The sequence below is a fragment of the Crinia signifera genome, chromosome 5 (assembly GCF_055691185.1).
Source record: "Crinia signifera chromosome 5, ASM5569118v1, whole genome shotgun sequence".
In the NCBI taxonomy this organism is placed as follows: domain Eukaryota; kingdom Metazoa; phylum Chordata; class Amphibia; order Anura; family Myobatrachidae; genus Crinia; species Crinia signifera.
Window position 1 is genome coordinate 304,349,863 of NC_139221.1, and position 122,345 is coordinate 304,472,207.

The window sequence follows — 122,345 nt, forward strand, 5'->3', positions numbered from 1 at the left end:
GGTTCAGACACACACAGCATCTCCAGACATTTCAAAGAGACACATGATTGTAACCCCAAAAACCTCACAGTAATTGGGATAAAACTAGTAACCAAGAACTGGAGAGGAGGAGATTACCTTAAAATGATAAATAAAGAAGAGCTAAAATGGATTTTTAATCTTAAAACCCTTACACCAAGAGGCCTTAATGTAGACAACGAGGTCAGGTCAATTAGTACCACGTAGTAAAACCACAGCTCCACTTACATAGAAGGGCATAGTGACCACGACCAATATGGAGACTCCTACAGTGTAGAATCTTGCTTTCAGATTCCCATTCAGAAAGACAAGCTAGAACACTGTCCTGAGCCCAAACATAGCAGAGCTATTACAAAATAATAGTAGACGAACCCAGGTACGACAGATACCAATTACACCCATTGGAACTATACAGAAACTGACAGGTTTCCATTACAGACTTGAGGGCATGTTTGCCCATAACCAATATGGCCGCCTCTACATCAGAGACCCGCCCCCAGGATTACAATAAAAATACCCCCGGCCACCACATCTACTACACAGCATCTCCCTGAAGAAGGCCGCAAGGTCGACACGCGTTGGAGGACATTATCCACCAGACACCCACCCCAGTCTCCTCCCGTCGGGAGTAGAGCGCACGGAAGACGCCAGGACTTTAGACTTGGGTGCAGGGATACCGCGTCATCCGCGTCATCCACATCCCGGAAGTCTAGTCCTGTGCGAATTCCGTGGAGCCCGGCAGGACGTGCGGACACGGCGCCGACCTGATCTGCGGCGGGACTGCGGGTACGCACGGAGGGAACGAGGACCGGAACCAGCACCAACCACAGGTTAGAGGTGCACTGCGGAGGGGACGGGACGCCAGTCCCCCGCACCACCGGCCTGTGACCGACTCATCCCACCTGCATATCAGACTTGTTTTTTCCCTCAGACTTATTTTTCCCTCTCTCCCACCACCAGTGTTATCGAGACTTCCTAGAGCGCATCCTGCACACGGTGCCCAGCCTCTGCTGCCACCCAGGTGTAGTGTATCCCGCGCCCCTTACTCTGTGTCCCATACTCCCCGGCATCTGCTACCATCTACAAGCCAGTAACATTGGGTGAGCTGCTCCTGCTGTCACCCAAGTGCAGTTTGTGACGCCCCTGGGAATTGTGGAATTTTCTCAGCACCACCACAGAGTGCTCTAACAGTGAACCCCTTCTCCTACCCCTTCTGAGCCCCTGTGCTTTCACTGCCCCTTATATTTTATTCTCAATAAATTTCTTTGTATTACAAGTACCCTCTCATCTCATTTGCCTGACGTTACAGATTTGTACAGCCAAGCACTTACACTTACTGTTACCAGCATATTTAGGGGAACACGTAATCCGTATCTCATTAGCGCAGGTCTCCACACCCCCTGCTTCCATAAATAACATTTAAGAGGCATTCCCACTGCCTCTTAAACGTTATTTTAACGTGTAGGACTCTGCTTTAAAAACGGGTTGAAATACCATTTAGCTTTAAACGGTATTTCAGCTCTGGCACTTTCCCACTGCAGCCTTAAACGGTAAATTGCGCTGAAAATCGGCAATTTACCGTTTTTAGCTGCAGTGGGAAAGGGGCATAAGAATAATGCTAGAATATTATTATTATTATTATTGAATGTCATTTAAATGTTGTTTCTTATAGTATACATTTAAAGTTATACAACCTTTGCTATTTTCTTTAAACTGGACTTGTTTGCAGAAAAACCTAGTTTGTGAGGGTGTATAGAAAACACCATTTGTGCATGCGTGTGACCTTTGTCGCGGGCGTGCACATGCTGGGTACTCGTATGTGTGCACACACATGCACCACGCATGAGTGTGCTCCCTCTCCTGGTTTGCAGGAGAGAGGGGAATAGCAGCGTGTGATGCCCCCCTCTCTCCTGGGTCTCAGAGCGGCACAGAGAGAGCCGCCGGACCCGCCGCAAGTCCAGCGGCTCTCTCTGTGTGCCAATTGGGAGGCAGAGCCTCCACCTTGCAGGAAGAAATCGGCCCACCTGGTCATCGGCCCCTCTGGCATTTGCCAGAAGTGCCAGATGGCCAGTCCGGCCCTGGGTATGTACATCATCTATATATATATATATATATGTCTAGTGTCTGTGTGTCTTCGAAACACTGCCATCTGTTGGCAGCTAGTGGAACTACATCTCTTTCTCTCTCACACTTGCACAAACACAGAGGCATTCACAAGGTACCAGATGAGCTTTCGAAGCATTTGCTTCAAGCGGGGTTACTAGAACTGTATATATTATTTTATTACTTTGGTCTAGATATTTAACATTTGCAGAACCGCAAAATAATAATTAGAAAAGGAGTCTGAGAATGTTTAAGGAGTTATGTCATCGGTGTTGGGGAGGCAGGGGTGGGAGGTGACTGCCTGGAAAACATCTCCAAAATACCTTGAAATACTTCAACGTAAACAATGATCGTGACTTGGCCCTTCTCCATCTGTCATCGTCAACACTGAATACTGTAGTTACTATTGTGATGAATATATTTGGAGGAGGCAGATTGGTTTTCCCCACAAGTTTGGTTTATGTCACGGCACAAATAGCGGTTGCTTTACAAACCAGATGCAGCGTTCTGTTGCCAGTTTGTGTCTGCTAGAAGGAGAGGATGGAGAATGGTTCCATACATATATCTCACTGCTGGAACGCTGTTTGTGTGAGTTATGCAAATATTGAAGCCAGACACCAGTCAAATATAAATGAACAGGATTCCACATATGCTGCGTATTTACTCAGTTGTCATAAGTGCATACCTGTCCTGTCAGGGAGGCTTGCCCTGGAAACCATGGGCCTGATTCTGGTTCACTGGCAAAAGCAAATTGTCTCGCTAATGGACAAAACCATGTGCACTGCAGGGTTGCCTACTTTTGCACATAGCTGCCTACCCTCCTGCATTCTGCAGGAGACTCCCTGAAATAGCAGCAATCTCCCTCTCTCCCTCATTAGGCTAGCAATCTCCCTCATTTCACCTAGCCCACATTACACACTGTTACATTGTTTGGGGAAAAAGGAATGAGAGATAGATACATTTACATTGAATCATCAGCACCATTTCCCAGCACTTTACCAAGTATAGTAGCTCTTACTAACTGCTTTGGGGCTCATCTACATTTGTATATAAGTCATTTTAAAAGGGTCCCTTTAGATGTAGCAGTACACACCACACTTCTAGGTGCCACGTTCCCAATCTCTTTTCCCAATCTCTCCATATATGGAACTAGACACGCCTTTTAGGAGGAGCATGACACGCCCCCTCAACAGGGCACTTTGCAAAACTCTATTACCAACTATAATCTTCCTGAAACTAGTTTTCAAAAGTAGGCAAGTATGCTTTTACAGTCTCCTCTCCGGGAGAAGCCAGGAGAGGAGACTGTCATCATCAAGCCCCACTCCAGTCTGGCAAATACCGGGAATTGCGGATCTCCGAGGTGAGGGCGGGGCTATAATGATGTCAATTTAGCCCCCCTCCGAAAAGCCGCAAATCGCGATATTTAATATGGGGAACAAGGGTGAATGGGTGGGCCCGACGGAATCCAGGGACCCTCCTGGCCAATCCAGGAGGGTAGGCAACCCTATGTAACATGTGTTGACCTTCCAACCCTGTCAACCAGTGGCGTAACTACTGTAAGGCAGCCCCAGCAGCCGTTTGGGGGAGCAAGCAGCAGTGGGGTCTGTGTGGGCTCCGACACCCGCTCGACACACCGACATGCTGCTGCCTGCCACTGTCCACTGGCTGATCACCGGAGGCTAGTCAGCCACAGCGCGGGTGCGGCCATGGCAGAGATGACACATCCCCCCACTGATTCAATTGACTGTACACAGAGCTGGCTATTGGCTACTGTGTACAGGATGGGCAGGTGGATGGGCGTGCTGGGGCGGCCTGGGATGCGTCGGAGCCAAGGGAAGCAGCAGTGTCTGCTGGTCTCTCTTCCTCTATCCTGCTTCAGCTTCTCCGTAATGCGTGTGACGTCATCGTGTGGCGCTACAATTTTTTGGCAGGGGGGAGCAAAATTTATAGTTACGCCACTGCTGTCAACCTTAGCCATGTCGACCTATTTCAGGTGTCGACTTAAGACCTGTTGACCATCCGTTGTCGACCCAATGTATGTCGACCTTCATTGATTATCAGAGTACTGTCCAACGCTAGGGTGAATGCAGTGGTAATGTTACAAACAGCCATTAATAAGTACTTTGTTAGAGCAGGAGGGATCCCATTAATGTTGGGAGGGCAGCAGTCGGAATACCGACACCAGAATTCAGACAGTCGACATCTGTCGTAAGTAAGCTGGACATGGTTAAAGCTAGACTGCAGAGGGAGGGTTTAGTTGTAGGCGCTAGAAAGAGTATCAGCCCATTAGGTGCCAGGGTTTGCCACCTGTCAGCGTCATTATGCAGGTGCCAGGACCCAGCGTATGGTGGCGACAGAAGGGACTCTCCTGTGTCATTAGAAATGTTGTGCCTCCATGCCCCAAAAAATTCTGCCCCCCCCCCCCCATTTTTTTTTTACCTTAATGCTCGTTGCCAGGGGCTTCATGCTCATTGACAAGAGTTACACGCATGTTGTATGTTGTCTGGGGATACATGCTCATTTTCAGGGGTTTCTTATTTATTGCCAGTGGTTTTTCCTTTGTTACCAGTGGGTTACATGCAGAGGAGCTTTAAGAGAGAAGGAGGCCCATGAGCAGCCTCCTCCGTTCTGGCCCTCCTCTCTCCTGGCCGCAGCACCACACTGCATAGTTTAGTAGAACCTGATCAATAGAGGACAGGACTTTACTGCGCATGCATAGAACTCTAAAAAAATGGCACCACGGCCATTTTTTATGTGATTCCAGCAGTGCTGATGCCTTCATCGCTGGACTCCAGAGGGTTAAGTATTAAAAAATGGGTGCAGTGTGTACGGTGTCGGCTCCCCTGGGACTCAGGGGCCTCACATTGCACCCATTATAAATATGCCACTGGTTACATGCTCATTGCCAGGGGGTTACATGCTCATTGCCAGGGGGTTACATGCCCATTGCCAGGGGTTTACATGCTCATTGACAGGGGCAATATCTATATATTCCAGGGGCAATAAATATATAACTTCCGGGTAGAGATATACGCTACCCTGAAGCATCTTTTATCCATCTGTCCAGTCAGAACTCTGGCATATGTCAGACGGCGGCCCTTTTTGGAGGGACATTTTCAGCAGGGGTCATACAGACGACCAGACCCATTGAAATCTGCAGAGACCGTGTGCCCTCACAGCGCAGGCTCCCCCAAGCAACTGCTTGGGCTGCAGTGCCCAAGGTTGCCATATACTAGTTCGACCACTGAAGGTTGACACGGACAAAAGGTTGAGTAGGTGCTCAGACGCTGCAAGGCATTAGACTACGCATGTGCAGTCTAATCCCAAAATCCTAAAATTGGAACCTTCAATCCCAGGATTGAAATCCCGGCGATTTTGGGGCCAAATCCCAGGATCCCGACAATCCCGATCCCGGGATTGGCCGCCCTAATTTCAGCATTTAACAAAATGCTATCACAACTCCCTGCATATTAGAGCTATACTTCCTAGATACAGCGACTATCTTCGTGACACAGAAGTAATAAAGATTGTGTCACCAATCCCAACATTGCGTCACTATAGCTAACTTCTTTCATCTTCATTACTTGAATGTTAATTCATTAAAACTATTAAGTTGGCGCGACAGCACCTCCTAGGGACTGCAAAAGGTTCTGCGGCCTAAACACATACACACAGGGGAGATGGCTCGGAGCTGCAGTGTGAGACCCAAGTTCTGGGCAATCTCCATGACAACTATGCGTATTCTGGGTAAATACATACTTCGCTTCTTGGACGCAATTCTGCGGCAATTACTGTCAACTACCATTGTGCCTGATTCAGCAAGGCTCGATAAGCAATGGTCATGTGCTGCTTAGGGAGCCCTGAAACGCTACCCAACCCAACCACCATCGAATCCCCTCAGTACCAAGCGAGGGGACGTACGCAAACTCATCACCGCACATGTGGCTGAAGGGAGAGAAATCATTGGATGGTCCCCAACCACCAAAGATTTCTCTCCCCTTCAGAAATAAGTCAGTGAAAACTGACTTTTATTTCCGTCGGTGCCCACCGAAGAGGGGGCGGGCACTGATGTCCTGTGACGTAAATCGCCTGGCAGGCATCTGCCCATCCGCATTCCCAGGGGATCACCTAGCATTACCAATGCTCACCCCCCCCCTCCAGGGGCGTAACTAGATATTCGTAGACCCCATAGCAAAAGTTAATAAGGGCCCCCTATTTAGCAACTGATGATGAAAAATGTATGTGTATCATATTACTTAGACAGTAAAGATGGGCCCCCTTCAGCTCTGGGCCCCATAGCAGCTGCACCCCTTGCCCCCCTCCCTCCCCTACCCTTACAAATGTCTCGGTGACTCGTTCATTGTTCTAATTTACCCCATGGGAACACTGCACCCACACGTGCACCATGTGCGCATTAGAACTTTAATCATGCTCCTAAAGTTACAATGTCTCCACAGTTATAATGCTGCACTTTACCCCCATCGCGATCCCAGTGCCCAGAGCCGGCGCTAACCAGTTCGGTGCCCTAGGCAAGATTTTGACTTGTTCCACAACGCAGATAATTTTACCAACAATTCTACCACCAAGCTTAGTGTAGGGATGGCCATTGATCATCGATGATTCCCAATCATCGATGGTTTAGGGCTGGCTTAGAATAGTTTTGCCATTGATGGGGGGAGAACCAGATGGTTTCCCTCCATCGATGGCAAGCATAACTGCATAATAGTTTTTGTTTTTCTTTCCAAGGGACCAGGACACAGAGTATAGCTCCACCCACTACTCCCGTGAAGCCCCACCTCCAGATTCTGATTGGCCCGTAGGCCAATCAGTCAAAGAAAATGGATGCTCCTCGATAGGTAAAACTATTGGTGGCCATACATTCAGTGGCGTAGCTAAGTTTTGGGCGCCCCCCGCCGCCACCCCATTGGGCGCCCCCCACCGCCCATGCAACCCCCCCCCCCCCCAATCCCCCGCAGCCTTACCTATCGCGCTGGTCCCGGCGGCTCCGTTCTTCTGCTGAGGACCACCACAAAGTGGCCGCCCCCATACAGCAGACAGTTTCAGAGAACTGTGTGCTATATGGGGACGGCCATTTTGTGGTGGTCCTCAGCAGAAGAACGGAGCCGCAGGGACCATCGAGATAGGTAAGTCGGCGGGGGATTGGGGGGGGGTGTAACTATAGCACCGCAACCCCGGCACCCCCACATGCACAGCGCCCCCCCCGCGCGGTGGCGGGGGCTGCGGTGGTATAGTTACGCTGCTGAATACATTGCCACCATTGATGACTATTGCCATTGCTGGCAACCATTGATGTCAATGGCAACGATGGCCATCCCTAGCTTAGTGTTTATACATGGACACCTAAAACGCACACACAATGATAAAGTTACTGCCCATCTCATAGCACTCACTGACTCTCCTCTATGCACCACTTACTTCAGAGAGCATTGCAGTTCACGACACCCGACTATCATAATAATAATAGTAAAAATGATTCTTACAGTACCAAGCACATTGTACTATTAACGGAGCAGGTGACCAATAAACAATAATGTCATCTTGTTTACCATCATCTTGTTTACTTGAAGACACAGGATGAATAATTTATTGTAATAAATTGTGTTAATATATTACAATAAATTATTCATCCTGTGTCTTCATTTAAATAACTTGCTGGTAAATAAAATGACATTATTGTTTATCGGCCCCCTGCTATGTTAATAGTACTTTTCCCTTGGCATAGTGAGAGCAGGGACACATCTCTCTATATATATGTATATATCTATAGATAGTGTAATATGTGTGTGTGTGTGGGGGGGGGGGGGGGCACTACACTGTGGGCTTCAAGTGTAAGTGGAACTACTGTTTTGGGCATGACCTGTATGGGGCACTACCACTGTGTGGGCATAATGTGTAAGGGGCTCTACTACTGTGTAGGCATAATGTGTAAGGGCCATGCTACTGTGTATGCATAATGTGTAAGGGGCAATGCTACTCTATGGGCATAATGTGTAAAAGGCACTACAAATGTGTAAGACAGTGGTTCCCAAACTGTATGCCTAGGAATCCTGGGGTGCTGCAAGGCTCTTGCAGGAGGACCTCGGGTTGGTAGTGCAGGAACAAATCAAATTATTTCTGGTCAAAGTGCTAGGCCAATCTAGGGCAAGTGGCTGCCAATCATAAACCATGTGGACAATCAGAAGCACTACTGTACAACACTACATAACTCAGTCGAAGGACGACAGGGGGGCACAATTTACATAAAAAAATATACATACACAGCCGCTGCCAGAGCTGCCTGCCAAGGTGCTGCTGAAGTCACTGTCAACCTCTCGTGGGAATTCACAGTCACCACCGCTAGGATTTCTGTGACATCCAGAGGCTGAGGGAGAGGTGGCGCCATTTCACTCAGTCTCAGCTCCTTCCTCAGCGGTGCCAGCAATGCGTGACTGGCTGACAGTGGGCTCTGAGCTATGTGGCGCCAGATATATCAGTTGTTAAGAATTATTTATAAACAATTTCTGGGTTAGCAACACCGCCTCACAGCAATGTAGTCATGGGTTAAATTCCAACCATGGCCCTAACTATGTGGAGTTTGTATATTCTCCCCGTACATGTGTGAGTTTCCTCCACGTACTCCAGTTTCCTTCCACAGTCTCAAAAATATGCAGGTGGGTTAATTGGCTCCCAACAAAATTAACCCTAGAATGTCGGTGTTTGCGTGTACATGTGGTAGGGAATATAGATTGTAAGCTCCACTGGGGCAGGGACTGATGTTAATGTTCAAATATTCTCTCTAAAGGGTACTTGTGTAGTTTCACGGCGCTACATTACGCTACGTTGTCAGTGTAGGCCAACAGCTGCCTGCGTAGTCAGCGTAGAGTCCCCGCCAGGCAGTGTAGTCACCATACTGTCCCCGGGAGCTGCAGCTCTGTCCCCGGTGTCCCTGGCAAGCCTAGTGAGCACCTCTCACACAGCGCCGGTAACTACCAGATCCCGTGCGCTGGCGGACACCGGCGGAGAGGCGATCATGTGGGCGCCGGCGGAGAGGCGCTCCATCTGTCTGAGATGCACGAGAGTCTCAGACGCTTGTGCGTCTCAGTAATTCTTGTGGCAGGGAGACGGACAGGGTTAGGGGTTCCGTAGCACGTGCGTCTCGTGCACAAAGGGGGGTGCAGTGCACAAGTGCGTCTCATGCACAATAAAGGACGCATTTGCCAGTGCTCCATGTTACATACTGGCAAATGCCTCCATTTCAAACCCCCACTATCCACACCAGCCCAAAGCATGGCGAGAGTAGCTAGCCACACGAGGGGACGTGGTACACATCCTCCTGACCTGTTCATACCCCCACTATCCACGTTTGCGTGGAGTTGATTTTATAAAGTGTGGCGAGCGCAGCGTGCCCTGCGAGAGGGACGCGGATTACTTGACGTGTATTCCGCGTCCGCTTGCCACACTTCAGGCTCGCTGCGCTCGCCACATTTTATAAAATCAACTTCACGCCGATGTGGATAGTGGGGGTATGAACAGGTCGGGAGGACACGTACTGTGTCCCCTCGCGGGGATTGCTAAGCTTCAACCACACGTGGATAGTGGGGGTGTTTCAGGGGATTCAGTATTGAATCCCGGCAGTCGGGATCCCGGCGTTCAGAATCCCGACGCCGGAATCCCGACAGCCGAAATGCCGACAAGGGGGGGACGTGGATCGCCCCCCCTTGCGGGCTCGCTGCGCTCGCCACGCAGCGGGCCCGGTGCCTCGCTACGCTCGGCACACTAATTTATTCTCCCTCCAGGGGTGTCATGGACACCCCAGGAGGGAGAATGTGTGGGCATTTCGGCGGTCGGGATTCCGGCGTCGGGATTCTGAACGCCAGGATCCCGACCGCCGGGATTTTAACTGCATCCCGTTTCAGGAGCACATTCACACCTATCATGCCAGGCAGGTTAAAATGGTCAACATTAAGGGCAGCACATGTTTGGGGGCGGCACTTGGATGCCTGTGATGGTACTGTCAGCCCAAAATGTACCAATAACTGCAAAATATCCACTGTACTGTACTATATTCCATCTTAAATAGAGTGTAAATGGATAGGACAAGCAGATACTGCCCCTATAAACTGTCCTACTTAGTAAATATGTATTCACAATAAAAGAACATGTCACAGTTAGTGGCTTTTTTTTTTTTAAATAAATCCATTATATTGGCTGTTTTCAAATGAGAGCTTATAAGTAATCAATAAAAATAATACAATTAGGCAGGGGGGGGGGGAGGGGGGAATTATTATTGTGCCTAGGGGCGCCCTCATCCCTAAATCCGCCCCTGACAGGGACGCTGACTACGCTGTCCGTGGGAACACTATGCTGATTCTGACAGGGACGCTGACTACGCTGGCCGCGGGAACACTATGCTGATTCTGACAGGGATGCTACGCTAACTACGTAACTCCCACCGTGAAACTACACAAGTACCCTTTAAAGTGCTGCGGAATATGTGTGCGCTATATAAATAACTGGTAATAATAATATTATTTGGAACATTAGGGTACATTTTATCAACTGTGATTTGCATTTTGGAATTTAAAAAAAATACTATATCTTCTTTCTTAAGAAATTGAACACAATCACAATGATGATTGATAAATTATACTTTATAATTTGTATAGTTTTATTGATACAGTTGAACAAACATATCAACAAAAGCATAGATTCATGTATCATAAACATTGAGTAGTGGTAGAAGTAATATTAAAGGGTATAGAGTAATATAAGAGACTAAAGCTGGCCATACAACTACAGAATGATTGTCAGATTAGGCTGGTTGGAACAAAATCCTGGTAATGGATGACAGCAAATGACAGTTGACCATTTGCTTTGAAATGCTGGAAAACTGCCAAAACCTGTCATTCAGGTTTTTGTTCCAACCAGCCCAATCCGACAATCGTTCTGTAGATGTATGACCAGCTTATGGCCCTTATTCAGATCTGATCGCAGCACAAATGTGTTCTCAAAATGGGCAAAACCATGTGCACTGCATGTGGGGCAGATGTAAAATGCGCAGAGAGAATTAGATTTGGGTGGGGTGTGTTGAAACTGAAATCTAAATTGCAGTGTAAAAATAATGCAGCCAGTATTTACCCTGCACAGAAACGGAATAACTCACCCAAATCTAACTCTCTATAGATGTTACATCTGCCCCACCTGCAGTGCACATGGTTTTGCCCATTTTCCAAACAAATTTGTACTGCGATCAGATCTGAATAAGGGCCTATGAGAGAGAATATCCTCTAAGGTACTTGAGTATAGCACATATAGAAATTGAGAATGTTACAACCACAATACAGATATATGAAGCGAGAGTATACAGTAAGAAGACAAATAGAGAGGGGAAAAAAGAAGGGGTGGAGAATAAAAGTAAAAAAAAAAAGGAGAGAAGAGTAAGGGTGGAGTGGCTGACAGTTAGCTTGGGTTGTCCGAAAGAGTCAAATGATACTTTATTTTTCTAACCCACCATTGTTTCATTTGTATTGATAGGGGCCCCCACAAGTTTGTTATCCAGGGCACCACAGACTTTAATCCGGCCTCTGTAACAATACAATGTATAGCATAAGATCGATCCTCGCGTCACTACTCACTACTGCGCTGTTAGTAGGCCATGCCATCATCTGTATTGATTTCACTTTTTAAATATGTTGGGAGTTATGTAATGAATGAAGAAAACAGCAGTGCACTCAGACACTAGTCATACTCATAACATACAGGAAGCACTTTTATACAGAATTGCCTGTTTCTCAGCCAATAGCGCTAGGCCGATTCTGCTGGGACAGGACCAGTCTTGCGTAGAACAATGCATGGCCAACTGAATCTGGCCCTTTTGTTTTTATTCAAGAAAATTTCAACTTTTTTTCACAGTTAAAAGGTCGATTTAGTGCATTGAAAGCTGCATTTACAATATTTCTGACCAAATCACATATTCATTCCTAATTGCTGAGCTCCGAATAAATCAGCCCCCTCCAACGTCTTACTATAAGCTGTCCGTTAGCATTACAAACAGGGTGGTGGCCATCAGCTGGACAGGGCTGTGCAGGGACAGTAACATGCCTCTTCGGATTAAGGGGTACGACACATTTACAGTTATCTTGACAGATAGAAGATGTAAATTAGCATGTACAGTAGCCGGATTATGCATCCAAGAATTCTACACCATCTGCTTAATGTCTATATGTAATTATTGTATCACCAGTTTTCAACACTAATTGGTTTCTTTACAATTGGAGCGTGAGTTCCAGGAGCTAAGAGGACACGTGTGTGTGTGTGTGTGTTTGTGTGTGTGTGTGTGCATGTGCGTTTGTGTATATAAAAAATAATACTTATATCTCCTTATTATGAATTTGGCGGCCATTGAACACGCCACTACTTTTCATATCATGCCTTTTAACCTTTATCTAAACTCTCCTTTATTTATTTACAGTTTCTTATATAGCGCAGCAGATTCCGTTGCGCTTTACAATAGTAGATAGTGATAAAACAAACTGGGTAACAGACAGACTTGGAGGTAGGAGGGCCCTGCTGCAAGCTTACAATCTATAGGGATATAGGAGGGAAACACAAGGACAGGCACCAGTAATAGCATAGCAGTTACAAGTCCAGAAGGGAAGCTATATAATACATAAATGCCTCAGAGGGTCATGTGGGTGGTACCTAAATATGATAGGCTTGCCTGAAGAGGTGTTTTGTTGTAATGAATAAACCAATAAAAAATAATTTAAAAAAAATCAGTGACTGTAAAATGTGCAAATGGAAGATGGCCATAATCTGCATTTGGTGATTTAAGGTACATTTGGAGTAATATTGATTTATTTTTATATTTAAGAGAATGCACACAGATTCTTTTATATTTGGTTAAAAGTAATCCAAATTTCTATTATTTCTATTATTTCTCCTTTATTTCTCCTCTTTGGAATCTATGTTTATATGTAGAGATGTCTATTTTATTGACTTAACTGATGTATTGAATTCCTTGTTTAGATATAATCCTGTTTTCTGGTTTTTTTTTTTCTATTACGCACTTGATGATGTTATAATTTTTATGTCTTTATCTGATATTGTAGCAAACTTTTTTTAAACTATTTATACCGATATGTATTAAAAACCAAATAAATAAACTTTCTAAAACTTTCAATAGCCCTAGCGCTAGCAGCAGATACAATGGTGAGTAACTGTTTTTCTCTGCCACAACTCACAACTGCCCTGTAAAGGGTTAAGGAGCCGTCCAGCACCCATGCACGTTACAATTATTGTATACAATATCGCATCTCATTGCATCTCGGTTTTGCGATGAGATGGGATGAGATCTAGTACATCTCATAAGATCTCATCTCATCGCAAAACCGAGATGCGATGAGATGCGATATTGTATACAATATTGTATACAATAATTGTAACGTGTATGGGCACCTTCAGAGAGAGTGGTTTGCAGCCAGGTAACAGAACCTGGTTCACTGCAATGCCAGGAATGGGTCTCTGATGTGTGTTTGGGGGATAGATAGGTGGGCTCCCAAACATACGGCTCCAGTCCAGGTTTTCAGACCTGCACAGCTACAGGTGGGAACTGGGCTAATTGCAGGAGAAGGGAAAGAAATTTAAACTTTGTTTAGTGTGCTGCTCATTGCGCTGATACCAAATAAGGGCCAGTAAGTAGCAATAAGAATTGCAGCGCCAGGGACTTGGACTGCCAGTGCCCGGATGCACTGAGGCATCATGTGTAAGGAGTGCTGCATGGACAAATACCTTTCTTTGTTTGTTTATATGAAGCCTTGTTTTCTGTCAGTGGATTTGTGGCTTATATGTCATTTAAAACATGCACAAATACCGAAAAACTGCCTGCTGTTTGTCCTATCAGAACAGCGAACCTGTTACAATATATACTGTATATATCTGGGATTTTGCCAAGATAGCATGCATTTTTAAAGGGACAATGATTTACAAGGCAAAACCGGCCAATGCTGCCTGCCATTGAGCACAATCAAGAAAATCCTGACTGAAAACTGAGCATCATAATTGTTGCTGATACCTTTAAGTAAGGCTGAAGCATAAACAATATGTTTCTGATGAAAGCACAGCAGCGATGAAACGCGTCAGCCTTCCTTAAAATCTCTACGCATACAGTATGGAGTTGAGAATCCTATCTAGTCCTCTAGGTTTTAGAGAACTAGATCACCTAAATACTGTGCAAAGCCTGGAATATTCATGTGTTAAAATGCAGAATACAGCTTGTGTTTGTGGCATGTCATTCACGTTCTAATAATATAGAGATTGTGAAATTTGACCGCTTTTTGGTACAAGAAGCGCCAATGTGGTAGACGCTCCTGTTTCCCTTTTCTCTGAATTAACAATCTGCAATGTAACAACATCGGGAGCCAAGCAAAAGATGACAGTATGGAAGTATTTGTCGGAATTGACAGTTCTGCGGTAGAAAAGTCACACCCTTATTATTTCAGCATGATAAGACGGGCATGGCTGGGAGTTATTAGTGGAACGCTGCCATATCCAGCCCTTGTTCAAAGAGGTGCCTAACATTACTAATGAATAACCTTATCCTCCGCCGCGGCTTTCAGCGGAATCTTGCTGGATCCATGTGTCTTACTGATTCATTTTAATGGCGCACTAATGACTCCCCAATGATTTGTGGAATGGAGAATACACTAGCTCATTAGGCGCCAATACAAATATATTTCATTGATGATGCAGACAGTTTAGAAATATGTAAATATGTAAAAGGCATTTCAGCTATCCGAAATAGTAAATCGGTGACTGTAGCCCCTGTTAGTTTTCCATTATATATCCTTCATTACTTGGGTGGGAAGGGGAGGGTTAGGTTTGTTTAGTACTAGTGTCGTATTCAATGCCGGGGGCGAGCGGTGACAGCGAGCAGTGCTGACTGCTCGCTGTCACCGCTCGCCCTGTTAATATTCAATGGACCCCCCTGCATACGCCGATTCCCCCTCACTCCATTTTTGGAGTGAGGGGGAATCGGCGTATTTTGCCGGTGAATGCAGCGAGGCTCCCTGCATTAGCCACGAGCCTCGCCGTTTGGAGGAATCCTTGTTGTCCTGTGACAGTGAGAATTCCCCCGGATCACTGACTATGGTGAGCGGCCGGCGAGGGGGTTAAACAGCGAGGATTGTTTCTGCCGTTTAACCCCCTTGCCGTCCGCATTGAATACGGGCCTATGTGTAGTGTAGTATTAGATACGTAACATAGGTAGTGGGTCAGTTGGATGGGTAGGAGGATGGGAGGGGTAAGTTAGATTTTTGGTACGGATTAGCTACCATAGAAATGTACGTATCCTATTACTGGTGGAGTTTTGACTTGGCTGTAGCTAAAGGCCACTAATTTACTTTCTCCTATAGTCCATAGAAGTTAGAGGGGAAGGGGTAGGGTTTGTTTTTTAAGATAGAACGAGGGCTGCATAGGCTCGAGTGTATTTAAGAGCCTGGGAATTTGGGGGTTGTAAATAAAGTTATTTGAAGAAGCAAGGTGCTGTGGGAAAAAACCTCATGCAGTCAGGGGCAGATGGATGGGCCAATCAGGTAGCTTGGGGGAGTCAGCTTAGAGAGGGGTATTTAAAGGCAAGTTGGTAGGAAGTACTTCCTCTTTGAGTCTGGATCCCCTCCCTCGCTCCCCTTTTTTCTCAATCTTGTGCTACCTGGCCTGCGGGCTGTCTAACCAATTTGATTCAATAACTTTAATTATAAATCGTCGAGAAGGCGCTCTCGACCAGCAGTCGGGTGAGGTGTCAGGCGGTCGCCGTGCGGTGTTGCCCCCCTTTGCCAGGATGGTGGACGAGTCCCGACTCGGCGGGGGGACGTTGGACACTTCCTGGAGGTGTCCGCGCCATACCATAGAAGGGACGGTAAGTCCGTCACGGCGCAGGCTGTACCTTACGTAAGGAGTGTTTTTGTTGGATTGGAGCGTTGCAGTCGCTACCATTGACATACACCTTAGACTGGTGCTGATCTCAAGTCCTTTTCTTGGCCATCCCTTTAGACAAATAAGGGTCATACCACTTCAACAAATATTATGACCAGTTTAAACTTATGCCATGGTTGTCCGAGTTGTTATTTAAGTTAAGGTGTCCTGTGTGAGTTATTTCTAGGCACTTAAGGTTAAGTTAAGGTATAGGCCAACCAACATAATTCATTAGGAGCCTTAAGGGATCTAAGTACACCTAAAGTCGGGGGTGGGTTGTTATGGGTTGTTATGGGGAGGTATGTTTTGAAGGGGGATTTTTTATTTTGTTTTGTGTTTGACACATCAATGTTTGATACTCGGTGTATGACTATTCTGTCAGAAATCCGTGATAAGTAATTCTGCATCAATTACTACGATAAGAATGTCATCATATGCATTCCCGTTTCTATCTGTTGGATACCTACCCGAATGGCACCTTCGGGTATTTTCGTTTCTATAACGATTTTTAATATGCATTTAATACTTGCTTTTTCATACTTACAGTATGCTGTAGTATATCACCTACTTGATGCATAACAATTATGTATTGACGTGTCTGCCTAAACAAACAGGTGCTTTGTTCTAATGAAAAATCTATAAAAATGTATTTAAAAAAAATCAGTAAATGGAAGATGGGAAAGTGTTATGGCCATAATTTGCATTTGGTGATTTAAGGTACATTTGGAGTAATATTGATTTATTTGTATATTTAAGCGAATGCGCACAGATTCCTTTATATTTGGGTCAAATAAATCCAAAGAGGTGTTTTGCGAGGAACAGATGAGCCAGGAGTAGACGGGTAAGGGTCAGTGGGTCAACCAACTTTAGGTCGACAGGCCTTAGGTTGACACATGAAAAAGGTCGACAGGGTCTGAAGGTCGACACAAGCATTACGTCGACAATGAGAAGGTTGACTGTCAAAAAAATTTTTGTCCCAAATGTCAGCATGGACACTGTCTAAGTGTACCGTGTCCCCTCGCATGGCTCGCTGCTCTTCACATGCTTTGGGCAAGGTGCCCAGCTGTGCTCGGCACACTAATTTATTTTCCCACCTGTCGGCACATGTCGGCTCAAATTTTTTTTTAAACTCATGTCAACCTTTTGACTGTCGTCCTTTCGATTGTTGACCTAATTCTTGTTTCGACCTCCAGACCCTGTCGACCTTATCCATGTGACCTATTTCAGGTGTCGACCTAAGGCCTGTCGACCTTCAGTGGTCAACCCAATGCATGTCGTCCTTAGTAGGGTCGAACTAATGACCGTAGATTGCGTAGACTGATGGTAAGAGACCCCTGTATGACAATAGAAGAAAAGGACCTCACTTAAAAAAAAAAAAAAAAAGATTCTCACACTCTTAAGTCCGCCCCCCTCCGGTGTAACTAGCCAATGGGAGGTCAGGAGCATACTTAGAAAGATAGTGTGAATGCTCATGCTGATTTCCAGATGCCGCGTGGCGCCTGATACTAAAGGCCCCTATACACTATGCGATTTGGGCACGGTTTTTGCCCGATTCGGACGAATCGGGCCGTAAAATCGGCCCAAATCGCATATGTAGACATCCCCTCCGACCCGATGTGCGGCCCCATGCGCATTAGATCGGAGTCGAGAGTCGGGAGGTTGGACGTGCTGCACATAAGATTTTCTAAATCTTATGTGCTGCCCGGAGCCATGCAAGGACTGCAGCTGGCGGGGGGGACCTACCAGAGCCGGGCGGAGGGATCATGGGGACGGCGCAGGGAGCTGGGCAGAGGAGGAAGAAGCTGCCGTCAGCAGGAGCAGGGGCGGCGGTGCAGAGTACCAGGGAGCCGGGCAGGAGAAGACGCTGCAGCGGCAGCGCGTGTGCCGGGAGCAGAACACTTAAAAAAAAAAAAAAGCCCATACAAACGCATAGGAAGCCATTGATTGGCTGAGACCTCTCTCAGCCAATCGCTAATTGGCTGAGAGAGGTCTCAGTCAATCAATGGCTTCCTATGCATTTGTAATGGGCTTTTTTTTTTTTAAGTGTTCTGCTCCCGAGTTCCGCCGCTGCCCGGCAGCGTCTTCTCCTGCCCGGCTCCCTGGTACTCTGCGCTGCTCCCGCTGACGGCAGTGGCTTCCGGCCAACAAAGTGGTCAGGGACCCAGCCAGCTAAGTGCTCAGGGATCACCGGCGCCCCCCTGCCCCTCACCGCCTGCCCCTGCTCCTCACCGCCCGCTGCAGCTCCCCGTTACATTTAGTAAATCGCAAGCGGTTTACCATATGTAAAATTTGGCTTATCAAGTGACAAATTGTATGTGAGCCTCCCGGGGAGCTGTCGGGCGGCTCACAGGAGAATTGGGTCCGACTTGTCCTAAGGACAAGTCGGCCTAATGTATGGGGGCCTTTACAGCGCTAATGATCCCCAGGGGGTCCATCCATCACGTATATATACATACATGATAACAGGTATGTTTTTAATTTATGTGCTTACATGGTTGGACTACTGTACATTGGTGGTGCATCCTCTGGTTAGGATGAGAGCATAGGTAGAATTAAACATGTACCAGTGGCTTAGGATGAAGTGGGTGAGAGATGATTAGCTTTGGTGAAGAAGTGGGCGAGAGATGGCTGGGTTTGGTGAAGAAGTAGATGAGAGATGGCTGGGTTTGATGAAGAAGTCGGTGAGAGATGGCTGGGTTCAATGAAGAAGTCGGTGAGAGATGGCTGGGTTCAATGAAGAAGTCGGTGAGAGATGGCTGGGTTTGGTGAAGAAGTAGATGAGAGATGGCTGGGTTTGATGAAGAAGTAGATGAGAGATGGCTGGGTTTGATGAAGAAGTAGATGAGAGATGGCTGGGTTTGTGTTATGAGCCGCCTCTGGCGGGTCTTTGTAAATGCAGCCTGACTCCTGTGTCCTCAAGGTGAGCACAGCTGCTGCTTGATTAAGCCATTAGCTCTGGATATGGTGTGTAAGGCTGCTTACCTGTAGTAAGAAGAGCTTGTCTGCCTTGGCTCTTCTGATCGGAAGTCTGCTACTTATCTCCCATGCTGCCTTTCACCCAGATGCCAGTGTTTTTCCTTGTGCAGCCAGTCCTAGTCTGTTTTGTCTGTCAGCATCTTGTGCAAGCCTGAAGTCTGTGTCCTTGCTGTGCATCTGGGATTGTGTTGCAGATGAGTCCAAGTTTCTTCCTGTCCCCTGGTACCGATGTCCTGACCCAGACCTGTACAGAGATAAGTGTCCTTGTACCATCTAGGCATTTGTATTATCTGCTAATTGCAGTGCAGTATTATCTATGTGTGAAGTTATATGGTGTCTCTTTGGTATTCCCACAAGCTATCAACAGTGTTATGGTGGGAACCAGCTCCGTGTTATAAACATCTTTCTGCAGAACTGCATGTATAGGTCTAGCTGTTGGAGTACTGTGTGTTAACACCTTCATGTATTGTTGCATTTAGGGTAGTTTGGTGGGAAGCTCTATCGTTGCTCCCTACTTAACTATCTTCCTAATTAATCCAGCTAGGGATCATTTGTTTAAATAAGTGTACGTTGGGCTGCTGGAGGATTCCACCCCGTGGAGGACAGTTGTGCCACATTATTGTTTTGTGTCCCTTTTTAGTCAGTTATCCTTTTGACCTTCTCTCAGTTTCAGTTGATGCGATGTCCTACATAAGACCTGGGGGCATCTGGGTTGGAGTGGGCCTAACTCGCTCCTTCGGATGCGGCTGCTATAGGGGAAGTCTAGCGGTGCATGTGTCAATCAACCACTGGGAGAGACAACAGAGTTAGCAAGTATAGGTGTCGTTGTAATCCTCACCCCTCACGGACACGGCCTCACAGTCTAGTCTGGAATCCCTTCAGAGTCCTTACAGTTTGATGAAGAAGTGGGTGAGAGATGGCTGGGTTTGAAGAAGAAGTAAATGAGAGATGGCTGGGTTTGATAAAGAAGTGGGTCTTGAGAGCCTGTTTAAAGTTTTGAAGAGAGGTGGGGAGTCCAAAATCTTGAAGGCAGGAATGGGAGGAAGCAATCAGTGGGCAGGAGAGGCGGAATTGTATTAGTTCCATTTTATTTTCCCCTCTGTATGATGTACACTCAATATATACCAGTATATAGTACAGTACATAGTATAATCACTATAATACCAGTGTTGGACTGTGTATTAAAGGTATTTTTATATTCATAAGATTTCCTTTAAATTGTTGTGATTATACTAGACTAATGGTTAGGTACTGACTGGTCACCTGTAAGGGATATATAGGGTGAGCAAAGTAAGGATAAAAAACAATTAAAAAAAAGCAGTCCGCACAGAAGCATATAATAGAAATTGGAAAAAGATACCCAAGCATCAGAATGCAAAGCATTGTGGAAATTGACCCTAGTACAATACTGTAGAATAATAATAATAATAATAATAATAATGTTATTTATATAGCACTTTTCTCCTAATAAGACTCAAAGTGCTTGCCTTACCCAAGCTCCTGATGAAGAAGTAAGTTAGCATCGAAACTCGTTGAGCACCATCCAGCATCTCTCCACCGTACCTCAATTTCCTCTTTGCACATTACCAAGACTGCACTATATTCTGCACCTTATTCCGGACCAGTTTTACCATCGTTCCCAGGACCATTTAGTTTCCAGCAGTGTCATGCAAGGTATGCATATACCAAAAGGACTGCCCATAACAAATCTGCTTTGATTACATGGACCCACTGGGCATGTATCTGGATCAGGACATAACCCATGCAGCTATATAATTAAGGAGACATTCCAACATCTTCCAGTCTCCCTCTGGTAAATATAACGTGCTGGTGCATTGTATCTTGTGGAGCCTATTCACATCAGAGAGCCTCTGTCCAATCTCTTATATATTTAGCCAGATCTGTCACTCAACCCCTGTGGAGAACGTTCCTGTGTAGAACAGTTTCATGTGTCTAACGTTCCACCCCCTTGACATCACCTCCCCCCGCCCAGCCAGGGCTACAGTACACGCCCACCATCCACCATTACTCCCCAGCCACCATCCACCATTACTCCTGCACATCCCTACCCTCTGCCAGGACCCCTGCGACCCCCCTCCCGCGATTTGCAGGACCCCCCCGCGACCCCCCCTCCCGCGATTTGCGGGACCCCCCGCGACCCCCCCCTCCCGCGATTCGCGGGCCCCCCCGCGACCCCCCCTCCCGCGAATCGTGGGACCCCCGCGACCCCCCTCCCGCAAATCGCGGGACCCCGCGCCCCCCCTCCTGCGATTCGCGGGACCCCCGCGACCCCCCCTCCCGCGATTCGCGTGACCCCCGCGACCCCCCCCTCCCGCGAAACGCGGGACCCCCGCGACCCTCCCGCGAATCGCGCGACCCCTCCCTCCCGCGAGCCCCCTCCCGCGATTCGCAGGACATCTGCATCCCCGGCATTAAAAGGGCCCCCCCCCGCGACCCCCCCTCCCGCGATTCACGGCACCCTCCCCTACTGCGATTTGCGACCCCCCCTCCCGCAATTCGCGCCGCCCCCTCCCGCGATTCACGGAACCCCCCGTAGCGCCCCCCTCCCGCGATTTGCGGGCCCCCTCGGCACTTCTCGCGATTTGCGACCACCCCCTAATTCACACATTCGGGGACCCCACCTCCCGCGATTCATGCCCCCTCACGCAATTCACGGCACCCCCACAGCCCCCTTCCTGCGATTCGCAACCCCCCCACGACCCCCCCTCCCGCGATTCACGAAACCCCCCGTAGCGCCCCCCTCCCGCGATTTGCGGGCCCCCTCGGCACCTCTCGCGATTTGCGACCGCCCCGTAATTCACACAATCGGGGACCCCCCCTCCCGCGATTCATGCCCCCCTCACGCAATTCACGGCACCCCCCTACCCCCCTTCCTGCGATTCGGAACCCCCCACGACCCCCCTCCCGCGATTTGTGCCCCCTCCCGCGATTCACGGACCACCGCACCACCCCCCTGCGCCCACCCTCAATTGATTCACGCCCCCCTCATGCAATTCACGGCAACCCCCCACACCCCCCCTCCTGCGATTCGCAGCCCCCCCACGACCCCCGCCTCCTGCGAATCATGACCCCTCCCGTGATTCACGGACCCCCGCACCACCCCCCCTTGACTCACGGCACCCCACGCGCCCCTCCCGCAATTCACGGACCTCCGCAACCCCCCCTCCCGCAATTCACTAACCCCGACAACCCCCCTCCCGCAATTTGCGGACCCCCCTTCCCACGATTCAAGCCCCCCCGCGCCCCCGCCCACGATTTGCGGACCACCGCCTCCTCCCGCTAACCGCGGATCCCCACACACCACCCCCCTCCCGCAATTTGCAGACCCCCCTGACCCCCTTCCGGTAATTCCACCCCCCAGCGGACCACCGCGGCCCCCGCTCCCGCATTTCACGTACGCCCGTGACAATGGGGGATCCTGTACCACCACAAGCAGGTACCGCCCCTAGGTGGGAAATCCGGCCCTGGCTGCCGCACTGCAGGTTTCCCCACTGCCCTCTGCACCAGCTCCACAACTTTTATCAATGTCTTGCCCACATACCACTATTATACAGCCTCCTGCTCTCATGCACGCTCACTCCCTCCCAGTGGGAGGAGACGCTCACCCACTGCCGGGAGCTGCATACTGTCCCCCACCCTCCTCCAGTTCTAGGGATGCCCATCGACCATCAATGATTTTCAAATAATCGATGGTTTATGGGCGATGTTGAATACTTTTGCCATCAATGTGGGAGGACACTGCCCTGCCTCCTGTTCTCCTGCCCCGTAACTTCTGCCAGTGGAGACCCGCTCACCCTGTGTTGCCCACATTCCCCTATCATGCTTTACCGCCCAGCCTCCTGCTCTCATGCACCCTAACTCCCACCCAGTCGGAGGAGACACTGACTCCTGTATTTCTGTGCTGCCACGCTGGACCCTCACCCACTGGCAGAAGCTGCACAGTGTCCACCACCCTCTTTAGTCCCCCGTATGCCCACACACCCCTATCACTACCCAGCTTCCTGCTCTCCTGAACCGTAACTTCCACCACTGGGTAATCGCTGACGCTGTGTTGCCCACATACCCCTATTATGCCTCATATCCCAGCCTCCTGCTCTCATGCACCCTAACTCCCACCCAGTAGGAGGAGACACTGACTCAGGGCCACCGTCCGGTACTCCTGTGCTGCCACGCTGGACCCTCACCCACTGCCAGAAGCTGCAATACAGGCATCTTTCATACAATTCTAACCATATTTCTCACAATACAAATGTTCACAAATTAAGGGGCGTAGCCCCTTACGCCGGTGTGAAGAGCGCCCGTAGGGCGCGATGAATCACCTAGTTATATTATATTAATTATATTATATTAATTGTTTTTAATATATACCTTTACTGTTTACGGTTTATTATGAGAGCTCTCATTAAATTATACTTTTTGTGATAATAAATGTTATAAATTTATTCACATGTGGTAGTGTATAGTTTTTCAGTTATAAACCTAGCGCTGTACATCCACCCATTTCTTCTGTTTTTTTTTGTGCTTGCATTAGCCTTTTACAGCACAAATACAACACAAACTTAACAAGGGACATTAGTGAAATGCTTGGGTGAACAGGAAAGTCTTGAGTCTATTTTTGAATGTTTCCAGAGTGGAAGCTTCTCGAACTGTGTGGGGAAGTGAGTTCCATAGAGTGGGAGCCACAGAGCTGAAAGCTCGATCCCCAGATGAATTCAGGGAAATTCTGGGTACTGTTAGTAGTCCTTCATCAACCGATCACAGTAATTGAGTGGGACAATAAGGGATCAGAAGCTGCTGCAGGTACCTTGGGCCCTGGTCATGTAGAGTTTTGAAAGTCAGTAAGTCAATCTTGAAAATGATTTGCCATCTTATAGGCAACCAGTGAAGGGAGTAAAGAATGGGTGTTATGTGGCTGGAATGGGCAGTGGCATAGCTAGAAATTTTGTGCCCCCCCCCCCCCTGCCAAAACAGTTTCTGCCCCCCCCCCCCCTCTACATGAATTCATATTTTTTTACCTACATGCTCGTTGCTGGGGGTTTCTATGCTCGTTGTCAGGGGTTTCAAGCACTGTAGAAACTGGGGAAGATGCTGAGCAGAGAGATGGGTAGATATGCTGGGCAGAGAGAGGGGGAGAGATGATGGGCAGAGAAAGGGGGAAAAGATGATGGGCAGAGAAAGGGGGAGAGATGCTGGGCAGGGAGAGGAGAGATGTGCTTGGCAGAGAAAGGGGGGAGATATACTGGGCAGGGAAGCGGAGAACAGATGGTGGGTAGGGAGTGTGCGGACAGTTGGTGGGCATGGAGAGGGGGGACAGATACTGGGCAAGGAGAGGGGGGACATATACTGGGCAGTGAGAGGAGGTTACAGATACTGGGCAGGGAGAAGGGGTACAGATACTGGTGTCAAAGTCGAGCTGTATACTGGCAAAGGGTGGACTATCAAAGTCGAGTTGCATACACACCACAATAGAATGGTATGGCCGCCACCTTGGTTCGCAGAGTTACGCAAATGAAGTATAGGAATCAGGGTTTATAATAAGGCGAACCCCGTGCGCAGCCATACTGATACGCATAAATTCATATCTCTCACTTACAAATAATAAAATATAGATAAATGGTTTTAATTCACAACACATAGCTTAAATGGTAAAACACAACTTTTATTGAACGTATTTCGCATCTGTGTATTCCTTCTCATGCGCAGCGCTCCGGTTCTGGTATAAAGTTTGCAACTTGTAACAGCCAAAAGTTATGGAACAATTACATTTTTAATGGTCACTTTACTACGAGGACAGTGTAACTGGAAGATCCGGATGTAACAGGTTTCACAGCTTGAGTTATGACCCCTATGATGATGCCTTGAGAACAAAGACACAGAGGTGCATTCCTCTGCACCAATCCAAGAGAAGCGACACCTTATCTTCTGACCAATGGAGACCCTTACTGCCCCTTCTACCTGGACACTATAAGAGGTTAAACACAACCTGAGAGCTTTCTCATTGTGCTTCTTCTTCTTCCTGGACTATATTCTGGATAGAATATAGGGAGCTCGGACCGGGTTTGCGCCAGTGCTATTGATGAGACGGTAACTGTTGCCTTCCTGTATGTGAATACTGTATTGTGGCTGATTGTATTTATATCTGTTGTTTTTCCCCTGTAAGTTTAGAACCTATTTTGTATTGTATAGCAGTCTGGATATCTTGTTATCTGCTTCTAGATGTCTGTAACCCCCTGTTGTCCGCTAGGGACAGAAATATATGGTACAGGGAATTTATCCCCTTGTTCCGGAATTTATACCGAGTCTTGGCTTTTATTCGCAATAAGCGGAAAGGTTTATAAGGAAACAGTACCTGATTTCGTACTTCATTTGAGTACTGCGAAAAGATACCGATTTAATGGTATTGGTATAGCGTGTTTTATACACGGACAATGTTCGCTGCGCTACGCTTTGTTCGAATAAAAGGTTATAGGTTTATGGACACAGTAGGTAAACTGCGTACTTCATTTATTATCCACTGTTTTAATCTTATATAGACATTCACACTGGGCAGTGAGAGAGGGGGCAGATGCTGAGAGAGAGATAAGCTGCAGGGAGAATCAGGAGCTACAGTGGAGGCAGGAGGCATACTCACAAGCAAGTCCATGCTGTGTGATCCTCCATGTTCCAGGGATCAGTTGAGCTCCTCTAATCATGGGCACTTCTAATCAGCATGTGCCTGCCGAGTACCTCCAATCACTGCTAGGCACTTGCTCATGCTGTACTGGCCCTGAGCTGAGTTGATGAGGGGGGAGGGGCTGGGTAGAGAGGAAGGTGCAGGCAAGGACTTCCCATGCTGCTGCTGCCCAGCAGTACTGACAGAAGCTCTCTCTCTCCTCTGCTGCCGGTGCTTCTGCTCTACACTGATAGGCGCAGCAACGGCCGGAGAGCAACCACAGCCCCCCACTCCTGCCTTCGGCTCCCACAGGTCACTGCACCACGACCCTGTGCCCCCGTGGTGCCAGCTCCCCCCGCCACTGCTAGGGCTGCAGAGCCCTAGTACGCCACTGGGAATGGGGCTGATTGGGTAATAGCCTGGCAGTTGTATTTTGTACCATCTGCAAGCAGTGTAGTTATTTTGCTGGGAGACCAAGGTAGAGGGCATTACAGTAGTCGAGGCGCGATGATACAAATGCATGTATGACTGTAGGTAGATCTTCTGAGGGAATTAAGTGTTTGATTCTGGCTATATTCTTTAGATGATAGAATGAGGATTTAATTTTGGCTGATAACTGATGCTTAAGTGTCAAGACACTATCCAGGACAACACCAAGATTCTGCACATGTTCTGTGTATTGAAGTTCTGCACCCCCAAGCGTGAGTCCTGTTGGTTGGCTCTTCTGAAGTCTTGTTCTTTGACCTATCATAAGCACCTCTGTTTTATCAGAGTTCAATTGCAGACAACTGGCACTCATCAACTCCTGTAGCTCAGCTAGACAGCCATTCAGGGTTCTTATTTGGCTGTAGTTTACATACTACATATCACACTATTCACAAAGAGAGGGTTGCTTTGGCAGCATGGGCGGTGTAATGGTCAGCATTACTACCTCACAGCACTGAGGTCATGGGTTCGATTCCAACTACAGCCTTAACTGGGTGTAGTTTGTATATTCTCCTCATGCTTCAGTGGGTTTCCTCGGGGCACTTTGGTTTTCGACTGCACTTCAAAAATATACTGGTAGGTAAACTGTTTCCGACAAAAAAGTAACCCTAGTGTATGTTTGCGTGCATGTAACTTAAATGTGGTAGGGAGTATAGATTGCAAGCTCCATTGGGACAGGGACTAATATGATTGACCAAGTATTCTTTGTAAATATGTGTGTGCTTATGTACTAATTAAATAACTGGTAATGAAAAACTGTAGAAAGCGGCATTACTTGCAAGTAAGCAGGTGCCAGTGCAAGCAACTACCGCTAACCAACTGGCGGGGTAATTGTTATGTACATGTAATGGGGAGTTGCTTCTGTTCTGTTGCATTTTAGGGAGGGTTTAGCAGGTTTATTTACACCTATTATCAAATGCATTTGTTGTATAAAATATAAATGGTTTAAATCATGAGCGTAAGTGGGATGTCAGTGTACATGGCTTAAACCAGTAGAATTTTCTACTGTTACTTCTGGCATGCATTTTGCAATAGTGTTCACTTTGCATAGGTGTAGCTGTGGCCAAGTCTGCCTCAAAGCTTCCAAAAGTTTGTCTAACTAAGCATGTCTGTACGGAAAAGTGAATTATTTTTTTACCACTAGAGGTCACTGTTGTAAATGTTGGCCGTACAGTACTACTCTCAGAACTCTATAATCAATTGCTGCTTTTAGAGTCAGAAAATGGCTCCACTGTGGTGGAAAGGGGCAGAGCTTCAACCCATTCAGTTGCTTGACTCTTTACTTTTCTAGAACTAGAAAAATAGTGAACAGCCTCTTCCCACTGGAGGCAATCGGCTACACGGGAGAAATCTCATTCAGCTAGTTACCAGCTGACAATGACTGAACTACATAACAGTAATGTAGGCTGGCGGCTGTGAGCACACAAATAGAGAAACACCTGAGTTGCACCACCGGATGCCATCTAGTGTCCTGTGGTGCACACAACACTTGAATTCCTCCCACAGAGTTAAGGAGCTGTGGTAACCTTTATTATATAGGGTTGTAAAACCTATACCAACTTCCCATGCTGCCAATGATGGTGAAGCAGTGGGATGTAGGCACAAAACTGTGGTAATGCCACGTTACACCCTACAAATCAGAACGCATTTGAAATATTTTACGATTAGGAAGCACCCCCCACCCCCAAATCTCAGCCAGTCCCAGAAAAAAACAGCCTAAGTTGGTACATGCATTAGTGTATAGTTGCCGACACTCCTGTATTCTGCAGGAGACTCCCTGAAATAGCAGCAATCTCCCTCACTCCCTCATTAGTCTAGCAATCTCCCTCATGTCACCTGGCCCACATTACACTGTTACATCATAGTTGCCTCCCCTCCTGCAGGAGACTCCCTGACATAGCAGCAATCTCCCTCTCTTCCTCATTAGTCTAGCAATCTCCCTCATGTCACCTAGCCCACATTACACTGTTACATCCCCTCCTGCATTCTGCACGAGACTCCCTGGCATAGCAGCAATCTCCCTCTCTCCCTCATTAGTCTAGCAATCTCCCTCGTCACCTAGCCCACATTACACTTTTAAATTTTGGGGGGAAAAAAGGAATGAGATAGATAAATTTACATCGAATCCTCAGCACCATTTCCTAGCACTTTACCAAGTATAGTAGCTCTGGTACTTGTGTACTTTCACGGCTCCCACGATGTGCATCGTACAGGGAAAAATCGCATCGCATCGCATGCGATCGCATGCGATCTGATGCGATGCGATGTCATTTTTCACAGAAATTATGGACATGAGTTGACATCATGTAAAATGCATCCCAAATGTCATTTTTCACACTATCAACGCCAACCCGAAGCATGGTGAGCGCAGCGAGCCCGCGAGGGGCGGCGGTACGCGTCCTACGACCTTTTCATACCCCCACTATCCACGTCGGCGTGGAGTTGAGAATAGAAAGAGAGTATGGGTTCCCTCTATAACCAACGCATTTCGACCAGATGGTCTTTGCCTTGATAAAGACTATGTGGTTGGAACATGTTGGTTGTAAAGGAGGCCCATAGGACCTGCCCAGAATAGTGGAGCTGGGGTGAACTAGGACTCTAAAGGCCCATACACACTGGGTGATTTTGAGATGAAAGCAGATAAGTTTTGCTGGTTGTTTTGCTTTCATCTCAAAAGCAGCGCAGTGTGTACGGCCTTGTGATAAGCAATGAGGGATGACGCACGCTCCCGTAACATTGCCGGCCACCGATGCTCATCTGCTGTTATTACCAGGGACCACTGGGGTGTTTAGCCACAAGGGTGTGTCAATTAGGAGTGACAATTAGGAGCTGGTTCAATTCGGGAAGTCCGTCCAATTAGCCGCTAATGTCCAATAGCTAAAAGATTGTTGTGCTACCTGACGTCACTTTGACAGGGTCCATGCCAACTACGGCCACATTTGGGACAAAAACACGTGAAAAACCCTTTTGACTGTCAACCTTCCAATGCATGTTGTCCAAATATGGGTCGATCCAATGACCCATACCCGAGCAAATAAGCGGTACATTGACCCCTAGTAGTAGTACGTTTATTTATAAGGCGCCACAAAGTGTCCGCAGCGCCATACATAGCAAACAAAAAACAAATTACAAGGTAACGTACAGGGTGTGTTGAAAAATACAGTATAAATAGGGGTATAGCTGGTAGAAAAAAAATCAGCATCAGTTCAGAAGTAGGTGTCAAAATTGTCGAGGAGACTGAAGATGAAGTGGAGGAAGGGAAGAACAGGGCAGGAGCACTGGTGAGGTAAAGAGGTAGGGTGGGTACGTGAGGAAGGAGGACCCTGCTCATAAGAGTTAACGGGTTGGGATCATTTGGTCTATTGCATTATGGTAGAAAGTCATTAGGTCGAATCCATTAGGTCGACATGCTAAAAGGTCGACATGACTCTAGGTCGACATGGGAAGAGGTCGACATGATTCTAGGTCGAAAGGTCATTAGTTCGACAGGTCATTAGTTCGACAAGGTCATTAGTTCGACATTGTCTATGTCGACATTCACAAGGTCGACATGGGGTTTTTCTTTGTTTTTTTACCTGAATGTCAACACAGTCGACATGGACACAGTTTAAAGTGCACTGCATCCCCTCGCATCGCTCGCTATGCGTCGGGCACACTATTTTATTCTCCCACCACGCCCTAGTGGATGGTAGGGCATGAAATACCGCCTGTCGGCACATGTTGGCTCAAAAAACAGTGAAAAACTCCATGTCGACCTTGTGAATGTCGACATAGACAATGTCGAACTAATGACCTTGTCGAACTAATGACCTGTCGAACTAATGACCTTTCGAACTAGAATCATGTCGACCTTTTCCCATGTCGACCTAGAGTCATGTCGACCTTTTAGCATGTCGACCTAATGGATTCAACCTAATGACTGTCGACCATAATGCAGTAGACCAAATGACAGCATCCCGAGTTAACATACTAAAAATAGGTGGATGGACGAACAAAAAACAATAGGATAAGTAGGAACGGAGGCAGGATAGGAGTATCAAAAGGGGTTAGGAAGAGGGATAGGCTAGTCGAAAAAGTGGGTTTTGAGGGAGCGCTTGAAGGAGGTAAGGGAATCAGAAAGCCTGATGGGTGGCGGGAGGTTGTTCCAGTGCAGGAGGGCAGCGCGAGAGAAGTCTTGGACACGGGAGTGGGAGGAGGTGATTAGGTGAGAGGTCAGTCGGCGGTCAGCGATGGAGCGAAGAGGACGGGATGGAGTGTGGATAGAGATCAGTGAAGAGAGGTCAGGGGCGAAATGTAATAGGGTGCGATTTTTTAGACATGTGCGATTTTTGGTCAAAAACGGCCGAAATCGCACATTTTCCGAAAATCGCACATTTAATAGGTTAAAAATCGCGGTAAAAAGCGCACTTTTTACCGCGAAATCGCACATTTTAAAGATGCGATTTTCAGTCACACTGAAAATCGCATCCAGATGTTTTCCCATAGGAAACTATAGAACTCGCATATGTAATAGGATGCGAGTTCTAAAGTCGCATATGGGACCTTACCAAAAAACGCAAAAAAAATAGACCAGCTTCTTGCTGGCGATTTTTACAGAACCATGCACAAATCTGTGTGATCTGTGCATGGTTCTGTCCAAAAAAAGGCTAAAAGTTAAAGTAAAAAAAAAAAACGGCGTGGGGTCCCCCCTCCAGAGCATAACCAGCCCCGGGCTGAAAGAGCCGGTCCTGGTTTCATAAAATCACAGGAACAAACAAGTTGGGGTTCCGTGCATTTTATAAAACCAGCACCAGGCTCAAGGGCCGGTCCTGGTTCCCAAAATACGGGGGACAAAATGACTAGGGGTCCCCCGTATTTCAAGAACCAGCACCGGGCCCAACCAGCCAGCAGGGTAATGCCACAGCCGGGGGGAGACTTTTTATACAAGTCCCCCCGGCCAAAGCATTTAGCCCTCTGACCGGTCAGCATGGGCAGGGGTCCTGGGGGAGTGGGGACCCCCCCAAAGAAGGGGTCCCCCCCCTCCAGAACTTACCAGCCCATGCTAAAGCCCGGGGCTGTCCTCGATGCCCCTGGGCGGTGGGCATCGAGCTGATATTTGGTGTAAAAAAATAGATAAACTATTGTTTTTTACTGTGGCACTACAAGTGCCAGCAAGCCTCCCCAGCAAGCTGGGACTTGGAGAACCACAAGTCCCAGCCTGCTGGGCATTAAAGGGCCCGCTGGCACTTGTAGTTCCACAGTTAAAAAAATAGTGCACAAAACACACTGACACACATTTTAAATAAAACTTTAATACACACATACTAATACTTACCTATCTTCTTCCCGTAGGTAGCCCTGGTCCTGATGTCCTCCGGTCCTGTGTCGGCGTTCCTCTTCATGTCGACGTCCTTGAAGTCGACGTCCCTGTCGGCGATGGCGTCCGGTGTCCGGGTCCGACGAAATCCATGGAGGAAGCTGTGGAAGGAAACCATACTCACCTGTCCCAGCGCGACGTAGTCCAGGTAAGGGTCTTTGCAAAAAAACAAACCGACACCCGAATCCAGCCGGACAGAGAGCCGCACGGTGTTTACATCGTGCGGCTCCGCCTCCCGAATGCCGCTATTGGCCGCCTTGCGGCCTAGCGGCCAATCAGGAGCCGCTAGGCCGCAAGGCGGCCAATAGCGGCATTCGGGAGGCGGAGCCGCACGATGTAAACAAACACACGTGCGTCTCCGTCAGTCCGGTCTGGTTTCGGGGTGTTCGGTTTGTTTTTTTGCAAAGACCCTTACCTGGACTACGTCGCGCTGGGACAGGTGAGTATGGTTTCCTTCCACAGCTTCCTCCATGGATTTCGTCGGACCCGGACACCGGACGCCATCGCCGACAGGGACGTCGACTTCAAGAAGGACGTCGACATGAAGAGGAACGCCGACACAGGACCGGAGGACATCAGGACCAGGGCTACCTACGGGAAGAAGATAGGTAAGTATTAGTATGTGTGTAATGTGTGTATTAAAGTTTTATTTAAAATGTGTGTCAGTGTGTTTTGTGCACTATTTTTTTAACTGTGGAACTACAAGTGCCAGCGGGCCCTTTAATGCCCAGCAGGCTGGGACTTGTGGTTCTCCAAGTCCCAGCTTGCTGGGGAGGCTTGCTGGCACTTGTAGTGCCACAGTAAAAAACAATAGTTTATCTATTTTTTTACACCAAATATCAGCTCGATGCCCACCGCCCAGGGGCATCGAGGACAGCCCCGGGCTTCAGCATGGGCTGGTAAGTTCTGGAGGGGGGGGACCCCTTCTTTGGGGGGGTCCCCACTCCCCCAGGACCCCTGCCCATGCTGACCGGTCAGAGGGCTAAATGCTTTGGCCGGGGGGACTTGTATAAAAAGTCTCCCCCCGGCTGTGGCATTACCCTGCTGGCTGGTTGGGCCCGGTGCTGGTTCTTGAAATACGGGGGACCCCTAGTCATTTTGTCCCCCGTATTTTGGGAACCAGGACCGGCCCTTGAGCCTGGTGCTGGTTTTATAAAATGCACGGAACCCCAACTTGTTTGTTCCTGTGATTTTATGAAACCAGGACCGGCTCTTTCAGCCCGGGGCTGGTTATGCTCTGGAGGGGGGACCCCACGCCGTTTTTTTTTTTATTTTATTTTTTTACCCAAAATCGCATATATGAAAATGCGCACATTTTCATGACTGAAAATGCGCACATTTTCATGACTGGAAATCGCGGCAAATCGCATTTTTTGCCGCTAATTCGCATCTCATTACATATGCGAATTCGCGGCAAAAAACGCGATTTTTAAAGGTGCGATTTCTGGCGAGTTTGGAACTCGTCCAAAAATCGCACCCTATTACATTTCGCCCAAGGTGTGGTGGAGGAGGAGAGAGCCTTGTAGGTGGTGGTGAGGAGTTTAAAGAGAACTCTGAAAGGAATGGGGAGCCAGTGAAGAGATAGACAGAGGGGGGAGGCGGAGGTAGAGCGGCGGGAGAGGAAGATGAGCCCTAGATCCACAGTATATAATATATGAGCATATTGAGAACATACATTTTATCCTGTGCACTGAGGATATCACACACTGCACGGACGGTCTGCACTAGTTTCTTCTTATGTTTTATTTACATTGTGGACTCGGGAAATATTATTTCATTTAATAGTAGAAGATGATATTGAATAATGGAATAGTGTTATATTACCATGTATTATTCATACCCTCCAACTGTACCCATTCTGTCGGTATAGTACCACTTTTTAACGGTCTGTACCGGCAAAAATCAAAGTGTACCGATGTACCAATTTTTTGGGGTTCCAGGCGGTCTTCCTTATTTCCCTTGTCAGCGATCGGCCCCGGTGGGCAGTAAACGCTGGAAAACAGCTGTAGTCCTGTCTTCCGCACCATTCCTAGTGGTGCATTGCGGGTCCCGGCCAGCGTGCATCACTCTGATGTCACAAACAGGGGCGTAAATATAGCACCGCAGCTGTGCATGTGGGGGCGCCGGGGGCTGCGGTGCTATAGTTACCCCCCCCCAATCCCCCGCAGACTTACGTATCTCGCTGGTCCCGGCGGCTCCGTTCTTCTGATGAGGACCACCACAAAATGGCCGCCCCCATATAGCACACTGTTCTCTGAAACTGTCTGCTGTATGGGGGCGGCCATTTTGTGGTGGTCCTCAGCAGAAGAACGGAGCCGCCGGGACCAGCGCAGCGCGATAGGTAAGACTGCGGGGGAGGGGGTTAGCATAGGCGGCGGGGCGACGGGGCGGCCGAGGGGGGGGTGCTTGACGGGGCGGCGGCGGGGGGTGGGTATGGGCGCCCCCCCCCTAACGGCGGGGGGGGCGCCCAAAACGTAGCTACGCCACTGGTCACAAAGCTCCGGCGTAGACCCTCCCTGCACTCCTCCTTGTGCGCCCGCTGGCGCATGCGCTGTTGAGAATACAAGACTCATGGAGCAGGAGGACTTAGGAGCACCTGTGGCGGCTGGCGGGACGCGGTGAGAGGGGAGCGTGGTTCACTGAGTGGGTATACACACATATATATATATATATATATATGTATACATACACAGGTATATAATATTTATATGAATGTAATTTAACATTATGCAATAAAAAAATGCCCAGTACACATTCGGCAAGGGGGCGTGGTCCATGATCATGCAGGCTTTACCCGTGGCCACGCCCCCTTTTCGGATATGTACCGATTTCTGCCCTTCAGATGTTGGAGGGTATGCGTATTTACCATGCAGGACATATTACCCAGCAGGACATTTTACCACGCAGGACACATTGACATGTGCTGGCACAGCAGAGGCCCCACACCACTATTAGACTGTACAGCATGTGGGCATCATGCCGCCGGTAGGCCTTGTGGCACTATTCCGCTACAAATATCACAGTTTGTGTCCTCGCTCTCCAACTCCTCTACACCATCAGGTGATGTGAAATACAATGGTTCACAGTGGCTATTAATGGCTGGGTGACTACAATAGAGACATTTTTTACTACTTCAGCTATGGCATATATAGCAACAATAAACAACTGCAACGGCAGATGACTGCCAACTTCATCCTGTGCCAGCCCCTTAGGGTCAGAAGAACTGGCAACATTCCAGGGTGTTTTTTTTTTTCTTTTCTTAAATGTCTTATCCTCCAAAAGAGTACAACAACTGGCATCAGGAGATCTGAATAATAGTGGGATGGTATTAGGGCTAATTCAGACCTGATTGCAAAGCTGCTTTTTCCCCTCAAATGGACAAAACCATGTGCACTGCAGGTGGGGCAGATGTAACGTGTGCAGAGAGAATTAGATTTGGGTGAGTTACTTTGTTTCTGTGCAGGGTAAATACTGGCTGCTCTATTCTGCACTGCAATTTAGATTTCAGTTTGAAGTACACCCCACCCAAATCTAACTCTCTCTCTCTGCACATGTTACATCTGCCCCACCTGCAGTGCAACTTGGTTATGTCCATTTGAGAAACGCAGGACATATTACTCGGGAAGACGTTTTACCACGCAGGACATATTAACCGGCAGAACGTATCTACCACGCAGGACATATTACCCGGCAGGACGTATCTACCACGCAGGACATATTACCTGGCAGGACGTATTTACCACGCAGGACATATTGCCCGGCAGGACATATTACCTGGCAGGACATATCTACCACGCAGGACATATTACCCGGCAGGACATATTGCCCGGCAGGACATATTGCCCGGCAGGACATATCTACCACGCAGGACATATTACCCGGCAGGACGTATCTACCACGCAGGACATATTACCCGGCAGAACGTATCTACCATGCAGGACATATTACCCGGCAGGACATATCTACCCGGCAGGACATATCTACCCGGCAGGACATATTACCCGGCAGGATGTATCTACCATGCAGGACATATTACCCGGCAGGACGTATCTACCACACAGAACATATTACCCGGCAGGACGTATCTACCACGCAGGACATATTACTCGGCAGGACGTATCTACCACGCAGGACATATTACCCGGCAGGACGTATCTACCACACAGGACATATTACCCGGCAGGACGTATCTACCACGCAGGACATATTACCTGGCAGGACGTATTTACCACGCAGGACATATTACCCGGCAGGACGTATCTACCACGCAGGACATATTACCCGGCAGGATGTATCTACCACGCAGGACATATTACCCGGCAGGACGTATCTACCACGCAGGACATATTACCCGGCAGGACGTATCTACCACGCAGGACATATTACCCGGCAGGAAGTATCTACCACGCAGGACATATTACCCGGCAGGATGTATCTACCACACAGGACATATTACCCGGCAGGACGTATCTACCACACAGGACATATTACCTGGCAGGACGTATCTACCACGCAGGACATATTACCTGGCAGGACGTATCTACCACGCAGGACATATTACCCGGCAGGGCGTATCTACCACGCAGGACATATTACCCAGCAGGACGTATCTACCACTCAGGACATATTACCCGGCAGGATGTATCTACCACGCAGGACATATTACCCGGCAGGACGTATCTACCACGCAGGACATATTACCCGGCAGGACGTATCTACCACGCATACATATTACCCGGCAGGACGTATCTACCACGCAGGACATATTACCCAGCAGGGCGTATCTACCACGCAGGACATATTACCCGGCAGGACGTATCTACCACGCAGGACATATTACCCAGCAGGACGTATCTACCACGCAGGACATATTACCCGGCAGGACGTATCTATCACGCAGGACATATTACCCGGCAGGACGTATTTACCATGCAGGACATATTACCCGGCAGGACGTATCTACCATGTAGGACATATTACCCGGCAGGACGTATCTACCACACAGGACATATTACCCGGCAGGACGTATCTACCACGCAGGACATATTACCCGGCAGGACGTATCTACCACGCAGGACATATTACCCGGCAGGACGTATCTACCACGCAGGACATATTACCCGGCAGGACGTATCTACCACGCAGGACATATTACCCGGCAGGACGTATCTACCACGCAGGACATATTACCCGGCAGGACATATTACCTGGCACTACATATGTACCACGCAGGACATATTACCCGGCAGGGTGTATCTACCCCACAGGACATATTACCCGGCAGGACATATTACCTGGCACTACATATGTACCACGCAGGACATATTACCCGGCAGGGCGTATCTACCACACAGGACATACAGTATTTCCCGGGAGGATGTTTTACCACGCAGGACATATTACCTGGCAGGACGTATTTACCACGCAGGACATATTAACCGGTCCGGCAGGACGTATTTACCACACAGGACATATTACCAGGCAGGACGGGTGTGGTATAGGGTACCGACAGTCGGGATCGCGACAGTCATTAGCCCGACGTTGTGATCCCGACTGGCCAGACTCAGACAGCATGGCGAGCGCAACAAAGCCCCTTGCAGACTCGCTACGCAAGCCACCTATTCTATTCTCCCTCCCACGAGGGAGAATAGCCGGTGGCCGTCGGGAACCCATCTGTCCGTGTTTTAACAGTCGGGATCCCAGCGTTGGGTAAGGACGTATTACTATGCAGGACATATTACCCGGCAGCACACATTAACATGTGCTGGCACAGCAGCGGCCCCACAACACTATTACACTATACAGCATGTGGGCATCATACCGCTGGTAGCACACAATACATCACTAGTCAGTCTGTGACATACAAACAGCCTCTGTTCCCTAGTCCTCCCCCAAACATGAGGAATTCCAGACTGTGACAGAGGTACCCTCCTCGCTCCATGTCCTCTAGCTGCTGTATGACAGAGGAGAGAGTGGGGGACATGTAGGGAGGTGGAGGAAGGAGGGATGAAGATGGAAGGAGGGGAGAGGAAGAGGAGGGGATGCTGCTGCTGCTGCTGCTCAGGAGCTGCTGTTGCCCTACACAAACTGAATCTGGGAGAATAAATGGAGAAATGTTGCAGGCACTGATGGAAGCTGCGCTGCGCATGAAGCCCACAGCTCTGAGATCCAGCACCCTACTGCTGACAGGTCTGTGTGCATACTATAACCCTCCGCTAGCCTACGGCCAGTCTCTGCCTCTCCCTGCCACATAGAGCCTGTGCCACTGGCAGGATGGAAAATATGAGCCTGCTCCCTGCCTACATCTGGCCAGCTGCTGCCTGATCCTGCAAGGATTGCCTGTGGCTGTGCAGGGGCACATTATGTACAGATGGGTCTGGGGATCTATACTATGCATTGTGTGCATAACGCTTGCATAGAGATAAATGTATGGAGAAGGTGATATCATTGACTGTACGTCGCTGGTTACAGCACACACGGTGTATGTGGTTAATATCTGGATTTATATACGTCAGCACCGTCATTTATTCCCCCCCTTTTTATGAACATATGTAACACATGATACCTACATACACCCGGCTTGTGCTGACTGTGTTTTGCTCGGTACCACTATATCACTGTCGTTAATTATATATATTTTTAATATTTTTATTTGTATGCAAAGTGCTTGTGTCATACGTCTGTACGGTACAAGCACTTTGCAGCACTGTGCGGCGTTCCTGCCCTAAAGGCTTCATTGGCTGCGGGGGGTAGGAAGTTGTGACTATAGTGTACATTTCCTGTAGTAAAGCCGCCATTTGTGCGATTCCTTCATGCATAACGTGACACGCCAAAGCACCGATGTATCGCAGCAGTGTATGGGCCATCCCACCCCTTTGAGCCACCTGGGACCTTGGTACATCACGTGCGGTCCTTTCACATGCGATGTATCGCATGCGAACCCGCTCCCTACCGCCGGGAGCGGGGCTGAGTCAAAGGTCGGACAGACAGCAGGTCCGACCTCTGGCCAAGGGGGACGTCATTCATATCCGAATTAGACCGATTTCCCAGGGATCGGGTGAAATCGTCCCGAATCGGACAAGAGTATGGGCACCTTTACGTTTCAATCACGGCGTGGCCCGCTGTGGAATAATTGTAAGTGAACATAGGTCACAGTGAGAAACACAATTTAGAATGACAATAGATTAGTAAAATATTATTGTTATTTATTTGTGTGTTCATTTATAAGGCATCACAAATTTCCGCAGTACCTTAAAGTGCACACACACAGTGCGATTTAACCTTCCGATTTTGGCGGTATATTTAGCACAAATCACACAGTGCCTACAGATAGACCCAGGTTTAGCTATCAGTCCAGCACGCCGGAGCTTTCCATCTTGGCACGCCGTTCGCCAAGACACACTCACGCTTTCCGCCTTGGCGCGCGTTATCTCACACACACACGCGCGTCCCATTCTCTGCGAATGGCCCAATGAGGCGGAAAGCTCCGGTGCGCTGGCCAGATAGATAATCCTTGCTCCATCTGTATACAGCTTAGGGTGTCGATGCCCGTCCCGTGGAATCGCAACAAAAAATAGACTCTGCAGGCAAGTCGTTTATGACTATATTGTATACAGTAAATTGTTCTAGTTCTGGTATAGTCAAAAACATCCATAGCCAAAACCTCAAGTTATTATAGTCAAGATTTTACGGTTCTGGTCTCCAGGGAGTTAAAGGGAAATCACATAGTCCAAATCGTACATAGCCAAATTCTCATCGTGTTTCTGCACCTTTACAGAATACACACACACTTTTATGTGTAGAAATAACTATATTCTATAGCTATTGGCTGAGATTGGGGACCTGGGACGAGGGATGGAACAAGAGGAAGGAGGGTCCTGCTTTTGAGAGCTTACACATTCCCAATTGTAGAAAGGCTTCCATCTTTTTCAAACCCTTTGTATGGTCAATCTGTTATAGCTAAGCCCGTACTAGCCCACCCTCGTAGCTGCAAGAGACCACGATATATTGGGTAGTCCCGAATCCCTGGAAGATGAGGTGGCTCTCGTGGTGCAAAAATCACCGGCAATCTCTACTAGCCTCACAAGAAAGTCCGTAGGCACCAGCAAACCCCTTCTTGAAAGCCTCTAGAGTTGTGGGGACCTAGGGCAGCTGCTCAGTAAGCCCTTGCATTAAGATGGACCTGGGTGACCCCCTAATGTCAAGGCAGTACAGGGAGGTCACATACACAGCGACTGATGACGGAACATCTGATAATAGATATAAGATACCTGAAGCAAGACTATGGGCCATGGTGCTGGGGACCCCTGTGTACACAGAGACCCCTGGGAACATCCAGCATACCTTACCTGGAGGCTTTCTCAAGGAAGACTATTCTGGAGATACCATAAGCACCATAGTCATAGCCATACTGCTCAAAATGTTAAATGTTCTGATATTTGTTTTATTATTAGTAGACCATGAATTGGTAGCATTCAACGTTTCACAATAGACCTCAAAGAATATACTTGATAGTAGATCTCAAGTCTAGTAGAACCTTTGTAACACATCTCAAGTCATAGCGGCAATGCTGCCCAGTGGCAGTGATGCCCTTAACAATCAGATTCTAGTTATAATTTATGAAGTATATTCTATAAAACGATAACTAGAATCTGATGGTACCTGGGCAGCATGGGGTCCGGGCAGCGTGAAGCGCCTGGGGGGCTGTGGGTTCAGCGGCGGTCGGAGTGGGTAGTCCGCAGTGTCCGGGAAGTGTTGATTGAGCGGATACTGCGGACAGCGGCGGCATAATTTGAAAATTAAACAGATAGGCCGGCTGCTGAAAATGCTCTCTCTCCCAGCCAATCAGCAGCCGAGAGAGAGAGCACTCTCCGCCAGTTTTAATACATTAAAACACTAGAATAATTTAATAGAAGGGCAACTTAAGTAGTGTGCCAGAGCAACAAGTCAAAACTTAATAGAGTGTGTTTATAGATGACGTGGATGAAGATAGATTCTAAAATATTCAATATATTCACTTATGTAAACGACTCAGGAAAAGCACCAGTCAGTTACATGTTGCACCCCTGCTGTATATTATATGTATCATGTGCTTTATTCGCCTACATCTTAAGCAAAGTGAACACCAAGATCCTGCTAATCAGCCCAGCCAGGGCTTCACTTTACAGTACAGAAAACTTTCAGCAGGAGTTGTGTTAATCATCTTAGTATGATAGGTTATTACACAGGAGTTTGTTCATAGTTTGATGTTTGGAACGTTTGCGTGGACAGAGGCAGAGTTTTGTTGCATGTAATACTGTACTTTTAGCATTTTTATAAGTGCCTATGAATGCTTCTGCTGCACAAGGCTTTGCTGGGAGTTGTGCTGGCAGAGAATATGTATTTATGTCTAATATTTGGCCAAATATGGTAACATAGAACAAAAACTTTTTTTATTGTCTGGATGCATAGTAATAGTAACAAGACTAAGGTTACGTTACTTCCTATTATAATGCATGAGCTGCTTATCAGTTTCTATATTTACTGTATGGGGATGTTGATACTAGTAGATCTGCAAGTGCTGGCATTACCTCAGGAACTCTCTCCCTCCCCCAAAGAGTATTCAGCTTTCTTCATAGCTGCAAATAGGCTCTCTAGAACCATTCAATTGTGAAATTAAGCCCACACCTATGCCTCTCCAGCCTCATGCCCCCTCCTATGTCTCTCCAGCCTCATGTCCCCGTACCCCCCCCCCCCCCCCCCCCATGTATTTCCAGCCTCATGTCCCCCTGTGTCTCCTCAGGCCCATGGGCAGAGCCGGCCCTAGCCTAAATGATGCCCTAGGCAAGATTTTGGCTGGTGCCCCCTAGCACCGCCACTTGTTCCGCCTCTGACCCTGCTCCCCTTTCCCAGCACCATCAACCCTCATCATAGCAGTCATCACTTACCCGCAATATTTTAAATAGAAACAGCACACACATTCGGTGTGCAGCCCAAACAGGGGTGTGTTCTTGCTGGGAAGGGGCATGGCCACACAATAGTACCCCCAATTCAAATTATGCCACACAGTAGTGCCACTTTATTCACATTATATCATGCGATGGTGTCCCTTATTCACATTACATCACACAGTGGTACCACTTTACCTTATGTACATTACTCCTCACATTATTCACATTATACCCTTAGAAAATATTGTATTTTAAGCACCTCCATGGTCACACTGCAACCTAGCACAAAGCTGTGTGTGCTGGGCAGAGGAGAAGAGCTGCAGCTGCTGCTGTCACTTAAGGGAAGGGGGCCCGGGGCCCCCACTGGGCCCTTCCATCAGACTTTGGCCTGGGTAATTTGTACCCCCTACACCTTTCTCTCGGCACTCCTGATAATACCACACAGTAATGCCCCTTATTCATGACACACATTATTAATGTCCTTATAACCATAATGCCCCTTACACATTATGCCAACCTTTATAAATGCCCTTCATACACATAATGACACACATAATGCCCCTTACACATATGTTGCACATTATTAATGCCCTTATACACATGACACACATAATGCCCCTTACACATATGTCGCACATTATTAATGCCCTTATACACATGACACACATAATGCCTGTTACACATATGTCGCACATTATTAATGCATTTATACATGACACACATAATGCCCCTTACACATATGCCGAGCACTATTGCACAACCAACCCACCCGCAGATAGCACTTGCACAGCCGCTAACACTGTGACCTCTGCCTCTGCTTGGATACAGATGTTTCCTCATACATCTTGCCTCAATAGGTCATGCAGCTCCTGGCCAGTTCTGCTAACGTTAGGTGCCTTTTTTGCTGAAAATTCATCGTATTTGCATTGTTATGTGACCAGGACTCATAAAGAGCTTCCAATGATTAAAATGACATGCAACCTGCCTATATTCTGTGTGCGACTGTGGCTGTACCTGCATACAGAATGCTATGTTACAGAGATTTCCATGAATACACTATTTCATATGCAGATGCAGCCTCACTCACTCACAGAATACAGGCATGCTGCATATCATTTTAATCAGCAGAAGCTGCTGGTGTCCCTATGCATTCCAAATGCCCTAGGCATTTGCCTAGTTTGCCTATGCCTAGGGCCGGCTCTGCCTATGCCTCTCCAGCCTCATGCCCCCTCCCCCCTCCTATGTTTCTCCAGCCTCATGACGTTTCCCCCCCCCCATGTCTTTCCAGCCTCATGTCCCCCTGTGTCTCCTCAGGCTCATGGGTGTTACATGTGGATTGCTTTGTGTCTCCCAGTATAACTTTTAATCAGGAAGTGCATTTGTAGTTGGATGTAATAAACCATTCAAAGACGCAAAGTGCCATTACTGGGAATGTCCCTATTTTTTTCATAGCGCTGTAACTAGAATTTTTAGTGCCCTGTGTCAGAAAGAGAATTGCCCCTTGCATTTATGCATTAAACTTCAGCGATCTTTGTTATTCAGTTACAATACCCTTTATACACATTTCAATATACAGCCATACCCAGGATTCAAACCCATAACCTATTGCATTCCAGTTAAACACCCTACCCATTGCGCTATTCGATCCTGCATAAAAGCGGTGATATTTGTAACTGAATCTACTTGTCCCGGATACATCAGCATCAGGAGTGGGAGGAGGAGACAGGGGTGGTCAAGAGATGCCAGATTTCAAAGAGGAGGGAAGCTACAAGTGAAAGTAATTAAAACTGAAAATTATGTGCTGCAAACAGTACCCCTAACCTGCAGCACTGTGTGCGGTGTTACACTCCCCACCACCCATGTTATGGTCCTGCGTTCTCTCAACCTGTTCTTATACTCTGGGCCTTGTAAGTTAAGGATTATTGTAGTTGTTATCAAATTGGAATCAAGTGCTGTAAACATGGAGTGCTGGGAATTGTAGTGCACCAGGTCTGTTAGTCGGTAGCACATCAGACCTGCTTAGATGGATGAGCACAGAAGCAGCACTGCACTGGAAATAGTTTTAGAACGTTGGCAAGCATGAAGCCGGCCGTCGCCTGTCACTTTGATTTCCTGACCACTAGAACATTTTCCCAAATTGCAGAGGAAAGACTCAGCTAAAAGATTAAGACGGGCAAAAAAAGAAAGAAATAAAGCATGAGGGAAAATAACGGATGGCAGACATGTATTACATATATAACCGGAAGATACAGCTTACAGAGACAGCCAGACACAGTAGAGCTGACTGAGTACCAACAAATAAAAAGCCTCCATTATTGCTGGCTGCACCCATGGCAGGAATTCTGGCAGCATTGTCTATTTCCTATTAACATTTTGGCATGAAAACTTCAGTAGCCATTTTTAGGTGTGACGGCCTCCTCTGGGAATAGGGCAGACTTCAACATTCAGCAATTTATATGAATGATTACAAAATGTATGTGTACATGTATAATGGTATCTGCAATATACAACTAGACAGTAGGTTGGCGAATATTATTTATCTAGTAACAGTTATTTACATAGCGCACACAATGGGGATTATTCTGGTTTACATGCTCATGTTTTTTAAATGCGCAGGGTGCGGGCGGCCATGGTGAACAGAGTGTACGCTGGGTGCTTGCACCCACCATTGCGGCCGGGGGGGTGGAGGGAGGGATGGTGGCGGGTAGTCACACCCAGCGTTTTATGTTCCCATGAAAACACTGCCCGTTGCCATGAAAATCACCCCGCGATGTGGGTGAATAGAGAATATTGCGGTCACCAGTTTCTTCCCCCAGTAGAGTTTGCAATATATATTCCCAGTCCCATATACACACATATACAGTACATAAAGGTTTTTTTTTTTTTTATCGCATGACACAGGAGTTTTATTGTGAATGTACAGCAATAATCCAGCTCATGAGTCAGTCATGGAGGATACTGGGAGGGATCACATCAGATCCCTCTCCAGGATTCATGCGGAATCAAGGTCATAGGCTTCTATAGGTTGGTGTTGCCTATTGAGTACAAGCTCTTAAAAAAGTTTGGCTTTCTGGAGCTTGATGATTATGGAGAATGAGGTCAAATCTCAGAAAACTGCAGTTTTCAGAGTTTTTATTACATTTTGCTACATCCAACACTTAAGGAGGTCATACATGAGAACAATATCAGGTCCGAAAGCACAATTTTGACAGGCCGTTCGATCGATTGTGTGCACATTGGGAGGAATATCAATAAAGTAAAATGTGATCCTAACGGCGGGATGTATCATCCCCGCTCCGATAGGAGCCCATCCCTGCGATGCGCTCAGCTGGAAGCCGGGGGGTCTGCGTATGTGCGGTTAGCACTGACCCCTAATGCGCGGTTAGCCAACCCCACTGACTGCACTGCCCCAGCGCCAGTGCGATCAAGAGTCCATAGGCTCAGTGCCGTCTTTCCCATTGGGCACGATGGGCAGTTGCCCGGGGGCCCTAGGACCTAGGGGCCCCCGGCCCAGCCCAATGGGAAAGATGGTGGCCGGGGTCCAGGAATCCGCTCACCCTCGCTGGGGGATCCGGGCAGGGGGATCAGGGCGGTGGCGGTAGCTAGAAGCCTGATTCGGCGAAGCGCTATTTGCCGGCAGGGGGGGCGAGAAGCGCTGCTGCATTTAAAATGACTGGCTGAATGCTGATTGGCTGAATTCAGCCAATCAGCATCCGGCCAGTCTTTTCAAATTCAACAGCGCTTCCCGCCCCCGCCGGCAAATAGTGCTTCGCCGCTTCGGGCTCCTAGCTACCGCCACCGCCGCCCTGATCCCCTTCCCCAGCGAGGATGGTCGGATCCCCGCCACCCGGCCACCATCTTTCCCATTAGCGCTATTTGCCGGTGGGGCGGGAAGCGCTGCTGCATTTGAAAAGACTGGCCAGATAGAGCACTCTCACCCAATCAGTGGCCTCCCTCCGCGGCCGCTGATTGGCTGAGATGGAGCACTGTCAGCCAATCAGCCGGAAAATCATTTGACACATTATTTTAAAAGATGTAATAGCCGCCGCTGAACGCCCGCTACAGCGCTGGACAGAGGAGACTGATGGTCACCGCCGCCCGCCCCGACTCATCTCGTAACGCTGCTGCCCCACTGCTTCCTCCCCAGCCGCCCGCCCCCACTGCTCCTCACCACCCTGCAGCTCCCTGTTATTTTTTTTTACATGTGATAAATCGCATGCGATTTATCACATGTAAAAAATGGCACATCAAAGTCCTAATCGTATGCCGGGCGGCGCGGAGGAGAATTGGGTCCGACTTGTCCTTAGGACAAGTCGGCTCTATGTATGGGGGCCTTAAGAGATCGTATAAAGGGCGGGGTTCTGAGTAAACAGTTCATTTTGCTGGGACATGAAGAGAGAAGAGATGTAACCCTGCCCTCATTACCAATGGCAACGGTAGAGAAGGCTGAATGGGTATAGATTGGTGTATGGCTTGTGGGCTTTGGCGACTCCTGCGCCCCAGAGCTCTGGTGTGCGCGAGTCCGCTGGTGTGCATGCGCGTTCACGTGCATGTGTTCGCACAAGAGGGGGGTGCACATTCTACCCTCGGGGAGGGGGGTGGCGGGGTCGACCTCTGGAGCTCTCTTCTAGCTGTCTGTGTCACTCCCAGTCCTCATGTGTCACATGATCACATATCTTAGCTGTCAGGAGTCACAACACCAGGCTCCATGTGTGACCTTTCATGTGGGGAGGAGTTCAGCATGTAGTAGCTTCCTATTGGAAGCTGCTACTGTCCATCATACAGAGGACTGAAACTCCTCCCCCACTTGGGCTGCCAGTACATGGAGAGATGACAGCAATAGCTTTCCAGCAGGAAGCCATTCTGTGTTCTGTGCACATTACCAGAGCTACAGTGCTTCCATGGGCTGCTGCCTGTGCAGCTCAGCAGAAGCAAATCCTCTGCAGTGAGCATGCCCAGACTTCAGTGAGTCACTCAGTGTGATGCAGCTGAAGGAAGGTATGCATTGCACCAGACAGGCGCATGGTTTTTTTTTATTTTAATAATATTTGAGCCACTGTGCAGGGCCGAAACTAGGGTTTCTGGTGCCCGGGGCAAGACATTCATTTAGTGCCCCCCCCCCCCCCCCCCCCCCCAAAAAAAAAATTGTATATATATATATGTGCTTACAGACAGCAGAAGGGAGATATTAAACCAACAAATAAGACAATATATCATATATTATGATATATATATATAGGGACAGTGCGCGCCGAAGGGGGGGGTGGGGGGGGTGGGAGAAGTGGTGTGGTCACATAGTAGTATCAGTTCACATTATAGCACACACCGTAATGCCCAGTACACATTACAGCACACACGGTTATGCCCAGTACACATTCCAGCACACACCGTAATGCCCAGAGCACATTACACCACAAACCGTAATGCCCAGTACACATTATAGCACACACCGTTATGCCCCCCAGTACACATTATAAGCAATGGTTAATTGCTGCTGCCACTGGATAGAACACTGTCCCTGAATGATAAACAATATGCCACACACTGCAATGTCCAATACGTCACAAACATACATCCCAACACTGGAGGCAGAGGAGAGGAGACATCTGCACGCGCCCAAAATTAGAGGGTTCACCTACTACCGTGGAACTCCTGCGAGGCTACATCCCCCATTTTTCCCGCTATGAGGGCATGGTCAGCTCTCTTAAGAGCTGTAGCCACATGGGGTGCGGCCATGGAAAATGGAGGTGTGATACACATATGCCCCCAATAGTGCAGTGCCAGATACACATGACCCCAAAAGTGCAGTCCATGATGTCCATTATACCTATCCGCACCGTGATGCTCCATTATACATATGCCCCACACCTGGATGCTCATTATACATATGCCACACACATGATGTCCATTATACATATGCCACACAACGTGATACCCATTATACCTATGACGCACACTGTGATGCCCATTATACATATGACACACACCGTGATGCTCCATTAAACATATGTCACACACATAAAGCCCATTATACATATGCCACACACATGATGTCCATTACATATGCCCCACAATGTGATGCCCATTATACATATGACGCACACTGTGATGCCCATTATACATATGACACACACCGTGATGCTCCATTAAACTTATGCCACACACATAAAGCCCATTATACATATGCCACACACATGATGTCCATTACATATGCCCCACAATGTGATGCCCATTATACATATGACGCACACTGTGATGCCCATTATACATATGACACACACCGTGATGCTCCATTAAACTTATGCCACACACATGATGCCCATTATACATATGCCCCACCACCGTCTAGTGTACTCAGCCTTGTCAAACAAATATACACATATTCCCCCATCCCCAGGTAGCCACTGCGAGTAGCATCTTACCATTGGCGTGGGGGTTCACTGCTCCTCCCTGCTTCTACCACCGCCACTGCTCCCTCTTGTATATGAATGCTCCTCAGCGGCGCTGGCATGCTGGTGCTAGTAAGGACAGGAGCTGGGGGACCAGGTAGGCGGGCGGCCCACCCGATAACCACAGAAATGGGTTTCAGTTTAGAAGCTGCCGGGGCGGGAGAAGGAGGCTGGTGGGCGGGCTGCAGTGAAGAACACAATACGCGGCTGCAGCGTGCAGCGGAAGCACACGTCAGCAGCCAGCCCGACCAAGCCGCATCATCACTGCTACTGCTGCTGTCAAAAGGAGGTGCTGCCGGGGGTGCACCTCCTAATGACCAGCATCCCAATGCGCACACCTATGGCAGGGGGAGTAGGCATGGATGCGGCCACTTCCAACGGCTCTCTGGCTCATTATAGTTACGCCATTGCTCCCGGACGTGACAGCGCCCCCCCCCCTCCAGCGCCCGGTGCGCGTGACCCCCCAGCCCCCCCCCTAGTTACGGCCCTGCACTGTGCATAATATTTATTTAAACTATTATTTGTGTGTAGATCTTGAATAGGATATTTTCTGTACTTAGTTAATATTATTCAGTTATTCAAAGTGTGTATTTTGCTCTGTTCCTGTGTTTGTGTGCATATGGGTACATCATTTGTTTACAGTATATGCACAAAAACACTGGTACAGAGCAATCACAATCAAGGTTACTTTATTTATGTTGTGTTCCCTTTGCAACGAGCAGTACCCAGGCAATTGCAGCCCCCCTTAAGTCTAAAGGCAGGAGCCGCCACTGCTTCTGGGGCAGACATGTCATCTGAATATATGATTTTTATTGTAACGGACATTAACTACAATCTGCCATCCTAGTGGCACATGAGCTCTGTATGAGAACGACCACGTCCCCTTCGTCCCAATGCCGCTCTCCAACAATGCTCTCATTGCTGACCCTAATTGCATATTATACACGTGATTGCTTTTAAACCTAGAAATCAATTCACTATGTAACATCTGTCTGTGATTGTGAGGTAAGCTGGAGACAGCAGATCTGCAATATCTCTATTAATCTGACATTGTTTTGTTTTGTTCTGAAAAAAAGCGATTTTGCTAAGCTGGGCTGATGGCAAAAATGAATCAAATTACTGGATGGCTAAGAGGCCCAGCCTCCGTGTAACCAGCAGACAATACCCTGCTGGGAGGAGAGATGGTGAGTCCAGGCTGCGCTGCGGGACATGCTCATCAGTAACAAATCCCCCGTCTATAAAATACTTTAATACATCTGTCGTGTTTAAATGTGCACGTATATATTTGATTTACGAGGTAAGTTATCTGTGAATTAAATCCTGGGTTGTGCGTTTAGTGTGCGACTTACATAATTTGTGACTTCCAGTTGGCCGGATGCTGAGATGAATGTAAATCAGCCGTAGATACTCCATGTACAGAAATAAATGTGTATTCTTATGGAGCACCAATTCCATTCCCCACTTGCGAATAGCTTGCAGATCCATCAACACGAACCCACTAGTGGCGCATCCAGGGGTGGGGGTCCAATCAGGTTGATCCCCTTTCCATAACACTTCTCCCCCACCCACTATCGCTGGCAGCTGTATAACAGCAAAGTGGTAATCTGGCAGGTAGACAGCAGACGCTGCCTTCCTGTACTCTCCCCAGCCGAGCACCAAAGCAGGTGTGCTGTACCGGAAATGGAGGCTGCTGCAGCAGCTCTCTCCCTGGGCGGGATGTATTAAAATACATTGGCGCGCTGCCGCAGCGATGCTAGCGCATATGTATAACATATGCGCCTAGCATCGCAAAGCGGTGAGGGAGGCCCCCCCCCCATAGGTGCCGATTCTGTGGGTGCTCAAGGGCCAGAGCACCCACAGAAAACTATGAGCACCCACTGGCCCGCAACCTCCTAAGTCCCACTGCCAGGCCACATCCACCTGCTGATTCGTGTCCGCTGCGCCCCACCACCGAACCTGCCGCCCGGCGAGCAACAGGCAGCGTGCAGCACGCGTGCTGCCCAATGTGTGCTCTCCCCGTACTTGCAGCATGTGTGCCCACAGTGGGAGGCAAGCACACCACCATGTGCCGTGTATACAGTGTGCAGCACTAGCCACTGCACACCATGACACAGGACCGCCCAGGTCAAAACACTGCCGGGCCACACCCCCTCCCCAAATGACATGCCCCTCCTCATGAGGCTACACCTCCCTGAGCACCCTCCAGCAAAAACACAAATTGGCACCCCTGCCCCCTGCGATACCTGTGATGTGGTGTACGGGGGGGTCTCAGTCACATCCCCGGCTCAGCGGCTGTCCCGGGCGCCTCCTCCTCCCCCTGCAGCCGGAAGGACATCCGGCTGTGACATACTGCTAGGGGGAGGAGGAGTTCGATGGAGGGCGGGGAAAGGGGTAAGCGTCTGTGTTCTGTTGCAGGCGGCGATAGAAGCCCATAGGTAAGGGTATCGCCACAGCTAATGTGCTAGTGTGCCGCAGCCCAAATATAAAGCAGCAAACAGGAAGTGGGCAGGGAAGAAGTGTTAAAGTGGGGCAATCGCCCTTTTCACCCCTTGCTGGATACGCCTCTGGAGCTCGCTGAATTTTGTCTACGTAAAAAGGCCCAGTAACCTACTAGCTACTCTTTCTCAGTGGCAACAAGGTAAATATGAGTAGTATAAACAGTGCAAAAAGTGCACAGTTCATCTCATCATCGGGTTATATATGTTTTATCTTTACCCTTTTGTATTTTACCGTCGAATTAACTTGATCGTCAATTTTCTGTTTGAAAAGTATTAAAGAGTTTTCACTTTATTTTATTTATTCGAAATATTTTTCACTGCTACTTAAAACTCTTTTTATTTGTATCAAAAGCATTAAAAAGCAGCATTTCAACACAATCGCAATCAATTTTTTTGTGTGCATTCAGTTTGTGATGGCTCCAATCAGGGATTCTAAAGATCTGTACATAACATTTCCTTTCTAACTGCAAATGCTTCCCAAGTGCACTTAAGTCTCTGTCAAATTATCCCAAGTACCCCATAAAATGCGTCAATTTATGTCAAGTGCCCATTTACTTGTATAAATGTATACTAAGCTCCTGCTGACATCTTTAAATATTTATAAAATATTTTATTTGCTTTTATTTAAAATTTTTACTAATATATGAAATGGTTATTTGAGATTTTTAAAGTAAAAGGCTGGAGAACACCTTGGGGGAAATTTACTTAGATGTGTATTCTACTTCACATGTGATGTTGCTATGGGTAACCAATCAGAATCGACGTATTTATTTAGCACCCGATAATTTAGCATTAGATAGACGGGATCTGATTGGTTGCCCATGTAACATCACATGTGAAGTAGAATACACATCTTAGTTAATTTTCCCCCTTGGATCTTATTTTAGCGAAAATGGCAAATGATTGGATAGGAGAAATGTGACCATACGTTGCCAAAACTGAACTTTGACCAATAAAACTGTGAACATAAATTTAGAACCATGAACTGGGATTTGGAACAAATCCCCAATGTTAGCTATCAGAACTACAGTATTCCTGTCAACATTCTTGTTTTTTATACAAGAGTAGTCTTACTTAATTACGTTGAGATTGGGATCTGATTTTGCCACTAGACTTAAAGCAGCATTTTATGATAGGCAAATGCAGCTTGGTTTCGACCTTAAAAAGTTGTCAATTTATATCCAGCTTTCAATATGGTTTAAAGATCTCTGTTGTTATAAACTTGGCCCCTCTTCTTCCCCCTTTTGTCATAGAATATTTGATTCTCGTTGAGAATAGATGGAAAAGGATTGTACCCTAATATGGTCCAGAGGTGGGGCTGCAGCACAGTTAAAATTCAAATACTGTAGGGGAGTCACACCAACTGCCATTTTAAGTGTTAACAATCATCGGGCCAGATGCACTAAGCTTCAAAGTTAATACAATGGAGTGTGATAAACCACCAGCCAATCAGCTCCTACCTGCCATGTGTTACAGGCTGTGTTTGAAAAATGTCAGGCAGGAGCTGATTGGCTGGTGGTTTATCGCTCTCCATTGTATCACTTTTGCCGGGACTCACTGGCAGTTGGTGGGCCTCCCCTATTTGAATTTTTAACTGGAGCTTCCCCTGATTAGAAATATTGAAAGCTATGTATTATAATACTCCTTCATGACTGCTAATGCCTGATATCAGGTTGCTTTAGGAAACTGTGTCACTGTTATTTGCACCACATGGCCGTGGTGCAGCATAATGCCTGTGATTAGAGTATATTGTGTAGTAGGGAGTCAGGGCAAAGTTACATTATATTGCTCAGTGGCATAACAGTAAACAAGGCACTCCCCTGCCAGAAATGTTTCATGGATTCCAGGCTGCCATTGGGTCTGTCACCCCTGCTACCATTCCTCCCAAAATATATAACTGTCTCCTTTGAGATGGCAGCCATTTGAAAGAGACGTTAACAATGGGTCAGACACACCGTTACCACAGACAAGTATCTGCAGGTACCTGCAGTGATGTAGCATTTGCCTACACAGACCCCCAGAGCCTCCAAACCACTGTGGGGTCTTTGGGGGTTATATTGTAACACTAATTCAACTTGCCCATCAAGCAAATGGACCCCCAGCTTCACTATGGAAGTGGTGGGATCTGGGAGGCTGATCTTTCCTATACATGATGTTGGAGTTACAAATATGTGATTTTATAATAACATACAGGGGCTGGCTGACATCTTGCTGTCTGTGGGGCAAACACAAGAAAGTGTCCCAGGCATTCTAAAAGTAAACTGCAACAGAATGATATGCAATACTCTAAGCCTTCTTATGACCAATATACAACACATGGAGAATCAGGATCCGGTTAGAATACCCGACACTGGTCAGGAGACCGGCGCTAGACTCCCGACATCGATGACAATGCCACTAGCATGCCAGACATCCTCTGCCTGCCACCCAGCTGCAATGCATGTGCAAGTATAGCATCCCGTAGCCCCAAATTGATTGATTTCTGCGAAGAGGGCGTTGGGGGTCAGATGCAACCCTGCATTACAGCCCAGCCTGCCATAGTAACATGCAGCACTTAAATGACGATATAGTCCTGAGACCTTAAGTCCAGCCCTAAATGGACTTTACATAAATCAAGAACTTTATGTTTTCATACCAAGGGGCTTATTCATCTTTTCATGGCATTGATTACCGGATGGATATTGATTATGTGATGGATAACCATCAATAGTTTTAGCTATTGATGATCATTCATTATCTTTAAATGAATGGCCCGTGGGTCAATCTGAATGTAGGAGCGGGGCTTCAGTGTTGTCAGGGGCGGAGCTATGCTGCGTGTCCCAGCACTTTGAAAAAACAAAAAAAAACATTGGTTCTCCTGTGCCATCGATGTAGGAAAACCATCTGGTTCAACGGCAAAAGTATTCAACCTCGGCCATAAACCATCAATGGTTTCAAATCATTGATTGGTCTATGGCCATCCCTATGCTGGACCAGCAGTGCACATGTGTGAACTCATATAACACATGACCAATAATCACATTGCCAGGTCAGAACTGGGCGGGCAAAGTTCTGGCGCTGCTACTTAGAGGAATCCTCTGTGTTAGTGTATGCGGATAGCATTACTTTTCAGACCCCAACTCACTGATAGAAGCTCCGATGTAATTGGGCGGTAGAGAACACCCATCGCATGTCTGAGTAACCACAGTCAGAAATGAGACTATTGTCACTGTAACAGAAGTCAGAAGACGCTCGCGGGGATGAGTGAGCACAAAGGGGGCCTTGTACTTGCGCCTACGAGATAAATTACTTTCACATTCTATTTTAGTTTTGTTATTATTACCCATGTTCACATGAGCCATATAAAGATATATTATGTATTAGGGAAACTGCATTAAATGGCAGTGATTACACTGCCATTTACACTTATATTTTTGGTAAATATTCCCTAGTTATATAATATTCCCTAGTTATATAATATTCCCTAGTTAATATATTAGTTCTAGATATTAAATATGACTTTGACAAACATCAGATTTGTACATGAACCATCATGCCTGCATATAAACTGAATCAGGCCCAGTCTGCGGCAATTATAATTAGAATGATACGTGTTGGTCTTGCAGGATATACTGTAGGCCACAAACCATCGGGAAAATCAAGAAGTTGTGAATTAGGGCCAGATGTATCAAGCTTCAAAAAGTTATAAAGTGGAGAGTGATAACCAACCAATCAGCACCTAACTTCCATGTCACAGACTGTGTTTGAAAAATGTCAGACAGGATCTGATTAGTTGGTTGTTTATCACTGTCCATTTTATCACTTTTCAAGCTTAGTGTATCTGGCACCCAGTCTCTGACAGGTAGGAGCTGATTGGCTGGCTGTTTATCACTCTCCATTTCACCACTTTTTGAAGCTTGATACTTCTGGCCCTTAGTGTTTTATCTCCCACGTTTAATAAAGTTCTGTGAAAGATGCCAAGTTTGCCAAAGATAGTCATATTGCACTAGTGTGCTCCTGATTGGCTGCAGGTTTTATGATTGGCAGCCACTGGCACCGGTTTATCCTATAACTTTGACCATAAATAATTTGACTTCTGGGCCACCAACTGGAGGCACCCCTGCAAGGACTTTGCAGCACCCTAGGAACACTGTTTGGGAACCACTGGGCTATTACTGTACATGCAACACTTTTTTGTGTTTGTTTTACATTGAACAAATGAAGCCTAAAATAAACTCCAGCACTTAGTCAGATTATACAGTCAAATTCTGTGTGATAACCTGTTACCGCCTTAACATATTAATAACATATTACCTCCACCCAGCAACATGCGATCTGTGATCCCTCTAGTGGCGCTGTGTAGTACTACATGTGTATTATCTCAAACTATGGTGTTGTGTCGTTTATACTTTGCAGTGTTCACCATCCTGTCTAAGGTGCATTCTGACCACAATGTGTATCCATCCTCTGGGGTCCTGTTTGTTCATGTTCTGGAGAGGGAGAGCTACAAGGGGGAATTCCCTCCTTATCCAAAGCCAGGTAGGAAAGTGTTCACTCCATCCCACCATACATAAGGCAAGCAGCACATTGGATACTGTAGTATTAGATGTAGCATTATCTGTTCTTCATGGATGGTCCAACTACTCATACAGTCAATATTTTTGTGTTTTTTTGTTTATTACATTTGTTATTCACATACAATGATATGCGGCTTGTGTCTAATTGCGACTGGAGTATATTCAATTGCTGTCAGAACTGCCGTCTTGTCGGAAAGAATGGGTTCCGACCTATTCATTAAGCTCTATTTTTTTCCCGACAGGTCGGAATGCTCCGACCTGTCGAAAGGCAGCTGGATTGGCGGGATAGCCACCAATCCGCCTGCTTTTGTCTGAAACTGGGCCAAATCTGACAGGTTTTGTCCCCGTTTCTGACAATCTCAATCCAATTTTAAAAAGTCAGATTGAGGTAGGGAGGATGGGACTGGGTGAACAGCAGCAGCTCACCCGGCGCCATCCTCCCGTCCGCCGTCCACCACCCGCCTCCCTACGGGTCCTGCATTCCTCACCTGTCCTGCCACCGAGGCCCTTATTCTGATTGACGCGTACTTTCCCGCATACTTTCGGATCGCGTCTTTACGGCGTCTGCGCATGCGTGGAGAACGCTACGCGCATGTGCCACGCCTTGACTCCGTACCTGTTCGGGCAAATCCCGTACAAAACTGGTCACCGCAATCATTCGGGAAATATGGGCGTATTATGGGCGTCATGCGGAATGACACATGGGCGTAGTTTCAAAGTGGGCAAAACGGGGCGGAAACATGGGCGGACACGGGGGAGTACACTTATGTTGGGGGGCGTGCATTCGGATAGCACTCCGAATGCACGCGAACAAAAAGGGAAGAAATGTGCGGTGTCCAAAAGGCCACTATTGCTTTGCGGACACCACTCGTTCCTGCGGGAGGCGAACGGACCGCCTAATGACTACAAGCATTAACACCTGAACCCAATAAAATCGACTCCTTTACTCATTAATCACTAATAGGACGCTTGTCAGTGCTTTAATTGAAACCATTGCTGCTTCAAGGAAACCTTACTAATCACCCACATATGCTGTACTTCTGACACACTTTAAACCTGCTAACAATGGACATGACTGAATATTAATACTAGCAATACACATGTGTATGCGACATGTACTAATTAAACCACACAATTGTTGTAAAGTAAAGCAATTTATTTATATAAATTTCACTGTCAATGCCACTGTGATGCAATGACAAAAAAATAAAAATACCAAAAAAAACAAACCATGGCACTTAAATTGCTGTAAGGGTTAATGTGTGCAATGCATGTGTTAGGCATGCTTGTAAGGATATATTGGCATCTAATTGATTCCAATTCAAAATAAGCAGTTTTTTATGAGGATAGGTAATTGAATAAGTGGGTCATGTGATGTATTGCAGAAGATACATAATAGTGGGTTGTTTGGCGTAAATACTCCGCTTACGGGCGGTAGCACCGCTTGGCTCCCGTTCGGATGCGGTATTCCCGAGCATACTCTGTAATACTCTGTAATACCGTGCAGAATCTGAGTGTTTCTCCCGCACACGCATGGTTTGTATGTCGTCCGTAAACACGCCCTGTTCTTAAAGAGTGAGTCCGTCCGAATGCGGAGGACACGTGGGCGTTTCTACGGGCGATGGCCGCACGCGGCAGAACACCGTGGCGTGCGGACCGCTCCGTAAGAATGCGGGAATATCCGCACCGATCAGAATAAGGGCCCGAGTCGGGTGAGAGTGGCTCACCCGGCAATGTCCCGCCTTCCGCCGCCTCCATTGCTCACCCAGTCCCGGTGCAGCAGCCAAATCCGAAAAGTTGGATTTGCCTGCTAATTGAATAACCTAAGTCGGATCCATTCCGATTAAAGAATGTTAGAATGGATCCGACGTTAATTGAAAATACCCTATAATCCACATAAAAATAATTTTACACTATTTGGCTAGGTAACACTCTATAAGAACATTTTTCATGCAGATAAAAAAACATAGGCATGCTATATATCATTTTAATCAGAAAGTTAGCATCCCGATATGCTTAACTTGCATTTATTAAAAAAAAAAAAAGAAAAATTATATTTTTCATTTCTAAGGTTGGAAATCATATTTTTTTATGTTTATTTTATTACAAATGTGCTGTAATATTGTACTTGTAAGTTAATTTAGACATTGCCAATTATAATTCACCAGCTCAATGTATACCTTTATAGTGCAGTTTTGTGTGAGATTTTCTAACTCTGTTCCCATTACTTCTTGGCCTGCAACTGTTATATTACATCACATTGCATTAGGTACGAATAAATCAGACACTTCCTGGTGTACAAATCACCGGAAGTCGCATCTGATTTGCCTATTGAGCGTAAAAGTCGCACAACATCACAATGGGCGTGTTCCGGCGGAGGCGGCTGTCAGCGATAAGAAGCCCATAGGCTTCTATAGGGTATCGCCATCCAAAGGTGGCGATACCCTGCTATAAGGTGACGCAGCAGCCGGATATTAATACATTAGGAAATGCGTTCTAACCCCATTTTTAGCTTAGTACATCCCACAGTAAGGGTCTCTACCATTTATGTTAGGCAAACAGAATACATTGTAAGCTGAGAGTAGTGGTCTTGAGAGAAGGAATATCAGAAAAGTGTCATATACCCTTGGGCACTCCATATTGTATTTTACTGTGTTCATAGGAAGCCAATGTGTTTTATTTTTGTATTCTATGGGGGGCAGTGTGAATGATTGTTTTTTTTTATGTTGGGGTTTATGTGATATTTTTGTTCATGTGGCGGCCAATGGGCTTGGTTTTTTTTTCTTGTGGGGGTCATTGTCTGTGTTTTTTTCCCTGTGGGGACTGAGGATGTGCCTTGGCAATTTTAAAATCACTGGTTAGAACGCAGTAAAATCATGGATCAAACAGCAGTCCTAATAAACAAGGGAGGGAATATTTTGTCCGTTTTGGAAGAAATTACAAAACAGCTACCAGGAAATATAAAATAGAACATTTCTACATGTTCAAGAGTTTTTTATTTAGGAATCATTTTTGCTCCAATAATTGCTCTAGATCTTTGCATTAACCTCTTGTCTCCTGTGCAGGTGAGCTAAGCAATGATCCAATAACATTTAATACAAATCTGATGGGTTATCCTGACCGGCCGGGATGGCTGCGTTATATCCAGCGAACGCCATACAGTGATGGGGTACTCTATGGATCTCCCACTTTCGAGAGTGTGGGAAAGCCTACCATTATTGAGGTATGGTATAAAATGATGTATATTTTTAATATCAATAGCTGCATATCACTATATCTGTAGAAGTACACATATACTTTATTTCAAGCTGTGTACAAACACCTACTGTACATAAACACAACGTGTCAATAAAATACAAAGGAGCCTAACAGACAGGGTTGCGTACGGGTGTGTTATTAAAAATATACATTAATGCCCCTTTCAGACCGCACAAAAAAAACAGTATTTTACCGATTTTTAACCGTTTTGAAACGGTAATCTGTGCAGTCTGAAAGGTGCAAAGTGATTTTACCGTTTAAAAAAAAAACGGTTTTTGGAAACGGTAAAAAAGCAGGTTCCTACCCGTTTCAGACCCGTTTTTTTTGGTGTCAAAACGGATCTGAAACGGGATTCCTACCGCCCCCCCCCCCTCCCCCCTGAGCAGCGCAGCGAGGGGAATAGTCGCGCTGGACCCCGCCACTGATATAACATACACTGTAGAGTCCCCCTGCGCTGGGACCCCCGGGCAGCCTCTCTCCCCTCCCCCCCCCCCCCCTCCCCCCGTCGTGTGCATACCGCGCTGTTTTGCAGCCTCTCTCCCCCCCCCGGTCCAGGCTGTTAAAACGATTGCGAAAACGGCTCACACTGCTCCCCTGTGCACTGTGGCCGGGGGAGAGAGGGGGGGGGAGAGAGGCTGCCCGCGGGTCCTCCGGCAAAACTGATTAATGTATGGGGGGGCGCGCGCGCGGCTGCCCTGGTGTCCTCTGTAAAAATTGATTCATTGTGGGGAGGCTGCCCAGCCTCCCTCCCCCCCTCCCAATAAATGAATCAGTTCTCCAGCCTCCCCCCCCCCCCCAGCCTGGACCGGCCACAGTGCACAGGGGAGCAATGTGAGCTGTTTTCACAATTGCTTTCACACCGCAAACCTGCTTTAGACAAGGTATTTAGATGCGGTGTGAAAGGGGGTAAACTTCCTCTGACACGTTTTAAAAAACGTTTTAAATACCTGGTCTAAATCAGGTTGTGCGGTGTGAAAGCAGCATAAGTGTCACATCAGATTTGTAGACAGAACACACAATGGGGTTTATGTATGAGGTTGAAAAACTGCCGAAAGCATTTATCTTACCATGAAAGAAGCGCACAGCTGCGTCCTTGTCTGGTACCCGGTATAACCTTTTCATTGCAATAAAACACAAATTTACAAATGCCAGAGTATTAAAAATGTGATTCTGCTGTCATTGGGGGTTATTCAGCTCTGACAGATGCTGTGTGAATTTGCGATGCCCTGTGAACAGATAGCGACTGCCCAGACCAAGTTAAAACCTGCCCTGTGCAAGTCTGCAAATTACTTGCGAAAATCTGAGGCCGGCGCCCCACGCCCGCACTGCTACCTGCAAACATGCCGGCAAATAATCAATTCGCCATGCTCGCTCGCACAAAGCAGCATGCGCTTGAGCAGTAGCTAAACATCGCTCCCCTGTGTATTTTGCGCAAATCAACCAGAATCAGGGCCTAGGTCTTCTATCCACCTATTCACGCCAACGCTCTACATGCTTCCATACAGTGAATGGCTATCAGCACTCTGATTGGTAAATAGCTCCAGCCAACTACCAAACAGCATTCTCACAGCCATTCACTGTTTGACTGCAGGCTATACGCGCAACGACCATGTAGAATGCTACTGTAAATGTCTTTTTTGAACACACATCAAATATAAAGCTGATTATTTGATGCCAATAAAACAGTTTTCCACCCAGTGGCTGTAAAATTAGACTAAGCCGTGTTTTCATTTAACATGTTGAATGATATTTTCCCTTATTAATCAGCTTGGCAACCATTAGTTTATTTTGGGTGCATGAATTCTATTTTTCTTTCTTTTGCGTGGTTCTATTTTGCTCTTTATAGTTTATGTGTTGTTGCGCTGAATAGTAAATATGCTAATTAAGCCGAGACGGCATTGGCTGCTGGAAGATGTTCGTTATGCTGCTTGGCTGGCACTTTCTGTGACCCTCACTGTATCGTTGGGGATTATACAGTAATTAGCGATGATTAAGCACATTGGCAGAGATTTACACTCAGTCACATACAAACAAACACCGGTCTTTCGATTCAGAAAATATTACTGATTAGAGGGGGGAATAAAAGCAACAAAAAGGAAAAGATAAATCATATTTGACAAATGTCGATGACACAGTAACAGGTGTGCGACCTACCTTCATTGTACAGATGATACATTGCACCATTACTGCACATGCACGTTACTGTGTTCTAGAGCTGCCTAATCTTTGGGGGTTATTCTGGTTGATTCGCAGCCTTGCGAGTCTCCAAACCCCGCCTTGCGAATGGTTGGCTGCCGCCACCCTTTCGCAAGCGCGATTCGCATGCAGGCCATGCAAATGGAATTTACACAGTAACGTCCATTAGCAGGCCAGGGGGAACCTCCCACATCTTTCGATGGTCGCCGACCATCGAAAGATATATTACTGGATTGTCCGTTTCTTTTCATATTTCAAATGGGCGGGCAGCTGACATCCGGTTATATCAGCTGCCCGCACCCGCGTCATGGCCTCAGTATGAGAACGGCCATTAAATGCAATCTGTCACCTTGGGTGCAGGCACCCTGTGTATGCACATGTGCAGTAAGACATCGGTCCCTTTGTGAACGCAGCCCAGTTGGACAGGGTTGGAAGGTCAACACAAGCATTAGGTCGACAATGGGAAGGTCAAAAGTCAAAAAGGTCAACATGAGTTTTTATTTAAAAATTGTCCCGAATTTCAGCGTAAGTCGACACGGAGAGTACCTCGTTCCCTGACATGGCTCGTAAGCTAGTCCTGAAGTTCACAAGTGCTGCTCTTGGAAATAGCGTATGCTGCGAGTTCTTTTGACTCAATATTGTGAATAGAGATGACCATCCACCATCACTGATTAACAACCATTGATGGGTAACCACCAATGCCCAATGGTTTTGAGTGGGTGGAGTGGATGGGTAGGTGGGTGGAGCAGAGAGGAGGTGGGCGGACAGAGCAGAGAGCAGGAGTGGGTAGGTGGAGCAGAGAGGAGGTGTGTGGACAGAGCAGAGAGGCGGAGTGGGTAGGTGGGTGGAGCAGAGAGGAGGTGGGCGGACAGAGCAGAGAAGAGGAGTGGGTAGGTGGAGCAGAGAGGAGGTGGGTGGACAGAGCAGAGAGGTGGAGAGGGTAGGTGGGTGGAGCAGAGGTGAGGTGGGCAGACAGAGCAGAGAGGAGGAGTGGGCGGAGTAGAGAGGAGGTAGGTGGGCAATGCTTCAACCCCTGATCTCTCTCTATTGGCAGCAGAGTAATAAGCTGTTATTAGTAGGAGCTACAGACATATAAATCACACGTAAACCCACTTAACACCGGAATGCATTACATCCATTCTTGTGCTCTATATGGGGGATTTTTAACTTATATTATTTAATTTGCCATTTTTGAACATTAATTATTGATTCCCATTCATCTTGTTTCATCTGATAGATAACGGCGTATAACAGACGTACATTTGAGACAGCGAGACATAATTTGGTCATCAACATCATGTCAGCAGAAGGTAAGTTGTCATTGGGGGGTGGTGTGAGCTATTGGGCCTTATTCAGACCTGATTGCTGCTATGTATATGCATGTGGCCCGTAGTTCGCATGCACGACGCCTGTTAGCGCAATAATCCTGCTGCTTTTTTCCTTCACTAGCCATTTGCAAGGTGATTGACAGGAAACTGCCATCTGGGGGTGGTTTAGTGCTAAAAAAAAACGCCTAAGAAAATGCAGGTGTTCCCAGGTGTTTTAGGGGAGGGTGTGCGAAGTCCGCTCCAGGCCGGATACACCTGTTTTCATCGCAGCCAAGTACTGTAAGTCCCGGGCTACTCTGGGCCTGCGATGACTGGTGCCCAGTAGAGAACTCATTCGATGGTGAGCGTCTGATGAAGTCTTTTGGTAATTTTTGCTCGGCTGTGAATTCTTCGCTAGCCGCACATTTCTATTGGCACAGCGAGCACATTCAATCGTAAGGCGGGATTCACTGTCCGCTGCACATTCGCTCAGCAGCGATCAGGTCTGAATTACCCCATTGTGTCACCGTGAAAGAGCTCATTATGTATATTTTCTGTTTCTCCCTATCACCAGTAATATATATCTGCCCCTGTGGTGCAAGGCTCCATTTTATAAAATGAAAGGGCCGATTCAGATCTGTTTGTTCATGTACGAATTCGGCCCCATGTTCAATGGTGGATGCATGCTTGGGGCGGACAGGTGACATCACATGACATCAGGCCTGGCCCCTTTTCAGCGATCGGCAGCCAGAATAAAAGTCAGTTTAGACTAACTTTTATTACAGAAGGGGAGAGAACTGTTATGCCGCGTGCGAAGGGATGTGGCAATAGCATATGCGAAACCCCCATTTTAGTAAATCTCCCACAATATGGAACTTAGTTGTCAGTTTTGCAATTTATATAAGAAAATCGGTACCAGTATGCATTGTTCTATTTAGTAAATAGATTGTAATGGGGATATTATGTGTCATAATGTGAAATGACGCAGGTAAAAAGTATTGCCCATATGAAGAAAGCGAGGGGCAATAAGCATGGAAAGACAAGACATCCACTGAAATGTGTCAGTAGTTAGAAAGCAATCCTGCACCTTGTCATTGTAAATTCATATAAGCTGTTTTAGTCCCAAACGATGGCCTATAAAAAGGTGTCTTATTACCAAGGTGTCACACAAGAAGCATCTCATGATGGGTAAAAGCAAAACCTTTGCTCCATTATTGTTGCAAAACATAATGTGGCAGGGACAGCGTACAATGCCATACGTCAAGGTGTAGGTGCTGTAGAGGATCCAGTCCATGATTTAGAACAGCAGCAGCAGAGCTAGAGAGATCCAGTTTTTTTTTTTTAAAGATGATTTGTGAATCACTCTCTGCTGATTAACAGCACCTGTTACTTCCTCTTATATGTTTGTCCAGAGCAGAGGGGGTCATTGCTCCCCAATGCCTAAAAGCGTCTGGGTGATAGGCCGGAGATATTGGGATTACGTTAGGTGTTCTCTGGACTGTATCCTTACTGTGGAAAACCTTCTATGCTGTGACTGAAGAATTGCCATGCTGCCACCTTATATGCTGTCTACCTGCTACAAATAAAGAACAAGACTTCTATCCAATCATTGTGATTCATTGTCACAATACTGATGCCATTGGTTACAGAAGGGTTTCAAAACTTCTGAATGTTCCAATGAGCACTGGGGGCCATAATTTGTTAGTTAATTCATTTCATCATAAACAGGCCACGACCAGGGGCTCCTCACAAGATTTCTGCCAAAGGAGTGAAAAGAATTATCAGAAGAGTTGTCCAAAAGACGAGGACCACTTGTGTAGAGCTTCGGAAAGACAGGATATGGTCATTGGGTCACCAGCATGTTGGTCGACAGTCATTAGGTCGACACCACTAGGTCGACATGCATTTAGGTCGACATGAGTCTAGGTTGACATGCATGAAGGTCGACTTGATTTTAGGTCGACAGGGTCATTAGGTCGACATGGATTAGATCAATAGTCAAAGGTCGATATGGGTTTTTTCACACTTTTTATTTTTAGCCGACATGTGCCGACAGGTGGTATTTCATGCCCTACCATCCTCTTGGGCGTGGAGGGAGAATAAAATAGTGTGCCGAGCGTAGCAAAGCACCTTGCCCGAAGCATGGTGAGCGCAGCAAGCCATGCGAGGGGACGCGGTACACTTTGACGTGTCCATGTTGACATTTGGGACAAAAATGTGAAAAACTCTTGTCGACCTTTTGACTGTTGTCCTAACCATACTCAATCTTATTCTTGTGTCGACCTTCCAACCCTCGCGATCTTAGCCCAGTCGACCTATTGTATGTGTCAACCCAAGCCATGTCAACCTGCTGTGGCCTCACCAATGCTCTCTTCTTGACAGTCCCTGAATTCCCAGCTCATAACGGCCTCATCTCTGCTCTCCATGACAGTCCCTGTATTCCCAGCTCATAGCCGCCTCATCTCTGCTCTCCATGACAGTCCCTGTATTCCCAGCTCATAGCCGCCTCACCTCTGCTCTCTCCCTGACAGTCCCTGTCTCTCCAGCTCACAGCAGCCTCACCTCTGCTGTCTCCCTGACAGTCACTGTATTTCCAGCTCATAGCTGCCTCACCTCTGCTCTCTCCCTGACAGTCCCTGTATTTCCAGCTCATAGCTGCCTCACCTCTGCTCTCTCCCTGACAGTCCCTGTATTCCCAGCTCATAGCTGCCTCACCTGTGCTCTCTCCCTGACAGTCCCTGTATTCCCAGCTCATAGCTGCCTCACCTCTGCTCTCTCCCTGACAGTCCCTGTATTCCCAGCTCAAAGCGGCCTCACCTGTGCTCTCCCTGACAGTGCCTGCATTCCCAGATCATAGCTGCCTCACCTGTGCTCTCCCTGACAGTCCCTGTATTCCCAAATCATAGCTGCCTCACCTGTGCTCTCCCTGACAGTCCCTGTATTCCCAGCTCATAGCTGCCTCACCTCTGCTCTCTCCCTGACAGTCCCTGTATTTCCAGATCATAGCTGCCTTACCTGTGCTCTCCCTGACAGTCCCTGTATTCTCAGGTCATAGATGCCTCACCTGTGCTCTCTCCCTGACAGTCCCTGTATTCCCAGCTCATAGATGCCTCACCTCTGCTCTCTCCCTGACAGTCCCTATATTCTCAGCTCATAGCCACATCACCTCTGCTCTCTCCCTGACAGTCCCTGTCTCTCCAGCTCACAGCAGCCTCACCTCTGCTGTCTCCCTGACAGTCACTGTATTCCCAGCTCATAGCCACCTCACCTCTGCTCTCTCCCTGACAGTCCCTGTATTCCCAGATCATAGCGGCCTCACCTACTCTGTCTCCTTGACAGTCCCTGTATTCCCAGCTCATAGATGCCTCACCTCTGCTCTCTCCCTGACAGTCCCTGTATTCCCAGGTCATAGTGGCCTCACCTCCTCTGTCTCCCTGACAGTCCCTGTATTCCCAGCTCATAGCGGCCTCACCTGTGCTCTCTCCCTGACAGTCCCTGTATTCCCAGATCATAGCTGCCTCACCTGTGCTCTCCTTTGACAGTCCCTGTATTCTCAGGTCATAGCCGCCTCACCTGTGCTCTCTCCCTGACAGTCCCTGTATTCTCAGTTCATAGCTGCCTCACCTCTGCTCTCTCCCTGACAGTCCCTGTATTCTCAGTTCATAGCCGCCTCACCTCTGCTCTCTCCCTGACAGTCCCTGTATTCCCAGATCATAGCGGCCTTACCTACTCTGTCTCCCAGACAGTCCCTGTATTCCCAGCTCATAGCTGCCTCACCTCTGCTCTCTCCCTGACAGTCCCTATATTCCCAGCTCATAGCTGCCTCACCTGTGCTCTCCCTGACAGTCCCTGTATTCCCAGATCATAGCTGCCTCACCTGTGCTCTCCATGACAGTCCCTGTATCCCCAGCTCATAGCTGCCTCACCTCTGCTCTCTCCCTGACAGTCCCTGTATTCCCAGTTCAGAGCTGCCTCACCTCCTCTGTCTCCCTGACAGTCCCTGTATTCCCAGATCATAGCTGCCTCACCTCTGCTCTCTCTCTGACAGTCCCTGTCTCTCCAGCTCACAGCACTGTATTCCCAGCTCATAGGTGCCTTATCTGTGCTCTCTCTCTGACAGTCCATGTATTCTCAGCTCACAGCTGCCTTACCTCTGCTCTCTCCGTGACAGTCCCTATATTCTCAGCGGTGCACTGCAAATATGGTGAATATGGTGAATTTTGACTATAAAATTGATTAGAAAAATACAAAGATGATATTTATAAGTTATAAAGTCTTCTTTGTATTATTCTAATTTATTTTACCATAAAAACTCTGAAGTATACTGACATATGACAGGTAAGGCTTTGTCTCCCCTGCCTCACCTCACATCGCTGCCCCATGCAACTACTATATCTGAACCATGGATGGGGGTAAATACAAATGATGGAAGTTAAAACAGATGGGGAATAATGATCAAGAGTCCTGCTGGGCACAACATGTCAGGGGTTCAAGATGCACTGTGCTGTTGCTGTCCCTGCCAGGTGTCTCTGTCCACGATGTCGGCACCCACCCCGCCGACGCTGCTGCAGCTCCCTGACGCGGTCTCTGAACCTGTACAATGTAGTTTACAGGCACTAGAAGGCCTCACACAGTATTGGGTAACTGGCAAGTCAAGCTTCCAATAGGAAGTCACTGCCTGTCACAGTGAATTTACTACAGTAAATAGTATACATGTATAAATTCAAAATGATATATAGATAAAGCTGGGCCCCCTATTCCAAAACACATACTGCTGAAAAACCAAAAGGCCTATGGGTAAATATATCTACGATGCATGTAAATATATCAGGGTTGCCGACTTTTACAGTCTCCTCTTCGGGAGAACCCCGGAGAGGAGACTGTCAGCATCACTTCTGGGGGCGGGGCCTGATGGAGACATCATTAGTCCCTGCCCCCAGTGAGGCGAATCCCGCAATATGCGGGTCTCCGCTGAGGGGGCGGAGCTAAATATGACCGATTTGCATATTTAGCCCCACCCCTTCAGACAAAATGCCACGAATCGCGGCAATTTCACGCTTCTGCCCGCAGGTTGTCGAGGGGGGGAAGGGGACCGCCGGAATCCGGGAGGGTTGCCCACCTTTCTGGGGGGCCGGGAGGGGGATCCGATTTTTGGGATCCTCCCGGCCATTCCGGGAGGGTTGGCAACCCTGAAATATATATGATGGTCATCTCCTAACTGCATACTACTCTAGCAGAGGCTCGGCCTAGTTTTTTTTTCTACGGATATTTGTGTTTTTTTACTAGAAAAAGATGACTTTTTATGTTTTAACAGTTAGTTATTTTTTTTAATTTGTTCTTTTTGTTTGCCTTGTGGTTTCTTTATCCTAAAAGCCACGTTATTTATATATTTCGATACCAGATTTCCCACTCCCATACCAAGCTGAGTTCTTCATAAGAAACATGAACGTAGAGGAGATGTTGGCCAGCGAGGTTCTTGGAGATTTTCTCGGAGCTGTAAAAAATATCTGGCAACCGGATCGTCTAAATGCTATAAATATCACCTCCGCACTGGATAGGGGAGGTCGAGTTCCGCTCCCCATCAATGATATGAAAGAAGGGTAAGCAGAAACAAAGATTACAGTATTCACTTTGCTATTTTTTTCCTTTTTCTTTTGTTGCCTGAATGCATTGTCTGTTTCTATTAGGGACATGATCTCACAGCCGCACATATAAGCCTTATCAACTGTGCTTTACGCTAAACATCCCAGCTATAAGGCAAAGGTCATAATGCTATTTGCGGTGCTTGAGGCAGAGAGGCAAATAATGTCCCCCTTCTTCCAATTACAGCGATGTAATGTATGCTTCAAGGAACAAATCTCCCTCTAATGAGACTAGTAAGGATGGCTCACTTTACTGCAAGTCGTATGCCTGTATATGTCATTCAAACGCAACTGAGGTAATTTGTTAAGCACAAAATGGCTGCTCTGCAGTGTAAGTGCAGCTCTGCAGTGACTCTATATTCGTGCAGATGTGTCTAGGTGTTTCACCGTTCATGGATAGGTTTGTGGAGCGTTGAGGGGGAGTGAGGATTCTCCTAGTGATGTTTAGTGTGGGTCAGTGGTGTCAAACCATACCACTCCAGCTGTTGTGGAACTACCAGGGCCGGCGCCACCACTAGGCAGCTTTAGACATTTGCATAGGGCATCGGCCACTGGAGGGCGGAAGTTGGAGCAGGCACCCCGCTGGAGGGGATGGAGGTGAGCGGTGTAACTCTCCCCCTCATGGAGCGACTTCGCGGCTGCCGCCACATCGCCCGTGCCCCCCGTGGAGCACCTACACACCTCACACTGCGTGTAGGAGCAACCCGGCAGCAGCCTGGCACCCCCGTCTCCCGTTGCAGCTGCATCAAACCCCCCCTCCCCCAGTCCCGTGGAACCGGTGCACGCCGGGGCACCCCCACCCCCCCCCCCCCCGCCTGGGAACTAAACGTCCCAGCAAGCCCCGCTACAGATGTTATATAATGGATTACTAAAACTGTGGGACACAACAGGCCCTCACAACAGAGGGCCATGAGTTTGACACCACTGGTCTAGGTGCACGGGTCGGTTCAGTTAAAGTATTATAGATAGACCAAATGTATATAAATAATAATAATTTTATATATATATATATATATATATATATATATACACAAATACAGGGGCAGCAACAGCAGTGTAGACCCCTGGGCATAGCAATGTATTGGGGCCCCTACTGATCCTCCAGCGGTAGGGGTGGGGGAAGCTTTGATGTCCCACGGGTGGTAGGGGGTATTATATCAATCACTCAGCATGTAGGGCCTGGAGCCTGGATCAGTAATTTCCACTAATTACCCCTTTACTGCACAGATGGTGGGAGATGGGGTGGGAGAAGGGGGCATTGGGCTGAATGAAGGGGCCCTGATACATAACTTCCAGGGGGGTAGAGGATGTTTAATACGCAGAGGAGGGGTGTATAGTGGAGTGGGCTTATTATTCATAATGTTCTGGTGGGTGGATAGCTTGCTTGACTGCAGATATCTCCAGTTCCCGGAAAAAGATTTCTTATATTTTAATTGGAATTAAAAACTAGTTAATCCCACCTACCAAATGGTATTGGGGACTAGGGGATGAGAATTCAGGAGGCAGAGCAATCTGCCAACGAGAATATAAAACTACATACCAGGTGTGTGGAGCTGGAGCAGTAACCAGCTGCTGGAAGGCTGATATCTCTGGTTCTGGGCACAGTAGAGACAAGCTACTACTGTCCATCAAAAAGGGAGAGTCCCAGCTTTTGGAATATACCCTCTAAAAATCTCTAAATCAGACAGAACCTGAAATATCTGACTGAGAAGAGCAATTAACAGGCTTGGATGGGGACCACTGCTTTGAAGTCAGATATCTCCTGTTCCCAAGGGCCGATTTTGAAAATTCTTATACCCATGGAAAGAGGGGACCCTCAGCTTTCAGCCTAGCGTCCTTAGATTCCTGGGGGGGGGGGTTCTGGGTAGTCATAAACCCCCCCTGCATGCGCTACTGCCCCCCCCCCCCCCTCCACCGCTATCACTACAATGCTCCTTAGGAGACGGAGAAGAATAAAAGGGAATTAGAGAGAAAAGAGGGTAGAGGGTAAAGAGAGAAAAGTGGAGTGAGAGGGAGAGTGTGGTGGTCAGTGAGAAAGAGAGATTTTTATGAAAAAGAGGGAATGGGAAAAAGAAAGGTGAGAGAAAGGGAGTGTCAGAAGGAGTGAGGACCAAGAGAGAGGAGTTCTAACCGTTGTGAGACAGGGAGAGAGGTGACTGTCAGAGAGGAAGGGAAAGAGTGTCAGGTATAGAGAGTGTCAGTGGGAAAAAGACAGTGTGGATGTGGAAACAGCCAAATGAAAAGACAAACAACACCATATGGGGCCATAGACTGCCAGACAGATGGACGGATGAGGGGGGGAGACAGACATATGGACCAACAGAGCACCATAAAGGGGCATAGGTGGAAATACTGATGGGTGATGGGCATAGAAGGACTGGGGCAGAGCACCATATGTGGGCACATACTGAAAGATGGGATGTACTAAAAGGAATGACAGTGGAATGATGGATGGGAAGGGGGCAGCATAGATGGACAGAAGGGTAGAGGACATAGTAGATTGACAAAAGGGTGGGGGACATACCACCATTTTGGGGGAGGCAAACTGACAAATAGGGGGGTTCTCACCATCACCAGGGCTCCAGTCCATAGCAGTCTAATATTCTTCTCTAGTGTGGCTCTGGGCTGAAGCAGTGGCTCCTCCTCCATTCACACGACTTCAGGCAGCAGCAGCCAGTCATCCCCGTCTCACCACCACCACCACGGAACTTCTCTCTGCAGTAGAAGGAGGTCACTCCCTTCTCTCCCCACAGAACGTCTCCATGCAACATGTGCGGAAACCCCTCCCCCTAGAGACCTGCAGGGCTCCGTGCATAGGCTGCACACAGGACCACCTTTCCTCCCCTGCTATAGAGCACTTCCGTGCTTCGGCTGCAGGAGGACCCCATTCCCGCCCTCTCCTGCTATATAGCGGCTCTGTGTGGTACGGCTGCGGACCCCCTTCTCTCCCTCCCCTGCTATAGAGTACAGTAGCTCTGTGCTGCGGCTGCCGACCTACTTCAGTTCCCTCCCCCACTATATAGCGGCTCCGTACAGCGGCTGTGGGCTCCCTTCCTCCTCACAGAGTGGCTCCGTCCAGCATCCACTGGTCCCCCCTCTTCACTCACACAGAATAACTGCTGTGGGTCCCACATTCACCCTCGGCAGCACCCATAGTGCGGCGGTACTATATTAAATAAAAGTAACATATTCTGAAGGGTGCAGGGGATTGCCTGCTGGGCCCTCGGGCCCCCCCAGGCGGCCGGGCCCCATAGCAGCTGCACCCCCTGCACCCTCCATAGTTACGCCACTGGATCCTCCATTATACCAGCATGCGCATGCTCAGTGTTATCCTGGGAGACATCACGGGATCTCATCAGATTGCCCATATATTGGCCCTTGGTACTGATCGCAGTACAAATTTGTTCTTAAAATGGGCAAAACCATGTGCACTGCAGGTGGGGTAGATGTAACATGTATAGAGAGAGTTAGATTTGGGTGAGTTATTTTGTTTCTGTGCAGGGTAAATACTGGCTCCATTATTTTTACACTGCAATTTAGATTTCAGTTTTAACGCACCCCACCCAAATTTAACTCTCTCTGCACTTGTTACATCTGCCCCACCTGCAGTGCACATGGTTTTGCCCATTTTGAGAACAAATTTGTACTGCGACCAGATCTGAATAAGGGCCATTGTTTCTAAGGGGGCTATTTAATGAATGCTTAAATATCAACATCATCAATATTTAACACTTTGAGGAAGAATTTAACACCTTGAGGCCTAAGGCAGTTGCCATGGTTTCTCTGCCCTAGGGCTAGTCTCACTGCTGACATCTAATATTGTGAAGGTAGCAAGGCACAGTCGCAGCTAGGAGTGTCCTAAAAGGAATTCAAGTTTTAATTCAGCTGTCATTAATAATATACCAAATGTATTTCTGATGGTATATGACAATGGGCCAGATGCACTCAGATTCAAAAGTGATAAAATGGTGAGTAATAAACAGCCAGCCAATTAGCTCCTACCTGCCATGTCACAGACTGTGTTGGGAAAATGTCAGGAAGGAGCTGATTGGTTGGTTGTTTATCACTTTCCATTTATCACTTTTGAAGCTTAGTGCATCTGGCTCCTTCTCTGTTGAGATGTTTTTGGGTAGTGGAACAGGGTCCTGATTCATATTTGAATGCAAACCCAATTGTTTGTGTACAAATATGGTGTTTGGGAGTCTGCGCAGATGCAAAGGCTGTTCTGTATATGTCCAAAAGGGGTCTTGCAATGTCGTTTGCAGCCCCTGTCAGCCGCAGCATGTTTGGCATTCTGCTGCTGCTGCATTGGGGGTAACACCCAACACTCTTCATCAACACAGGCCATTTTCAAGGTGTGACGGGTCTTGGGTCTGTGTTGTAGGATGCAGACATTCTGGAACCAGGTGTCTGGATCCAAGAGCCAGCCATAACTAAGCTTCAGTTTATCCAGTCTGGCCAGCACCTAAATCAATTGAGAGTTACAACTGATGGTTGCGATGGGGATCCAAGGCTGTGTTCCCAGACACAACACTCAGATTCTTGCTGATGCAACCCTCCCAACAAGACCCATTCCAGGAGGGACAAAATGCTCTGTTTCTGAACTTCCATGCCAGTGGATGTTTCAAAGATGTGGCTGTGGCATTGTCCAAAATTCAAATAGAGGAGCCATACCAACTTCCAGTGAGTCCCGGACTGTGGTGTTTGGTGTGGCAGTTGGTGTGGCTCCTCCTTTTGAATATTGGACTGTGCTGGAGCCCCAACTCTGTAACTGCCACTGGCAAGGAAGTCTAGGAACATTGTGTCCCTCCTGGAATGGATCATGTTAATGCTAACAGGGGCTTCTTCTCCAACAGATGCCTCAACCCTCAACTGTAAACTAATCCAAATATACAAATTCCCTTCTCCCCACTTCACATTTGTGCCTTGGGAAAGTCTTACAAATCCCTACAGTAGTTTCGGACATGGGTGAAACCCCCAACTGCTCTAAGATGTGTGTGGAGGTGCTGCTAATGCAGGTTTATATAGACTCATACCAGGAGAAGACTCGCACTATGGACAGCTCAGTTACTTAACCACTGGTTTTGGTTAAATGGTACATTGGTAATTGAGTGTTGCTGAAAACAGGGATTCTGGAAAAGCTTTAAATCAAGTAATAACTAGGTCTCAAGATGGCTTCTGTACATGCTGAGTAGAGATTTTGGTGGCCATCTTGGGACAGTGCATGAAACTTCTTTTGAGAACAGGAATACTGGCATCTACACAGTACACACTCTTTTAACAGGAAGTAGGGGGAAAAGCAACATATCTTATAAATTACTATAAAACACTAGCCTCTACATGCTTTATTATTTTCATTAGCTAAATTGTCTAATATACAGCTGGATGCCGGATTATTGGCCATAGGTCAAGATCCCGACAGTCAGTATACCGACATAAAAATCCTGACTGTTCAACTGCCCTACAGTTGGGATCCTGACCAACAGGGGCTATTCTCCCTTGTGGGGATCCATGCCCCCGGAACCTGTGGCAAGTGCAGCAAGACTCCGAGTCTGCAGCGAGCCCACAATGGGCTTTTTTGCGCTCCTCCCTCCTGTCGGAGTACCGGCGTCCGGGATTCCGATGTCGGTATACTGGCCGTCAGGATCCCAACCGTCGGACAGTCATACCACTCCCATACAGCTTTATCAATGTAAAAAGCCAGTTATTACTATCCACATAACCCTTATGACAATTTTCCCATGATTAAAATATCCCTTTTAAGATTTATTTGTTTTTCTAAAGTTTTAGTATAAACTTATTGAAAAGAAACAGTCACTTTCTAACAATACATGGTTTCAAATTATGTTGTCACAATATAAACATAGTAATTTGGGATCTGGAGTGGGCATCCTTTGGCAACCACACAGCCCGGGCTCCTGCTGTGCCACTTGGCATGGGTTCCTGATGGGCCCGGATTTATTTTCTATTCATGTTAAATACTGTGCATCGTTTTGTGCCTCCATTCCGGCTTTTCTTCCCTCTGTATAAAAATACTCAGTGGCTAATTTCTCTTTTAACTTGAAATACAAGCAGTCACGCATCAGTAATGCCGAAATAATTGGTTGCAGACTAGCCCGAGATGCCGCGAAGTCTGTTATTAGTGAAGAGACAAATTACATGGCTCCGGCAGTCAGGGCCGGTGGCTCCAGGACTAGTACATGATGTTTTTATACAAATCTCTTACTTTCTTAGTACAAATTGGACGAGGAACCCGGAGATCACATCATTTGCTTTACAGGTTTCTGCAAGTATCTTTTTAAACTTGATCGCCACCATAAAGTACCTTGTTCATTTATTATACAGTATTTAATTACTTTTCCTAATTAAGATAAGACTCCCCTGCATTGCTTCCCTAGATCTGTGTTATATCAGTGACACAGCTGCACTGCATTCTATCGTTCCTCTCTTGGCTAAGGAAACCATCTCCATCCCTCAAGCCACAGGGAAAACTAAGCCTCAGACCAGTGGCGTAACTACTGTAAGGCAGTCCCAGCTGTCGCATGGGGGAGCAAGCAGCAGCATGGTCTGTGTGGGCACCGGCACTCGCTCAATGCACTGATATGCTGCCTGTCACTGTCCACTGGCTGAGCACCGGAGGTGAGTCAGCCACAGCGTGGGTGCGGCCATGGCAGAACAAACTTTTTGGCAGGGGGGAGAGATAAAGTGGTTTAGGGCCCGATTCAGACCGATTCAGATTTGGAAAATAAAAGTCATTTCATATGACTTTTATTTGCGATGGCGGGAGAAATCATTCGATGGTTGGCAACCATCAAATGATTTCTCCTGCTGGCGGCTGCTTCCGAGGGGATGTGCTCTCCTACACTTCCCGCGCATGTTACCCAGGAGATGTGGGGACACATTTATCAGGCAATATTTGCGGCTAAATCCCATGTTTTCGGGGGTTAGCCGCAAATATAAATTATCACCTAATATACCAAAGTGGGACCGCAGCAGGAATCTCTGAACCATGCCGCGAACCCTCCTGCACCGCCACCGGCCACCTCACCCATAGGTTTCTATGAGGGATGCAGAGCTAAATGATGTTTCAACATCGGGCAGCCCGGCTTCACATCCCTGGGCGATAGCCCATTGTAGCCTATGGGCTACCGGATCGCACCGCCGCCAGGGCCGTGAGGGCAACGGGGTTAATGGGGGTCAGTGCTAACCGTGCATGCGCAGACCCAACAGCTTCCGGCTAAAGACATCGCAGGGACGGGCTCATTTTCGGAGCCCTGTCCCTGCTCCTGGCAGGTGATACATTTTAGGTGATATGATCGCATTTTACAATGCGATCCTGGGCGGTAATATTCTGCCCAGATCGCATTGTAAATGCGATCAATGATAAATGGGCCCCTTAGTCTTCTTTTTTTTCCATTCTTCTTCTTCTTTAGTCTTCTTTCTTCCTCTTTCTTCTTGATTCTACTTCTTCTTCTTCATGCTCCTACTTCATTCTTCCTTCTTTTTTCTTCTAAATTCTTATTTATTCTTAATTTTTTTGAGGTGGAGGTGGAGAGTGTATTGGGGTACAGCCGTGGAGGCGGCAGTGGGAGGGGGCGTGACTATTCTATAGAAGATATTTCACACAAAACACAAACATGTAATATTATTTCATTGTTTTTTCCTAGTGTCTACGTCATGGTCGGAGCAGATGTTCCGTTCTCGTCATGTCTTCGGGAAGTTGAGAACCCCCAGAATCAGCTGAGGTGCAGCCAAGAGATGGAGCCTGCAATTAGCTGTGATAAAAAGTTCAGAGCCCAGTTCAGTATAGACTGGTGTAAGATCTCACTGGTAAGTATGGTTACATGAAACCCCTTTTGGTTCTAGTTTGGCCCAAAATGTAAAATAACTTCAAAATACAAGTTCTGCTTTAAAATCGTGACTCGCTTAAATTCATTTCCATTTTTCGTGTAGATCTTTGGCTTGTGTCAACCTTTTTCCAATGTCAACCGTGTGCATTTCTACCTTTGGTGTCGACCTAGATATTGTCGACCTCAACCTTATCGACCTATTATACTGAGGTAGAATTATCTGTGGCTAGACACATAAAGATATGATGCAGAGAAATGTCTGTGTAATAAGTAGGGATACGGTCGTATTGTCGACCCGACTTAGGTCGAGAGTCATTAGGTCGACACCGTTGGGTTGACAGGCAACAAGGTCGACAGGGTTCTAGGTCAACATGGATGAAGGTCGACAGGTGTCTAGGTCGACATGGGACAAGGTCCACATGGTTTTAGGTCGGCAAATGCATTAAGTCAACATGGTTTAGGCCGACAGGGTTTTTTTCACTGTTTTTGGAGCCGACATGTGCCGACAGGCGATGTTTCATGCCCTACCATCCACTAGGGCGTGGTGGGAGAATAAAATAGTGTGCCGAGCGCAGCGAGGACCTGTGCCCGAAGCATCGCGAGCGAAGCAGGGGCTGCGGTTGACTTCCAACTGTGTCCATGTCGACTGTCATTCGGGTCAAAAAACAGTAAAAAATAAACCATGTCGACCTCGCGACCTGTCGACCTAACCCTTGTCGACCTAAAACCATGTTGACCTAGACACCTGTCGACCTAAAACCCTGTTGACCTTGCTGCCTGTCGACCCAAGTCGACCTAATGACTGTTGACCTAAGTCGGGTCGACAATACGATCACACCCAATAAGTATTGGCTCAGAATAGCTCTGCCGTCTCAAAGTAAAAATAGGCGTAATCTTCGCTAATCTTTTAGAGAATAATATTTCTTCATCCTCTGATTTGTTTATGAGGTTATTATTATTACACAAGAATGATAAAGGAACGTAGAAATAATGGGATCAGTGCCGTCTTTATTGTGAGTTTCCTGAACAAATATAATAAGACTGACGAGCGTTAGATATCTATTCAGGAATATATAAACCTCGCTCATTAATCAGAGTCAGTTTTTTTTTTTAAATAAAGTCTTTTTATTAGACAATAAAGTTAATGCATACAAAGTATCACATTTAAACGTGTTTACAGAGAGTGTCACAACAATAAGGCAGGTTTACATATAGCAATAAATTGCTTCCAGATTATCATTCTACATACAGTTGGTTGTATTTCAACATTTTTCATGTAGAATTGTGTTATTAACAATTGCCTTCCATTCGCCCATTGCTGCTCCTGATGTGGCCATCCAGGTCCTGGCTATCACCACTTTAGCTAAAGAGCAGAGATTAATCACCAACTGACTCTCCGGATTACTGAGGGGAGCATTCTCCCTACACCCCAACACGCATAGTACAGGCGTAAGGAACTGGCCAGAGATCCCAATGGATACCAAGGTAGATTTAACAGATTCCCAAAAAGCAGAAACCACAGGGCAGTCCCAAATCAGGTGCCAGAAGTTGCATTGCAGGTGGTGACACTTGGGGCTGTCCGCCACAGCGCATCCCCCAAATCTAGCTAATCTGACTGAGTCATATATGTCCTATGAAGTATAAACAATTGTATTTGTTGAATTCTAGCAGAGACCGTGGCACCACGTGGGAGCGCCAGTGCCTCCTCCCCAATGTATCCCACATCAGCTTCCCACTTGGCTTTAAGAGCCAATAGAGGAGCCTTATGTATATATGACAATAAAAGGGAGTACGATAGGGAGATAGCCCTAGTTTGGCCCAAGTTACCTAGAAAGGACCTGAGTGGGGAAGACGCCAGCACTGGAGGACTATTATTGAATTGGGTATTGAGGGCGTGCCGAAGCTGCAGGTATCTAAAAAAATATGTCTGGGATAATCCAAATTCTTCCTTCAGCTGCTGAAAAGATTTTAGAATGTTGGCCTCATAAAGTTTTCCTATTGTCACCACACCACGAGAAGACCAGAGCCTCCTACCCGACAGCCGCCCAAGTTCAGGTAACTGAGCGGAGTGCCAGAGGGGAGTCTCCGGGTCAATATTAGCGTAGCCCATATCGCGTTGGATGGCTTGCCATATTTTAATAGCCTGAATAAGCAATAAGGGAGCATTATTAGGTATCTTTTGACCCAAGAGAAGTTGGGGAAGAGACAGTGTGGGACAGACCTGCTCCGCAAAAACAACATGTAGCGATGATTGACTATCGTCCTGAAGCCATACCCTGAGGTTTGAGAGCTGAGAGGCATAGTTATAAAGTTTGAAGTGTGGTACAGCTAGACCCCCCTCCGCTCTCACCCTAGTGAGAGTGTTTAGACTTATCCTAGCCCATATAAGCGAGGATACTGTAGAAGGCTATTTAGGTGTCGGGAAAAAGAAGCGGGGATATACAACGGTGAGTGTTGCAGTGCATACAGTATGGTTGCACAATCATCTTAACTAGACTAATTAAGGTGTGTACACACTATAACTCTACCAAGGACATTTAGCGGCCGTCTAGTCCAGGCCAAAGACTTATCTTTAATATAAGCTAGCAACGGGGTAAGGTTGTTTGGAATGTAGTCACTGCTGTTATTGGTAATGGTGATTCCCAAGTATTTAAAAGTGGAGACCCATTGTAACAGAAGTGAGAATCAGAGTGTTATTGCCTGGTAATAAGGGCAATGTTCCCTCTAATTTTACGAAGGCTGTGTGCGGTAAAAGATATTGACTGTGCAACTTTGGAAGGAAATTAAATTTTTTGTGCGTCACATATATTACTGGAAAATGACGTTCAGCATTTGTGTTAACTTTACTTCAAAATGATATTAAACATTTAAACATTCAAAACACAGCACAAAATGTAGTTAATGGGTGAAACACACAATAATTGAGTCCACAACTGCAAAAAAGGACCACTGCTGCTTTGTGCGCTCTGTTGTAATGTCTGTGCGCACGCTCGTCGAGTTGTGTGCGCGCGCACGCGCGCACAGCTTAGAGGGAACACTGAATAAGGGGTCTATGTACTAAGCCTTAGGTAGAAATAAAATGGAGGAAGATTTAGGGCCAGATGTATCAAGCTTCAAAAAGTGATAAAGTGGAGAGTGATAAATCAGCAGCCAATCAGTTCCTCCCTCCTTAAGCACGGATCGCTCAGCACACATTTCTGCATACGCGCGATGCGTGCTGCACAATCCGTGCCAGCCAGTGTTCTCTGGTGAGAACACTGGCGATAGCTAGATTTTGACTGCATGCAGGTGATAGTAGGGACGCAGGGGACCATGCATCGCCGTCGCCGGGGGGCCTTCACACGGAGCAATCCGTGCATATTTCTAAGCTATCTAGTCAGATAGATTAGAAATAGCCCTCACATCATCCCGTATGTGTCCCCGTTTAGAGGGAGGGGAGGGGAAGCTCTCCGTAATATAGGCACCATATAAATAGCAGGTGATATGTGAAATAATAGTTTAAACCAGGCATGTCCAACGTTGGCCCTCCAGATGCTGTGAAACTACACATCCCAGCATGCTTTGCCACAGCTTTGCTATTAGAGAATGCTAAAACTATTGCAAAGCATGCTGGGATGTGTAGTTTCACAACATCTGGAGGGCCAACGTTGGACATGCCTGGTTTAAACTTTAGATGTATTTTGAGGAACACACAGCTAATGTACAAATTGTCTTACAGAAAATTTTAATTAATTTGGATACACGGCTTTCTTCTAATTCTATAAATCTGTTCCAGGTGGATAAAACAAAGCAGGTGTATATAACGCAGGAAATTGTGCGCGGAGAAGGGATCCTACCCGACGCTGGAGAATATAAACCTCCTTCGGAATCCCTGAAAAGTCGGGATTATTATGCGGACTTCCTCATCACGTTGGCAGTGCCCTCTGCCGTAGCCCTGGTGCTGTTTGCTATATTGGGTTACATCATGTGCTGCCGGAGGGAAGGCATGTGAGTAACCATGTTCTTTTTATTTATTCAAACATGAGAGACAACAAGCTTTATTTAAACTGTACAAACATTATAGTCTTGCCTAGACTGCAAATCGGTTTTGTCATGATATGAGAGTTTGATTTTTAGTTTTTATATTAGGTTGAACAGTTTTGTTCTTGTGATCTTGGAGAGCAAAATAGACTTTTTCTGTAGTGTGTGGTTTTTGTTTAGGATATTTCGAATTGTTGTTTATGTTACTGAGACCAGATACTGTATATAGGTATGAAGCTGATTTTGCTGACATTTTCCAGCATTGTAACCAGGCCCTTGAGCTAACAAGTGGCCATTTTCCAGCATTATAACCAGGCCCTTGAGCTAACAAGTGGCCATTTTCCAGCATTGACCTTGGCCTAACAAGTGGTCATTTTCTAGCAATGTAACCAGGCCCTTAGTGAACAAGTGGCCATTTTCCAGCATTGACCTTGGCCTAACAAGTGGCCATTTTCCAGCATCGTACCCTTGGTACCCTTGGTGAACAAGTGGCCATTTTCCAGCATTGTAACTAGGCCCTTGGTGAACAAGTGGCCATTTTCCAGCATTGACCTTGGCCTAACAAGTGGCCATTTTCCAGCATCGTACCCTTGGTACCCTTGGTGAACAAGTGGCCATTTTTTCCGGCATTGTAACTAGGCCCTTGGTGAACAAGGGGCCATTTTCCAGCATTGTACCCAGGCCCTTGGCATAAAAAGTGGCCATTTTCCAGCATGGACCTTGGCCTAACAAGTGGCCATTTTCCAGCATTGTACCCAGGCCCTTGAGCTAACAAGTGGCTATTTTCCCATGGCAAATTATGGCAATATCTCCTACCCACTGGCTTGCCTACTGTATACTTTTGGATCTTGCCATCATTGGGTACAGCGATCTGGCTGTACTGGCTTCCATATGTGTTCCATATATGCAATACTTCCCCCTTGTAAACTCCAGAACACAGTCTATGTTAAGCCTGTGACTTATATTACATAAACCTTCATGAAAGAGGACACAGGAAGTTTCTTTACTCATAAACTGCATGGAAGGAACTACACAAGTTACAGATAATCATACGCCAACTAATAAACAAGAAAATAAGATCTACTATATATTTCCACCGGATACTTACACAGCAATAGGAACTATATACACCACAGTCTAAGGGGGGTATTCAATGTCAGGGGTACGGCTGTTGAGCAAGCTCGACAGCCGTGCCTCTGTCCCGTTCTCGCTTTGCTTGACTTGAGCTCGGCGGTCGGGATTCAATGTCCCGGGCGGCGAGAAGGGGGCGTGGCCGCGAGCTGAGGACGGAAATAGACGAGCTCTGGCTTTTCTCGGCAGAATGAGTCCGACAGCTTGTGATGTCGGGCTCGTTCTGCGGAGAACCCCTGTTCAATGCTGTCGGGGAAGATAGATTGAATAGGGCCCCGCAGCCATCTCCCAGGGCCGGTGCAAGGCATTTGGATGCCCTAGGCAAAGCTACCCCTGCGCCGACCCCCCACCCCCTCTCCAAAGGAAGCAATCACCGGGGGGGGGGGGGTAGGAGGAGTGGTAGAATGAAGCAGACGGGAGGGGGGGATAGTGGTGATATGCAGAAAGCGCAAGGGGGGGTGAGGATACTTGCAGGGGGAGTGGTAATATGAAGCGAATGCACGGGGTGTAATATTCAGCAATTGTATATATAAATTGTTAAGTGCTGCAGAAACCTGGCTCACCTGCTGCGCTCGGGGTCTGAGGCTGAGCTGCTCCTCACTGTAGAGCGCCGGGCACACATCCTACTGCCGCTGTATATACTGGGGACACACCAAGCGCTCCTGTCAATGCCCCTTCCCCCCCTGCCCTCCGGCAGCACCGGGGGAACTTTGGAAGGGGCTTGAATTATAGCCGGGTCTAAAAGGAATGCCCCACGCCGGCCACTTCCTCCCACTCCCAGCTCCGTCACTTAGGGCAGACAGAGTGTGATGCTGCTGGTGCTGCTCTCACCTGGGCTGTGTGTGCACAAGGTAACAGGTGTCGCTACTGCTGCTGTGCGCATGGGGAGAGCCCGGGGCTGCCATGTATTAAGGATAGCTCTTTAGCAGAGTGCTGCATCGGTGAGATGCATGGCGCGGTAGCTAGACAATATATACAGTAGGTAGATCTAGCTAGCTGTGTACTGTATCACACATACTAGCACAGGGTTGCCTACCTGACCCTCTATCCATGCGCCGGACGGGGCGGGGGCTGAGCAGCAGGAAGGACCAGGCACCAGAGCCCAAAGAGCTCCTCAGCCAGCCTCTTCCTGCTCCTGGGGCTGTATAACTGGAAGCCAGAAACCGCTTCCCCAGCAGGGCAGCGAGGGGGGTGGGCGGGTGTCAGATGCTTGATTAATGCACTAATTCTCAATTTCTGCCCCGCCATCTACCACCCGCAAACCGCAGAAACATATTACAAAAAAAAAAAACCCTGCTTGGAGAAAAGAGGTAGCTCAAGTGCGCCCTCCAGTGCCAGACACCCTAGGCAGCTGCCTAAAGCTGCCTAGTGGTAGCGCCGGCCCTGCCATCTCCCCTGTCGGGAGATGGCTGCGGGAGGTCGACCATCATTTCCCCTAAGTCCTTCTGTGGGGAAAATTAGCATTCTAAACACTGCAATGGTGGCTAATCTGATCCCCAGTAACTTATAGCTGCATGGACACTGGTCTCGTCGGGATTTAGCTTGATCCCTGACAAAATTACTTCATTAATGTTTACACTGAGTTATTGCATCCAGACCTAGGTGCTCTCCCCCACCACACCTCCACTTTACACACCTGTTCCATAGCACACACTTTTTCCATACAACCCCTGTGTGTAGTGGAATATACTGTAGGCTGGCGACATTTATCAAACCTTCTAAACCTTTAGTAGAGACTTTGCCTACAGCAACCAATAAGATTTCAGCAATCATTTATCTACAGTGGTACATTTTGGAGAGCTAGAATTTGATTGGCTGACATTAGTAACCTTTCATTATTTTATTTTTGGAGAATTGATAAATCTGAGCCTGCTGTCTTTGATATCATAATGTATTAAAAAGGTCTAGCTGGGCACTATTCTGGTTGAGTACAGAATGTATAATCCAGACCTTAATTGCAATATAAATAACGGTAATGTGAATAGCAATAATTACATGGTATGCAATGTGAATTGTTTTTTTTATAACACTGCTTAGTTTAAAAAAAAACGTGTGTTGTTTTTGTGTTTTTTAGCAGTTTAATTATCAATTTATATGCTATCCGCAGTGGGGGGAAAGTAACCACTGAATACAAAGATCATTCCGTAGCAATACTGCCGTAGCGTCAATGTTCCTTAGCTGGAATAACATTTGTATCCCTGCTACGTCTAATTACAAAACCGAAATTCAATTTGAAGAACGGTCATAATAAGAAAATCAGATTTTAATGTCTCGGCATAAAATGTTTTGTCACTGGCACCAGATTTATAAATGGTTTAGCATTAATAAATGTCACGTTCTTAAAATCAGTTGCTAGGCGATTACTGTTGACACCGTTATGCCGTGTTTGTGAATGAGGTAAATACTGGGGAAGTTATAATGACTTGTGAGGATGTACAAGCCGTAACTGTTTGTCAAGGAAAACCAAACTAGTCAGATTATCGTAGCGCTGAGATGGGTACGGAAAGCAGCAAGTAACAGCAAAATAACCATTCATTGGTTTCATTCTTCCATACACAGAAGCTTAACTCAACCAATCGTGTTCTTTAATCTCCATATACAGTATATGTCTGTCCTCATTATTCTGCATTATCATCCATTTGAGGCATCCCTGAATATTATCTTCCATGTGTATTCATAAACTTTTTCTTCCTGTGACATCCAGAGTTGACACCTTCCTCAGGAATTTGCACCCACATTTAATGAACTATTACTATGAAGATTAATCAAGAGCTCTGATTTGTAGGCATTTATATATACATGGAACCCCTCTCATTCAATTTGCGGCAAAAAAGTGCAATTAGGGATGGCCATCGACCATCGATGATTGGAAATCATTGATGGTTTATGACTGATGTTGAATAGTTTTGCCATCGATGGGGAGAACCAGATGGTTTCCCACCATCGATGTCAAGCTTAAACGAATAGTTTCGTTTTTGCTTTTTCCCCAAGGTCCAGGCCCCCGGCACCTGCTAAGCCCCACCCCCACATTTTGATTGGCCCACAGACCAATCAATTAAAGAAAATGGATGACCATCGATATGTAAAAACATCAATGGTTATCCAATGAATATTTCCACACTATCAATGGTCAGTTGCACTTTTGCCATTGATGGTAGCCAAGGCAACGATGGCCATCCCTAAGTGCGATATGGTCCTGAGCATAACCAGCACCGGGCTCAAAGAACTGGTCCTGGTTTCATAAAATCAAGTGCCAAAACAAATAGGGGTCCCCTTGATTTTATTAAACCAATACCAGGCTCAAGGGCCGGTCCTGGTTCCCAAAATACTGGGAACAAAATGAATAGGGGTCCCCCGTATTTTAAGAACCAGCAGCCAGCAGAGTAATGCCACAGCCAGGGGGAGACTTTTTATACATGAATAAAATCAAGGGGACCCCTGTTTGTTTTGGCCCATGATTTTATGAAACCAGGACCAGTTCTTTGAGCCCGGTGCTGGTTATGCTCAGGATGGGGACCCCACACCATTTTTTAACATTTTTTACCTTACCTTACCTTTACCCAAAGTTTTTAACACAGAACCATGCACAGATCTCAATGATCTGCGCATGGTTCTGTCAAATTAGCCTGTGAGAACCTGGTCTATTTGTTTGGTGATATTTAGTAATGTTTACCAAAAATCTCATCCCATTAAATTTGCGAATTGTATACTTTATAATGGGAAAACATCTGGATGTCAATTGAAGTGTTACTATAAAACGGATGTGGGACCATTTGTAGACAACAAGTAGATAGACAGCCATTAGGTCGACACCATTAGTTCGACAACTCAATAGGTTGACATGCTTTTAGGTCGACATACCATTAGGTCGACATGTCAGTAGGTCGACATACCAGTAGGTCGACATGTCATTAGGTCGACATGTCATTAGGTCGACATGTCATTAGGTCGACACTGCCATTAGGTCGACAGTGTCTAGTTCGACAGTCAAAAGGTCAACATGGTTTTTTCACTGTTATTTTGGCTGAAATGACACAGTTTGAAGTGAACCGCAGCCCCTCGCATCGCTCGCTTCACTCGCGATGCTTCGGGCACGGTGCCTCGCTGTGCTCGGCACACTATTTTATTCTCCCACCGCGCCCTAGTGGATAGTAGGGCATGAAATACCGCCTGTCGGCACATGTCGGCTCAAAAAACAGTGAAAAAAAACCATGTTGACCTTTTGACTGTCGACCTAGACACTGTCGACCTAATGGCAGTGTCGACCTAATGGCAGTGTCGACCTAATGGCAGTGTCGACCTAATGGCAGTGTCAACCTAATGACATGTCGACCTAATGACATGTCGACCTAATGACATGTCGACCTAATGGTATGTCGACCTAAAAGCATGTCGACCTATTGAGTTGTCGAAATAATGGTGTCGACCTAATGAGTGTCTATCTACTTGTTGTCTACAAATAGTCTGGATACCCTATAAAAAACCAGGTCAGAATTTGCGAATTTGTGTCAAAAAGTGTGAATTTTTTCCCCCCACAAATCGCATCCTATAAAATGTGCGATTTACGGAAAACGTGTGAAAATGCTCCAGAAAAAATTGCTCAAAAAAAACATAGATTCCTATTAAATGTCACCCATTATGCAGTGTTGTACATTGCAATATAACAAACTGCATCCAGCCACATGCAACAAAACTGAAATATGTCCCTGTCCACATGGGGCTCAGAGCTAGATCCTGGCACTGTTGAATGGGTGACTACAGGCTCAGCGCTAGCTCCTCGCACTGGGGAATGGGTATTACAGGTTCAGCGCTAGCTCCTGGCACTGGGAAATGGGTGAATACAGGATCAGCGCTAGCTCCTGGCACTGGGGAATGGGTGATTACGGGCTCAGCGCTAGCTCCTGGCACTGGGGAATGGGTGATTACAGTATCAGCGCTAGCTCCTGGCACTGTTGAATGGGTGACTACAGGCTCAGCGCTAGCTCCTGGCACTGGGGAATGGGTGATTACAGGCTCAGCGCTAGCTCCTCGCACTGGGGAATGGGTATTACAGGTTCAGCGCTAGCTCCTGGCACTGGGAAATGGGTGAATACAGGATCAGCGCTAGCTCCTGGCACTGGGGAATGGGTGATTACAGGATCAGCGCTAGCTCCTGGCTCTAGGGAATGGGTGATTACAGGATTAGCGCTAGCTCCGGGCACTGGGGAATGGGTGATTACAGGCTCAGCGCTATCTCCTGGCACTGGGGGAATGGGTGATTACAGGATCAGCGCTAGCTCCTGGCACTGGGGAATGGGTGATTACAGGCTCAGCGCTAGCTCCTGGCACTGGGGAATGGGTGATTACAGGATCAGCGCTAGCTCCTGGCACTGTTGAATGGGTGACTACAGGCTCAGCGCTAGCTCCTGGCACTGGGGAATGGGTGTTACAGGCTCAGCGCTAGCTCCTGGCACTGGGGAATGGGTGATTACAGGCTCAGCGCTAGCTCCTGGCACTGGGGAATGGGTATTACGGGCTCAGCTCCTGGCACTGGGGAATGGGTGATTACAGGATCAGCGCTTGCTCCTGGCACTGGGGAATGGGTATTACAGGATCAGCGCTAGCTCCTGGCACTAGGAAATGGGTGATTACAGGATCAGCGCTAGCTCCTGGCACTAGGGAATGGGTGATTACAGGATCAGCGCTAGCTCCGGGCACTGGGGAATGGGTGATTACAGGCTCAGCGCTATCTCCTGGCACTGGGGGAATGGGTGATTACAGGATCAGCGCTAGCTCCTGGCACTGGGGAATGGGTGATTACAGGCTCAGCGCTAGCTCCTGGCACTGGGGAATGGGTATTACGGGCTCAGCTCCTGGCACTGGGGAATGGGTGATTACAGGCTCAGCGCTAGCTCCTGGCACTGGGGAATGGGTGATTACAGGCTCAGCGCTAGCTCCTGGCACTAGGTAATGGGTATTACAGGATCAGCGCTAGCTCCTGGCACTGTGGAATGGGTGATTACAGGATCAGCGCTAGCTCCTGGCACTGGGGAATGGGTGTTACAGGCTCAGCGCTAGCTCCTGGCACTGGGGAATGGGTGATTACAGGCTCAGCGCTAGCTCCTGGCACTGGGGAATGGGTATTACGGGCTCAGCTCCTGGCACTGGGGAATGGGTGATTACAGGCTCAGTGCTAGCTCCTGGAACTCGGTAATCGGTGACTACAGGCTCAGCGCTAGCTCCTGGCACTGGGGAATGGGTGATTACAGGATCAGCGCTAGCTCCTGGCTCTAGGGAATGGGTGATTACAGGATCAGCGCTAGCTCCGGGCACTGGGGAATGGGTGATTACAGGCTCAGCGCTATCTCCTGGCACTGGGGGAATGGGTGATTACAGGATCAGCGCTAGCTCCTGGCACTGGGGAATGGGTGATTACAGGCTCAGCGCTAGCTCCTGGCACTGGGGAATGGGTGATTACAGGATCAGCGCTAGCTCCTGGCACTGTTGAATGGGTGACTACAGGCTCAGCGCTAGCTCCTGGCACTGGGGAATGGGTGTTACAGGCTCAGCGCTAGCTCCTGGCACTGGGGAATGGGTGATTACAGGCTCAGCGCTAGCTCCTGGCACTGGGGAATGGGTGTTACAGGCTCAGCGCTAGCTCCTGGCACTGGGGAATGGGTGATTACAGGCTCAGCGCTAGCTCCTGGCACTGGGGAATGGGTGATTACAGGCTCAGCGCTAGCTCCTGGCACTGGGGAATGGGTATTACGGGCTCAGCTCCTGGCACTGGGGAATGGGTGATTACAGGATCAGCGCTAGCTCCTGGCACTGGGGAATGGGTATTACAGGATCAGCGCTAGCTCCTGGCACTAGGAAATGGGTGATTACAGGATCAGCGCTAGCTCCTGGCACTAGGGAATGGGTGATTACAGGATCAGCGCTAGCTCCGGGCACTGGGGAATGGGTGATTACAGGCTCAGCGCTATCTCCTGGCACTGGGGGAATGGGTGATTACAGGATCAGCACTAGCTCCTGGCACTGGGGAATGGGTGATTACAGGCTCAGCGCTAGCTCCTGGCACTGGGGAATGGGTATTACGGGCTCAGCTCCTGGCACTGGGGAATGGGTGATTACAGGCTCAGCGCTAGCTCCTGGCACTAGGTAATGGGTATTACAGGATCAGCGCTAGCTCCTGGCACTGTGGAATGGGTGATTACAGGATCAGCGCTAGCTCCTGGCACTGGGGAATGGGTGTTACAGGCTCAGCGCTAGCTCCTGGCACTGGGGAATGGGTGATTACAGGCTCAGCGCTAGCTCCTGGCACTGGGGAATGGGTATTACGGGCTCAGCTCCTGGCACTGGGGAATGGGTGATTACAGGCTCAGTGCTAGCTCCTGGAACTCGGTAATCGGTGACTACAGGCTCAGCGCTAGCTCCTGGCACTGGGGAATGGGTGATTACGGGCTCAGCGCTAGCTCCTGGCACTGGGGAATGGGTGATTACAGGATCAGCGCTAGCTCCTGGCACTGGGGAATGGGTGATTACAGGCTCAGCGCTAGCTCCTGGCACTGTGGAATGGGTGATTACAGGATCAGCGCTAGCTCCTGGCACTGTGGAATGGGTGATTACAGGATCAGCGCTAGCTCCTGGCACTGGGGAATGGGTGATTACAGGCTCAGCGCTAGCTCCTGGCACTGGGGAATGGGTGATTACAGGCTCAGCGCTAGCTCCTGGCACTGGGGAATGGGTGATTACAGGCTCAGTGATAGCTCCTGGCACTGGGGAATGGGTGATCGCAGGCTCAGCACTAGCTCCTGGCACTGGGGAATGGGTGATTACAGGATCAGCGCTAGCTCCTGGCACTGGGGAATGGGTGATTACAGGCTCAGTGCTAGCTCCTGGCACTGGGGAATGGGTATTACAGGATCAGCGCTAGCTCCTGGCACTGTGGAATGGGTGATTACAGGATCAGCGCTAGCTCCTGGCACTGGGGAATGGGTGATTACAGGCTCAGCGCTAGCTCCTGGCACTGGGGAATGGGTGATTACAGGATCAGCGCTAGCTCCTGGCACTGGGGAATGGGTGATTACAGGATCAGCGCTAGCTCCTGGCACTGGGGAATGGGTGATTACAGGCTCAGCGCTAGCTCCTGGCACTGGGGAATGGGTATTACAGGCTCAGTGCTAGCTCCTGGCACTGGGGAATGGGTGACTACAGGCTTAGTGCTAGCTCCTGGCACTGGGGAATGGGTGATTACAGGCTCAGCGATAGCTCCTGGCACTGGGGAATGGGTGATCGCAGGCTCAGAGCTAGCTCCTGGCACTGGGGAATGGGTGATTACAGGCTCAGCGCTAGCTCCTGGCACTGGGGAATGGGTATTACAGGATCAGCGCTAGCTCCTGGCACTGGGGAATGGGTGATTACAGGCTCAGTGCTAGCTCCTGGCACTGGGGAATGGGTGATTACAGGATCAGCGCTAGCTCCTGGCACTGGGGAATGGGTGATTACAGGCTCAGTGCTAGCTCCTGGCACTGGGGAATGGGTGATTACAGGCTCAGCGCTAGCTCCTGGCACTGGGGAATGGGTGACTACAGGCTCAGCGCTAGCTCCTGGCACTGTGGAATGGGTGATTACAGGCTCAGCACTAGCTCCTGGCACTGGGGAATGGGTGACTACAGGCTCAGTGCTAGCTCCTGGCACTGGGGAATGGGTGACTACAGGCTCAGCGCTAGCTCCTGGCACTGGGGAATGGGTGATTACAGGCTCAGCGCTAGCTCCTGGCACTGGGGAATGGGTGATTACAGGCTCAGCGCTAGCTCCTGGCACTGGGAATGGGTGACTACAGGCTCAGCGCTAGCTCCTGGCACTGGGGAATGGGTGATTACAGGATCAGCGCTAGCTCCTGGCACTGGGGAATGGGCGATTACAGGCTCAGCGCTAGCTCCTGGCACTGGGAATGGGTGACTACAGGCTCAGCGCTAGCTCCTGGCACTGGGGAATGGGTGATTACAGGCTCAGCGCTAGCTCCTGGCACTGGGGAATGGGTGATTACAGGCTCAGCGCTAGCTCCTGGCACTGGGGAATGGGTGATTACAGGATCTTAGCGCTAGCTCCTGGCACTGGGAATGGGTGACTACAGGCTCAGAGCTAGCTCCTGGCACTGGGGAATGGGTGATTACAGGATCAGCGCTAGCTCCTGGCACTGGGGAATGGGTATTACAGGATCAGCGCTAGCTCCTGGCACTGGGGAATGGGTGATTACAGGCTTAGCGCTAGCTCCTGGCACTGGGGAATGGGTGACTACAGGCTCAGCGCTAGCTCCTGGCACTGGGGAATGGGTGATTACAGGATCAGCGCTAGCTCCTGGCACTGGGGAATGGGTGATTACAGGCTCAGCGCTAGCTCCTGGCACTGGGAATGGGTGACTACAGGCTCAGCGCTAGCTCCTGGCACTGGGGAATGGGTGATTACAGGATCAGCGCTAGCTCCTGGCACTGGGGAATGGGTGATTACAGGCTCAGCGATAGCTCCTGGCACTGGGGAATGGGTGATTACAGGATCTTAGCGCTAGCTCCTGGCACTGGGAATGGGTGACTACAGGCTCAGAGCTAGCTCCTGGCACTGGGGAATGGGTGATTACAGGATCAGCGCTAGCTCCTGGCACTGGGGAATGGGTATTACAGGATCAGCGCTAGCTCCTGGCACTGGGGAATGGGTGATTACAGGCACAGCGCTAGCTCCTGGCACTGGGGAATGGGTGATTACAGGATCAGCGCTAGCTCCTGGCACTGGGGAATGGGTGATTACAGGATCAGCGCTAGCTCCTGGCACTGGGGAATGGGTGATCACAGGCTCAGCGCTAGCTCCTGGCACTGGGAAATGGGTGATTACAGGCTCAGTGATAGCTCCTGGCACTGGGGAATGGGTGATCGCAGGCTCAGCACTAGCTCCTGGCACTGGGGAATGGGTGATTACAGGATCAGCGCTAGCTCCTGGCACTGGGGAATGGGTGATTACAGGCTCAGTGCTAGCTCCTGGCACTGGGGAATGGATATTACAGGATCAGCGCTAGCTCCTGGCACTGGGGAATGGGTGATTACAGGATCAGCGCTAGCTCCTGGCACTGGGGAATGGGTGATTACAGGCTCAGCGCTAGCTCCTGGCACTGGGGAATGGGTGATTACAGGATCAGCGCTAGCTCCTGGCACTGGGGAATGGGTGATTACAGGCTCAGCGCTAGCTCCTGGCACTGGGGAATGGGTATTACAGGATCAGCGCTAGCTCCTGGCACTGGGAATGGGTGACTACAGGCTCAGCGCTAGCTCCTGGCACTGGGGAATGGGTGATTACAGGATCAGCGCTAGCTCCTGGCACTGGGGAATGGGTGATTACAGGCTCAGCGCTAGCTCCTGGCACTGGGGAATGGGTGATTACAGGATCTTAGCGCTAGCTCCTGGCACTGGGAATGGGTGACTACAGGCTCAGAGCTAGCTCCTGGCACTGGGGAATGGGTGATTACAGGATGAGCGCTAGCTCCTGGCACTGGGGAATGGGTATTACAGGATCAGCGCTAGCTCCTGGCACTGTGGAATGGGTGATTACAGGATCAGCGCTAGCTCCTGGCACTGGGGAATGGGTGATTACAGGCACAGCGCTAGCTCCTGGCACTGGGGAATGGGTGATTACAGGATCAGCGCTAGCTCCTGGCACTGGGGAATGGGTGATTACAGGATCAGCGCTAGCTCCTGGCACTGGGAAATGGGTGATTACAGGCTCAGTGCTAGCTCCTGGCACTGGGGAATGGGTGATTACAGGATCAGCGCTAGCTCCTGGCACTGGGGAATGGGTGATCGCAGGCTCAGCACTAGCTCCTGGCACTGGGGAATGGGTGATTACAGGCTCAGCGCTAGCTCCTGGCACTGGGGAATGGGTGACTACAGGCTCAGCGCTAGCTCCTGGCACTGGGGAATGGGTGATTACAGGCTCAGCGCTAGCTCCTGGCACTGGGGAATGGTTGATCACTGGCTCAGCGCTAGCTCCTGGCACTGGGGAATGGGTGATCACTGGCTCAGCGCTAGCTCCTGGCACTGGGGAATGGGTGATCACAGGCTCAGTGCTAGCTCCTGGCACTGGGGAATGGGTGATTACAGGCTCAGCGCTAGCTCCTGGCACTGGGGAATGGGTGATTACAGGCTCAGCGCTAGCTCCTGGCACTGGGGAATGGGTGATTACAGGATCAGCGCTAGCTCCTGGCACTGGGGAATGGGTGATTACAGGCTCAGCGCTAGCTGCTGGCACTGAGGAATGGGTGATTACAGGCTCAGCGCTAGCTCCTGGCACTGGGGAATGGGTGACTACAGGCTCAGCGCTAGCTCCTGGCACTGGGGAATGGGTGATTACAGGCTCAGCGCTAGCTCCTGGCACTGGGGAATGGGTGATTACAGGATCAGCGCTAGCTCCTGGCACTGGAGAATGGGTGATTACAGGCTCAGCGCTAGCTGCTGGCACTGAGGAATGGGTGATTACAGGCTCAGCGCTAGCTCCTGGCACTGGGGAATGGGTGACTACAGGCTCAGCGCTAGCTCCTGGCACTGGGGAATGGGTGACTACAGGCTCAGCGCTAGCTCCTGGCACTGGGGAATGGGTGATTACAGGCTCAGCGCTAGCTCCTGGCACTGTGGAATGGGTGATTAGAGGATCAGCGCTAGCTCCTGGCACTGGGGAATGGGTGATTACAGGCTCAGCGCTAGCTCCTGGCACTGGGGAATGGGTGACTATAGGCTCAGCGCTAGCTCCTGGCACTGGGGAATGGGTGATTACAGGCTCAGCGCTAGCTCCTGGCACTGGGGAATGGGTGACTACAGGCTCAGCGCTAGCTCCTGGCACTGAGGAATGAGAAGATGTGGGTGAATGTGAGACACTTATTGCTCCCCTCTCCTCACGTTTCATACATCACTTCTTCTGCTCACTTATTGCACGCTTGTTAGATCCTAATGTATGGTGATACAGTATTTGCCTCTGACAAATCATTGTGTCCAGTCTGATTATGACGTTTGACCCTATAATTGATGATGTCATAAAGTGGGATTTTACATCAGGAATTGTCCTCAATAATTATAATTTCTTAGCAGTGATTATACTGGGAATAACAAATTTAGAATCTATTTACTAAGCCTCGGAGACAGGTAAAGTGGATGGAGATAAAGTACCATTCAGCACATGTGCATGCTGGGAGTACCAGGGATGGATCCTACAGATCCATTTCCTGGAAAATGTTGCAAAGTATGTACAATGGTTAATGCCATCTATATATGCCATTCATCATAGTGACCTGGTTCCAGGCTTGATAAATGAATCATTACAAATCTCCGATATATGAAGTGGTCAACCATACACAGGGCCAGGTCCTCTAAGCTTCAAAAGTGATAAAATGGAGAGTGATAAACAACCAGCCAATCAGCTCCTACCTGCCATGTCACAGACTGTGTTTGAAAAAATGTCAGGCAGGAGCTGATTGGCTGGTTGTTTATCACTCTCCATTTTATCACTTATGAAGCTTAGAGAATCTGGCCCATAGATTGAAGCAATCCTTAATATTTGTGGGGGATATGGAAATGTCTATTTTTGGGGGATTTCCCACACAGTTCCTGATGTAAGTATCAGGGTGGCAGAAAACCTCAGGATTTGGTGCCATAGAAGATGGTTTACGTAAGTGAAGAAAAAGCACTTGAGGGAAGAGAGCCCTGTTCGTGAGATACTACGGGTGACATTTAATGGGAAGAGATTTTTAGTCACTTTCCAAAATCGCCCATTATCGCACTTTTTTAAATCGCATTTTTTGCCGCAAATTCGCATATTTAATGAGCTGCGTATTCCGGGCAAAAAAGTGCTATAAAGTGTGATTATGTGCGGAAATTTGAGGAAATGTGCGATTTTGTGTTTAAAAAAAGAAAATAAATGGCGTGAGGTACCCCCTTCTGAGCATAACCAGCCCCGAGCTCATTGAGTCGGACCTGGTTCCAAAAATACGGGGTACAAAAAGCGTAGGGGTCCCCCGTATTTCTGAAACCAGCCCCGGACTCTTGGACCGGTGCTAGTTCTAAAAATACGGGGGACAAAAAAATCTGGGGGTCCCCCATATTTTGAAACCAGTACCGGGCTCCAACAGCCCGCGGTGTCATGCCACAGCCGGGGGACACTTTTTACATAAGGTCCCCCGGCCATACCATGAGCACCGTGGCTGGTCAGCCTTGGACAGGGGTACCCATCCTGGGATTGAAGCCCGGGGCTGTCACCAGTGTCCGTGGGCTTTGGACGCTGGCCTGATAGGGTTAAATCATTCATACATAACATTGCTTTATACAGGTGAACTGTCTCCATGGAGACACATAGCTCAGCCCTGATTGGCTGAAAGCGTCTCCATCAATCTCCATCGTCTCCTATCAATATTTTCACATTTAGATTTGGGGAACTACAAAACTTGAATATTAGTTACTAAAGTTTCTAAAAATGAAAAGAGGGGATGTTCTCCAAAGTAACCAATTAGATTCTGTCTATCATTTCCTATGGTGCAATAGAGAAATCATACACAGAATCTGATTGGTTGCTATGGGGCTTTATAGAAGCTATAGTAAATGTACCCTTTAGTGCTAGTCTGGATTACCATTTATTCCTATTGCCGTTTTATAGTTGAGGATCGTCAGCTTTCATAGCCTGCCCCTTAGTAATCCTACTACATTGGATCTAGAACGTATATGTTTCAAACCAAGACGGACAGTACAGAGGTTAATGATCCAGAATCAAAAACTATGCTAATATATGTGATGCCCAAGAAAACACATGTCGACAATTTGGTTGTCCACCACTGTCATGCCAACTGTTTGAACTTGTCGACCTTTTGTATCTGTCAGGCATGTTGACCATTTGGTGTCAACCTAATGGCTGTTGGCCACAACATTGTCGTTTCATTGATCCACACCTGGTTTACCAAGTTAAGGCTTACGAGTCAAACAAAATATGGATTCCAAATGGTTGACCAATTTCTAATGACAAAACTTGGGTTGTCTGCTACTAGCTACTTAAATATAATTCTATCCAACTAGATATTTGTAGGCCCAATTGCAAAAGTTTGGGCCCCTACAGTATGTACAACCCAATGGTGAAAACATGTATGTGCACGTTAATTAGACTGGGACGGTGGGCCCCTTTCTGCTCTGGGCCCCATAGCAGCGGTACTCATAGTAACATAGTAATTAAGGCTGAAAAAATACGTTAGTCCATCGAGTTCAACCTATCTAACTTGTAACTAGGGACTTGAGTAAGTCAATATCTATAGGATTCCCTAAGTGGCCAAAAATGCGTACATGGTAGCTACACCCTTGATACTATCCCTAATCCTTGGTGAGATGTATCAAACATTGGAGAGATATAAAGTGGGGAGGGATGAAGTTCCAGTCAGCTTCTGACTATGAGCCAGATGTACTAAGCTTCAAAAGTGAATAACCCTGAGAGTGATAAACAACCAAGCAATCAGCTCCTACCTGACATTTTTCAAACACAGCCTGCAGCATGGCAGTTAGCAGCTGATTGGTTGGTTTTGTTTTTTTATCTCTCTCCATTTTATCACTTTTCAAGGCTTAGTACATATCGCCCTCAGTGGGAGAATAATGAAAGATTGGAGAGACATATCAACTTCTAATCGTCATGTTAGAAGGCTGTGTACGTAAAAATGATAGGAGCTGATTGCTTGGCACTTTAGTAATGGGCCCTGTGACAATGAGTTACATTTATTTTTTAATTGATCTTGAAAGTATATTACTATCAGCCAATCACCTCCTAACTGCCATGTCACAGGCTGTGTTTGAAAAAAGTAATTTAGGATATGATTGGCTGGACGTTTATCTCTCTTTTTCACCCTTGCATTTGTCTCTTGTTAAGGCTTAATACATCTGCCCCATTACAAGATAATTGTGATGAGCGCCCAAGATTTCCAGTGCTTGTGGGCTTCCACAGGACTTAAGGCCCCCATACACTACGCGATTTGGGCCCGATTTCACCCGATTCTGGAGGATCGGGCTGAGAAATCGAGTGAAATTGCCCAAATCGCGTAGGGTGTGACATCCAATCTGATCCGATGCGAGGTCCCGTGCGCTTCGGATCAGATCTGGATGTCGGACGGTCTGCACATAAGATATATCTTAAGTGCAGCCGGCATTGAGCTGGTCTGGGGGAGTGGGGACCGGAGAGCAGGGTCCGGTCCGTGGGTGATGCAGAGGGGGTAGTCATCTAGCGGCAGGAGAGCTGGCGGGGAGCGGGGTCCGGTCCAGCTGCAGGAGGGGTAGTGGGCTAGCGGGTGGACTGGAGAGGTAGCGGCAGGCGGGGAGCGCATGGCGCATAACAGAGTCCGAGTAGCAGCCGGCGGGAGAATAGGAAACATCCTATTCAAAAGACTGGGTGGGCAGGGTGGTCGCTGATTTGCCGAGCTCCCAGCCAATCAGCGGCCGCCTAGTCTTTTGAATAGGATGTTTCCTATTCTCCCGCTTGCCGCTACCCGGACCGTACTCTCTGTTATGCACCGTGCCGCACGCTCCCCGCCTGCCGCTACCTCTCCAGTCCACCCGTTATCCCACTACCCCTCCTGCAGTTGGACCGGACCCCGCTCCCCGCCACCTCTCCTGCCGCTAGCTGACTACCCCCTCTGCAGCTCCCATGGACCGGACCCTGCTCTCCAGTCTCTGGTCCCCATTCCCCCCCCCCCTGCTCTCCTGCAGCTCCCCCGGATTTACATGTGATAAATCGATCCAATGGTCAGGATCATTGGCATATGCATTTATCTGCTAGGGAAGAGATACTTCAGTTTATTATATGGGATCACCCTAGAGCCTTAAATCCTACTAGCATTCCTTCATCCATCCATCCATCCACCCATGCATTCCAAGCAGCTTTATGACTCTAGGTCACCTGTAGAGCATCATCATCCCAGCCATGATGATAAATACTGATGTACATTACTGTTGCTCTCCAGTACTTACAGCAGCATTTATGGCTCATGTAGATCCATCATTCGCCTGTAGCTTAAGAAGTGCTGTGAATATCAATGCTATTATTTAATTCATACATTTTGTTTTGTTTCTAGGGAAAAGAGAAACATGCAAACACCAGAGTAAGTGTCTTCTCTGTTATCTTGTCATGTAATACTCACCTCGCCGTAGCTGGTCACCCCTCACTCATGTGTTTCATGCTCCCCATCAACATCCACTCATCAGCTCTTAGCGAATGCTGCTACAAGAGTAGTAGGTTTAGTAGGTGCGTAGTGATAACACAAAGATAGTGATGTCAATGCTAATGTATGGAAACAGTCAGATAGGTAATTTCTCTTCACTTTGCTTTGGTAAAACCAAGAAATGTTCTGCAGCCTTCGTTTTTTTTATAGGTATCTTGGGAACTTGACAGTTTTAGAAATTTGAAATGCAGTTTAGGACTTTTGCTCATTTGTATATAAGCTCTACTCAGTTGATGGTTAATGGGAACTCTCCACTCTATTTAAAAGGTTGACTGACTCGTCTTTTGTTGCAATAGCAGTATTTCCGTAGGGGGACCCCACCACTCTTATGCTTTCCATGTGTTCTATCAGAGTAGACCCTTTCCTCCTCTAGAAGTGTTCTCTGGAAGTAGTGTGAGGATGTTGGACTTAAGGGAAGACTTTTCAAACCTTCTAAAGAAAAAGTGGAGGTGTTGCACATATCAGCCAATTATATTCTAGCGATCATTTATCTTATACACTCTTTAAAATTAAATATGGAATCTGGTTGCTACGGGAAAAACCTCCCTGTTTTCTCTTTAGAAGATTGTATAAACCTCCCTCTTAGAGAAATTAAATATATCAGTGAAGGCGAAGGGTAAGATCAATGGACGCTATCCAATGTGAGTATTGGGAAAGATGGTATTTAATTAACTTCTTAAATAAAGTGGAAATCCTCTTTAGATCTCGTCAAGTTTCTTTCTGTCCCCAGCTTGTCCAACTAGACTATTCCATACCCGTGATCATTGTTATTTGGCCGTTACTCATACTAGACACCTGTGCTCGTAAATAATAGTCTGGAGAAGCTTGAATAGAAACATATTTGGGCCCTGTCCAAAGTTCCCCAGACAGGTTAATGATTTCAAACCACCAAAGATTGCGAATTCCATCCACAAATGGATGTAGGCCGTTGATGTATATGATTGATGGCTGCCCATTGATAACAAGGCTGATTACCGTCATCATAAAACTATCAATGGTTTCCAACCATCGATGGATGATGCCCATCCCTAGCCTTGATACAACATTCAGAAAGGTGAGACGCAGAAACAGGTTGAGTATCCCATATCCGTATATCCAAAAACTAAAATATTCCAAAACCCGTGGTTGTTCAGAATATTCTGTTTTTTTTTCTTCCCCTGACCCATTTTTCATACCCCTGGTGTCCAAGGCGGGCTGCAGGATCCTCTTCAGCGGCATCTCCAGTCTTTGTGGTGCATTGCGCGAGTGCGCGGGCATGCTGGTGACGTCACGGTGCATCTGTGCACTCACGCAATGCATCCAGGAACTGCTGACGAGGATCCTGAAGGCCACCGTGGTTGCTGGGGGACACCGTGGATATTGGGGGACCATCGGGGAGCCAACAGGGGATCAGGTAAATATGTTAAAAAATAAAATTTTAAAAACTGAAAAAAACCTCTTCCGAAATTCTAGTGGTCCCTAGCATTTCGGATAAGGGATACTCAACTTGTACTAGAATATCAGCAGAAAACGTTTTTTTTTTTTTTAACTTGGAAGTGTTATATGATGTGGGCTTACTAAACTATTTCATTGGGTGGATTTTTTTTCTCTAAATAACTTTTTGCCTCTATAATAATCAACAGTATACATACATATAACTGTTCTTCAAATATACTAATTATCTAAAGAAAAGTGTAGAACTGAATTCACAGAAGCTAGGTATGTTTCCGTGACTATGCAATGTATCAGCCAATTAAATAGAACAATATCACAAGAGATCAAATTAGTTTATAGATAACTTGCTTTATTGAAGAGAATTGTTTTAACCCAAAGTCTAATCCTTGTGTGTAAATGTCATCTCTACATTCTGAATGTTTTATTAAATTAAAAGATTGGACAGTTCTAAAAATCAGTTGAGGCTGTTGGTTAATTTAATCTCAACAGCCTGTGAAGATCATTTGGACAACTGCCTTCAGATGATGGGCAGAGCTGTCAAACCAAAATAGTTTTTTTTCTGTAAGCGTTTTAAAGTGAATCATTGAAATTTAATACCCCCATATGAAACTCTTTGAAGAACTGTTACATCGTTAAAATGAAGAATTTTGGAAGGGTATTCTGAAAGTGGGGAAAATCACCACAGGATTCTGTAGAGCTGCAGAAGTGTGTCTTTAGTAGCTGCAGTGATGCTAAACGATGGCTGCAGAGGCACTTCCTGTACAACAAACACTTCCTGTGGATTTTCACCATCCTCATATAGTAAAATACTGAGCTGGAAAATATTTGTATACTACTTAAAAGAAAAGTAAGAAGTCATCTAAAATTAAATTATGCCCCCTGGGTTCCTTTCTGTAGGTTCACAGCTGATATAATTATTATGACATAATTGTCATAATAAGCTGATAAATTATCATTATTATTAGGGCAAATATCATAGAAAATAAAGTGAAGAAAATTATATTTTGTTATCCAGGGGCTTAAAAAAGAATAATAATAATAATTATTACTAATTTTATAATATATATCTGAATTAAATAAATATCATACGGCAGTCAATTATTACATTGACTTTAAAATAAGAGGCGTAACCAATACATCCCCTATTATCTTAGCAGTCCTAAAAAGAAATGATGTCATTAAGACTGCCTGAACGGTTAAGTGCAGGTCTGGCTAACGACTAAGTCCTAAATTGTCTTGATTTCCCATCTGGAATCAGGGCTGTCTTAACAGCATTGAAGGACCCAGACAAAGCAATGCATTTGGGGCCCCTCCACACCCGTTCACAGGCAAAATGTAAAAAATCAAAACATAAAACGCCCCTCCTGTGGTCCCGTGCCATTTCTCCACTTGTTTCTATACGTGAATGACTGTCAGCTATCCACCAATGAGCATGCTGACAGCCATTCACTGTTTGGCTGCAGCTGAGAGGCAGCTAGAGAATGCTGAACTCTGATTGGTGGATAGCTCCAGACATTCACCAATCAGCATGCTGATAGCTATTTACTGTCAGCAGACAGGGAAGCAGGAAGAGAATGCTGCCTGGTCGCTCTGTTTGTGTGTGATTCACAATCATTGTGACCAGGCAGCTTTCTCTACTGCTTCCCCAGAAGCTCAGGAGTCAGATGCCCACAACCCAATCTGCCCTGGCTCAAAAGCCTCTAGAATTGGGGGCCCTTGTGCAGCTGCCCATTGAGCCCATACGTTAAGATGGCCCCGTTTGGAATAGACAGGTGTACATGCTACGTAATGACACTGCTACCTCCACATGATGACCATGCCAGGCATGCGCAGGGAATAACGTATGCAGCTGGCATAACAGCAATACAGAGTCCTTTTTTTGAAAGAGTAATAATTGTCTGATATGTATTTTCCCTGATATTCCTAATTACCGTACCCCATGGTGAATTATGTTAATTGAATTTGAAAAAGACCTAAAAGTGCCCATACACTTATCCAATTTGGGCCGATTTCACCCGATCCTAACGTCTCGGCCTGAATCGGATGTGTTTGACATCCAGTCCGACCTGATGAGCGGTCCTTGCTGCAGGTTCAATCAATCGGATCGGACCCATCACTGGCACATCACAGGTGCTTTTTAGCACTGACGATGTGTTGGGTCCGATCCGTAGATGTGTGCCAGTGAAGAAGCACTGCTGGCACACACCTACAGTATGTGCAGGGGCTGGCAACGGCGGGGGGCAGGCAGCGGGGTCCGTGCAGCTGATAGCTGCGGATACCGGGAAGCTAATAGCGGTGCGGAGCTGGTAGCAGCATTTGCCGGGCAGCGGGGCGTGAAGCGGGTGCTAAATTTAAAAAAATATTTTGAAAGACTGGCCGCTGATTGGCTTTTCAAAACATTTTTTTTCATATTTTATTTATTTAGCACCTTCTAAAAGATAATAGATAATATCTGATCAGGGCCGGTGCAAGACACCGGGGCGCCCCAGGCGAGTCGGGGTGGGGGCGCCCCGGTGCCGGGGGGAGGGAGGGTGGTACCTGTGTAAAAAAATTGCTGCCCCGGCGTCCCTGCAGTGCTGGGGCGGTCAGGGGTGTCCGTGCTGTAGGGGTACCTGCGGCGCCGTCATGTGTATAAAGCTGGCTGCGGCCGGCGGGGTCCCTGTAGTGAATAGCAAATAACTAGCGCTTCCCGCACCGCCGCGCGCATAGCGCTAGTTATTTGCTATTCACTACAGGGATCCCACCGGCCGCAGCCAGCTTTATACACATGACGGCGCCGCAGGTACCCCTACGGCACGGACACCCCTGACCACCCCAGCACTGCAGGGACGCCGGGGCAGCAATTTTTTTTACACAGTTCGCTGGGGGTGAGGGTCGAGCTGACACCCTCCAGGTGCCGGCGCCCTAGGCAAATGCCTAGAGCTGCCTAGTGGTGGCGCTGGCCCAGTATCTGATTGATTGCCCATAGCAACATCCCATGTGAAATAAAACTCCTATCTTAAATTTCCCCCATTGTGTCTCTGTTTATATATATTTTCAATTTTCTCCACTGTGTGGCGCTGTGGAGCGCTGTGGTGCCTTACAAATCAACAATATTAAAAATGATTCCTAACTAATAATTGGTTCAGCCCTCCCAAATGGCTGCCCTCATCGTGCTTAGCTAAGAGCCATAGTTTAACTATTGGATAACTGGTTTAGAAGTTCTTACAAGTAGTTTTATGTTTGTCTCTGTTATTAATTTAACATTTTGCTTTGTCTTAATATAAAAGTGTGATAACATTTGTTTGCAAGGGATTTATACAGAACTTAGTGCAATATGTAGGTGCATCAAGATGGAGTTATGGATGCAATTGTGGGCAATGCGGCGGTCATGATGAGGAGGGCAGCTGATTGTAGGCTGTCACATGCTTAGGATATCACTCTATCCTTATACAAAGTTATATCCCAGTTCTATTACTGGCTGCAGTGAAAACAGAAAAATGATTTGACATTGGATAGCTGTGGCTAACCAATCACATTCCTCCATCTATGGATGACGGCCATTTTGAAACGATTCCATGGAATACTGTAGGCAAATTTTACATTTGTGTATGGAATTTTGTGCACTTTTTTGGTCAGAATAATTTTATGCGTTACATGTGGAACTTCCCCTATTATTGTTGTGCTTTATCGGGCATGCCGCAGTGCAGAATTAATTTATTGTCGTCCCAGCTGTATTGAAATACTACAACGTAGGCAAAATGCGGAACTTACACATTCAAGGTGAAACAGCATAGGAAAAGCTGAACTGAGATTGAATCGATAGAACTTTGCACCACGGTATAAACCACCAGTAGGTAGATGGAATTACAGCTTAGGGGGAGATTCAATCGCCGTCGAGCATCTCCCGTGGGGGAGATGCTCGACGGGCCCTATTCAATGCTGTCTTGCCCGACAGCATTGAACAGGGTTTCCTGTCAGAACGAGCCCGACATCTCTAGCTGTCGGGCTCGTTCTGCCGAGAACAGCAGGGAAGTGATGAGCTGCCGGCTGCAGCTCGTCACTTCCCGGCCGCAACTCGCGGCCACACCCCCTTCTCGCCCCGCTGCAGGCGGGACATTGAATCCCGCCTGCATGTTCTCGGTCGAGCTGACCGAGAACGGGACTGGGTCACGGCAGGCGAGCAAGCTCGTCTGCCGTGACCCGAACATTGAATACCCCCCTTAATATCAATACTGAAAACAGAAGCCGCTCTGATGGGTAATAATATTGAGGAAGAGCAAAGGGACATTTATTGTACAGCAAGGAATACTGGGGGGGAGGGGGGGGGGTGATTCAGGTTCATTCACAAAGCACATTCGGTGACGTCAACTGCCCGCCCCCGGCACCCGCGTCATGGCACCATTTGCATGGGAACACCCAGCGTTTGCAATGGAATGCCCATGAAACGCTGAGCATCCCCATGGGCGCAGCCCGTCACCGCTTGCACCATGCAGCTGCACATGTGCAGAAATGCGCACACGCAGACAAAAATACATTGATCTCCCATGCGAACCGGCAGGAGAGCAAGTGAACCAGAATAAGGCCCTTGGTCTGCTAATGGACAAAACCATGTGCACTGCAGGTGGGGCAGATGTAACATGTGCAGAGAGAATTAGATTTGGGTGGGGGTTGTACTTCAAACTGATATCTATACTGCAGTTTAAGAATAAAGCAGCCAGTATTTACCCTGCACAGAAACAAAATGACTCCACCCCAACTCTAACTCTCTCTCTGCAAAGGTTTCATCTGCCCCACCTGCAGTGCAGCACTGTTTTGTCTATTAGCAAACCTAATGTGCTGTGCGAAAGAATCTGAATCAGGATATCTGTCCCTTGGATGTGGGCACAGATAAGTTCAATGGAAAATATGTGTAAGCAATGTTTGTAGGCTCATAGCAATGACGTCAGCGCCCGCGCCCTTTTCTGCCATCTCCAGAACAGATAAAAGTCATACCAGAATGATCTGCTTAGTGAGCGGGTCTGAATCAGGCCCACTGTGCAATAATCAGACCCATCAGCCGACGCCTGACTGGCCGGTTTGATTTTCTCGCAGTGCGTAATGCTAGGTCCACACCTCATTGATTGGTGCAGCACCCAGGGCTGATTATCGTGTATGGATCCGATGTTTGCACCGCCGCCTTTGCTGCATGCCCTTCTGCGTCACATCCCTGGGATATGTAACTAGCATTACAGTTATCCTTAGGAGATTGGAAGTTCTATCTATTAGTCCGGCACCTAGGTGTAGCAATCTCTTCCTGTAGATTGGCAGCTCTTTGAACGAGACCTGCAGCTTTTGTCTGCAAGGTTGGCAGCTTTCTCGGTTGGAGGTGCAGCATGCTTTGTGTGGCTTACAGCAGCCCTAGCGGATGAGTGACCTTCTCATCTACTACTGTCCCGTTAGTGCGGTGTTCTCCCTCTGCTGCTCTGGCACTGAATGAATGCAGCACTCAGTTCCACTGCGGGATCCATCTACTCTGACACTTTCTGCAGCTGTGCTTGGGTTCTGCACAACTACTCGAGTCAGCATATTATAAAAGGGATATGGTAATTTGGTCGACACGGGTAAGATTGACAGGGTCGGAAGGTCGATAAAAGCATTAGGTTGACAATGGGAAGGACAACAGTCAAAATGTTGACATGAGTTTTTCATATTTTTTTGAGCCGGCATGTGCCGACAGGCGGTATTTCATGCCCTACCATACACTATGGTGGGAGAATAAAACAATGTCACATGCTCAGTGAGGCGCTGTGCCTGAAGCATGGCGAGAGCAGCGAGCCATGCGAGGGGACGCGGTACACTTAAACGTTCGGGACAAAAACGTGAAAAAAGCTTATGACGACCCTTTGACTGTCGGCCTAATGCTTGTGTCAACCTATTTCAGGTGTCGATCTTCAGTGGTCAACCCAATGCATGTTGACCCAATGACCCATACCCTTATAAAATGTCGTTGCACATTCTATATTGTTATGTACAGTAATCCAGACATAATCCATAACCTAATGGATGTCGACCTTTTTCATGTGTCGATTTTCTGCATGTGGACCTAACGGCTGCATACTGGTATTAACAGTGAATATTGATGTAATAGTGTTAATTTGGAAATAATATAAGAAATAAAATTCTTTTCACATGCATATTATAAGTGTGCCAGCGGTCAGTGTCTGTTCAATGTGAAAACACAATGCCCCCAGTGTTGTACAGTACCTCTCTCTCTCTATGGAGGAGATATATTACAGCTTGGAGAGAGATAATGGGGTAGATGTATGAAGCAGTGATAAGGGAGTAGTGAGCCAGAGGAGAAGTGGCCCATGTCAACCAATCAGCACTGACGTAACATCGATAATTTGCATAATATACAATTATACAGAGCAGCTGATTGGTTGCCATTGGCCACTTCTCCTCTGGCTCACTTCTCGATTATCACTGCTTCATACAGCTACCCTAAAGTATCAACCAATCAACTTCTAACTCTGATTTTTCAAACACGTGTCAGTTCGTAGCTGATTCATAGTTGCCTATCCTCCTGCATTCTGCAGGAGACTCCCTGAAATAGCAGCAATCTCCCTCTCTCCCTCATTAGTCCACCAATCTCCCTCATGTCACCTAGCCCACATTACACTGTTACATTTTTTTGGGAAAAAGAAATGAGAGACAGATACATTTACATTGAATCATCAGCGCCATTTCCCAGCACTTTACCAAGTATAGTAGCTCCTACTAACTGCTTTGGGGCTCACCTACATTTGGATATAAGTCATTTTAAAAGATTTCTCTCAGATGTAGCAGTACACACCCACGCTTCCAGGTGCCACGTTCACAATCTCTTTTCACAATCTCTCCATATATGGAACTAGACACGCCCTTTGGGTGGAGAATGACACGCACCCTCAATGGGGCAATGTGTAAAATTCTATTACCATATATAATCTCCCTGAAACTAGTTTTCAAAAGTAGGTAAGTATGAGCTGATTGATCAGTACTTTCTCTCTGTCTGTCTCTCTCTCTCTCTCTCTCTCTCTCTCTCTCTCTCTCTCTCTCTCTCTCTCTCTCTCTCTCTCTCCGTTTTAGCTTTCTCCAAGCTTTGATAAACCTCCCCTTATATGATCACAGAGGCTTCTTATTATTATATTGTAAGCTTGTGGGTTCTATTATTCCAGACTACTATTTGTAGATATAGAACTGGACGTAATATTGTAACTTATCTTTTTAATACAGCATCCAACTTGTTCACCACAGTGCTATCCAGAAATCTACGAAGGAGCTGCGTGACATGTCTAAGAACAGAGAGATCGCCTGGCCTCTTTCAACGCTCCCGGTTTTCCACCCAGTGACTGGCGAGATGGTTCCGCCGCTCCATACGGACACCTACGATAACACCAACATGCCCCTCATGCAAACCCATCAGTGAGTATCTGCGCCCTAACAGTTCTTCACAGTCAGTTATAGGCAGGCTTGCCTTCCCTCCCGGAATGGCCGGGAGCCTCCCGGAAATCGGGTCCGCCTCCCGGCCTCCCGGGAAGGTGGGCAAGTCTCCCGCATTCTGCTAATTGCCCCCAATCCCCCCTTGCCCGCTGGTGTAATTACCTGAAATTGCGCGTCCGTGGGGAGGGGGCAGGGCTTAAATGATGCGGTTGCAGCATTTTGCGTCATTTAAGCCCTGCCCCCTCTTCGCGACCCGTGAATCACGGAGTTTTCCGTCATGAGGGGGCGGGGCCAAGTGATGTCAGCCTTGCTCCCGCCCCCTGATGTGTTGCCTCTCCGGGCTTCTCCCGGAGAGGTGAAAATGAAAGTAGGCAAGTATGGTTATAGGTTTATATATCACGCCATCAATGTGATATGCCCCTCTGTCATTAACTAATGTCAAATGCGCACAGAGGTGAAAGGTTCCTTGGATGCCCATCAACAAACCTTTTTTTTTTTTTTTACTAAAAAATGCTCGGCACCTCCAATGTTAAGATGTAAAATATGTTACGCAAAGTAACGCGCCTTCAAAGTGACATCAGCCACAATGGGGGTAATTCAGACCAAATCATGGCCGGCTACAGCAGCGGTTTCATACCTGTAAGGTCATCTCCATCTGGCTCCCTGCCGTCCCGGTGATTGACGGCTGTAAAAAAGAATAAGGTTCTAGGGACTGCATAAGCTGCAGACCATAGATTCACATAGGGCTGCTGCTGATAGCATGGAAGTGGCAGTAATAGCATGGGGGTGGCAGTCCCACACCCCCGTATAGGTAAAATCTGCCGCTTATTTTATTTCTCTGATTTTAATTTGCCATGGACACACCCCACCAACTGCAAACATGTCCTACATTGTAGAAGTGGTCTCTCCAGGGTACAGAACTAACTGAATTCAGTTCAAATTTGAAATTTGGTTCCAATGGACTTAGCGATTGTGCGCGCTCAATATCCATGAAACAGTTGAACAGAGGGAGAGTGTCCATAGTTCTTGGTAAAGTGGCAGGCTGCATAATCATAGATTTTGGTATATTCTACAAAATACCCTATGCCAATACCCCGTGCCAATGCAAACACATCTTATACTCTGTTAAACATTGTTATTAGTTCTATTTCTAAATTGGTAGAAAGTGTTATTTTTGCTACCGTGCTACTTTTCTGCACAAATGGTAAATTCATGTTAACTAGAAATGGTACAGTACTGTACTGTAGGTGTCTCCCTGATGTCGCATGGCCAGAGATGTGTATGTATAAAGTACGTATCTGCAGGGCATGTTTTCTAAGGAAGAAGTTCTAGGCAAGCTGAAGATGAACAAATACCTGCGCCCGGAGAAAATGCCTCAGTGACGGTAGACAATAATAAGTTCTAGGTAGGATGGGATGGAGAACCGTAAGCACCCTGATCAAGTGCCTCACTCCAGGGAACAATAAGTTCTAGGTGAGCTGGAAACCAAGAAGTACAATACCTGGCACCCTTGGATTGTAGGCAATAACTATACAACTTCTAGGTAGGTCTCCGTATTTGAGTTTCTAGTACATTCTTTGTGAGTATTGCTGAAGGTGGTCATACAAGGAGCGGTGATTGACATATACACATATTGTTTGGTAATTACTGTACTATTGTCATTGTCACAACCAGATAATTACTTTGGGATCAATTTACTCTAGAAAAGATGTCGGCAGCGGCGGGAACAAATCATTGATAACTGATATTTTTTTCACCTATCTCGTCTTTCCAAGGACTTTGCCACATCAGACTCCGATACCGCAACATCAGCAGCAAAATGCAGGTTAGTAGGCCAATCACGGGAAAGTTTTGGTTTCAGGAATTATAACTATTAGGATCTCATATACCAGAATTGCTAATATCCAGGAGTAGACAATTTCTAAATTCTCCTTCTGTAGTGGAACTAAGACTCCCAGAATACTGAGATTTTTAGTTCCAGACCAGTTGAAGAAGCACAGATAACCCATTTCTGTTATAACGTAATGAATGCAGTGTATAAGAAGAGACAGAAGACAGAACACCCATGGGCCAGTAGTGGCTTGGAGACACTGACTGGCTTGTGGGCGTTTGGGGTCTATGGGGGTTATTGCTTCCACTGCCTGGACCACAGACAATATGCTCATCAGCGTTCCTGTCACGCCTGTCTCCACTGAAAATGTCTCTCCCAAAATGGCCACTGCCTCATAGTAGATAGTTATTATGGATGCTAGAGGAGTCTGGTGGCCGCTTTGGGAGGCATAATTTTAATGGGGCAGACAGGAGGAATCGCCTGGTAATGAGCAGGTGACTTTTTTTTTAAGGGGAGATCATTTACAAGGCATGGTTTTGCATTGAGAGCAATTGCCACTTTCTTTTTTTTTTTATTTAGTTTTCCCGGCATCCGCACATCTGCTGAACTCGTACTTTATTCTACCCTGCCCCATATTCTAGAAAATTCCTACCAAGTCTGTTTAATATTAAACCAACATTAAATTAGATTTATTTTATCTTGAAAACTACGTAATTCATTTTTTTTTTAATGGGTAAAGAAAACCTTTAGCATTTATGGAATGTATAGTAAACCACAATAAACTATTTTTATAATAAAAAATTTTGTGCACTTTTTGTATAATAAAAATAAATTTGTACATAACTCTATGCATGACAGTAACTTAGTATTATATATTTAAAAAGTTACTTTTCTATGTTATTTATGAAAAAAATGACCTTTTTTACACCGTTTTTCCTTAAAATAATTTTTATAGAGAACCTCTATGTGTAGAAAAAGAACGTACAGTATCATACATGTAGTACGTCTCTAAAGGCCCATACACACTGGGCGACTTTGAGCTGAAAGTCACTCAAAACAGCAGGTTGGCGCGGCTTTCAGCTCAAAGCCGCCCAGTGTATGGCCCAGACGATGAGCGCTGCTGCGCACTCCCCCGCAACATTGCCGGGAAAGCCGTTCATCTGCTGGTTATACCAGCAGATGAGCGGCTTTCAGGATGGCTTTGCATAGCGCTCCGCTATGCAACGCCGTCCTCCTCCCTCCGTCAGCGCCGGGCAGGGGGAAAGCCGCTCAGTCTGTATGCATATATATATGTCTCCAAATCAGCCGGCACTCAAGGAATAAATGTACAACCAGCTCCGGTGCCCATGAAAAATATCTTACCCATTGCAGCAATAAATGGCACTCCAGAAGCATTTTATGAAGAAAACGAAAGAAACTAATTGTATTTGTTACATCAAGCTTTCGAAATATATATATTTGTGGATGGAAAGGCTGCTGTAGACTGTATTGTGGCTCTGGGTTTCCCATTGTGATCGTTGCCCCATTACTAAGACGCAAGATTTTACTGTGGCCCCTATAAACTAGGCCTTACCTTTTTTGTTTCACCTTACCAGCTTAACGTGATTTTATTATATGTACCATCAGGGCTTAAAGTGGTCATGCAGAGGTGGGGGAACTCATTTCTCTATGCCACCTAATTACTCCCCTCCACCCCATTAGGCAGAGACAGGGCCAGTGGTAGGGTTTTGGCATCCCCCCTGCAAATTAGAATGCTTTTCTGTGAAAATTACTGTCCAGGGCCAAAGTGGAGGTCAAAATGTTCCACCTCACTTTAGCCCCTGTGTACCATAAAGAATTTTCTCTTTGATGTCCAGATCTAAGTATAAGATCCTCATTTTGCTATGCCCCTGATGAAGTCGTTGGGTGGTGTTCCATTAACGAGTTTAGCGCACTCCGATATAATAATGGAGTTTAAAGTGTAATTATGTTAAAATATAAAAAGGTATACAAATCTAAAGATAAATAAAGAATAACTGGAGATACCTAATACCCCTTTCACATCGCACTTTTAAAACGGTATATTGCCGTTTTTTTTCCATTTTAAAACGTTTAAGGCTGCAGTGTGAAGGTGCCAGAATTGATTTACCGGTTAAAGTTAACCGGTATTTCAACACGGTTAAAAAGCAGAGTCCTACACGTTTTAAAGCCGTTTTTTGGGCAGTTTGAACAGCTCTATTTCAATGGCTTGAAACGTGTCCCTTGGGGGTTAAACGGGTTGAATGTTTGAATGGTATTAAATGATTTTTAAAACGGTTTTCACCTGCAATGTGAAAGGTCTCAAGGCTCAGACCCGTTTTAAAGTCCCATTTAAGAATACCGTGTCATTACCCATTTCTGCAATGTGAAAGCAGTATTAAGTTATCAACAGATATTGGCGATACCTAAGTTATCAACAGATATTGATATTACCATAAACTACTGTAGCTAAAACATTGAAATTTATTTTAATTGAAATTCACGTTAGTAGAGCAGCTGCTTCAAAGTGTCCATGTAGATGAGACCTCACCAGCAATTATTGTAAATAGTTAGATTTATTTAGTAACCTCAATATTAAAACGACATTAGAAAAATAAAAATAAATGTTCCAATATTATTCATTTCTCCTTCAAAGTATTGTGTGTGTGCGGGTGGGTGTGTATGTGTGTGTGTGTGCGTGTATTTGCAAATGTGTGTGAATAATCTGTTTTATATACCGTGCACCAGTAGCTGCTAAACCAGGCATGTCCAAACTGTGGCCCTCCAGCTGTTTTGAAACTACACATCCCAGCATGCCTTGCTGTCCCTAATAGCAAAACTGTGGCAAGGCATGATGGGACTTGTAGTTTCACAACAGCTGGAGAGCCATAGTTTGGACATGCCTGTGCTAAACGTTCCTTATCCTCCCCCAGTACATGTAGCGGTTCTGCTCACAGGAGTTACGGTGGATATATGATCAGCCTGTTGGGATGCTGATCTATACTCCTGTAGCCGCAACACATGCACTGCTGGTGCGGGATGGGAACAGAGGACCACCCTATGGGTTCTGTATGTAACTGTACAACAATTCTATACAACTTTATCTAGAATGGGCAGAAGCAGATGCCGTAAGCCTAATGCTAAGTGCTGCTTTAGAATACTGTAGATTAAAAGAGTATTTGGGGATTTCATTGTTCTTCCTCTTTATTGTTGCTTTCGGGATCTAAAGGAGAGTTTCGCATGACAACCTTTCAAAGATTTGAGGTGAGTATAAAATGTATTCTGTAATGCAAAGTGCTTAAGGATTGGCATAAGGGGTGTTGTGTTAGGGGTATATCAATCCTGAAACAAACGATACACAGGTACTCTACACAGTTTTATCCAGAATCTGGCGGAAATCTGTCCTATATTACATGCCGTTTAACTTTTGTGGGGAGTTGTATCAGCCTTGGAGAGTGATAAAGTACAAACCAATATGTTCCTAACTCATTTTGCAAACACAGCCTGTAACATGGCATTTGTGCTGACCACGCCCCCAAAGCGTGACATTCCTCTGTAGCTCTGTCTCCATCCCACCTCAAGGAACTGGCTGCTATCTCCTGGTCGAGGGCAGCCAGAAAGTAGGCAGCCCTGAGATTAGCCCTACTGATCCTGACAGACCATTGCCCATTCCTGTATAAAAGGCCCCTGTTCTTTCTCCAGTCTATGTCCTCTCTAGTGTTTGGCCAAGTCCATCGGTCTTGGCTGGCCACACCCCTTAAGCTTGGGCCCATAACGCTGAATTCCCAGATGGGCCCATCATACTTCAGTCCTACACTGGATACCGCAGATTAATATATTAATGCATCCGGTTGATGGTGGTTTTCAGACCTTTTAGCATCACTGCAGCAGTCAGTCGACTATATAGGCAAATTGGCCTACTCTAGGCATGTCCAAACGATGGCCCTCCAGCTGTGGTGAAACTACAAGTCCCATCATGCCTTGCCACAGTTTTGCTATAAGGGAATGCTAAAACTATGGCAAGGCATGCTGGGATGTGTAGTTTCACAACAGCTGGAGGGCCACAGTTTGGACATGCCTGGTCTAATCTGACCTTTTAATACTCCTACTCTGGATTAGTAAATGTTAATATTATTTCTCTTGCATAAGCATTTTGCTTTGTGAAAAGTAACGATTGAATCTTCTTCGCAGGTCAATGGTATACCTGAGGAGCGGAAACTGACAGAAGCCATGAATTTATAACACACGCGCCAAGTCACAGGCAATATTTTTCTACAAACTTTGCAGCTTTGGAACAAAGATGGAACCAGCATGGCCCACGGAACGTGTCTAACTGCATTATGTTACGTCACTCTGCAGATTGGTTTCATTTAAATCTGGGGGATTTTTTATGACATTTTCAAACTCGCTAAGAGTAACTAATATCTGTACATGTTGGATCAGTGGACAATTTATTAATATTGCTGGATTATTTGGATTCCTACCAAGGATTTACCACTCTGGATGGATAAGTGTATGCAGATAACAGAAGGCAACAAAATAAAAGCTAAAATATTGTATGTAGGAATCATTAAATCCAAATTCATCCAGAAATCTAGAAATTACCGGTGTACACTACAAAATATATATATAATTTGTTTCTAGAGTGGAATAGCCTCCCATCAGAGGTGGTAGAGGCTTGTGTTGACCTAGACCAGGGGTGGCCAAACCTGTCCGCAAGATCTACCAACAGTTTATGTGTGTCAGGCAACCTGTGGATCTAGGTAACCTGGAAAATGTGGACCGTTGGTAGATCTCGTGGACCGGTTTGGCCACCCGTGGACTAGACCATGTTGACCTTTTTTTCATATGTCCACCAATTGTGGTCGACCTATTGACTTTCAACCTACCGACCGGGTACCGAGACGAGCTGGGACAAGTGTATCTTATCTGCCGTCAGTTTTCCTTTATCTGTTTATATTTATATACAGTTGCTTCCAGTCTACATTTATTTTTCAGGCATAATTAAATAACCAGGATGAAAGGTTCACATTTAAAGTCTGTCTCAGAATGTCCTGGTGAATGCTCAGAGAAGTGTGAAGTGCCGGTGAATGCTCAGAGAAGTGTGAAGTGCCGGTGAATGCTCAGAGAAGTGTGAAGTGCCGGTGAATGCTCAGAGAAGTGTGAAGTGCCGGTGAATGCTCAGAGAAGTGTGAAGTGCTGGTGTGCCCACTTTGTAGCACCGTGTGCCGCGCTGGGGAGAGAGGCAGCCGAGACGCAACAATGGATGCAGGGTGTGCAGTGTGGGCCCCCATCTGGTGCCAAGGGCCCGTGTACACTTTGCACCCATTATAGATGCAGCACTGGAGTAGTGTTCTTATAATGAGACAGATGTACAGTACAGTATCAAACCTTCTAGGAAGAACATGTGGGGTAGTTGCCCTTAGCAACCAGAGTCTACCAATCATTCTATTTAATGTTCTAGATAAATAGGAGAAGCGGATGGGTTGCTATGTGCAAATTCTCCACCTGTTTTTTGAAGCAGGTTTCAAACATTTACCATTTTGAATCCAAAAGAATGAAAATAATTAAATATTTTCTAGTAAAAGCAGATTATTGGGCCTTAGCAACAGAATGGGGGATTCTGGGATGGGTTGGGATTGTTTGGGCTACAGTATGTTGGTTGACAAGCATTAGGTCGATATAGGGAAAGGTCGACAGGGTTCTAGGTCGACACAAGCATTAGGTCGACAGTCAAAAGGTTGACATGAGGTTTTCACAGTTTTTTTACTCGAATGTCGACACTTGGTTCGCTGCGCTCGGCACACTGTTTTATTTTATTCTTCCACCACACCCTAGTGGATGGTAGGGCATGAAAAACCGCCTGTCGGCACATGTCGGTTCAAAAAACAGTGAAAAACCCCATGTCGACCTAGACACTGTCAACCTAATGCTTGTGTTGACCTAATGACCACCTGTCGACCTAAACCCATGTCGACCTTGACCCATGTTGACCTATCCTCATGTCGACCTAACGGTGTTGACCCACGAGCTCTGATTGGCTCACTCACCAGACGGTGCGCTCCGAGAGCAGTGGATTTCGGTGGGGGCAGCTCAGGGGAGGCAGTCAGGGGGTGTGGTGGGCAGAATGATTGGCCCGGGGCCCTTTCCTCTCTGTCAGAGAGGCCGGGGACAGCTGTGCCCACAGCACCCCCCCTTATGGCAGCCCTCTCCTCCTCCTCCTCCTCCTCCTCCTCCTCCTCCTTTAGCTGTATTTACGACCATATTGTTGTTTACTTTCTGTATGGATTGGAGCGAGACTATAGGTAAGGAGGAAAACACAGAGATGTTATTCCAGATTGGCATACCTCCCAACTTCTGACATCCCCGTGGCGGGACGTAGCTGCTGCGCGCCGTAGGTACGTCTGAAAGGGGCGTGGCCTAATTCAGGGGGCTTGGCCTATACTCACGGCTCTCCCGCGAGGCCACGTACCCATTTTGCCGCTATGGGGGCATGACCCAGAGGCTCTGTGAGCCTCTAGCCATGCCCCCAGCCCCCTGGGGGGACTGGGGGCATGGCTAGCCCCCAGCCAACAGCCCCCCCTCACCGCGGGACACTGCCGGCCGCGAGAGGGACAGCGGGACAGGCCCTGATAATAGGGACTGTCCCGCTGTAATCGGGACTGTTGGGAGGTATGGATTGGCGAGGCTTTTATCTACTTCCAATTGTATAAATGTTTTCACTTGACTAAACATAATGGTACGGATCTAGGCAGCTGCTGGGAAATGCTCCGATTATCACTAAAGGCCCCCATACACTATTTACAGTAGGCCTGATTTCACCCGATTCTGGCAGATCTGGCTGAGAAATCGTGTGAAATCGGCCACAATTGCATGTGTATGACATGTGCGGCCCCGTGTGCAACAGACAAGAGGTCAGATGTGCTGCACGTCTCACCATCGAGTAAGACCGCCTCCCAGTGGCAGGGAGGGGGATGGCAAGTGATACATCACATTGACAGCAAGCAATGTATCAAGGGGGATCGGATAGGACTTCTCCCCTCAGAGAAGTTGCAGAGTGTATGGGTGCCTTAAGGGCCATAATTTCTTTGCTTCAAAAAGTGATAAAGTGGAGAGTGATAAATGACCAGTCAGAGCCTAACTGTAATTTTTTACCCAACCTGTCACATGACAGTTAGGAGCTGATTGGCTGGTAGTTTATCACTCTCCACTTTGTCACTTTTTGAAGCTTAGTACACCTGGCCCGTAGCCTATATCTCCCAACTTTGTGAATCTGCAATTAGGGATCTCTGAAATTTGTAACCAAGGGGTGGAGATTCTGCACCAATAAATTGTATTTAGAGCACCATTTATTAGCGCAGAATCTCCACCCCTTGGTTACTTTTAGTCTCTCTCTGTCCCTACCCTGTATCTACATATTTGAGATCCAGGAAAAGGACAGTTTATTGTACATACAGAGGTCTGCTGCTTATTTTTATATTTTCAAACAAACAGTGTTTAAATATTATATAATTATTTTTGGATTTATTAGCGCCTAAACACTAGTTTCGAGTGGTCCCTTCATCTCTGAAATTTGGCCATGTGACCTCACGGCCAAAGGGTGTGGCCAACAATTGCATTGCTCCACTAAAGGTGCCCATACACGGTGCGATGAACTCCGTGATTTCAGTACTAGATTGCATGGCATCTAGAACAGGACAAGCCAACCTGTGGCTCTCCAGATGTTGTGAAACTACAAATCCCAGCATGCCTTGCCACAGTTTTAACATTCCCTTATAGCAAAACTGTGGCAAGGCATGATGGGATTTGTAGTTTCACATCTGGAGAGCCACAGGTTGGCCAGGCCTGATCTAGTACAAAAAGCATACAATGGGCTGTATTCAATGATGATTTTGGCGATGTGCAGCGAATCCTGTTTAGGATTCGCTGCACATTCGCCACTGGTCGCCGCGGTCCGGAGCCTCGCCGGCTCCAGTATTCAACGAGTCAGGGGCTCGTTGCCCCTGACCGGCGAATTTTAACTCCTGCGGTGATGCCGCAGGGAGCCTAAGGACGGCGGCAGGCAGGGAGATAGAAGTCTCCCTGCCTGCCCCAGAACGTTTGTGGGGGGGAGGTGGGCTCCCTGGGTGCCAGGCAGCACAGGCTGTCCCCCGGGGGTGTCAGCAGGGGACCGGGTATATTCACTACACCCGATCATGCATATGTAATGATCGGGTGAAGTGAATATATGAATATCTAATGAACGGATCGGCTCCCGGCCCCCTGCTGGCTGGTCTGTGTAAATATATATATATATCAAACAGTTTTTTTGGGCAATGGAGCGCTGACACCTGCTGTCAATTAGTCCTTCTCAGGGCTATAAAGCTCTCCAGGTAGCAATAGAAATTACTGTGGCACTTGTCCTTTTTAGTCTTGGACCGCTGCTCCCCACTGTTATAGGGTCCTTTCCTAAGACTCCTAGTAGATTCTGGAAAGAAAAAAAGGGGGACAGGGGGGCGCCCAATAGTGCAATATCTTTTTATTTTAAAAAGCAAACTTTTAAAACACACAGGATGTCACTTCTAGTGTGCAGTACTCGTACCGAGTGTTACGTCTGGAGTGGGCTGGTTACCACTAGATTTCAAACAATTAATTCCACTGGCAAGATCAGCATGCTCTACTGTCACCGCTACAGAGTGGTTGTAACTCACGGGACCTCTGCAAGGCAGGACGGAGGTAGTTGCCGGCGTCTCCGGCTGCTGCAGGATGGCGTTCGTTTGGCCGGTATCGTATGCAACCACTCTGTAGCGGTGACAGTAGAGCATGCTGATCTTGCCAGTGGAATTAATTGTTTGAAATCTAGTGGTAACCAGCCCACTCCAGACGTAACACTCGGTACGAGTACTGCACACTAGAAGTGACATCCTGTGTGTTTTAAAAGTTCGCTTTTTTAAATAAAAAGATATGGCACTATTGGGCGCCCCCCTGTCCCCCTTTTTTTCTTTCCAGATATATATATATATATATATATTTTTTTTTTTTTTTTTTTTAAATTAAATATATATTCATGTGCTGTAAGCACATGAATAAAAATAGCATGCCCCTCCTCAGAATAAAATTCCTGATTTTTTGACACCAAATGTAAAAAAACAAAACACTTTATTTTAAAAGTTCACATTCCACTTCACCATAAAAAGATGGCGATTGCTACTCGGTGAATCATGGCGAAAAAAACCTTGAAATGTATTCGCCATCTGATCATTGAATAGGGTGATTCACCGTTTTAGTCAGAAATTCGCCTTACAGCACAAAATCGCCATAAAAACATGGCGAATCAGCCTCATTGAATACCGCCCAATGTGCTACAGCACCGTGCTGTTTTTACTCTATACGATGCAATCTAGTACTAAAAGCACGGGCTGCACAGACTTTATGTGCTGTGTGATGGGCTGTGCGCAGGGATCTCATCGCACTGCCCTGTCGCACCGTGTCGCACCTTTAGTCTCGCTGTGGTCTCCCTGAATAGATGCTGTGCGCATGCCCTTAGCACAGCAGTAAAGGCCAGGAGGGACTCCCAACTGCCTTCCTTACCACAGGACACTGACGGCCCTGAGTTCAATGCAGGACAGTCCCCAAAAAACCAGACTGTGCCTCAAAAATTGGAACAGTTGGGTGGTATGCCGTAGTCTGTTTGGTGGCTCCACTCCTTATTTCCCTCGTGCCGGCCATGCCTACTCCATAGCAATGTGTTATTGTCATGTACTACCTTTGTGTATCCACACTTAATGTGTGCATTGTAATCGCCATACTCACACTTTGAACACAGATGGAGACCTGATTGCACCAATGTGGCATTTTGGTACAATGCACGAGAAAGGCTGGTGCATGAAATCCATACAATACTACTGGGGTTTGTTGGATACTGATCGTCAGATCTGCATTACCTGGCAGCGAGAGTAACTCGCTAACCTTAAGTGCCCATACACTAGTAAGATTTATCTTCAGATCTGGCTGGTTGGAACAAACACCTGGTAATTTCTGAATGACAGTTTGTCAGTTTTCCAGCATTTCCAAGCAAATGGTTAACTGTCATTTGCTCTCATCCATAACCATGTTTTTGTTCCAACCAGACAGATCTGCAGATAAATCTGCGTGTGTATGGCCACCTTTAGCGGCCCAGCTGGAAAAGTCCCGTCAGTCCGTGGCTTGTGGAGACTATACTTGGCCCCCTGGGTTGATGCTAATTAACTTAGTAATATTTTACGCGGTACTTGTGTATTTTGGCAGCGCCCATCGCATCGCATACCATAACGCATGCGATGGTATGCGATGCGATTTCGGTGATTAGTGTACGATGGCATACAATTTTCAAATTGTATGCCATTGTACATGGCATACAATGCCATACGATGCGATTAAACATTGTATAAGCACCCTAATGGGTGCTTACAATGTTAAACGAACCCCCACGCCACCCCCCCACTATAAACGTGAACCCGAAGCGTGGCGAGAGCAGCGAGCCCGCGAGGGGCGGCGGTACGCGTCCTACGACCTTTTCATACCCCCACTATCCACGTCGGCGTGGAGTTGAGAATAGATTAGTGGGGCGAGCGCAGCGAGCCACCGAGCCCGAAGCGTGGCGAGCCACGCGGATACCTGTGAAGCCCGCGAAGGGACGCGTTTACCTGTGAAGGTATCCGCGTGCGCTTGCCACACTTCGGGCTCGGTGGCTTGCTGCGCTCGCCACACTAATCTATTCTCAACTCCACGCCGACGTGGATAGTGGGGGTATGAAAAGGTCGTAGGACGCGTACCGCCGCCGCTCGCCACGCTTCGGGTTCACGTTTATAGTGGGGGGGTGGCGTGGGGGTGCATTTAACACTGTAAGCACCCATTAGGGTGCTTATACGTTTTTTCATCGTATGGGGGTCAAAATCGTATCGCATTGCATGCCATCGGGTACATGGCATGCGATGTGATACGATCATCGTACGATGCACAAATCGGGCGCCGCCAAAATACACAAGTACCTTTTACGCTGTTGTGGGGGAGTGCAGAATCTCCATCGGAAGGCAGATTTCCTGGCCTCCTTGTTGTTTCAGTGGCAGCTGGCTTGCATGATCATGACCAGTGACATCATAGATGATCCAATGCTGCATCCCAGAACGCAGGGTGGATCCAGGAGCATCATCAGCTCTGTAAAATGAGGGGGCGTGGCCACCCCCCACATCCAACCATTTTTGCTGAGAGTGCATTAACGCCATCTGCAGATGTTGCTATACGTACAACATTCTAACCAACCTACTGCAATTGCACTACTTTCTGTTATACCCACCCTGTTTCATTCCACGTAACCACATATATTTCCCTAGTATAACCACTGGTACGTCTTCATGACATCTGAGACATTGGTTGTGCACCACACCTATTACCAGCGGACGTAAATTGATTTTCAGTATCGGTTATCTTCCTATCTATATCTGAGGCTGAATACTGAGATTTGTTTTATTTGCCAATAATTTCCTTTAACAGTTGTTGTCTAACTTGGTTGCATTTTAAAATAAACGTATATTTTAACATTCGTTATTTGTTCTTGTTTGTTTTACATTTTCATCTCTACGTTTTGTTTTCATACTCTCCTACGTAATCATGCCGCATGATATACCGTAGCTCTGTCCCGCCAACAGTACTCACCGGCTTAGCTGCCACTTCTAGATTGTTCTTCCCAGACTTGAATCTAAAATTAATTAAATTCAGGAAAAAAACAGTTCTGACATGAGCAAAACGTGTGACTATAAAATATTGTGCACTTGCGATAGATTAAAAACCTTGTTTTTACATTGGAGAGGTCTTTTTTTTCCCGCGTATACGATACGTATGCTTTGGAAAAGAAACCTTTATTTGCTTTAAAAACACCAGCTCCAGCATTCACACATGAAAGAAACCTTGATATGTTTCACCCCGCCTACATTTGATGTGAGTGTGGTTCACGCAACACGTATGTACTACTGTAACAATCTAAAAAGGTGGCGGTAGTTTGCAGAAAAGAACGCATTTAACCTTTGAAAGAAACCTTGATTAGTCCATTACTATTGCCTTAAGTGTGAGTCAGGGTACATACGCCCCTAATCACGTCCTTGGTCTTTTGTACACTGTTGGGTGCATTTTCACTTTAAGTGTACGTTAATACACATTGTGCTTTTTTTTTTTTATTTATTTTCACATGATCTGAGAACCCTTAAAGAACCCTCCCGGACTCCGGATACGGACAGACTCGCAACAGAGATTTGCTTTAAAAAAAACAACAAAAGAACGTATTGTATTTAAAACTTTTTATCTGTTTGTTTTCTATATATTAGATAACATATGTGCCTTCAGATAGTGTTTAAACGCACCTTTTTCTTAATAGACTTTAACCCTTTGCAGTCCCAATTTTTTTTGCAATTCAAACAGTATGGTTTAAATTAATTGTAATTTGTTTAGTTTTAATTCAAAAATGGTCTACATTAAATGATGAACGATGTTAATGCTCTTATTTTAAAATGGACCTGCTACTAGCGCTAGGGCTGTCGAGCCTGACTAGATTTTGGACCTGAAAGGGTTAAAGTAGGAAATGTGGTGACATTTCAGGTGTTCCAATATACTAACCTGGGCTGTCATCACTGTGCCATCAAACGGGACAGGATTCCTTGCTTTCACCTATGCAGAGAAATGGGGCAGGTGTATAAAGCATTAACCCCCTTTTTTTTATTTAGCGCTCCAGACTGGGCAAGTTTTTTCTGGGGAGCGCTCCCTAAAAAAAAAAAAAAACCTCCCACCACTGTGTCCCCGGGTCTGGACGCCGCAGCTGAACTGTGTTATAGTTGCTGCCCGGCCCTGCCCCCGGGAATGTGCAGCGTGACGTTACAAGATCAGGCTGCACACAGCAGGGGGGAGGGAGACAGGGCTGGGCATCAGCCGAAGCCGAGTGCGACGCTGATCTCAAAACTCAGCGGCGCTGCCCGGCAACAGGGAGCGCAGGTAGTGGCACTCCCGAGAATTGTCCGGGTTTGCCAGTGTGCGCACTGGAGCAAACCCCAGAAAATTCAGTACTTGTGTAGTTTCACGGCAGCAGCCTAAGCTACGTTATCAGCGTAGGCTGTCGCTGTGAAACTACACAAGTAACTACTGTACTGTTGCCGGGAACTGCATCTCTGTCCCCAGTGTCCCTGGCAAGCCTACTCAGCGTCTTTCTCACACCGCCGGCGCAGGCATGATCCCCTCTCTTTGGCGGAGAGGGGGATCATGCTGGCGCCAGCGGAGAGGCACTCCATCTGTTTGACACGCAGTAGCGTCTCAGACGCTCCAGCAATGAGACGCTCCTGCGTCTGAGTAGCTATTACGGCAGGGTACAGCAACCCTGCCTACAGGGTTAGGTGTTCTGTAGTGCCTTTTCAAACCCCCACTATCCACGGCAGCCCGAAGCGTGGCGAGCCCCACGAGGGGACGAGTTACGTGTCCACCCGACCTTTTCATACCCCCATTATCCACTTTGGCGTGGATTACATGTAAGGTAATCCACGTCCCCTCGCCACGCTTCGGTGGCTAGCTGAGCTTGCCACACTATATAAAAACAACCCCACGCCGACGTGGATAGTGGGGGTATGAAAAAGTCGGGTGGACGCGTAACGCATCCGTATGCCACGCTTCGGGCTGCCGTGGATAGTGGGGGTTTGAAAAGGCGCTACAGAACCCCTAACCCTGTAGGCAGGGTTGCTGTACCCTGCCGAAATAGCTACTCAGATGCAGGAGCGTCTCATTGCTGGAGCGTCTGAGACGCTCCTGTGTGTCAAACAGATGGAGTGCCTCTCCGCCGGTGCCAGCGTGATCCCATCTCTGCCAAAGAGAGGGGATCATGCTGGTGCCGGCGGTGTGAGAGAGGCGCTGAGTAGGCTTGCCAGGGACAGAGATGCAGTAGTTACTTGTGTAGTTTCGCGGCGGCAGCCTATGCTGATAACGTAGCCAGGGACACTTAAGCTGCCGCGGGAACACTACGCTACTTCTGACTGACTATGCTAACTACGCTGGTCACGGGAACATTACGCTGATTCTGACAGGAACGCTACGCTGACGGCGTAACTGCCGCCGTGAAACTACACAAGCACCACTGAAGGGGTTAAAGAGTGATACACGCGAGGGTGATAGTGATAAATGTCCAGCCAATCAGCTCCCAGCTGTCATGTTATAGGCTGTGTTTTAAAAATGGCTGTTAGTAGTGGATTGGCTGGATGTTGATCAGTCTTAAGGTGCCCATACACGGTCCGTTAAACGGATCCGTTTGGGTCTTAATTAGCATGCATCGTATCGGATCGCATGCCTAGTGCATGCAATGCGATCCGATACGATGTTTAGCTAGTACAAAAAGTATGTGCAGCACATACTTTTTGTACCGTACTATGTGATGCGCGGGAGCGCGCATCGCATAGTACAAAATGGACGGTCCGGGTACGGACCGTCTATGGGTACCTTAAATCACCCTCGCGTTTATCTCTTTTTAAGGCTTAATACATCTGCCCCCCAGTAGCGGAATTTCTGTGTAAAACTAACAATTTACTGTCTACACCAAGTAATAATTGTTAAAAAACATATTAGACACCGGACTGGACTTGTTAAATCAGATAGAACCTTACCTTAGGGGTAAATTCACATAGATGGGAGTTCTATTGAAGATGGGATGTTGCCCACAGCAACCAATTAGAATTTATTATCTTCTAGAAGGTGCTAAATAAAGTAAAATAAATCTGTTTGCTATAAACAGTCATTTTACTATAAATGGTCTTCCTTCAGCCTATGAGGGGGGGGGGGGGGGGGGGTAGATCCTTCTGGAGAGCTAAAGTGAAGAAGTCCAAAGTAATCAATCTCCAATGAATCATTACTTTAGCACATTCTATGAAATGACAGTTCATTGGTTGACTTTCTCTTCAAAGGTTCGATATAATCAG

The 122,345-nt window shown here is 47.3% G+C and overlaps 1 protein-coding gene across 6 annotated transcripts; it reads left to right on the forward strand.

Annotated features, from left to right (window-relative positions):
- The first annotated feature begins 37,513 nt into the window (after nucleotides 1-37,513).
- On the forward strand, nucleotides 37,514-112,414 carry SGCE (sarcoglycan epsilon). 6 transcript variants are annotated; one of them, XM_083189437.1, is made up of 12 exons: nucleotides 37,517-37,772; nucleotides 54,855-54,977; nucleotides 58,081-58,238; nucleotides 61,707-61,779; nucleotides 67,178-67,376; nucleotides 75,086-75,248; nucleotides 79,044-79,255; nucleotides 96,534-96,560; nucleotides 105,372-105,539; nucleotides 107,333-107,382; nucleotides 110,615-110,649; nucleotides 111,577-112,414. In XM_083189437.1, the coding sequence occupies exons 1-12, from the start codon at nucleotides 37,625-37,627 to the stop codon at nucleotides 111,625-111,627; spliced, it is 1,407 nt and encodes a 468-aa protein (XP_083045563.1). In that variant the 5' UTR covers nucleotides 37,517-37,624; the 3' UTR covers nucleotides 111,628-112,414. The 6 variants fall into 6 exon arrangements, with proteins under 6 accessions (XP_083045567.1, XP_083045563.1, XP_083045566.1 ...); XM_083189436.1 differs by having other exon boundaries at nucleotides 37,520-37,772; nucleotides 105,351-105,539; XM_083189441.1 differs by lacking the exon at nucleotides 54,855-54,977 and having other exon boundaries at nucleotides 37,514-37,772; nucleotides 105,351-105,539.
- The last annotated feature ends 9,931 nt before the right edge of the window (nucleotides 112,415-122,345 follow it).

Excerpts from the sequence above, each read along its gene's own strand:
- SGCE (XM_083189436.1), top strand. The coding sequence starts at position 37,625 with ATGCTGCTGCTGCTGCTGCTCAGGAGCTGCTGTTGCCCTACACAAACT. Across the intron at positions 54,978-58,080 it reads CCCTCCTTATCCAAAGCCAG|GTGAGCTAAGCAATGATCCA; the intron begins GTAGGAAAGTGT and ends TCTCCTGTGCAG. Across the intron at positions 79,256-96,533 it reads TGCTGCCGGAGGGAAGGCAT|GGAAAAGAGAAACATGCAAA; the intron begins GTGAGTAACCAT and ends TTTTGTTTCTAG.